Source organism: Pseudorca crassidens, chromosome 16 (assembly GCF_039906515.1).
Source record: "Pseudorca crassidens isolate mPseCra1 chromosome 16, mPseCra1.hap1, whole genome shotgun sequence".
Taxonomy (NCBI): Eukaryota; Metazoa; Chordata; class Mammalia; order Artiodactyla; family Delphinidae; genus Pseudorca; species Pseudorca crassidens.
In genome coordinates this window covers 47229810-47373988 of record NC_090311.1, presented here as the reverse complement: position 1 = coordinate 47373988, position 144179 = coordinate 47229810, and the positions used below count along the sequence as shown (strand labels likewise).

The following is a 144179-nucleotide window of genomic DNA, read 5'->3' as shown; positions in this document are numbered from 1 at the left end:
CAATATTATTAGCCTTATTTTACATATGAGAAGACTAGGTTTCAGAGAAGATGAGCAATTTGCAGAAAGTCACCAAAATCTAAAATGTGTGGCAAAACTGGCAATCAAACCCAGGGACCTCTAATTAACTCTGAAGTCTACTTTTTTTCCCCAATGTGCTCACATGCATGTATTTCTGTTCATTAAAAATAGGCACACATCATCAACATTCTCTAACAAGATTCTAAAAACTGTATGCGTGGGTGGAGGGAAAGAAAAGGAAGATGAACTCATGTTTACGATGCACCTACCACGCTCCAGACACTGTCCGAAGCCATTCATTTGCATTGCGTACTTTAATTCTCACAACCACCTCCAAGAACCTGCAGCAGTTAAGTGAGAAGCAGGTATCCAAAGCTCACAGGCTCTCTATTTACTCGGTTGCTCTTGAAGGCCAAATATTAGTCTTCAGTTATTAGAAGGCTGTTAAAAGTATAGTGTTTACTAACAGCATCAGTTTATCTGCTTAATTCACACACTTACTGAAAAGTTCTTTTCAATGGCACGGAACACAACATCCACACATAGGAACACCCCTGTCCGGCCCATGCCAGCACTGCAGTGAACAATGATGGGTCCTGTAAGGTGGCTCTTCCTCGCATAACGAACATACTTTATAAAACCTTCTGCTGAGGCAGGAGTGCCATGGTCTGGCCACTTGGTGAACTGCAGGTGTTTTACAAAGTGACTAGCTCCTGTCTGTGGGGGTGGGGTGGGGAGGGAGAGGGGGAGAAAGGGAAAGAGAGAGGGTAGGAGAGAGGGAGAGAGAGAAGGAGGGAGGGAGGGAGAGGAAGGTGGAGAGAGAGGATTTATCAACGTCTTATAGTAGAGATCTTCTTTTAATTTCTAATATGCCAGAAATAGTAATACTAATTGCTATATGGTAATAGGATAATAAAAATAAAAATACTAACAGGTGACAGGAATTCAGCCCTTACTCTGTGCCAGGTACTGTGCTAAGGACTTCACACGCATTATCTCATTTAATCCTCACATCAACCCTGGGGAGGCAAGCACTGTGATATCCTCAGTTTACAGATGAAAAGTAAGCATTTGATTGACTGATAGATGTATGCTAGGTCAGAAGGCTCATATGTTTAGAGCTGGGACAATAGTGCAGTCCTCCCAAATCTAACTCTATCATCTTTCTTCTGCACCATGAGAATGTAGAAGAGTCCAAACAAACCAAGAATCCAAAACACTTAGGATGAAAGATGAGCTGACATGTTAGGAATAAGATAGAAAAGCAATCTATCTCGGCTTAAATATTATGATACTAAATTTAATTAAAACAGTAAGTGCTGTCAAGCTGCTTAACCGGGATTTGGTGGGGGGCAACCTCCTCCGGTGATGAGAATTGGGCAGTTAATGACCATGTGAGTAGACTGTGGTCCCCACTCTGAACCCCCTGAACGTGGAGCCATGGAACTCTCCTCAGGGTTGACAGATAAAGCACTTTGAGTTTACCGATCATCCCTTCCAGAGGGTTCACCCTTTCCCCAATGTGGAGCCCTCATTTTACTTCACCGGGCACCCTCGTGAAAAAACTCAGGAAGGGTTTCTCACTGCTCCTCTGCTTCTCCCTAATGTACCACTTTTTTCTGCGTTCCAAATAGAAATACAATTTTCCTACGTTCCAAACAGAAAACCTCAATTTTGAATCATCGGCACATGAAATTGGATGAGGAAAACGACACTTGACAATCTTGTGAAGGTGCCAAATTGAGGCTAGCTCTCACTCCATCACATATCTTAGGGATTAAACCTTTCATGCGCTGTTGACCACTGAGAACCTGCACGAAGGTGAGCTTCACTGGTTTCCTGACACAGTGCCATGATGCAGATTCTCCAAACATCAACCCCATGGTCTTGAGGCTTGCGGGCCTCAGCCCAAAGGCCACCATCCTAGATGCCCTTGTCAAGGGTGCACAGGGGGAACTGAGCATTTGAATCCTTGCAGACAGATCATCCCTCTGGGCCTCCCACCTGGCCTGTATTCTCCAAGTATGCTGTCCTTCTCCTGCCATAGCAAGTATCACATGTTATTTGGAACCGGTGTTTTCCTCCCCCACTAGACTGTAAGCACTCTAAGAGTTGAGGCTGTTTCTGTTTTCTATGTCCAGCATCTGGCACAATACTTGGTTAATAGGAGGGAATCAACAAGTCTTAGGAGAGTGAAGGATCAGGCAAATCCTCAGGTGTACGGAGCAAGCACAGGGCCTAGCACACAGCCAGCAAGCTCTCCATCAATGTCAGCCATCATTACTATTCTTGGCCTCCTCTGTCACCACTCTATGCTCCGATCCTCATGCTCTTCAATTCTATCCTTTCCCCTCCCTCCCCACTTCTCTAGCTCTTCAACATCTCCCTTTGCACTCAGGCCCCCATCCCACAGTAAACTCGTGGAAACCATCATCACTTCCCTAAATGCTTCTTCCACTTCCTGGCCTTGCCTCACATGGGCACTGCACTCTGCAGCCCTCTCTAATCAAGGCCGCCTATTTTCCTGTACTCCAGGTACCACAGAGCCTAGAGATTAAGGTGCATACCGCTTGCTGCCCAATGCTATTTCCAATTCATTATTCCTTCTGTTTGTACAAAAACCTCTCTTCCTTTTGAGTTTCATACCTCTTAGCTTCACCTTCTCATCGCTATCACCCTACCACAGATTCTGACCAGGCAAATTTGGGATCTCAACAACCAAACAGACACTCTAACCTCACATTTTTATTTCTCTCTTGCAGAGGAGACCATTTCTTTCTTCTAGTCCTCACAATGTGATCACTCCTTGGACTCACCATCATCTATAATGTCCAATATCAAAAATCTTCCAGTTCTTAGATTCCAACATCATTTTCTGAGCAGAAGCTGTTACGCTACCACCTCATTTGTGCTTCACTTCAACTCCAACAATGTGACTAAATGGAGCTCTCCTGTCCTTGTTGTCCTCCATTTCCTCCTAGCCCGATTCCATCCATCTCCCTAAATTTAGACTTCATGGCTGATTATCTAAATCATTCTCTTACCAAACTGTCAACTCCTTTCATCCTTTGAATCCTGCCATATATACTAAGCAACATCCCTCCCTGGATAAGTCTCATAACCTGTGTTCAGGAATCCCATGGTTAGGAAAAAATTAATCACATAGTTGCATATTTTATTGTTATTGCAAATTATGGGTTCCAGCAACCCTTTTCCTGATCATTGCCTGTGCTCCAATCAACTTCTTTGATGATGACTCCAAATCTCATCACTCTTTTCAAGTTTCTGGTTTAACTCCCGTCCCCTTCACTCCTATAGAACACATGTATCACCTACCTGCTAATCAAATCCACTTAGAGCAATGTAACATCGCTTTCTCCTATAAATCATTCCTTTTCTGTTTTCTGAGTCTGTAGAGCAAGAAATGAATTATTCTATGAATTATTCTAGACCAATACTTCCCAATAGAACTTTCTACAATGATGCAGATGCTCTATATCTTTGCTGCCCATATGGTAGCCACTAGTAACATGTGATTAAATACTAGAAGTGTGGATACTATAAATGAGAAACTGAATTTGTTATTTTATGTAAGTTTTAATAATTTAAATATAAAATAGCCAAATGTGGCTATTGCATTTGACAGCATAATTTTTGAACGCTCCTTATAAGTCATAAGTCACATAAAGTCTGAATATCTGAAAAACACCAGAATCTTTGCTTTCTATCTAATTGTTAACTGCCCTAGTTGATCATGGACGCTTCTTACTAAAATTGTTCAATGTCTCCCAATTATCTTCATAATGAAGTTCATGTTCCTTAGCTGAAATTCAAGACATTTCATGTTCTGGCTTTCTCTACTTATTTTCTATAGCCTCATCTCACCTCTCACTACTCCCTGGCATTGAACTTTTACATTCCAGAAACACTTAACTACTTGTATCTCTCTATACATATCCCATGCTATTTTATACCTTGATCATCTACTTCCTCTTTCCATCTTTCTCATTTGGGTTATTCTCAATCCAGATGTCACCTCCTCTAGCAAGTCCTCCCCCCAAGCCCAAGGAGAGCTAAGTACTTCCCTTCTGAGCTCCCAAAGCATCCCATACAAATCTCAATATTACCACATTCATTGAGCACAGTAACTGGAGGTACCAGTAAGCGCACTGAACTCTTTGCTACTCAGTAAGGAGCAACAGTGCCTGGCACAGTGATTATCAGGATATCTTAAGGACTCCATACACATCTGTCACTCTCAGCAGAAGCAGCCGAAGTACATCCCAGGATTAGGCAACTTCCAACACTCACTCTCAACCGCCCCAACTCACCTTTTCAATTTTTGCGTCTCTCCAGTCAGAGTTTGGTTAGGCAGAAGTAGAGATGGTGTTGTCTTAGTTTCTGGTACCAGGGAGAAGTAAAAACAAGTTACTTTAAAAAGTATCCCCAGCTATGTCCCATCTTATCCCTAACTTCTCATCCTGACACGTGTGCTTATATAATGAAATATATATCTAACACTGATTTTTTTTAACTTACGGACTTCTTGCCAACTTGAAATATTCGAATGATGAAATATTGAAGTATCTGGTAGTTCTCCAGGAAGATATGACAATTTTTCAATTCCAAAGGTTTCTTCATAGAAACGGGCCAGTAATGGTGGCATTTGATAACTCCACCTTCTACCTCTCTGGTTATCATGACAATAACATTAGAGTTATTTTCCAAAACTATTCGCCAAAAGTCATTTGTGGTAGTTGGCAGTGGTCCTTGGGTAGCAATAATAATAATACTTCTCCAGAATTGACTATTTTAATATAACTAGCATTGATGTAGTCCTTGTTTTCTCCAAGAGGAACACATGTTGAATCATCTGTTACAAACACAGAAACATAGGGTAGACAAAGGAAAAGCAGGAGATGCAATACACCCAGGTTTCATGAAACCCTTTCACACAGGTAAATCCATTTATCTCTTTGACCAACAGAGAAGGTGGCATAGGAATTTCTTTTCAAAGGGTTATTTCAGTCCATGAATTTAAATTTTTCCCTCCCCAAAATCTACTGGCATGACCTAAGAAATATACAATTAGGTTAAGGTAGCTTTTTAAAAAATCAGTTTCTGAACAGAGAAGGATGCCATCGGTATCCAGACATTTTGAGAGATTTCTGTTACAGGAATGAATATGGCACAGGTAGGAATAGGCCAAGGGAGGTATCTCCTAGCCTGTGACTGAACACAGCAAAGGAGGAGGCCTCTGAGGGAGCAAGTGAATGAATGACATTCTCCTACAAATCCGGAAAACCTGCAAGCCCAGAGTAGCAGAGCCAGGAGGGAGAAAAAAAAAAAAGATTGGGGTACTTGGGCAGATACAAATCCCAGGATTACTGTAATTCTACCAATGCCCCCCACACAAGGCAGCCATATTTTATGTCCATTCCCAGCCTTCATGTGGTGAAGTGGCATGCTAATCAAAGGTACTGTGGCAAAAGGATGCTACAAAGGGGATTTGCTCCAAGTAACATGGGACTCGTCCAACATGGACTATTATAACAAATATGAGAGGGGAAAATCCAACTACCTGGCTCACTAATAAACTCCACTGGCCCAGGAACTCTCTTCACTTTACACAGACATCTGGAGCTCTGGTTCCACCACTGCTCCCACAGACAGAATAAAAGAAGGGTCCTTCCCTGCCATGCAGTGGTCTCACCAATAGTTCCTCTCCATTACTCAAGGTCATGTGACCCACTTATCTTCCAAAAACACTATGACCAAGATCACTGAAGAGGGCTTACACAATTTCTGACAGAACCTTTCTCAAATTCCAAAATAGCAAACATAAATCTCTCCTTGTAAATATGAATAAATAGAAAACACAATCACTAGATATATAAAGATATCTAGTACTTCACAAAAGTATATCATTCTGAGAAATCACAGCAAATGTTTTCCTTTATAAGAGAGAAGAATACTTTAAAAACTCCTATTTGTATTTTAAATGAAATTTGAGCAAACATTATTTTATTTAAAAGAATGATGTATATGTTTATTGACATAAATTTGTTATATTATTAAATTATAAAGGAGGTAAAAGAATATTAAAGTGAGATCTTTCATCATATATATGTATGTATACATATATATCATATATAAACATATGATTAAAAAACATGGCAAGTATTCATCAAAATGCTAGCAGTGACTATTATCTAAATTTTTATAGTGAATATGTACCATTTTGCAGAAGAAAATAAATTTTTATTTTCAAAAGGGAGATTTAGCGTGTAAAAATGAAACAATCCAAAGTAATAAAAGCTCACTTTCAAATAAAAACCACAATTACTCAATTAAAATCCCTAAAATGAGAAGCGAACAGAAAAACAAATTAGTGATTTAGAAAACCAGCTTAAGGAATTTTCCCAGAACTCAAAAAAAAAAAAAAATGTGAAAAAAATGACAATAATTATTAAAATACTAAAGGATGCAGAGCATATAAAAGGAATATATAAAAGGAAGGAGTTTCAGAAACAAACTATGGAACACAGGCATACCTCAGAGATATAGTGGGTTTGGTTCCGGACCACCACAATAAAGGTACTATTGCAATAAGCAAGTCACATGAATTTTTTTGTTCCCCAGTGCATGTAAAAGTTATGCTTACACTATACTGTAGTCTACTAAATGTGCAATAACATTATGTCTATAAAACAATATACGTATTTTAATTAAAAAATACTTTACTGCTAAAAAATGCTAACCATCATCTGAGCCTGCAGCAAGTTGTAATCTTTTTGCAACAGTAACATCAAAGATCACTGATCATATCACTATAACAAACATAATCATAATGAAAAAGTTTGACATATTGCGAAAATTACCAAAATGTGACACAGAGACATGAAGTGAGGCAATGCTGTTGGAAAAATGTGCTCAACACAGGGTTGCCACAAACTTTCAATTTGTAAAAAACACAGTATCTGCAAAGTACAATAAAGTGTAGGGCTATAAAACCAGGTATGCCTGTATTTAGCAAGAAAGAAATAACTCAAGTAGTCATAGGAGAAAAGTTCTCCTCAAAAAGGAGACAGTAAGAGATGATCATGAGCCCACTGCCACAAATAATTTGCCTCCAAGTGAGTTCCTTGATCAGAAGCAAGGCTGTGTGGACTACCATGATGGTGGATAAGGCATCCTGCAGGTCCAGATGGTAGATCTGCTAGAAGCTTGTTGCGAGGAAGGCAAATCCGTATCTAGTGTCTATTTTAGTATGAAAAAAGCACCGTTCTTTCTATGACAGAAGCAGTCCAATGTAATCAACCTGCCATCAAGTAGCTAGCTGGCTGACCACCCTGGGAAATGGTGCTATATTGGGGCCTCAGTGTTGGTCTCTGCTGCTGGCAGATTGGGCGCTCAGCAGTGACCATAGCAAGGTCAGCCTTGGTGAGTGGAATTCCACGTTGATGAGGAGCCCATGCACAGCTTCTATTCCTGCCAGCATGTCTACTTTATTCATAAATCCACTGGGTAATGACAGGAGTGGCTGGGAAAGAGGCTGACCAGTATCTACAGAATAGGTCATCCTATCCACCTGATTATTAAAACCTCTTCTTAAATCACCCTTTGATGAGCATTCACAAAGGACACAAATATATTCATGTTTTTGGCCCTTTCAGAGAGATCTATACACATTTCTGTCTCCCAGATTTCCTTGTGACCAATTTTCCAGTTATGTTTCTTCCAAGTCCTTGACCATCCAGCTAAACAATTGGCTACAGGCCATGAATTAGTAAAGATTTGTACCTCTGGCCATTTCTGCTTCTAAGCAAAATGAACAACCAAGCACACTGCTCAGAGTTCTACCAATGGGGAAGACCTCCCTTCACTACTGTCCTTCAGGCATGTCCCCAAAACAGCACTGTTGTGCAGCTGCTGTCCACTTCCAGGAGGTGCCTGTGTATGGTGCAGAACCATCTGTAAACCAGGTCCCAGTTTTCTCTTCCTCAGTCAATTGATCATAGGGAACTCGTCATGAAGCCACAGGTACAGGCTGAGAAAGAGGAGGTAATGTAGCAGAAGAGGGGACCATGGGCATTTTAGCCACTTCATATAACTTATTTGTACCTTCAGAGCCTGCTCAAGCCCGACCTTGTATACACCACTTCCATTTGATAATGGAATGCTGCTGTGCACGCCCAACTTTCAGGCTCATGGTTAAGTGTTCAGTCTCTACTAAGGCCCGGTAGCTGGTCAAAAGCTGTTTCTCAAAAGGAACAGCTCTCAAGAGTAGAGATTGAGTTCCATGGCTATTTATCATATCACTGTACATTATAATGTTTTTAAAAGAACTACCCTAGGTGACCAACCAGAAAAGATCAACTACACAGATAATTGTGTAGTCATACAATGGAACATTATTTAGCTTTTAAAAAGTGAAATGTAAATATATATTCATTAAAAAGACATGTTTACAAAGGAATATGCTCTTGTTTTTATTTTTAAAACACATTTATGTTCAAAATTCCACTTCTGCCTAAAATGTAGAAAGGTGGTATGAGCATCACTCACATACTAACAACATATAAAAGTTGAAAAAAACAAAATAAAATAAATTTTGAACCCATCAGAGAGCTGTGGTTACAGGCCAACGAAGTATTCTGAAATCTAAGGAAAGACAGCCTCCTAAGGAGAGACAGGTCACTTGTGGTGGTCACAGTGTGCGTAGGGCACACTGGCTCACTTGTGGAGCTGAGGGGTGAACGAGATACAGAAAGCATTCAGATAAGAAAAAGCCCAATACATTGCTAAAGGCTGAATGAGCAATTCAGCCTAGTGTGAGCATATAGAACCCCAGGAAGCCACAGATACAGAGAGTGTGCACACCTCACAGACTCAACAGACCTCCATAAGTGCTCATAAGAAGGACTGGAGACAGGATAGGAAATGGAAGGAACCCTTCTCTCAGTGGCATAGGCTTAGAGGAGGAAAGCTACTGCCACTGCTGTAAATGTCGAAAAGCCCCACTTGGACCTACCTCCCCAACAGAACAAAAGTCTTCAACTGCAGGGGGAATAGCAGCAAACCCTGTTGTGCACAGGTGAATACAGTACAGTCGGAAAAAGGGCAGAAGAAAAACCCTCCACTCCTGGAGGAGGGCCGGAAACATCCCTGATCCGAGGATCCTATACCAATACTATTATGAGTCTCCTACCACTAAGCAAGGGACAGGAAACCCTCTCCCACACTAGACCTACCAAAAATATAAGGCAGAGTTTGAATGCCATAGAGAGGAGAGGCAGCTCCACCTGCTTAGATCCCACCGCCCAGATCCAGGGATAGAGGACCGCCAGGCTGAGACTGGGCTACAACCACAAGCACCAGGCTACTGCTGGAGGGAGGGCAAGGGTAGGGAGATGACTCCTAAAGCACAGGCACACGGGAAAGACCTAAAGTTAAGGATGGAATAGGAATGGTAAAAGAAACTCTCTAACATTCCAGTTGCCACCTAAGTACAAGTTAGACCTTGAGAAATTTTAAGTCAATAGTTCACTACAGTTCAAAATCCAGTTCATGTCCTCAACATGCTGAATCAATGACCTAACGACCTAGCAGAGCAACAGGCACAACTATTTCCAACTGTATAGTATTCACCTGTGCACAAACACCAACACTGTCAAAATTTATGAGACACACAAAGAAGCAGCAGCAGCAACAGCAGCAAAAATCACTGTCAAAGAACAAAACAATCAACAGGAAAACAAAAAAACTCAGAAATAACCCATCTATTAGAATTATCAGAGAGGGAATTTGAAATAACTGTAGTTAATATGTTTAAACTCTTGTGGAAAAGGTGGACAACATGCATGAACTGATATAGAATTTTTTTTAACATCTTTATTGGAGTGTAATTGCTTTATGATGGTGTGTTAGTTTCTGCTTTATAACAAAGTGAATCAGCTGTATGTATACATATATCCCCGTATCTCTTCCTCTTGCGTCTCCCTCCCTCTCACCCTCCCCGATACAGAATTTGAACAGAGATGAAAACTATAAGTCAAATGGAAGTGTTAACAATAAAAAAATTACATTATAAAAGAGCTAAAAAAATGCTTTCAATGGGTTCATTAGTAGAGTCAGCACAGCTGAGGAAAGAGATAAGCTTGAAGACAGGTTAATAAAAAGTGCCTTAACTGAAACACAAAGAGAAAAAGAGAAGGAGGAAAAGAAAGTAAAAAGCATATTGGTACAGCCTCTTTGGAAAATAGTTTGTCATTTATATACTTATGACTCCGAAATCCCACTCCTAGATATTCACCTTAAAGAAATGGAAACTTAGGTTTACACAAAACCGGCGTGTGAATATTTGTAATGCTTTTATCCATAATTGCCAAATCTGGAAACAACTCAAATGTCCTTCAAACTGTAAACGGCTAAACAAACTGGTGTAGCCATATAATAGAATACTACTCAGCAATTTTTTTTAAATTAAATACTGGTAAATGTAATGGTGTGGAGAGCTTTACACTAAGTGCAAAATACTCAAAATGCAACATATTTATGATTCCATCCCCATGACACTTTGAAAAAGACAAAAGTAAAGAGAATGAAAACAGATTACAGGTAGCCAGGTGTTGGTGGTGGAGTTAGGAGCTGACTACACAAAAGCACAAGAGAAATTTGAGGGGTGAAGGAAATGTACTATATGTTGACAGTAGTGGTAGACCTTTGTCTAACCTTATAGAACTGTATGCTAAAAGGGTGAATTTTACAGTATATAGGTTATACTTCAGTATTTAAAAAGTATTTTCTTGTAAACTATTTTTGTGTGAGACCTGTACTTTAATAATTATATAGTGTGATATTGCCTTAATTAGATTCGACATGCCTCAAATAAAAAAAAGTCATCAGAGAAGACGATTCTGGCACTTGACGAGAGGCTGAAAGGTGATCTCTAAGATCTTCTCTGACTCCAAGGTTTCTGAGGTACGTATGTGATTCTTCAACCTTATACACAATAATTATATATGTATATTTTTCTCCATGGTTGTATTTATATTATATACAAATGTAAATACATATACACAGAAAAAATTGGGTATATTCTTCAGTATTATGACTTATTTTATTATATATGCCTGTATTTTCTTTTTCCCCACAACACGTGATAATGTACAATCCAAAAAAAAGTTATTATTTTACTTACAAAGTATATACTGTACAACAAATTAAAATTAAGAAAATGAAGAAGCAGGTCATATTCAAGGCTATACAAATCATTAAGAAATACAAACAGATCATTTTATTAAATTGACATGTTTGCTATACTAAAATATTTAAAGAAAGGGTAGAAATGTGCCCTTTATGAATGTGAGGTGTGGAGTATTTTCTTCATTTTTAACGGAAAATCCTAGAAAATCATGTTTTCCCCATTTGAAAAAGTTTTTCCTAGCTCAGGACATGCATTTATATTAGAAATTTCTTTGTGCATACCCCTGAAATATAGCCTCTTCAAGAATCTGCTAATAAAATGGGATGAGGTCATACCCTGAAGTTTAGGGGTGTCAGTATGGGAAGGCCCTGCAAGCTCTTCATCCTCACTGCTCGACTTCTTTTTAGAAAGATGTTACTGGTTGTCCACAAGCTGGGGTCACTCTCACTAGAAAAGAAATTTATATTTGTTCATGGTTTCAGAGAATGTATATATTTAAGAAAGAATCTCTGATAATCTATATTAATTATTCAATTGACATTCACCTCCATTTCAGTTCAGCCACACATTTCCATTGTCAGCCCCTGGAACTGGCCCACTTTCAAGGAGATAATTCCAAAGTTCGAGTGCCTGATCACAAACTCCAACTCCTCTCCCTTTCACCTGGCTTGCAAACTAGCCGCCTTGGATCAAGCCACCTATTCACTTTCTTTCCTCCTTTATCCAGGCTGTGGTGGAAGAAGATTCCTGGAGTCCTGGGTTTTCTAGTATCAGCAGAGAGCCATTTGGAAAACACGGGTACGTCTCTATTCCATTTCCTCTACCATTCCTAATTGCCGTATTACCATCCTCACGTAGTCCCCTTCTCAATTCTCTGCTTTAGTAAAAATGTAGTCCCTTCTATAAAATGTAAGCCAGAAAGTAAGAACTCTTTCAACTTACTCTCTTTAAAAATGCATCAACATTCTTCATTACTCCTTACTTTCCCCACGTTCAGAATTAATCCTTCCATGTTCTCTACTCTATGCCTTCTGTCTCCTCTGAGAGATTTTTCTAAAATTATCTTTTCTTATATACAACTAATTTCTCCCTATCTACAAATTCTTTCTATCTACAATATCATAAGAATACTTGATTCTCTCTCACCTTAAAAACAGAAGACCCTTTAATCTATCTCTGTCTAAATAACTGCTCTATATACTCTAATAGATTTCTCAGATTATGAGCCCACACTCCCCTTCTGTTTCCTCTCCAACTTCTCACTACTCAGCTTGCTCACTTATGCTATCTGCTTGGCTCTCTTTGCGCTTTCATTTGCAACTCCACTTAGCAAAAGGCTCCTAATTTGATTTCCGGGTCTAATCTCCAATTTCTAGAGAAAATTATCCCCAAAATTCAAATTTAATTGTTATACCTGTTCACCAACGTCAGGATAAACTCGGGCTCCTTACTGGACTCATAAATTGAGGATGCTGGTAGTCTGGCCCCTGCCTACTTTTTCATCCTTATCTCTATTAATTTCCTTTATGCCCTTTATGCCTCAGCCTTAACAAAGTAAATACCTTTTCCTTTTGTTTCTGTGGGTAATTTCAGGTTTCTTGCTCTTTCCTCCTTCCCACCTTTTCTTGGGTTACTGTAAACATCAACTTGTTCTCCATTTCCTGCCAGCTATCTTTCACCTCATTACCAGCAATCCTCCTTCCAGATAGGTGATTGACAGACAGATAGGAAAATGCAAAAAAGACTCCATCTGTGCCTCATTTTCATTCTAACAGACTGAATAAAATGTGTACTCCTTGGTTTCACATATATTGAGTTCCTTCACACTCTGGCCCACATTATATTTTTTGCTCTGTCTCTCATCTTCTCAAGCTTCCAGGCGTTCCAATTCACGTATACCTTATAACTCCTGACACATTACATTTCTCACCATTAATAAGATATTCTCACAGCTCCTTACCTTTGCTCAAACTTCTCCCCACAGCTTGAAACTTTCTTCCCTCCCTTTCCACCTGCTGAATTTCTATTTATTTAAGATCTGATCCTAAATCCAACCAAAATATCTTCTCTTCAAAGAAGGTGGTGGGGAACTCTCCCCCTTGCATAGTCCTGTCTTCTGCACCCACAATCCTTGGACTCTGCCTCTATAACAGTATTTACTACACTGTATTTAAATTTGTCTTTTACATGTCTGTGTCCCCAATTAAACTATAAACTAGAGAGCAAGAACTATTAATACTTTGTATTTGTATACAGTGCTTAGTATATAATTAGTATTTACTCATTAGTATATATTAGTAGCATATAATATTATCTCAAAACACCTTTTGAATTAATATTATTTGTTCATTTAATGCGCTTGTGCAAGTTGTTTATACAAGTTGCGTACTATACACATTATCATGCAGTGCTCTTCCAGTGACTATAGCTAACACTACTTATAAATCTCTAAGAAAATACGGCTCAAAAAACTGTTTCCTTATTTGATGTTTTTGCATGTAACACCTAAATTTGAACATTTTATAAGCATGAAAGCTGCTGTTTCTTTTGTTTTTCTAATGGAAATTTACTTTTCTCCCAGTTTTTAACATTTTTTTTCATTTATAGTACCAAGTATTCGCCATGCTAATAATTCCATTTCTAGTACATTATTTTCTTTCTGGAAGCATATAATGTCTCAAAATTCAGTTGTGTACTGAGCTTTACCTTACCTCAAGTACACTGCCCCCTCCAAGAGCTCCAAAAACATTTACAAAGGCTTTGGAACTGGGTAGTTGTTGATATGACAGAGAAATTTAATTCTTTAGCAATATCTTTTCTTGTGTTAATACCATATTTATGGGATCATAAATACGCCCTATTTTTAGACAAATCAGGTTGTACTTACTACAAAGAGCTATATTTTTAAAACTAATCAAACATTTGAGGGCCATTATTCACTGTCTCCACTCAGAGGGCTAGCTATGAATATGAATAAGCAAAAAACTCACTAAATAAGCATATTAGTTATACCTTTCTGTCTCCTTTTTAAACTGATCCTCAAAACCATCACTATGTTGAAAATCCTGAAGAAACAATTTTACTTCCCCTGAGTTAACTTCATTTTCAAAAACCTACAGTCATAAGAAAGGAAAAAATTATGACTATGATTTTAAGAATATATAGTTTAAAGAAAATGATTTCTATAGCTTCTCAAGAAGAGCAATAAGGTATTCAATAATAGAATTAAAACCACAATTACAGTGTGATTTCTACTCCTAGAAAATCATTTGAAATGAATATCTCCCTGTTAAATATTTTCCAATCCGTCAAAACAGAGTGTAGAGTACTATGCACATATAAATTATTTCTACTGAACCACCCAAGTTATTTTCCAAAAGTTCATAAAAATAAACTTTATTTTTCTTAAAAAACAAAAAACAGATAAACAGATTATTACTATAGCCCAGAAGAGATTCTTATAATGAATGCTTATCATATTTAGTTTATTGTAAAAATAAAATTCCTAACACTTTATTTATCTTTATTTTAGCGCTTGTAATCTAATCCAGTAATTCTAGGTATGTCTCTGCCACAAGGTTTTGTTCTGCCCAATGGACTTTAGTCCACTTTGTTGCCTCTGCGCCATCCTGTACAGTACCTGGCCCACTGGTAAACAAAATTGAATATAATTAAAGAGAAAAATCACATTAAAATAAAGATTCAGTTACCAATATTTTAGCCCTCAATTCTGCTTCAATTAATCCATTCATTTGACAGTTCTTTTCTGGGGGTCCTAGTACATGCAGATACTGTTCTAAGTGCTATGGATAAAACACTGAATAAGAGGCGTGTGTTCTGCCCTTGTGGAGCATATATATATTCTGATGGGGAGAGAGAAAATACACAAGCAAGCGTAGAAAAATTACAGCTGTGATAAATGTTAATGCAGTAACAGAGTATGGTGATACTTAACCACCATGTACCTAAAAGACAGAAGGAAGGGCTAGGCAAAGAGACAGGAAAGCATCCTGAGCAAAAGGAACAACAGGCCCAAAGACTGGGAGGCCTGCCATGGTCTGGCCTCTGCCTAATTTCCCACCCTCAGCTCCCATCTGTTTCTCATGCAGCATCTCTAGCCACACCCTGTGTTATGTCTTTCCACACTCTGTGTTATGTCTTTTCATCTTTTTTGAAGCATCTTTTGATGATCCTTATTTTGTGAAACTTATTAATCCTTTCCCTTCTTAACTACTGCATAATCAGTAAACCACAAGTTTTTATAGATAGTAATTTTGTTTTTATTATATTCTAAAATTTTAAACTTCTATTATGACTTCTTCTTTGACTCATGAGTTAGAAGAATGTGTCTTTAGATTTCAAATGTATGCTTCATCTTTTTGTGGTTGACTTCTAACTGAATTTCTTTATATCAGAGACCACAGGCAGTACTATAAAGATTATTTGACATTTATTATGATATATTTTGATTTGGTACATGACAAATTTTTATAAATGGTCCATGTATGCTTGAAAAAAATTTGTGTTCTCTAATTTTTGGATGCAATTCTATATATATTTGTTATATCTAGCTTGCTAATTGACTTTTTAAAAAATTTTTATACTCTTAACTAATTTTCTATAATCTATTAATAAAGGAGATATTTTAAAATGGCCCACCATCATAGAGAATTTATCAATAACTATTTGTAATTCTGATTTATATATTCTGAAGCTATTATTAGGTGCTTATAATTTTAGAATTTTATATCTTCCTTGTGAACTAAACCTTTCAGTATTATACAGTGACTTCTTAATGCCTAATGCTGTTTGCTTTTAAGTCTCTTCTTTCTGATCTCTCTATAGCTATATCAGCTCTCTTTTGTTAGTGTTGTTCTGTGTATTTTAATTTTTACTTTAAAATATCCAGGGAAAATGTTCCCAAAGATTCCTTCTCATTAAACTGCGTGGATGACCAATAAATTAAATGAATTGAGTTCTACAGAGTTGACCTAGTCCTGAAAAATAATTTATCAGCACTAATTGGTAAAGCAAATCTCTAAAAATTAATTTCAGGTAATTATGGTAGGAATGTGGAAATTCTGAATGAAATGGAACAGAGGAAAAGAAATGGGGCAATGCTTATACACTGACACAATCCCTCTCATCTCCAACAAGATGTTAAAAAGCCATTTGCGCACAATTCATTTACTAAGAAAAAGTGACATCACCCAGTGAGAAGTCGTAGCATAATTTAAACCTGAGACATATTTCAAGTCATGCTTCCAAATAAACTTGATTATATTTATCAAAGAAGCAAACTGTTCTAGATAGTTGTAATTCAAATAAGGCTCACTTAGGACTCTAACATGTCTTTGATTGAATGAAATGTGATTTGGCTAACAATGTCAAGAAGGCACAAGGAGAAATATTCTAAATTATCAAGATACCGGGTCTTTTTGGAGAGTGCTCACTGAATCAAAGTAACGTCAAAGAAAAGGCTGGATAAAATTTTCCAAGGAGCCTAAGTTAACTTTTCTGCACTGCATATGCAAAGATTTATGAGGACAAAGTGTAAACAGTAATACTAAGAGATAGGAGCCTGGTTCCTGGTCTTTCTGCTGTGACTGAAGAGCTGTATGATCACAGACAAATCATTTCAGCTCTCTGGGAATTAGTTTCTTCACCTTTAAAATGAGGGTTGGAATAAAAATTAATTGATCTATCTTCTAAATCTAGTCATCTACATACAAGTCTATGAAGTCTAGACAATTCCTAGGGACAGCATCATAACTGAAAGGGCATCAAGCAACTATAACATCAAATTAATTCATGAAATATAAGCAAGGCAAATTCTAATAAAACTAGTGATTTTATTCTACACAACATATTCAAAAAATACCTAGAAATGTTCTAAGATACTCTTTTCTAAAATTAAACTTTAAAGCATATCAAAACTCATCCTAGAAAAGTCAAGTCATAAAATATAAGGGAAAACACCCAAAGCATAAAATATACTCAGTTCTAGAAGGGAGTCAGTATGGTTATATAAAGGATCTACTCAAGACATTCTGTGAAGTTTCTCACTTCCAAATATCTCTCCAAGTAGAAAATCATTCTGATCAGAGAAAAGTATCAACAGTGGAGCTGAGAACCCTGGATTACACTAAGAGAGACTGCCAGCCAGAGATGTGATGGCGGTCTTGATATGGCCACCTTACATGTCACGGAGGAATGCACAGACTCCTACATGAGAGAACAACCAAACTACAATGTTGTTTTTCAAAGCAGCAGCACAACTGTCAGCCTTGGGCAGTGGTGGCAGCCAAATTGGGAAAGTAGGGGAGGCAGTGCCTATTCTTGGTACTGATTTCTATCTCTATTATTGCTGGAACCTACAGAGAGTGAGTATGAGGACAGTAACATGATGGAAGTCCCAAAGCTCCAATAGATTAGATAAGAAAAAAAAAATGCAAGGCACCCATAAGATGAAAATATATTTCCCTTTTTGTGCTCTAACACTGGCAGTATCTTCACAACGAAAGTAATATATTAAGGTGAGGATTTTGCCCCAGATTTTTTCACAGCCATCTACTATTCCATAGTTTGGAGACACTGCACCATGCTGTCCCTATCAATTAAAAGTTCTATTATCAATATATCTAAAGGTGCTTCAAATTTTATGTGAAATTTATTTTGTGTCTCTATTAGTAGCACAAAATAAAATAGATGCTAAAATAAGTAAAATTTCCAAAAGAACAGTGAAAGGGGTTTTCTTCAGTTGCAAAAGTCCCACTCTTCCAAATCCCTGTTTTGGTCATCTTCAATATCAGAGTGACACAGAATTGAGAAATCATTGCAGTAAGGAGAATAAATTAGACATCTATTCTTCAGAGAGTTTAGTCAGTGATTTAGGTATCAGCCATAGTTAATTAGCAGAGATCCCTCTTCTTCTAGTTTTACCTCACAATTCACTGATATAGGTGTCATTTCCTGACTTGATGAAGGCCAAGTTGTCATGATATGATGTAGGCAAACATAGATCCAGGTTTTTCATATCAGAGTCCTCTCCCTTCCGATCTTTTCCTGAACAAAGAAAAGGAAAGAACTGATCAAATGCAAAGGGCGACAGAGAAACAGTTTGAGCCTTAGTGAGAAAAGCCAAGCTACATGAGGGGAATTTTCACCTACTTTTCCTGTTTTAGTCATCTCATCTTTATCTCCTATATTAATCATTGTTCTCCCTGCTTTGAAAAATAACATAGCAAACATGATCCTTCTTCTAGGATCATCCTCAGAAAGTAGATTTTTGAGCAGTCCGTTTGTTCCTGCTTCCATATTATTCAAGAAAGTACCCTTGGGCTTCCCTGGTGGCACAGTGGTTAAGAATCCGCCTGCCAATGCAGAGGACATGGGTTCAAGCCCTAGTCCGGGAAGATCCCACATTCCGTGGAGCAACTAAGCCCATGCACCACAACTACTGAGCCCGTGCTCTAGAGCCCGCAAGCCACAACTACTGAAGCCTGTGCACCTAGAGCCCGTGCTCTGCAACAAGAGAAGCCACCACAATGAGAAGCCCACGCACCGCAACGAAGAGTAGCTCCCACTCCTGCAACTAGAGAAAGCCCACGCTCAGCAACAAAGACCCCAATGCAGCCAAAAATAAATAAATAAAATAAATAAATTTATTTAAAAAAAAAAGAAAGTATCCTTCAAGTAAATTCTAAATATATACCACCTATAGAACCTATGCACTGGGATCTAAAGAATTCAATTCTTCTGTATTTCAGAGTCTCCTTCTTGGATAACGAATAGTATGTTATGTGTCTCATTTTTACATCTTGCATTGTTAATAATAAATAAATTGGTAATATGTTAATGTACATAGAAAGTTGTTTTAGACTTTATTGAAGAATGTAATATGAAATCATCCCTAGGAACCTCTTTGTTGGTTTTATTTTAAGATTTTTGTTAATTACTCTGTTAATTTTACTGCACAGAATCTTTCATATAGTAGCCAAGGGAGATAGTTTTCTCTGATCTTAGAATTGAGCACTCAGAGTACTGTTTCTTATATCGTAGCAGCCTTAAATATTATGATTTAGAAATTTATGATATAGCACATTAAAAAATCAACCATAAAAAGTATAGTAAAAATATAGTAAACAAGTACTTTAGAAACTAAAAACTGCATTTCTTAATGTGCCAAAAAGGAAATCAAATAGAAATTATGAACTATTACAACATATGAATTAATTTTCTAAGTATAGAGTAAGAAATATCAATGAAAGGACAACATATCAAAATTAACGTGAAGTAGCTAAAGCAGTGTTTAAAGGGAAAATGTATAGTTTTAAAAACATTTTTAAAAAGACAAAAAAAAAATGACAAAAACTAGTTTTGTATTCAATCACAAAGGCCAAGAATAACTGAGGAAACCCCCCAAAATAGAAAGAAAGATATCATAAAGAAAAACAGCAAATAGAAAATAAGATAAAACAATAGAATAATCAACAAAATCAAAGACTGGTTCTTTGAAATCAAAGACTTAAAAATATACAAAACTCTTTCACTACTCAATAATATCAAAATGAAAAAAGGCACAACCACAAATCCAGCTATCATTTTAAGAACTAATAAGAAATTACAATTAGACAAATTTGATAAAATGGAAACTTTTATAGAATTATAAATTACCAAAATCTACTCAAGAATATACAGAAAGCCTGAATAGTATAATAACTATTTAAAAGGTTAAACCAATAATCAAATGTCTCACACCAAGAAGGAAAAAGGCATCTGGACCCAAACAGACTTCCAGATGAGATTTTACCAAACTTCCAACGAACAAAAATCTCTTCCTTATGCAAAGGAATTTTTTTTAAGTAAAGGTGTTTAATTTATATTAAAAGGTTAGTAAATCCTCACATGAAAACCAAACATGTAAAATACGAGTAAGAAAAACTGTAAGCCAAACTCAAAAATGACCACAGATGCAAAGGTCCTAAATAAAATATTACTAAATGGTGCAGTCGAAAAAATGTGTACACTAAGATTTATCTCAAGAATTCAAAGTATACTCAGTTTCATAAAAATCTATCAGTGTAAATTGGCATATTAACAAATGTTAACAGAATAAGAGACAGAAATCATATTATCATCTGAACATATAAAGAAAAATCATCTGAAAAATTCAATAATCTTTCAAGGTAGAAATCGAAGAAAGCTTCTTTAACTTATGGACAAGGTTATCTAATCAAAATATTGAGCCAACATTATCCTTAATGGTAAAACTTTAGAAACATTCTCACTGTTTTAAAGAAAATACAGGAAAGCCTACTACTTATTTAACATTGTATAAGATACAGGGCCCAAGCAATGAAAAGAAAGAAGAAAGAAAAATAAAAGCCATAAGGATTGGGAAAAAAGCAAGTTAACTGTTATTTGCAAATATTGTAATTGTCTACATAGAAAATTAAAGAGACTCCATGGTCAAACACTAGAAATAATAAAAAAGTCTGATAGAACAGATGACACAAGATCAATAAATTAGAAACATTCCATAGGCCAACAATAACCAGCCAGATACTGCAACAAAAGAAAATATGTCATTCACAATAGAAATAAAAATATAAGGTAACTAGAAATAAATTGAGGCAAAATATATACCAAAAATTGCAAAATTTTGGTGAAAGCTATAAAAAATAGAATAAATAACCTATATTCATACAGGCAAAAACTCCTATCATAATAATGGTATCTTCTAAATTAATCCACAGATTCAATGAAAATCTACTCAAAATTCAAGCAGGATGTGTGGGTGTATTTGTGTGTATGTATGTATGTATGTATGTGTATAGAAAACTAGAAAACAGAAATCTAAGGACAGGAAAGACAACTCTGGAAGAGTAGAACAGAGAGGGGGCATTTGCCCTATAAGATATCAATACTTATTATAAGCTAGAGTAATCAAAACAGTGTGAATTGGTGTAGGGATGGAAAAGTAGATCAATAAAAGAGAACTGGGATTCAAAAACAGTCTCAATCAAGCACATAAGAGCACCTGCCATTTGATAATGATGGCAATGCAGATCAGAGTGGGGAAAGTACTAAAATAAGTGGGGCTGGGACAATTGGCTTTCCTACCAGAAAAAAAAGATCATATCCCTTTCTCACAGCATAAGATCAAAGACCAAAATATGCAAAATAAAAGAGGCTATTTTTGTTATCTCAGGTTAGGGATGGATTCTGGAATTATGAAAGCACAATTTATGGTATAAGAAAATATTGATAAGTTTGAATATTCAATTAAAAGACACTATCAACAAAAAATAAGCATTTACCAGGGAAAAGTGATACAACAGATGACAGAATTTATCTAGGATATATAAAGAATTCTTAAAATTCAATATGAAAAGCAACCAACTATCTCTGATTGAAGAATAAAGAAAATTTACCACATGTCCTCTGGGAAACTCCTTTAACCACCAAAAATGCTGAGTGATAAGATATTGTCCTCTGAATGCTGTGGGGTGCACGTCTAACACTCCTGATGCTGAATGCTAAAACTGCACCATATCTTCCTAAAGTCCTTGACTTTGGATATCACTGCCAATATTGCCTCATACCAAGATTTAAAGGACAGGGAGCTCTCCAAACCTAAGAAGGAGCTTCAAATTCTAGGGAGGCCAGTTACAAGGGGAAAAAAATGTCTAGAAGAACTATAAACAAGCAACTCATAGAAGAAGAAAACTTAAAGGCCAATAAAGGTATGAAAAAAATGTCCACCATCACCTAATAAACAAAGAAATGAAAATTAGAATAACCTACCACTGACTTTCACTCCTGCCCATGAGGGATATACTGTTGCAAAATTTATTCGCACCCAGAAAATAGGACAAAATACATGTGATGACAATTTTCAGATGTTGTACAACAGACTTTGATCTCTGAAAGAGGGAAAACAAATGATGTGAGCCTTATGATTACCCCAGATTAAGGCCTCAAGGAGTTTCCAGGCTAGAGATCAGGGAAAGAAGCCTTGAGAGTCTGATCTTTCTTTCACTGAGTTGAGAAGAAAGAGGTCAAACTTCAGAAGATTAGGGCAGGTAGAATTTGTAGGGCAGAATATCAGAGAGAAGGGAGCTAGCTGTACAGAACAAGAGAAGTCTGAATATTGGCAAAGAAATCCTCTCATGTCCTTTACAGAATATGGATCTGCTTTTATGTAGAGGACAATCCCTGACACCCAGGAAGAGTCACTGGAAAGCAGCAAGCCAGACAATTCCTAGAGATTTTTAGTAAGGGCTAGGAACAGTGTATGTTCTCACAGCCAGAATAAGAACTTGTAAAACATGGGGGCACTGGAGAGAGTGCACAAAAAAGATACCTCCTAGTAGTAAAACTAAGTTATCCTCAGAATAAAAGCTACTCTGGATCACCTACAAAAAGTTTAACAGCAAGCCTCAAAAAGGATCAAGTTACCCAAACTTCAACTAACATAACTACAAGGCAGAAAATACTTAACTTTTTTATAGGAATACAAAAAAAAAAAAAAATTCAGAACCCCAAATTGTATAATTCACAATGTCCATCATCTTGTCAACAGTTAACAGGCATGTAAAGAAACAGGAAAATATGGCCCATAACCAGATAAGTCAATTAATAGAAATACACTTAGAAATAACAGATGATGAAATTTGTAAACAAGAACCTTTAACAAGCTATTGTAACTTTTATCAAGGTGTTCAAGGAAGTAAAGAAAACATCATGTAATGAGAAGAGAAATGTAAAGTGTAAAAATGAGATCCAAATGGAACTTCTAGAAATGAAATGAACAATATATGAACCGAATGGAATTAACAGCAGATAAGCAGAGAACAAAAGATAAGTGTATACCAACAGATAGCAATAGAAACTACCCAAAAATGAAGCATGGGAGGCCGGTGGGGGGAGGAGACTGAACAGAGATTCAGCAAACTTTTAAAGAAGAAAAAGGGGAAAGAGATACCATGTTAACAACAGTAAAGGAAAGTTGGAATGGCTAGATTATTATAAAAATAGACCTTAGAACAAAGAATGTTACCAGGGATAAAGAGGGACATAACATAATGATAAAGAAGTTAATTCATTAGAAATATAACAATTCAAAATATGTATATAACTAATAGCAAAACTTCAAATTACATGAAGTAAATACCAACAGAATTGAAAGGAGAAAGACACATGTCCACAAAATTCTCTTTCAGCAACTGACATAACAAATAGAAAAAAATATTAGTAAAGACATGGAAGACTTGAAACACCCTGTAATTCACATTGTCCTAATTTAAAAGAATAGACACTTCACCCTAAAACAACAGAATACCCATTCAAGCACACATGGAACATTCTCAAAGATCACATACTGGGTCATAAAACAATTTTTAATAAATTTCTAAGCTATTAAATAATACAGAGTTTTTTCATATAAATTATAAAATATATCATGTAAATATCCTCAAATCACAATGAAATTAGAAACCAGTAATAATAAGATATATGGTAAATCTCCAAATATTTGGAGACTAAACAACAAATTTCTATTTAACCAATAAGTTGAAGAAATCACAGGGAATCTAGAAAATATCTTAAACTTCATGAAGATGAATAAAACAGCACATTGAAATTTTAAAGAGCAAGAGTAATATTTTTGTAAATGTACAGCACTGGATACTTCTATGAAAAGAACAGAAAGGCCTAAAATCCAGGATCTAAACTTCCACCTTAAGAAGTTAGAAAAAGAAGAAAAAATTAAATGCAAAGAAGCAGAAAAATGGCTATGTTGGTAAGAACAGAAATCAATTAAATAAGGAGAAAAAGAAAATGGAACAAACATCTGGTTCATTGAAAAGATCAATAAAATGGGTAAGTATCTTGACAGATGAAGAAACAAACTAGCAATCTCAGGAATGAAAGGGAAGACCTCAGAATACTTTCAATAGAAATTTAAAGGATATTAAAGAAATATTATGAATAACTTTAAGTTAGTAAGTTTGACAACTTAGATGAAATGAACAAATAATTTGAAAGTCACAATCTACCAGAGCTCACCCAAAAAGAAACACATAATCTGAATAGCCCTATAGCTAGTAAAGAAACTGAATTCATAATTTAAAACTCTCCCACAAAGAAAACACCAGGCCCAAAGAGTTTCACTGTCAAATCCAAAACATTTATGGAAAAAATACCAATTCTACACCAACTTCCAAAAAAACTGAAAAGAAGGAAACACTTCTCACCACATTTTATGAGGTAAACACTACTGTATTAGTTTGTTAGGGCCGTCATAAAAAAATACCACAGACTGGGTGGCTTAAACAATAGAAATTCATTTTCTCACAGTCCTGGAGGTTGGAAGTACAAAATCAAGGTTCCAGCAGGTTTGGTTTCTTCTGAGGCATCTCTCCTTGGCATGTAGATGGCCTCCCTCCTGTTGCGTCTGCTTTGATCCCAGTTCTATCACTTGGTATGATCTAGGCCAAGTTCCCTACGCTCTCTATTCCTCAGTTTCCTTATCTACAGAATAGAAATACTAACAGTACCTATGTTACAAGGATGTCACAATGATTAAACAAGATATACATGAAGTGCTCAGCACAGCACTTGACACAGGGTCAGCATTTAGTAAGTTGGTTACTACTATTTGACTTTCCAGAATTAATTTTCTTCATTTACATTTTTCAAGAAATATTTATTCCATTAAACCATGTGATTATTTTTCAATTTATTAAAAAAAATATCCAGAGCCTAGAAACAATGATACTACATCAGCAACAAACATGCCCAGTGCCCATATCTTGGTTTCTAAATGCTATTATCCAATAAGAGAAAACTAAGCTCTTAGGAGTAATGGCTGCATCTAGGGCTGGGACAGGAGGAAATGCAAGATAAGCCTGGAGTATCTTATAATGCAATAAAGTGCTCAAAAAACAAAAGGATGGGTTATGTCAAAGGGACTCAGGAGTCAACCTGAAAGAGTTCCCAAGGACCTGGACTAGAACAATTTGAACAAAGTAAATAACATAACAACTAGATTATAATATAAAGTACAAAATACATATACTGAGTTCATACTGATATAAACAAATGACTGAATAAATAAATAAGTAGGGGAGTAGAAACAAATCTTCTTTATAGGGCAATCCCAAATAATGTACATATATTACTCCCTTGTCTAGGAAGCAGAGCTACCTCCCTTCCACACCTATGAGAGTTGTTTTGACCTCTTGAATGTTACTCTCCTTTCCTAATGCCACAACCATTGTCCAATTTGTCACCATGTGTCTTAATTACTGCCACAGCCTCTTAACAAGCCTGCTATTTTCACTCTAACTATCCATCCAATACATCCTCAACATGGAAGCCAGAGAAATAACAGATAATAGAAACAGACAGATAGGAGTTCTAGATACTGGCATTAACAAATACAGACTTTAAATGTTCTATGTTTAAGGCATAAAAGACGAAAGAAAATCTAGGAAAGAAACTGAAGAAAGACTTCTATGGTTTGAAAGGAACACAATAGAAAGACTAATACTGAAACTAAGACATCAGTGGTGAATTTAACAGCAGATTGCATACAGCTAAACAGAATATTAGTTAACTGAAAACAAAGTCAGAAGAAACATTTCAATAAAAATACAAAAAAAAAAAGACAATCTAGAGCCTAGCAGAATATCTTTGACTTACATACTAAAGATAAGATTACCTATAATATATAAAACCTACAAACTAAAAAAAAAAAGAGTCATGTATCACAACGTTCATTGCAGCTCTATTTACAATAGCCAGGACATGGAAGCAACCTAAGTGTCCATCGACAGATGAATGGATAAAGAAGATGTGGCACATATATACAATGGCTAACACATATATATGGAATCTAAAAAAAAAAAAGGTCATGAAGAACCTAGGGGCAAGTCAGGAATAAAGATGCAGACCTACTAGAGAATGGACTTGAGGACACAGGGAGAGGGAAGGGTAAGCTGGGACAAAGTGAGAGAGTGGCAGGGACATATATACACTACCAAACGTAAAATAGCTAGCTATTTTGGAAATAACACTGAAAAGTCAAAGACTTCATTGTTAAATAAAAACCACCAAGAATGATGTCCAAGCTTCTACCTCCCAAATACATGATTGAAAATATTTTAAATGATATAATCTTTTAAAAAATTTTTTTATTGAAGTATAGTTGATTTACAATGTTGTGTTAGTTTCCAGTATACAGCAAAGTGGTTCAATTATATATACATACACACACACAAACACACACACACACACACACATTCTTTTCCATTACAGTTTATTATAGGATATTGAATATAGCTCCTGTGCTATACAGTAGGACCTTGTTGTTTATCTATTTTATATATAGTAGTTTGTATCTGCTAATCCCAAACTCCTAATTTATCCCTCTCCCACCCCCTTTCCCCTTTGGTAACCATAAATTTGTTTTCTATGTCTGCGAGTCTGTTTCTGTTTTGTAAATAAGTTCATTTGTATCATATTTTAGATTCCACATATAGGGGATATCATATGATATTTCTCTTTCCCTGTCTTACTTCACGTAGTGTGATAATGTCTAGGTCCATGCATGTTGCTGCAAATGGTATTACATCATTCTTTTTTATGGCTGAATAGTATTCCATTATTTATATATACCACATGTTCTTTATCCATTCGTCTGTCAATGGACATTTAGGTTGCTTCTGTGTCTTGGCTATTGTAAATAATGCTGCAATGAACATTGGGGTGCATGTATCTTTTCAAATTAGAGTTTTCTCCAGATATATGGCCAGGAGTGGGAATGCTGGATCATATGGCAATTCTATTTTTAGTTTTTTAAGCAACCTCTGTACTGTTTTCCATAGTGGCTACACCAATTTATGTTTCCACCAACAGTGTAGGAGGGTTCCCTTTTCTCCACACCCTCTCCAGCATTTGTTATTCACAGACTTTTAAATGATGGCCATTCTGACCGGCCTGTGGTGATACCTCAATGTGGTTTGATTTGCGTTTCTCTAATAATTAGTGATGTTGAGCATCTCTTCATGTGCCTATTGGCCATCTGTATGTCTTCTTTGGAGAAATGTCTATTTAGGTCTTCTGCCCATTACATGATACAATCTTTATTAAAGACAGTTAAAATGAATTTCCTTCAGAAATGTCAGATAATTTTAAGATGCTCCTTGATAATTGGAGATACTCTTACTATTTAAATACCAGTGTTTAAATACGCTATCCACTGCATTCCACCAAATAAACATGTGAGTGGCAACCAAACATCTTATCCTCTTTATATAAATGCACATACCCACAACACACACACAAATTAGTAAGATCTCTCTTGCACAGAGATGAGTAGACTGAAATCCATATCAATCTATACCAACGGTCACCAATTTCAAATTTTCCGTAAGAGTCAGCAGTACTTCCAGAACAATCAGCTTTGATCAGAAACACATGCCCATTTCTGGTGTCTGTTAGTGCAGTGAGTTTCAGATAACCCTATAGAAACACAAGAACCAAACTGGATGAATTTCTCTTCTCTTATATTTGACATAGTATATCATAGAAGAAATAAACAAAATAATATCAATATTAAGCTAATTAACATTTATTTCAGTTTTTGAGTTACAACCACTGTAGTAAATCAGTAATAGTGTAAGACTATAGAATTCACCACCAACAAATGTGTACTGATGCCTAGGCACTCAATAAAGTCTACAAAAGTAAATTATACAATAAAAACAGAATCTTCATTTTCTTATAAAGCAAAAGAAAACTTTTTAGGAAATATAATTGAAAGCTTCTACTGTATTACCCACTTCCCTCCATGTTTTGGCTAAGTAAGCCCATTCTGTGCTTCTACTATATTTCTGCTTATAATGATTTCTTGGACACATCTCCCCAGGTTGGACCATGAGCATTTGAGGGCAGGAACTGTAACTTTTTTATTTTTGTATCTTCAGTGACTAGATATTTTACACACTCAAGAAGTGTTTGATGGATTAACTAATTAGTTAATTTTGTAAAAAATGTGTACGCATCACCAGGCAATCTGCATAACCATTTCAAGAACACAGAAGTGGGCTTCCCTGGTGGCGCAGTGGCTGAGAGTCTGCCTGCCGATGCAGTGGACACGGGTTTGTGCCCCGGTCCGGGAAGATCCCACATGCTGCGGAGCGGCTGGGCCCGTGAGCCATGGCCGCTGAGCCTGTGCGTCCAGAGCCTGTGCTCTGCAACGGGAGAGGCCACAACAGTGAGAGGCCCGTGTACCGCAAAAAAAAAAAAAAACACATAAGTCAGACCCCTAAAATAAAGATTTCCCTCCAACTCCTGGAGAAGGTGCTATAGTGTAGAAAATCAGGGAATTAACCCTGAGAAGAGGGAAGCCTAAAAGAAATTACTTGGTTTTGGACACAGCACTAAAGATAGAGAAGAAAAGCTCCAACATGACACCAAGTGGTCTCACGTGATCATAAGAGGAGGAAAACACATGTATTTGGTTTGCCCAGCCAACAAAAGCAGGACATTTTTCTTCAGGAGTTACAGTGACATAGAAAAGCCAATGAATACTATACGTATTCTCAAGTTCTCAGCTGGGGTACTATTTTCAATTTATCTTAAACTCTCTCAAAACTAAAGCACATGCTAGCAAAGATCATTTCTTCATATCGACTTTGTTAGATGCAAGATGCACCTTGCATCTGACCTCCTAGGCTGAGCCTACTTCCAATTCTTTTTTTTTTTTTTTTTTAATGGCAGGAGAGTGAGTTTATTCAACAGGTATTTACTGAGCCCTTACTATGTGCCAGGCACTATTTTAGGTGCTGGGAATACATTCCATTGATTAAAAACATACAAAAATCCCTGTCTTCATTGTGCTTACACTCTATAGAGAAAGGATACCAGACAATGAACATAACAAATAAGTAAATTACATAGTAAGTTAGGAGATGATGAGTACTACAGAAAAAAAATAGAGCAGTCATGAGGATGAAGACAAGTCTTATCTGGAAATTTTCCAAAACCAGACACACTCACAAAAATATGCTGCTTTCTTGGAAGTCTATGTATGTGTCAGTGACCAAAGAAAATATTTCTGGCCCCTTAATGTTCATGGGATTTTCAAGCAAGAAATTACAGGGATTTTAAAAATATGAAAATGGAATTGAAAACTAAGAAAAGTAACTTGCATAAAAACAGGAGCTCAATACAGAGTTCTTGAGGCAGTGGAATCTGTGCTTACTGTAGGAGCAGAGCTTCCCACAGTTCTGGCAAATTCCATGATTCTGGCCACATTGCCAACCACAGTGGATCTGAAGAGTCAAATCTATTGAAAAGAGGTTACTAGGGTCAGAAAATGTAGAAGAACTCAAGCAGCTTTTCAGGATTTTTTGTTTTATTTCTATTTCCTTTTTAAAATATAGCTCCCTAGTTTTCGTGATTTTCTAATTTTATTAAAGAAGGGTGAGTTCATGAGAAAGAAAAACTGAAAAATAGGAATGCCCACATTTCCGACTCCACCTCCAATCTCAAATTGTTCAAGATGCACACGTTTATTGTATATCCGTAGACCCAGGTCTTTTGACACCATTATCAGAGGTTGTTGGCTCTAAACTACCAGGAAGATTTTTTTCTCCTTTGATTTAAATTCAAATTTCATTTCAACAAAGCAACCAGAACAATTAATGAATTAGGTTCTCTAAGTCAGAAGTGAAAATAGAAAATAAATGGTGTTGTCATCTTTGATGAGAAAGTCATATTTTCAGCAAAATGGGGCAGAGGCAGAAAGTCCAGTTTGCAGGACCAGGAAAAAGGAGTGTCCACCCATAGGATACTTAGAAATTGATGACTATGACAGCAGCCCTTTCTAGAGGTAATAACGTCACGTCATTAGGTTGAGATAATCCTCCAGAAATCCCAACAGCCCTGGATTAAGAACATCTGGAAATTGTTCATATGACACAGATTTCTGTTTCCTGATGTTAAGGCTTCAGTGATGCCTCTCTGTGGCATCTGTCACCCATCTAACTTCTTTGCAAACTTCCTCCTTTCAAATCAGGAAGTGTACATAAAGTGCAAGTAAGATTCAGTCCCTCGCCCGTGCTTCCAGGTTCTTGCTTTGATACCCAGGATCACCAAATCTGACAATTAAACCGCTGGCCAGCTAGGCTGTCTGCAGGTATTTCTGGAGTTAGCAAATGAGTTCATCTGGTAAAGAAAGTGTCTGAAGGTAGATGCAGTCTTGGCAAGAAAACACACAGTACTGTATGCAAGACAGGGATGTGAATGATGCAAGCAGCAGGGGGGTTCTCATCACCGAGTCACTAAAGAAGAGGCCTTCTTTGGATCTCAACTCTTAAAGTGAATTCAGGAACTGTTACTAAAATGAATGAGGCCAGCGGATTTCAGATCAGGGTCAGTCCTCAGTGAGGGCAGGTTCAGTTTTCCTAATTAAATTCCTGAATTTCTTTTTGGCTTCTGCCCTTGCTTCAGCATCAAAGTACCAAACAGTCATATGGTGTATCTGATTGCATAGGAAGGCTGGACTTCATGTGGGTTCCTGTGGTCTGACCCGAAGAACAACAGTCTGTCGAAAATGGGCTCCATGTACGCTATGAACGATTTCTCTTCTGGAAATATCCGCAGGACCCCACCATGTAGCTGGGCATCCCAGTTCTTGTTCAGATAGTAGATGCGGGGGATGCAGCAGCCGTCGCCGTTGGGGTTGTTCACATGTCGCACATAACCTGCTCCATTTCCTGGATAGCAAGCCACCATCACCATGTGCGGGTCAAGGACACTGTATGCTCCCGGAAGGACCGCGGAAAGAGCCAAAGTGCTTTGGTAATTTTTCTTCTCTCCGTAAACCAGAAGTCATCTCCTCTCACCTCTGAACTGCCACACGGAGGCCCCAGACGCCCACCTCCCAGGAAAGTAACTGATCCCAATCCTTTTAAAAGTTCTATCTCGACCCACTCTCAGAGACCTATACTGGCCTGGAGAAAAGAGAATGAAAGAAACCCCAAACGCTCAATATTGAGTAATCTTGCTCCCCTTCCTGAAGTCACCTCAGGGATAATAGTTCCTTCCTGTAAAGTCTAGATTTCCTGCGACCAAACTGCTAGTATAAGCTTCTTGGACTATTATTAATTATTTAACATGTTTTATACCTTTTAACAATTATTTTCAGTTTAGTTGTTTTTTTTAAGGAATAATGTTGTTGCTTTTTCTGAGTATAAAGATAAGCAATATTCATATTACCACTAGGAAATTTCATTTTTGCTCAGTGGTTTATTACTCATTCTCTGCAATATGAGTGTGTGAGCGTTGGGAGCGGGGAGAAGCAGGGAGGAATGAAGTGCTGAAGTGCCACCTCAAGAGCCAGTGGCAGTTCTGGTCAGTGCAATCAGGCAAGAATAAGAAATAAAGGTATTCCAACTGGGAAGGAACAAATGAAATTATCTTTATTCATGAGATAAAGATATTTGTACATACTTATACCTCAATAAAGCTGATATTTAAAAAGTCATAAAAAGATAATCTACTTCAATAAGAGTAAAATAAAACAGAGATAATTATGTAAAAATTATTTAAAAATCAAGTTATTAATGAAAGTTTAAACATTTAAAAATAATTGTTACCCATCAATCATAGAAGTGAGAGAGAACTATCACCCCTCATGGGTCCTTACCATGCTATTTGTAGGAAGTCACTGCATTCTGTGTTCTTTCTGAGTCACTGAAGTTATAAAGGGTGCAACCTTTCTACCACCACTACTTCATCTGTTCATGTTCTCCCTGTCTTTCACTGTTCCTTACCATCCCCTTATGACCATACCCAGTCCATGAGGCATCGTCGCCATACTGCACCAGGTTTTCATGGGGAAGAGTGGAGAAAAATACCCTTGTGTTTCAGATAAAGGGAGGGGAAAAGTAAACATTTTGAAATGCACCTAGAGCACTCTCCATAAAAAAGCCCTGCCCTCCCAAGAAAGGTACTTGATTAGAGCCTTATCTGACCTGGAGGAAGGGCAACTGGTCAGCTCTAGCCCCCTCTAGCCATCCTGTCTCATGTAAGAGGAGAAAAAAAGAATAAGAAAACACTTCTAAATGTCACATTCCAAGGACTCAGGCCCACTACAAAAACTGAGATTTAATCGTCAGGTTATACAATGTTTCTCGTCCTCGAAACCCTACCATATCAATTGGGCTTCAGTGAGTTAGCAGTGGACTATAAGTGAAAAAGTCGCAAGTCATAAATTCTATTTAAGAAGGAATTCTTAGGGAAAACCAAAGACAGTAGAAGAGGGAGAAAAAAAAACAAGTAAACTAGAGTAAACTGCAGCCTCTGGCACCTACAGTTATAGGAAACATAAACAGAGCCCAGCCTCTAGCCAGATTAACATAAAACCTCACTCTGAAAGCCTAAATATCTTAGTTCCTATTACTCAACACAGCATGTCTGACTTTCAACAAAAATAATAAAGCACTCTAAAAGGAAAACAACAACAACATCTGAACAGAAAAAGCAAGCATGAGAACCAGACTCAGATATGGCACACATATTGAAATTATCATATAGAGATTTAAAGTAACTAAGAGTTCTAATGGAAACTGTAGACAGTGTGCAAGAACAGATGGGTAAGGTACACAAAGAGATGGAAACTCTAAGAAAGAATAAAAAAATGCTAGAAACTAAAAGCACTGTAACATAAATGAAGAATGCTTTTGATGGACTCATCAGTAGACTGGACATGGCTGAGGAAAGAATCAGTGAGTCTGATCAACAGAAGACTAGAGAGTGGAGTATTTTCAAAGTTAAAAGAAAAACCCACCAACTTAGAATTCTGTATCCCATAAAATCATCCTTCCAAAGTGAAGGAGGAATAAACGCCTTCTCAGACAAACAAAAACTGAGGGAATTTGTCACTAGTAGATCTGCCTTGCAGGAAATGTTAAAAGAAGTTTGTTTGGTTTTTTTTGGGGGGGGGGGAGTTGTTTGTTTGTTTGTTTTTCAGCACAAAGAAAAATGCTACAGGCCGGAAACTAAGATCTACATAAATGAAGAGCAAGACAAAAGGAATAAATGAAGGTGAAATAGAATCCTTCATCTTTCTTTTTTTTTTTTTTGTGGTACACGGGCCTCTCACTGTTGTGGCCTCTCCCGTTGCGGAGCACAGGCTCCGGACGCGCAGGCTCAGTGGCCATGGCTCACGGGCCCAGCCGTTCTGCAGCATGTGGGATCTTCCTGGACCTGGGCACAAACCCGTGTCCCCTGCATCGGCAGGCGGACTGTCAACCACTGCGCCACCAGGGAAGCCCTCCTTCAACTTTCTTATTGTTAATTGATATAACAAATAACTTTTCAAGGTAATAAAAGCTACAATGTATTGGGTGATTATAGCATATGGATAACTGAAAATAATGACAGCAATGTTGTAAAGAACAACAGGAGAAAATTGGGACTACTGTGTTACAAGGTAACTGCAGTCCCTGTGAAATAACATAGTGTTATTGGACAGGAGATTTATATTAATTGTAAATGTATACTTCAAACACTGGAGCAACCATTAAAAAATGAGTAATTTTTTAATTAAAAGGAAATAAAATGATTTAAGTGATCATAAAATGATCACTTAAAATCAGAGAAGGCAGAAAAATGGGGGAAGATAATGAAACAATAAGTACAACAAGTTGAAAAGTTACAAATACGTAGACATTAACCCAACTATGCTAACATCACTTTAAATGTGAATAGTCTAAATACATTCGCATATCAGAGTAGATAAAAAAGACCCAAAGATAAGCTGTCCACAAGAATCTCACTTGAAATACAAAGAGAGAGACAGATTAAAAGTAAGGGAAGGAAAAAGATACAGCATGCTAACGCTAATCAAAATAAAGCTAGAGAGGCTATATTAATTTCAGGCAAAGCAGACTTCAGGACAAGGAAAATTACAATACCGTGACAAACAGTGGCACACTACATAATGATAAGTACTCCATTCTCCAAGAGGACATAACAATTCTTAATATGTATGCATCTAACAACAGAGTGTCAAAATATGTGCGGCAAGAGTGATAGAACTACAAAAAGAAATGAACAAATCTACTGCTACAGTTGTAGACTTCAGCACCCTTTTATCAGATTGACAGATCCAGCAGGCAGAAAATCAGCAAGGACATAGTTGAAATGATCAATACCAGCAAGCAAGTGTATCTAATTGACATTTATAGAATATTTCATTTAACAACAACAGAATACATGCTCCTCTCAAGCTTATATGGAGCATTCACCAAGAAAGGCCACATTTGGGGCCATAAAACACACTTTGACAAATTTAAAAGAGTACAAATCATACAAAGTATGCCCTCAGACCACAGGGAAATTAAGCTAGAAATAAATAACAGAAAGACAGCTGAAGATTAAACATTATGTGATTAACACAAAGGTCAAAGAAGTCTCGAGAGAAACTGAAAAATATTTTGAACTAAATGAAAATACAACTTATCAAACTTTGAGAGATGCAGCAAAAGCAGTGTTTAGAAAGAAATGTATAGCACTGAATGCATATATTAGAAAAAAAAAGAAAGATGTAAAATCAACAACTAAATGTCAACCTTAGGAAATTAGAGAAAGAACAATGTAAGCCTAAAGCAAGCAAAGAAACGAACTAATAAAATCAGAGCAGAAATAAATGAAAATGATAACAGAAAATCAATAGAGAAAATAAATGAACCAAAAGCTGGTTCTTTGTAAAGATAAATAAAATTGATAAACCTATAGCCAAGGTAACCAAGAAGAAAAGTGAGAAAATTACTAATTACTTATACTAGATATCACTAATATCAGATATGAAAGAGAGGTCATCACTAATGAGTCCATGGACATTAAAAGGATAATAAAGGAATATTATGATGCCCCCAAATTCGATAACTTAAAGAGACCAACTCCTTATAAAACAGAAACTACCAATACTCACAAAAGGAAAAGTAAATCACCTGAAAAGACCTATGTCTATTAAAGAACTTGAATCAATAACTAATAATCTTCCAATATTCCAGACCCAGAAGGTTTCACCAGTGAATTCTACCAAAAATTTAAGGAAGAAAAACTATACAAATTATCTCAAATCTCTTCCATAAAATAGGGCCATTGGGAACACTTCCAAACTCATCTATGAAGCCAGCACTGCCCTAACACCAAAACCAAATAAAGATATTAGAAGAAATAAAAACTACAGACCTACAGCATTCATAAACATAGATACATAAATCCTCAACAAAATATTAGCAAATTGAATCCAACAATGTATAAAGAGCATTATACACCATGACCAGTGGAACTTATGCCAGGTATGCAAGTTTGGTTCAACATTTGAAAGTCAATTAACATAATGCGACAAAACAGGCTAAAGAAGAAAAATCATATTATGATATCAATATATGCGGAAAAAACATCTGACAAAATCCAAACTCCATTCATGATAAAAACCTCTCAGAAAACTAGGACTAGAGGAGGTGAACTCCCTCAACTTGATAAAGAACATCTACCAAATAATTTACAGGTAACTAAATGGTGAGAAGCTAGATGCTTTCCTCTAAGATGGTAAACAAGGCAAGAATGTCCTCTCTCACCACTCCTATTCAAGTTCATATTAGAAGTCCTAGCTAATGCAATTAGACAAGACAAGGAAATAAAAAATATACAGACTGGGACAGAAGCAATAAAACTGCCTTTCTTCTCAGATGACATGACTGTCTATGAAGAAAATCCCAAAGAATCAATAATAACAACAAAGAACTCCAAGAACTAATAAGCAATTATAGCAAGGTTGCAAGACACAAAGTTAGTATACAAATGTCAATTCCTTTCCTGTATACCAGCAATGGTATACAACTGAATTTGTAAATACATAACAGTATATTAGCTCCCCCCAATAAAATATATACATATAAATATAACAAAACATGTACAGGGTCTATATGAGGAACTCTACAAAACCAATGAAAGAAAGCAAAGATCTAAATAAATGGAGGGCTATTCCATGTTCATGTGCTTGCCACTGTATTAAATGTTTTCCATGTATTACCGCATCTAAACTTCACAACACCCTTCCCACCCATGGGAAGCCACACAACCCCACTAGGTTGATCCCACTCTAATTTCACGACTACACATCTCAAACGGGCACTCAGCACTGCCTAGCAATCCAATTCCATTTCTGTACTTAGTTTACTTCCCCGTTCTCCAGAAGGACTATGTCACATGTGTCTCCTAGCACCTCTTCTCCTTTCCCCTGCTGCCCTTGCTCTCAGCCAGTGACTGCCTTCACAGACAGATGATGCCTCTTACCACCTGTCCGCATCTGCATTTGTCTCGGCTTTCCCTCTAGATACAATGGAATATGTGTTCCTGTTCATTTCAAAGCCAACTGCTCACCTACTCTGGAGTCTTCTCCCCTCTCAGGTGTTCACATACCTCCCCTGCAGTGTTCCCCTTATCTGCATCATTTCTCCCTTTCTATGAGTTCAATCCCACTGGCATATAAACATATTCTAGTTTCCTCCATCTTAAAAACAAAATTCCACTTGACCTTAAGGTCCCTCTACTCCACTAAAGTTGTTCTTGTTAAAATGATTAAAATCCTCCTAATTGCCAAACTGTCTTGCACAGTAGCACTCACCATGGTTGGCCACCACCTCCCTCTTTTTTGGCTTCCTTCCTCTTCTCTATGTACACTCTCAACCTAGGTGGTTTCACCTAGTCCTTTAGTTTAAATACCACCTACGTGGTGATGATTCCAAAGACCAATTCTAGCCCTAACATCCCCTAGGACTTCAGACTCAAATTTCCAATGGCCTATTTGACATCTTAACTTAAAAATCTACTAGGTAATTTACGTTATGTGTATTTTACCACAATAATAAAAAAAAAAACTACCAGGTGATTAACAGATGGAGAGAGGGATGGTGAGATGAACAGCCATGTGAAAAAACAAGTGTAGCTAAATATTAATGGTAGGGTCTAGGTGGTGGGTGTATGGAGTTTAGGGTAAAATTCTTTTCAAGCATATTGTTCATATGCTGCATGTTGGGAGAAAACGTTCTAGGCATCTCAACATAATATATCCAAAACAATTTTTGATTCCAACTGTTCCAAAAATGAAACCTACCTTTCACCTACAGTTTTCCCCATCTCATTAAAGAGCAAGGCAAAAGTAGGCAAGGCAAAAACCCAGGACTCAGCCTTGAAAGGCTCTCTCCCACCTGGAATATAATTCCATGAAGGCAGGGACCCTGCCCATCTAGAACAGTCCTAGCACACAGGAGGTGTTCAAAAATAGCTGTGGAACTAATCATGAATTACTGCTCTGTTTCTCTCTAGGCCCTTCAGCCCTCACTGGTCCTTGAGTGAGAACGGAGCTCTTGGCCTCCAAACCTCCCCAGCCCAGGCAGCAGAGACTGTGTCTTAGTACCTGATTATGGCATCTTACCAATCACAGCGGTTCCATGCTCCTCAGCGAGAGTTCAAGGCCTTTCTTTACCGCAGAGCCAGTGTTTCCTGTCCCAAACCTGTGACACACAGGACCCGTGACACATGTCACAGCACAGCTGGGCATCACACTGCCCAGGCTGTCTCCCTGCAAGGCTTCAGCGGGCCTCACTTTGCCCAGGGCCTGCCCGAATCCAGCCCAGGAGGCCTCCCTATGGTGGCTGGAGCCACAGTCCACTCCTTCAGTGGGCATCAAGGCATCTTCCTCTCAAGGCCATTGGGTGGGCCCAAGCCTGCTCTCTCACGCCCCACCGCAGCAGCCCCCTCTAACCTCCCCCACGTCCCGCCGGGGCCCTGCCACGTTTCCTCACCTGGACTTGCCCCGCCCCGCCCCGCCCAGCCCAGCTTGGCCCCAACCGACACACCTGCTTCCAGACCCCTTGCCAGTTGGGTTCGTGCGGGAGTCCGCGGGCCCTGCGAGATCGGTGCCGTCCAATCCTGGAGGCTCCCATGAGCCGGCGCACTGGAGCCGCACCCTGCGCCGGCGCCCTCTGCAAGCAGGCTGGAGTCGGCAGTGCCTCCCCCTGCTGGCCTTCCGAAGCACTGCAGCAGTTACCGCGGACCCGATGGTGGATGCCTTGTGGTCCCTGGTACACCTCCCTGTCCCTGTCCGTGCCTGGTCCCAAGCCAAGCTTATAATGCCAGCAACTCTCTGAGCCATGCCCACATCCTGAACCACTGAGGACTGTGTTCTCTAGGGGTGATGGCCTGGTTCACACCTGCCCCCTCAACTCCCTACTGAGTTGGAGAGGGGCCGGGTAGAGGACTGGTTTGCAATGTCAGAAAGGGGCAGGTAGTGTTTGGGCACTTTGGACAGGATAGACGATTGCAGAAGGAGTCACTAGACTGTGGCAGAACATGAGGTCAGTTATAGCTGCTAGGTCGGATGAGACAGTTTCATCTAGGGTGGTCACTGTAAGGGGAATTCAGCGTGTAGACATTGCCTCAATACAGGAAGCCAGAATCTTTTTTATCTTAACAAGCGCACCTCTCTCCGTTTGGTCCTGACCAGAGCCACTCCAGTGGATCCAATTCCCTTAAAGGCATGATGAGACCTGCCTCACTTAGCCCACAGCCTGGTCCAGGAGAGCCATATCCTTGAGCTGAGCTGGGACTGAGCCAAAACAGTCACCCTCTGTCCAGGCGTGGAGAGGTCAACTTCCTGCTCCATGAGTCACTGACAGCAGATGCCTTTTCTCCACCAGAGGCCCTGCCTTTCCTCAGCAGCCAAGGCTCCCTCCCATCCCAAGGTAGAGTTCCTCCTTAAAGATGGGCCCCCTTTAAGGGGAGGCCTGTTGTTTCTCGTAGCCTCTAAGGTCAGAACTTTGCATGCCATCACTATTTCACAGATCTGAGCAGCACGAATGAATCAGAATATTCTACTGTTGTGTTCCTACATAGATGGCTGTCATGGGGACACACACACAGAATTTTCACCCACGGCACCAGGAAATCGCTAAATGGAGACTGAATGAATACTTGGTGGGAGTGAACCCCGAGGTCTCATCATGTTCCTCAGCTTACTGTTAAACCACATCCTATTCCCAGTGGCCACCAACCCAAAAGGCTGCTTCTGTTTTCACCAGTGAAAAATTCGAAGAATTATAAAGGTTAGTTCTTTATCAAAATTTCTGCCATTCTTTGGAGGCCTTTTCAAATCCCTATGACTTGCTATTTCCAGCAGTGCAAGGAGTCTTGCAGGCCTGGACTTAAGTCCCTGATCTGCTACTGAAAGGTCCCCTTTCTAGCCTGACTGAAGAGTAGCTTGGTTGTCCCCTCCCTGCTGCCCCCCAGACACCACCTTCTCGTGTCCTACTTGGTCCCAGGCTCACTGCGGATCCCTGGGGAAGCTCAACTGGGGTAGCAGCAGTGACCAGCACAGAGGTGATGCAGATTCTGGAATCTCACCGTCTGCGTTCCTGATCCTGGTCTGAGCACCCAGACTCCCTCAGAATGGACCCTGAGAGCCACACATACCTCTGCTCTCCACTGAGCTGAGACCCATCTGCCCCTTTCAAGTGTAAGAATTTACTGCCCAAATGGCCCCTCATCCCTAGCTGTGTGTCTCCAGACACAGAGAGTCCCTTGAGGGCCTCCCAGACCCCAGTGGACATCTTGTACCCAAAGTCATTTCTTAACAGCCCCTAAGGCCCATGATCAAGTTTAGAGTTTTCTAAACCTGGCTTGGGGCCAAGGAAGAGCAAATAACTAAGAACAAGAAACTGACCAAAAAAAAAAAGAAGAATCATTTCAGCAGCTCTACCCTTCCACGGCCCCATCCTGGTACTGGCCTCTGCTTTGCAGCCCGTTTATTTTCGGATGGTGTTCTTCACACCGAGCACCATCAAGTGTGAGTCGATGAGGACTGTGGGCTTCAGAGAAGCTGTGAGACCTTGTCTGTGTGTTTCTTTCTCTCTGCTCAGCTTTGAGACACTTCACATAAAAGACTCTATAAAAATAAATTGTGGGAAGTACAAGGCCAATAAAAATCCCAGTAGAGGCTGAACACTATTTTATTTAGAAAGCAGAAGGACATGCACTGACCTCATTCTGGATTCCCAGATGCCTAGTTCCTGAGCCTGGCACATGGGCAACGCCCAATAAATATCAGTTGATTGATCCGTTAGTTGGCTGCTCACCGGTTTGCAGAGCAAAGACCAGCCCACCGCTCTGCCTGCACACACCACAAAGAGAGAGAATCCTTAGGCTTTGATGGGAGAGTTGTTAAGGTGGCAGGTGAGCCTGCTACAAACCCTTGCCTATAAATGCCCTGCCTTCTACTTCCAGCTCTGCTTATTAATAGTAAAATAATGATGTAGCAGAAAGTGAACTGCAAACACTGCCAAGTTCTAAGAGAGGAGCTGGATGCATGCCTTTTAGTCCTCATGTATTCAATCCTCTTGGTCTGTGTCAAGCCCTGTGCTTTACGGCAAGAATTCAGATGTTGCCATCTTACTGCATCTTATTAGCTGGACAGAATAGGGTTCACACAGAAGGCAACTTCTTTGTTTCCTTTCAGTGTCATTCAAACTCAGTGCCCAGATGCATTTTTCTCCTGGGTTCTTGAATATAAAATCTTGGGCAGGTCTATAACTTTGAGCAACCAGAACAGTCCCATTTCAGTGTAAGACTCCCTCTGACTTCTTATCTAACTCTTAGGCTCTCTCTGTCTCGAGGCCAGGACTGCTTTGGACTGGAAATAGGCATGGGAAATGGGCACATCAGTTTCTCCTTTCTCACCCAACTTCACACCCACATCCTACCCTCCAGACTCAGTGTCTGACATCTTTGCAGCTGGAATCCAACACAGGGCTCTCTGGCTTCAGCAGATATTTTGAGCTGGCTGTTTGCCTGAGAAAATCTTACGGTTTCCCTAAGAATTCCCTTTTGAGGTATCTCCAAGTGCAACTCCATGGCCTGGGTGATGTTGCCACGGGCCAGTTGCTTACAATGCCCTCCCTTTGTTCCTGCCTCCCATGGGCCCATTCCAGGACCATGAATGAAGGTGCCAGACAAATGAGTAAGTGGAGGCCAAAATGCAGACTTGGCTTTGTGCCCTCATGAGGGGCTTCTCAAAGGGAGGAAGGGCCACCTTCGGGTCCTTCATCAGCCACAGGAGGGTGCCTTTCCGTGATTCTCCCCAGTCCACCCTCTGTGATCTGAAGCTCTGAGCCTCTCTTTGTTTGGGTCCATGTCCCTTCTGCTTGTTTTAGGGCAGTTCCAGATGGTGCCCCACCTGTAGATCCACTTGGTTCTAAGAAGGGCTTCCACGTCCTTCCCCTACCAAGGGTAGCAGCAGTTACAGTCCTGGGCAGTCCTCTTCCTCTTCGTTCTCCCACCAATCATGTTGTTTCAGCCATCTCCTTTCACCTTTCGCTGGCTTGGGCATGGGTCAGACACCAAGCCCTTGTGTCCCCCCAAATTGCTGGAGACACATATCAAGCCTTATAAGTTATTCTCCTGAAGTTCCTGTTATGCATGCAGAGGTATCGAAGGAGAAGAAGCACTGCCTTCCCTCTCCCCTCTCCTCCCCAGGGCTGGGAAACAGGTGTGGAAGGGAAAATGCCATGGCATTCCAACAACTCAGAGGAATCTTCCATTCCTGGCCTCCTTACCCTCTAATCCCTCACAGGCTATGGATGGGTGATCACCAGTGCTCCTGGCTTGCCAGGGGAGGTTACTCTTAAAGCATGAGTAGGCGTTAACTGAATGAAGAAGGGAGAGTGGCCTATATGGGCGTGTAGGGCACAGAGCAGCACAAGAAGGAGCACGAGAAAGCGTGGCATATTCTAGGAGCCCCATATGACTGCATGAGGAAGAGAGAGTTTGAGGGATGGTCAGAGATGGGATTGCAATCGGAGAACCAAGTTCTAGCCACATCCTGCAGTGTTTTGCACACTATGCTGAGAAATTTTAATGCTATCCTATAGGATTAGCCATCAAATGGTATTAATCAAGGGAGTACATGTTTGGCCCTTAGCATGCTGTTTTTGGCTGCAATGTGGAGAGGCGTGGTGAGAGTAGAGACTTCTTTGGTGTGAGCTGAGAGCATTAATAAGCAATGTTCAGAGGATCTTCCAATCAGAATAAAGAATATCTGGAGCTTCCCTGGTGGCACAGTGGTTAAGAATCCACCTGCCAATGCAGGGGACACGGGTTCGAGCCCTGGTCCGGGAAGATCCCACATGCTGCTGAGCAACTAAACCCGTGTGCTACAACTACTGAGCCCGTGTGCCACAGCTACTGAAGCCCATGCACCTAGAGCCCGTGCTCCACAACAAAACAAGCCACTGCAACGAGAAGCCTGCGCACCGCAACGAAGAGTAGCCCCCACTCGCCACAACTAGAGAAAGCCCGCGCGCAACAACGAAGACCCAACGCAGCCATAAATAGATAGATAGATAGATAAATAAAATTTATTTTTTTAAATTGCTGTTAAAAAAAAGAATAGAGAATTTCTGACTTGTTTTCTTATTTCTCAAAGTCTTTCTAATACAGTCTTGAAAGCCACACATTCTCCTTGGTTTGCCAAGTTCTTAGGGAGGCGTTGTGATTAAGAGATTTAATTGTGATTTTATTTTTTTATGAAAAGAACCAGTGTCAATCCACACTGAGAAATCCTCTGAGAAATCAGGCTGGCCAGGCCAGGCCAGCAGCCCCTCTGCCCAACTCAGAGGCTCAGTGGCAAGGGGCGGCTTTATTCCAAATGACCTGGGTTTTTTTTCAGCATCACTATTTACTTGTGACCTCAGACAAATATTAAATTTCCCTGGGTCTCAGTTCCCTCATATATAAAAATGACCCTAAGAATGTATGAGTCAGAATAAGCTAGGTTATGCTGCTGTAATAAACCAACCATCAAATCTTAGTCACTTAGAGCAGTAAAGGTTTGATTCATGCTCTCAGTGCATCTCCAATGCGGGTCAGCTGGAAGCTCTGCTCTGTGATCCCTGACTTCAACCCGCAGACTGATGGAGCACTCCCCATCCCACACCCTGTGATCACTGTGGCCGATGGGGATAGAGATCTCTAGAGGGTTCAGCACCTGCAATTAAATGTCTGGATGTGTCTACAGTTAGTATGGATATGGTATGCATTACTTCTGCTCACAAATTTTTGGTCAGAACAAATCACATGGTCCCACTCCACCACAAATACCTACCCCACAAGCCTGTGGTGGGGTTAAACACAGAGTGCTTGGCACAGAGTTTCAAACCCACCAGGCTCTGACAAAGCTCTTCAATGAAGAGTGGCCTCTGCCCACAGGGGTAGTTAAGACTTCCAACTTCTCGTTGAGAAGTACTTTAGGAAAAGGATTGTATCCTCAACAACACAGGTAGACACTGGGCCTCCCATTTCAAAATGATTAAAGGAAATTTGAAAATTCCAGTGAAGGAAAGCCTGGTTGAGAAACAGAAATCCAAAAGGACCAGGACTGGCAACGGTCTCTACCTTCGAGTTGTAGACATAGAGTGTCCTAATACAGAATTTGGGGAAAGGCTCAATATTTTGCAATAACCTATAATGGAGAAGAATCTAAAAATGTTATACATATGTATATGTATAACATATGAAACTAACACATTGTAAATCAACTATATATTAATAAATTTTTTTTAAATACTACAAGTACCACAGTGATGGCACTGACTATGTATATGGGCTGTTGGAGAATCATGTTTGATTCAGACAGTTGGTAGTCAAGGCTGAGCACCCTCACTCTGCGCTCGTGGTGGATGGATCTGTAACTTTCTGTAGAACCCGCCCTGCCAATATGTGAACAGCCACGGCCTGGTTAAAGCAGAGTTGGGAAGACCACTTTCCAAAATTAAACTTTTTTATTTTGAGATAATTATAGATTCACATACAGTTATATAAACGAATACAGATGATTCCCTGTACCCTTCACTCAGTTTGCCCACAGTGGTAACATCTTACAAAACTAGTACAACATCACAACCAGGATATTGACATTGATGAAATCCATCCCTCTTGTTCAGATTTCTTTTGTTTTTCTTGTACTCATTTGTATGTGTATTTTAAGTTCTACAATACCTGAATTCTGTGATGTTGTGTAAGATTTGAGTGTTTACGAAAAGAAGAGCCACTTTTATTCGTTGCATAAATGAGGTTTCTCACCAGTGTGGATTCTCTGATGATGAATGAGGTGTGTGTTCTGACTGAACACCTTCCCACATCTATTACATTTATAAGGTTTCTCTCCAGTGTGAATTCTCTGGTGTTCAGTGAGATGTGAATGATTGCGGAAGGAATTCCCACAGTCATTACATTTATATGGTTTCTCTCCAGTATGGATTCTCTGATGCTGAGTAAGAAATGATTGACATCGAAATGTTTTCCCACACTGCTCACATCCATATGGTTTCACTCCGGTATGAATTCTTTGATGTCGAACAAGGAATGAACTACGACTAAAAATTTTCCCACATTCCTCACATGTAGGGTCTCATATGAGTTATCTGATGCTGGGTAAAGGATGAGTTCTGATTAAAAGCTTTTCCACATTCACTACATTTCCAAGATTTTTTCTGTGTAGAGAGCGTCGGACATTTACTTTGGTCTGAAATCTCATTGGTGTGTACGCTACTTTTCTCCCACTGATGTAAGCTCTCTTCTGTAGAAACCCTGAGATGTGTAACAAGACTTGAGATCCAAAGCAGGCTTCTCTCAAAATTATATTCTTGTCTACTCATTTCTGGAGGTGCTTCTTTGTGGATGAAAGTTATTCCCCCAAAACCTTCTTGGAAAAGTCATGGTCCAGGAACCTCTCTGGGAGGGTTTTCCTTCATGCTCTCACATAAATATTTTTCTTCAAATGTAGGATCCTGGTATTCATCCTCTTGGGATCTCTTTGATGCTATCCCTGGCAAATCAATTTCAGAGCCATCCTGCTCTGGAGCAGACTTGTTCACCCAACCTGGACAAATCTCTCTTTCAATCTCTCTCTCTTCAGCTCCTTACATATTCAACATCCACAAATCTTCTCTTTGCTTTGATTGTAGAAGACTTCAAGGTTGAAAAACAACTGGGAGCCCAAAAAAAAAAAAAAAACCTGGGAGCGCATGATGTCCTGGGGCTCCCCGCAGGGCGGCGACCACGGTCCCAGAGGTACACGGAAACCCCACTGCTATTTTTACATTAATTTTGTCACTGCTACTGTACAGAAGTTTTAACTTTTTCAATATTGCCAACACTGTAGTTCTTCTTTGTTATACTCTGTCTATTGCTGGCAGCCAGAGGAAGTTATGACTCCTCTGTATATCTGATAAAACTAGAATATATTTTCCACCAGTTTTCCTATGCTTTTTTATTTAATCAAGCTGTATGTAATTTTAGTAGATGACGTGACTTTGAATCTAAGTCATCTTTTCCATCTATCTTAGTTCGATCTATGAAGTTGGGCTCCCTCCCCCACAGTGAGACTGATTGCCATACGTCCCCCGTTATATAGCACTGAGTGTTCCTTGGCTCACACTGTGGTCCTCCAGGTCTATTTCTTTTGTACACTTAATAACTCCAACCTTTAGCTTTTTAGTTTTTTTTGTTATGGTGGTGGCTATATGTCCTAATATCTGATAATGCTGGATCTTCCACTTCACTCTTCCTTTTTCTTAGATGTTCCCATCTTGTTTTTCTTTCATATAATTTTTAGAATTAGAACCCAAAAGGAAAATGCTTTTAAAAGAATGTATAACCATTTGGAGTTGCATAGGAAGAACATAGAAAGATGACAAAACACATTACTCCCGTGGCCTTTGAGCCAAGTCTCTCAGCAGATTCCCTCGAGGGAACTGGGGGCACTTTGAAAACCATGGAAACTCCTTCAACCAATGGAGGACCCAAAAGTGCCAACTGGAACAAGGCATCTGTCCCAGAAAGTGTGACCAGTGCACCAGCAAGACCGCACCCTGTCCTGGCTTATCTTGATGTAGGAGGTTGATTCTCAAATTCTTTCACCAGGTGAAGCCCCTGTAAGTATGCAAGGACACGTGCACACACATGCACACACTTACACACACAGAGCTTTATTCAACATAAACCCCAGAACTGAAGAGGGGTCGCGACCACTATTCAAAATGAGTTTCAGAAGTGACAGGCATGATTTTTTTGAAGTTACTTCTTAACAACTGGGCCAGACACTCCATCCCAGGTCACCTTCTCAGGGCCCCACTGGCCTCTTTCCTTATTGTGGAGTATGTAGGTACCTTCTTTGGACCAACATCTGAGGGCTCTTCCATGTGATCACAGTCAGAACGATGTCCAGGCAGAAACCCTCAGGTTCTGCCTTGGGAGACTGTCCCACTTTCTCTGTTCACCTAAAACAGTAAGCAGCTTTTACTGGGTCGCCTTGCCATTTGGCCAGCAGCCTTCCCTAAACAGAACAGTTCAGTTGCCTTCTTAATCCCACTGGACAGCAGGGGTTGTTTTAGCCTCATAAGAGAGAAATAGTAGGACTCATGACACGTGATGGAAAGACATGTGTGTTACACAAGTCTAAGTGGACAGGCACATTCTAGGGGAAATGTAAAAATGTACCAAAAGTGGAATCAGATAGCAGCAGTGTGAATCTGCCCCTGCTAGCTGTATGATCTTGGACAAATTAAATAAACCTTCCAAGCCCCGTTTATAAAAGAGGAATAAGAATACTGCTCAAAGTTGAAATGAGGATTAAATTAAATCATTTATAGACACTACCTATATACTATTACTGTCTCAATATCTAAAAGGACCAAATAAAATAATTTGTTATACAGTTTTAAAGGATGCATGACTCCATCCATAAGCAAAGTGCTCTTATACCCTCCAAAACTTCTCTGTACTTCCAGGATGAAAGAGAGAATATATACAACAGAGGCCCTTAACTTTGGGGGATTTGTTCTCCTAGAGAACTTGGAGACTGTTAAGAGATGCTTTTTCCAAAAGAAGCAGCAAGTCAACATTCTAACTGTAGAGCTCCCCAGGTGCCTTGAGGCACATCTGTGGGCAGCTCCATGGAGCCCAGTCTGAGAACTCACACCTTGAGCACCCACACGTGTAGGCCCGCCTTCTGTCAGCAGGGAAGGTAAGTGACTGTGACAGGACTCAGCCTAACTACGTCCCAAGCCGTCATCCATAGCTGAGGGCTATTCCATCCACCCTGGATCCTGACACCTTTGCCGTAAACCAGTACTTCTCCTCATCCACCCCACACCCCATGTTAGGGCACCAGTCCTCTGTCTACATGGGGAAAAAAACGACGGCATTGAATGCGTTAATAAGGTTGCATCATCTCACTGCAGTAATTTCCTCCTTTATGATTAAAAGTAGCTAACACTGTTTGAGTTATGACTACATGCCACACAGTGTGCTAAACACGTGAGCCGTGTTGTCATCTAACCCTCCCAGGAACAGCATGAGATGGATTTCGTTATCTCCACTTGGCAGTCAGTTAGCTGAGTCTTAGATGGTTTAACAGTCACTTGCTGCTGGTCATTTAGCTAGTGAGTGGTGAAGTCTGGCTTGGAGCCCTGCTCTCACTACTCTGCTCTCTGCCGCCTCCCCCCATGGCACTGCAGATCTCCTGGGACATTTCATAAGTACTAACACTTATAGGCCTTAATTACTGCCCTGTGGATCCCCAAAGCTTTGCTTACCCTATCTTCTTTTAGCTCCCCAGCCCTAAGGAGCCCCCTCTGGGAAGATTGCCCTCCACATATAAGCTGCTCCCTGCTCGCTGCACACTTTTGTGAATCTGTAATACATCATTCCCAAAGTTGTCAGAGTGTCTGACTTCCCCATTAATGGCATACAGGGTCTTCAAAGCCTCCATGTCATCTCCTCTATCAACGTGTTGCTTCCTATTTCAGATAAGAACCAGCGCTTTCGTCATATTTGAATTTCAAATATCCACCCACCTTATCAACTTGCCTGCCACTGTCCTTTAAGAGTCCAGTTCAATCATTTGTGATGAAAATGTAGCTGGGACACAATGAAATGAAAGTGAATGAGTGTTTCAATTATACCTAAACCTTCACAGCCAGTGCCTTGGTAAGTTTCAATGTGTCTTGAAAATGTATTTATCTGAAAGTTTCTTGAATACTGAGCATTTTTCAAATATTGGAACTATCTATGTTGTAGGCACTTTAACAGAATGCTGCGTGCTTTACCAACTGGTGAAGAGTTTAACCCTCTCTACTTGAAGTCTGACGGTTTTTATTACACTTATTCCTCCCACGTCTTCATCAGTGTGATCTGACTCCAGCCTGGTCACCCAGTCCCAGCTTCCGGCAGCACCTTGTGTCAACAGTTTGATTTCTTGATCAAGAAAGCGTTCACTGTGTTGAGGCACAGGGGCTGTTGAGAAGGGCCACGTTACATGATACCAAGACTCTTCTCTGCAATACATTTAGCCCAAGGGCAGTCAGGAGCAGACAAAGTAGGAATCAGAACCTTACCAGCAACCCACCGAAAGAGAGAGGCCCGAGGAGAGATGGTGGGCCCAGCCACATGCAGGAGGCTGCAGAGGAGAGCACTGAGCAGGGGGTCCATGGAGTGGGAGACCTGGGGTTGAATTCTGACTGTCCCTTACTTATCTGTCACTTACTATATGACCCTGGGAAAGTCCTAAATGTGTCATCTGTAAAACGGGAATGACAATAACCGTACCTCATAGGGTCGTTGCCATGGACCATGTACCATGATAAGTGCCGTGAGGAGGTATGACCCAAAGAGGGAATGCAAGGGGAACATGGTGATGCGTGTAGACCATCACCCAGCCGAAGTGGAGATGCTGAGCCCCACTAGAAGAACTCAGCCCAGCCTCATTCCACCCAGACAGCGTGATACCCACCTGAGGGTGCCATCGTCTGGGTCCTCAGCCTCCTCAAGTTCTTCCCACTCGCTGTCACTCTCACGGGACTCTTCTGGAGGCAAAGACTCTGAGAAAGTACCCCGAGAACAGAACTGCGGTAAAGGAATGGTCCCTGAATCTGCCTTCAAACATTCTCCACAGGGTAGCTGGTCTTCCAACGTAGAGCTGATAGTAGGATATGCTTCATCCTCCAAGGTGAGAGAAGGGGCTTCAGGTAGATGGCATATGTCACCTTCATCATCATCACTGTACAATTCAGGACTAGAAAACAGAAACCCACGTGTCTTCCGGTATTGATCAGAAATTCCTCTCCCCACCTTCCCTTGCTTTCAGGATGCTCATCGTGACACATCACAGGCAAGCCAGCCAGGCTTGAAACAGTTCTTGCCAGAGACTGCTCTGGGGTCAGGAGGTGAACAGTGAATACGGCATGGCCCTTGACCTGGAGGAGCCCCTGATTTAATGGGAAGAGCGAGCAGTGAACAAATGTTAGAATCAGGTAGTAAGTGCTATGGTAGAGGCAGCGCAGAGCCTTATGGGAGCAGGGGGAGCTCCTTACCGAGTCCAGAAGACAATGCGGGAACTTGCCAGGGGACACGGATCAAAAGCAGAGCTATGACCCAGTTTTAGTCCTGACGCTTCCTATGGGAAGACAGTCAGACCTCAGGCAAGTTTATTAACTTCTCTAGAACCTCAGTTTTTTCATCTGAAAAATGGGAAGGTTAAGAAACTTATAGGAGCATTGGGATGCTTACATTAAATAATTCTGATACAGCCACCCATGGCTCCTGGTACAGGGTAAGTTCTCAGTAAATGGAAGATGTCATGATTACTACTATGATTACGTTTGCTATTTCGACAGAGGAATTAGATGGAAAGGGCCAAAGCAAGAGGCTGGGAACAGCTCAAGCAGGTGACCTTCAAAGCACTTTGCCCAAATATCAGGTCCTTTACAGAGCACTGAAACGGTGTCTATTTGGAGAAGCAGCCAGCTGGAGTGACATTTACTCCCTGTGTGACATAGGAAGCAGATGAACGGTGAAGCTCATTGGTTGGCAACGAAGATGCAGAAGCAACAGGGAGAGAATAAGCCTTCGAGGGGCTGCCGAAAGTCACTACACACGTTTTTGATTAGAAAGAGCAGTCCGTGAAGATGACAGAGCATTGGGCACAGTGCTTCCAACATGCAGACAGGGTACTCAGAAAATATCTGTCGAGAATCTAGTTAGAGAAGATGAGTAGGAGAATCTAAAAGAAATGCACATAGGTTGAGCTTTGTACCAAGTACATGGATCCTTGTTTATCAGCCTCCTTCCCCATCCCCAAATCAATAGGGTGGCTTTGTCAGTGCCCCTTCCCTCCGTTTCCCTTTCCTGCAATACATCTTTCCCTTAAAATCAGCGCTGGTACCTCCTTATAGCTACAAGCCCCCAAACACCCATGTAGCTGGCCCTCCCCCCCAGTAGGGCTGGAGTGTTGGTTCCAACCTGAGTTTGCTGTCAAAGAGACATCATTTCTGCTCATGAGAGATACAGAGTTCATGTAAATGGGCATTTCCTGTAAATACACACGCACATGTGTTTAAAAAGAAGACCACATGCATAAAGACTAAAGAGGAACATTCACTTTAAGAAAACAATCTCTTAAAATTGCTAAGCTCTTTAAGGAAAAATTGATTTAACACCTTAAAGTATTTGACCAAATTGTGCAGAAAATGTGTTTTCTTATAAACATAGGGAGGGAATACCATGGCAGTTTTGTCAAAGGACAGGAAATCCAGCTGGTGCCCAGGCCCACCCTGCCGCTGCTCCCCCGCCCCCCAGCAGCAACTCTCTCCTTCCCTCGCTGCGGAGAAGCAGGTGGCAACACTGCAGCGCCTGGCTGGCCATGCCTCACCTCCCGCTTCCGTGCTCCTCCAACCTTTGTAATAAGCTCCTTGCTCTCCAGGTTGGATTTGGGGCTCCAGCTACTAGCTCTGCCCGGAAAGAGAGCCAGGGAGGCCATCAGCCTGAGAGGCAAGAGGCAAGGCTGTTGGGTGTCCAGAGGGGGCTCAGTGGTCTCCAGGGTGGCATCTTGGCCATTATCTCAGGGAGAATAACTGCCCTTCCAACCACCCTTCCACCCAGGCCACCAGGCTGCTCTTGGAGCTCTGACCTGGAGTTTGCTTGTGGGCATGGAGAAAAGGATGTGAGGCAAGCAGAGGTCCAGAAAGGCCCGAGAGAGCCCACCAGGCAGAGCCTATTTCACGGAAGGGGTGAGACTTGGAGATTTGGAGAATTTGATAAGATGTTTTGGCGTGTGGACACGCCAGGTAGAGAGTGAGAGTCCTTCCCCCAGGGCTCAAGGCCAGCTCAGGACCTGGGGATAATGCAGTAGGGCTCCATCTAGAACCTGAAGGGATCAGAGTGCTCCGAGCTCTCTGTTTACCCCTGGATACATTTTATGAGCTCGGCTCCTCCCTGCCCTCATTCTCTCCCTCCCAAGCTGTCTGACAAAAGGAGCCTCCTGTAGACAGATGGTACTTAGAGGAGAATCTGGAGACCCCACCTGGGTCTCCTCAGGTGCGCCCAGCTGCCTCCTCCACACAAGCTGGCAGGGCCCTGGCACTAGGCCTCCCACCAGATCCTGCAATTCTTCAGCGACTGCTTTTAAGGAAAGGAATCCCGGTTCAGCTCTGGGGTCAGTGAAATCATCGCGAAGCCTCTGCTTGCTGAGTGGAAGACACCAGCCCCAACGTCCCAGGAGAGCTGTTCCTTAGAAACTTGAGCCACCAACATCACATTCACCTTTCAGGAAGACAAGTCAAATGAGTAGACGGCATTTCAGGCCTGAAATACCGGGTATCGTAATTGCCCTATTTACTGCGGGTAAGCTCACAACAAGGTCGGGTTTTGTGTCTCTTCATGTGAGGCTCAGCCTTCCCCGTCTCTCCAGCACCAGGCCCGCCCCACATCCCCATTAGCCTGGCGAGTGCCACTGGGACTTCCTGCCGGTGCCAAGTTTAACATCTGGGGGGTTTTGTTTGCAGTGTTTCTAAGACATCAAGTAGAGATGTTCAGGGATCGCTGGGGGTGAAGTTCAGTTGATAATCCTGAGCTGGAGTTCAGTATTTAGGAGTCGTGAGAGTGGGTGTGTATGGGGGTGTCCCCAGGGAGCCTGTCAGCTTGCGGAGAGAACCCAGCTGAAGGCAGCACCCAGCCCCAGGCTGCCACGGGCTCTGCTCTGCTGGGTTAGACCACTGCCGCTCCTGGCCAGGCATCTGTCCCACTCACTCCTCTCAGTCACACTTCACACTGTGAAGGCAGAGCAGGCCTTCACAGGGGTCCCCTGTGTCCTCCCGTTGGACCGACAGCCCTGCTCACCTAGCAGCTCATTCAACCCTCGGCCAGCTACTCTGAGGTCACACCTGGCATGTCAGCTGCAGTTAAGTTAGACCCTTAATCTCCTAAGCATCTTTGCTATTCCAGGAACACTGCCCTCCCCAGAACATAGACAGTAACTTTAGGTTCATTTCAAGGGCCTGGTTTCATTTTGCATTCTTAAATAACCATGAAGACTTATATCCTCACTTTCTCTAAATGATACTTGCTGAAAATAGATGCATTTTAATTACAGGAATATAAGTATATATGCTAGGGGAGAGAGACAGAGACAGAGATAAAGGAAGGAAGGAAGGGAAGGGAAGAGAAATAACCTTAAACACTCTGCAACAACCACTTCTCACTCAATGAGTTTAAGCCCTGAATTGAACGTGAGTGGGAAACTTGAATCTGCCATCCCTTCATTCCTACGAGGCTAGCATTTAAAGATAAGCATTTTGCAGTCAGCATGGCCCATAAATGCAAGTCACCAGACTTCATCTGAGGCTCAACCAAAGAAAAGGTAATCTCCTCCCATACCAACGGAGAAAAACATCACATCTCCCAAAGTGATGTTCAGGGTAATGTGACTTGATATGATTTTACCTTATGCCCTACCTTAGAAACTAACCTTGCATAAGATGCAACTCCAGCCAAGTACCAAGTCCTCTCTCTGGAAGATACACAATTCCAGTGTTCCTCCATGAAAATGTACTGTACTGCTTTATTACATGTTTTACAAAGATCTACTACCGTATGGTAGTAGTATGTGTACAGTGTGGGAAAAGAAGAGAACAGGGAAGGAAGAGTAAAACTTCGTCTTCTCCATGAACACTCTGGGTTTGCTGGGGTGCCGGCAGCCACTAGACTAGGAAGTAACCACCTCGTAGATGGTAAGATCTGCCAGTTCGGTGGGAATTTTAATTGATTGGGACTTGTTTTTAGCTGAAAATGGCTCAGGAAAGGGAAGGAAAACTGACTTGAGCTCCTGCTGCATGCCAGGCTCTGGACTAGTGCTCTGCATGCGTTATTTCTTTTGAAGGGCACAGTACCCTGTGGAGTTGTCAGGGTCTTCATTTACATTTGAGAAGCCTCAAGCTCAGGGAAGACAACTCTCCAGACACACTAGTAAGTGGTAGAGCTGAAACCAGGGCTGTATGATCAAGAAGTCAGTACTCTTTTTGATCTACACTGCAGAAAGAAAACTTCACTCAGGGATGCCAGAAACAAGAGGCAGTTACCTGGGGCAGCCACCTCAGAACTGAGCTGTGGATATTCCAGGGAGAACCACAAAGAACCACAAACCCACTTTGGAATCCTAATTCTGACCCTACCCAGGAGCTGGGGGAACTGTGTCCAGGGATTGTTGAGCCTGTGCCACGCTTTTCCTCCTGTAGGGGGCAGTCACTAACTATGTGTGCTTTAAGTGCAAGCTAAGGTCCCACTGGAGGAGAAGCTAATATGGTTTGAGTCCTTCCTTTGTAGAGAAAGAAAGGTTCCTGAATGGAAGAGAGAAAACGCAGTACAAGTGAAACACAGTAAAAGGAAATGTGAAGAGGCAGAGCGCTGCCATCACCAGGGCTGTGGGAGGTAAGTACAAGGGGGAGGAGTTGGTGATGGAGGGAGTCGGGGCAGAGAATAGCAAGGCTGCCTCCCTGTAACTCCGTGGGCCACATGGCCTGGGTAGCAAGCATAGGGCAACAACCAAGGTGGAATGATGATCTGGGGCTCCACCAGAATGTTCTGAAGAAGCTCTTAGTATAATTCTAGGAAGGGGCAGCCCCCTGTAAGGATGGCAGATTTTGGACATCTGGTATACCCTTGCAAGGAGGAATGCTAAGCCAGATTTAATTTGATTCAGAAATATAAAATGATGTGGTGTTTCTTATTTTTTTAAAAAAGAAATGACGAAAACAGGAGGAAAACATATCAGGATTTATGAGTAGAAGATAGAGAAAGACAATTTTCACGTCAGTATAAAGAAGAACTTCCTGATCAACAGCTACATGATGATAAAATGGGCCACGTCAAGAGGCAGCAACTTCCGCCTCCCTGGAGATATTCAAGTAAAAGCAGGCCCCCTACTTCAGGGATGTCACAGAGCAGATCCCAGCATGGGATATGAAGTTAGATGAGACTATTTTTACACGGAACAATCCTGAATTTCTGTGAGTCCATGAATGAGACAGTGACAACATACAGTAATAATTAGTTTAAATACTATTATTAATAAGTAATAATTATATTATATTAAAGGCACATGGCAAGTCAAACTCCAGGCTTATACCTAATCCTAGAGTCACTTTATAATCCAGTCCATCACCCCAAACTATCTATCAGTAAAACCTTTAAAAATCCAAAAGAGTGGCCCCATGTCTACAGGGAAGTACCGCTCCTTTTATATTTCCTACAAGATCATACGAATAGCTGTCCTTGGATAAATCTCTGTAGGTTATTTCCTTTATCATTTGATCAAGTATATCAATTACTGGCTAGAATGCAAACGTAAGGAACTATACATACACTCGTGCTTATGCATTTTCAAGCAATGAAAATGAATACCACCGATGAACATGCTTGCCCACCCTGTTCTCCTCCGCAGAGGAGTTGGATTTTGTTTAGTTGGCACAATACAGTATACTTTAAAAATTGTATCTGGATGCTTCTAGGAAACATATGCCTGGCTCCTGTCTGTCACGGATCTCACCCTGCCTAATTGCATTACTCCAGCCGCTTCATAGTACATGTCACCTACTAGTCCCTATAGATTTGCCCTTGTCAGTCTTCTAGGATGACCAACAATTAAGAGCTATTTAATATCAGTGGGTTTATACAGTGTCAGACACAAACCATTGTTCCTCGTTTGTCTGCTTTGTGCCCATGCATCTAGTTAGCACACTCCTAGGAGCAATGTCTCGCCCTCTCTCAGTATGTGTACCCCTCTCTCTGCTCCTAACAGGTTTCTAAGTACCCTGGCTATGTGTAAAAATACTCATCAAACTGAATGAAAGCATTTGTTTTCCATCAGAACAGGACTGAGAAGTGGAAATACTCAGGGGTGGATGAGCACAAAAATGCAGACTATGTTAAAGAACAAATGGCTATTGAAATGAATGTCTCAGTCTGGTCTTGAAGATGCAGATTTGGGTTTTTTTCTTAAGCTGGTGTTGATTACAAAGCATTATATTTGCAATAGAAATGACGTACACAAGGGAACCTCTTTCTTACCATGGTGCTTCAAGAGGCCATGAGGGATGCAGGACAAAGGTCTGTATGTGGGGAAGAAACCCCAAGGCCTGCCATCTGTAGTCTCCAAGGATACTGGAGGACCTCTGGGTGGGGTTTGCTTTCCCAAAAGCTCACAAGTTGTGGTTACAGCAGCTCCAGATCGCATGCTTCTCTTGTTTCTTCCTCCCCTACAATGCCCAGAACAGTCCTGGCCCAGCAAGCATCTGAGCATAGTTAATAATTGCTTGATTGTAATTTCTAGCAATGACATGCACACAATTTATAGTATGTCTGCAAAGGGGTGATCCTTACCTTTCAAGTCTCCTGATATCACAAACTGAATAGCAGTTTTGCTTCATATCGTTTTCCAAAGAGGTAGCCAATGTTGATGCATCCATTTCTTGGTGAAGTCTGAATAAATGAGGGTAGGAATCCCGAGGACGAGTCAAGGAAGTGGCCCAGGGTCTCTCTGTGTTTTGGTCCCATTGTGCCTCTCCGGTGGCCTGTTGGAAAGACTCTGGCCTGAGACCCAGGCCTTCCCCTGCATCTGCGGAGGCACTGTCCCTCTGGCTGTCCTCTTGATCTAGGCTGGGGCTCTGCTCTGAGTCAGTGCCTGTTGCCCTGGTGAATTCTTTGTCTGCTGAGAGCACAGGTGTCTATTGAAAGAAATGCTAAGGATTACTGGATCCACGGTGCGCACTGAGCAAAATCTAAATATTGCTTTGGTACCGAAGTCGGTACCAATCCACCCCTTTTCTCTGTTCTTCAAATGAGCGTCTGTACTCACTATTTCTGTATCCCCTCCTTCTCGTTTGTACCCACTCCAACCAGGCTTCTGTCTCCATCATTCCACTGAAGGAGATCTGATTAGGATCTCTAGCGACCTACATCTTTCTAAAGCCAAAGGATAATTCTCTGTCCTCATCTCACTCTAACTCTCAGCAACATTCAGCATAACTGGTCCCTCCTCCTTCTTGAGAATGTCCCTTACGAATTTACTCAACTTAAACGTTGAGTTTACCCTGAACTCTGCCCTTACCTGGACCACTTCCCAGGCCCCTTCTCAGTCTCATGTGCTGTCTCATTTCTTTGGACCAGACCGCTCAGTGTTGGGGTGTCACATGGCTCACTTCTCAGCCCTCTTCTTGACTTTTTCTATACTCCTTCCCGCGGTGATCTCATGCAATTTATGGCTTTCAGTGGCATTATTTGCTGACAATTCCAAGTTCGCTTTTTCCAGCCCTGACCTCACACCAGTTCTCCACAAACAACTACCTAACAGACATCTCCATCGAATGCTCCACAAACATTTAAGTTTACACGCTATCAAGGGCTACTTCCGCCCACCCATATCTAATCCAAAAGTCATCCCACGGGCTCTACCTCCCAGTCACCTCCCAAATCTGACCACTTACCACCTATTTGGCTACAACCTGAGTCTAAGCCACAGTATCTCACCTGAATCGCTGCCACCTTACCTGCTCCACTCCATCTCCACCAGCAACCTAAGTGACCTCTATAAAGTACAGACCACATGAGGCCACATTCCTGCTTCACCCTTCACCCTCCCACCCCTCCCAGCCCAGTGGCTTCCTGTGGCAGCCAGGATGGAATCGGCACATTACCAAGACCTACAGGGTCACACATGGTGCAGTCCCTGACTCCCTCTACAACTCCTCCCATTCCACACTCCCCTTCATTAGCTACCGTCCAGGCACAACCATTATCTTTGTGTCCTTCAGACCTCCAGGTCATTCCTGTCTCAGAGCCTTTGCATAAGCTATTCCTTCTGCCTGGAATGACCTTATTCCAGATGTTCGTACAGCCGCCTCCTTCTCATAACTACTTTATTCTAGTTCTGAACTAAATACTCTCTTCCTTGGTCTTCAGTCTGACCTCTGGAGCCACGTGAATGAATGAAAATTCTTCTTGCACTTGGTCCTCAGGTATGAGGAGAGAGGAAGCATGCCCACCATTCCTCACCCCAAGCCCTTCCCACTAGATGTATCTGGGCTCTCCTTGGGGGACCTCTTCTCCAGGACAGAAGGACAACTCTTTCCCTGGCATTACCAGATATCTCACAAAAACACTGGGTACCAGCCCCTTGGCCTGATCTTTGTGCGTATGAAGCTTGACCCTCCCCTGCCCTGTTCATTTGCTTAACACAATTGCTGACATCTACTTTCTTTTCCAAACTGGCAACTGGAAACGTTCAGATTTCCTTCCCATAGCTCTTTGCTCACCAAAGTTGGTATCAAATGACCTCTTGGAGTCCAAGCATCAAAAGGATCTGGGTCACCAAGTCCCTGTGCTGTGTCTAGTGACTGTCACCCTCAGTGATGATAAGTGATTGATTTTATCCACATCTTATCCACGTCTCAGATGGGGAATCATGAGACCTAGAGAAGTCAGGCAAGTGCCCAAGGTCCTTGCAGCAAACAGAGCAGGTGCAGGTGATTCCAGGGTGCTCACACCGATCCCCCTCCACAACTGAGGCCATCAGCCCCCAGCTGCCAGAACTGCTGGCTGCTGGCAGCTTACAGCTATCCCCTCCACAGGAATTGTGCTCAGCTCAAGGGAACTGCCTCGGCCAAAGTTAGGCCCCCTCCCTTGGGGCAGCTCTTACTCCAGCGCCGGTTGATGCAGAGAGCAAAGGTACTGGCTCTTTTGTCCCAATTCGGGACAGCTCTGTGGGGCCAGCCCAGCTTCAGCGCTCCCTGTGAGGTCAGCCGAGGCCCCTGTTGCAGCTGCAACACATTTACTTCCCTTCTGCCCAGCTGTGCTTCTCGCACCCTCACAGGGGTGTTCCCAAGAGCCGGCCCCATAAACTTCCTGCACTCCAATCTCTACCGCAGCGTCTGTGCCCAAGGACTCAACAGGTGGTATTGTGATGGTGAACGTTATGTGTCAGCTTGGCTAGGCCACAGTACCCAGATATTTGGCCAAACACGAGTTTAGATGTTTCTGTAAAGGTATTTTTTAGATGAGAGTACCAGGTAAATCAGTAGACTTTGAGTGAAGCAAATCACCTTCTATAATGTTGGCGAGCTTCGTTCAATCAGTTGAAGGCCTTAAGAGAAAAAAGACTGAGCTCCCCAAGAAAGAATGAATCCTGCCTTAGGACTCACCCTGCAACATCAGCTCCCCACTGGGTTTCCAGCCAGCCAGCCTGCTCTGCAGCATTTAGACTGGCCGGGCACCATGATCACGTGAGCCAATTCCTTAAAATCTCTCTCTGTCTCTGTCTCTACACACACACACACACACACACACACACACACACACACACATATCCTATTGGTTCTATTTCTCTGGAGGACCTAATACAGGCATCATGTAAGAATTCTGAACTGTCCTGATTCCAATGCTTCCCTTCTTTGCACTAGACCATACATGCCTAATTCATATTTTAGAAGGGTGGACATATACCCTTCTTTTTTTTTCTCTCCATTTCATTCCTCCGAATGGAAATTCTTACCTTCCCTTCATTTGGTTTTCCATCTACTCCCGTTGCTCCTGGTTTCCCCTGTCTGGTGCTTAGACTGCCAGAGAACCTAGTTCTAGAAGTTTCACAGCCAAGATCTAAACGTGTAACCATCTACAGGAAGAGCCAAATATTGGGAGAGGCAGAAGCAGGGAGAGGAAGGGGAAGGCAGAGGTAGGACCTCATGAACCTGTCACAGACTAATTGAGGTTTGGGGGCCAGCTACTCTCCTGCCCCAATGAAAGTAGAGGGCATTGAAAACTACCAAAGCAAGGCTGGGCTTCTGAGGACCCACCAGACAAGAAAAGGAGTGCCTGAACCCGAGGCATGTGGAGAGAACAGAGGGCACTGCCCCTTACCTGCCAGCCCTGATCCATCTCAGGCAGCACACCTGGCAGGGGTCGGCAAAGCAGGAGTGTGACTTCCTGCGAGGCTCCTCGCAGTAAATGCAGCACCTCCTATCAGAAACCAAACCCCACGGTTAGTTGCAGGGCTGTGCAGTGTCCTCCTCTGTGCTCTCCACTATCTCCCGGGCCCCTCCCCCCACCTTGATCTGTTTCTCGGCTCCAGAGAACTTTGGAGGACACCGCTGACTTCCCAAAGTGCATGGATCCAAGGCCAGTGGCCTGTGGTTCCCACAGAGATGATGCGCCAATACTGAGCTGGAAGTGGCCAAGGTCTGCCTGGGGCCTTTTGATGGCAGCATCTGCCAATACTGACGCCTCTTCTTCAGCGAGAGAGTGAATCAAGCAAATGACTGTTACCATCTCAACCTCCTTTCCCTGTCTACCCACCCCCACCTCAGGGGCCACCGGTCACGTAGATGCCACCACCCCAATCTCTAAAGCCTGACCCTCAGCCCTGAGCTTCTGCCCAGGGTCAGCTCGGGCCCTCGGAACCTCTCACCTGTGAAACTGCAGTGACTTCCTCTCTGCTCCTGGCCTCCTGCACTGTCACCCACGCCCCTTCCTCCACATCACCAACACGCAGTTGTTCCCAAATACAGATATAACCAGGTTCTTCTCCTGCTGAACCCTCTCTCTGGCTCACCTCGCTCAACATAAGCACAGCACCCAGAACCTGTTCTTACCTGCCACTGCCTCTCGCCCTGCTCTCTCTCCCATCTGCTCCTCCCTGCACCCACTTCCTAAGCTCCCACCATGCTGGACCTCTTGCTCCAAGCCACCCTCTCAAAGCCCAGGGCATGAGGTTGCCTGAATAGCTCTTATTACCTATATAGACCATGATGTCTCAACCTCTCAGCACTATTGGCATTTTAGGCTGGATAACTCTGTTGTCAGAGCTGTCCTGTGCATCGCAGGACGTTGAGCAACATCTCTGGTCTCTACCCACTAGATGCCAGTAGCGTCCATTAGTTGTGAAAACCGTAAATGTCTAAGGTCTTCACCAAATGTCCCCAGAGGCAAATTCACCCCTACCTGGAACCACTGATCTGGACTGATCTGGATACTACTCAGTACCCCCAGCTGCAATGGACTGCCATAGAATGGGCTCCTTCCCCCTTCCCTGGTGCAAGCACTGGAGCAGGGCCTTTTATCTCTCATGGCACTTATTTCCCGCAGTGGGAATTGTTCTCTTGTCTGTCCCACTACCCCCGTGAGCTCTGAGACCAGACCGTATGAACTGTCCGCCTCTCTGTCTTCAGTCCCTCACACAGTTGCTGGCCCAGCAGCGGTTCTCAGAGGATGATCCTGGATCAGATGAAGGATGCAGGATGGATGAAGGTATCCCCACCCTAACGCTGCTCTGAGGATTCCCCACCCCTCCCCATCCCACCTAGAGCCACTCTCCACCTTCGTCTGCCTTGCTCTGTGCCCTGGAGGTAGACCTGCGTGGGCTGCAGAGAGGCTTCCTGCTGGGCTCAGCCAATGCGAGGGTGAACAGGGATCAGAGCCGAGGGGGAGAGGGAGGTCCAGGTTTGCTTTCCTGCATTCCTCCCTGCGGGGTTGTCACAGGATGACTATATCCCTGCTCCACCTAGCTCACTCAGCTTCTAGGATTTGGTAACTGCTCCTACCCATCTCCCTTTGCACTTCGGGGGTAGGGAAGGTGAATGACTGCACCCACTGTTCCCAGCCCCAGGGCTCTATACTCTCCCTTGAGTTTCCCAACAATCTCCGCACCTTTATTAAACTTTCTCAGATGGCCCAATTTCTGCCAGGACCCTGACCGATATGTACAATATTTCACTGAGATTTTGTGCTATAAGATTAAGAAATGCCCACTTTTTACTTTCTTTTTTATTACATTTTTGATCATACACACGACAACCAATGCAACACTACACGTCAAAGCCGTAAATTTAGTAGAGAAATGGGAAGGAGGGCAGAAAGGGACCCAAGGTAGCCCACTGAGCCCTCACGCCCACCTCTGGGAGTGTGTGTTAGGAGACCTTTAGCCAGCACAGGAGCCAGGGTTTTATCTTCAGTTTCATTACGAACCTACTGAGAAGCAAGGCTTACTCAAGGTCAGATAGTTAAGAATTGAGATGGAAATTTTAATATGAGGATGTTCTGCCAATTTCTCTCTTTATGTGATCCAAATCCAGGTTCCACGTGTGATTTCCGGGAGCCCAGAGTATTCCCCATGGTGGGGGGCCCTGAAAGGAGCGTGGCTGACCTCAGCCTGCACACAGGACTGCATCCCTCATGGCCTCCCACCTGGAAGTCGAGGCCTTCTGTGGGCCTTCCGTTCACAGCCAGGATAATGTCACCAGCTGCGATGGCCCCATTCTCCTCTGCCGGCTGCCCCGGGAAGAGCCGCTTAATCCTCACAAGATCGTTCTTGAGATGGCCGCAGCGTTCACTCTCCATCTGCACGAAACTGAATCCCAAACCACTGGCGTTCTTTCTTAGCTTGACTTCAAACCTGGGACCTGTATCGTGGGATGTGAATGAGATCCACCCTTCAGTAGATTACAAATGAAATTGGCCAGCCTCAAAATGCCAGTTGTCAAGTAAATGAATTATTCCTGTTTTACATTAAACGATTTCATTTTGCTCATTTTTATGACAGAGTCCATTATACCTGTTATAGGTCAGTGTCATCCAAAGGAAATATGTGAACTGCACATGCAAACCACATACATAATGTCAAAGTTTTCAAACAGCTACTTTTTAAAAAATAAGAGGAAAAGGGTAAAATAAACATAATCATATTTCATTTAACCCAACATACCTAAAATATTACCATTTCAACATGCAACAACACGAAAATATTATTAATGAGGTACTTTACGTTCTTATGAAATAAGTCTTTAAGACTCAAGTATATATTTTATCAGTTTGGAGTGGTCACACTTCAAGTCCTCAATAGCCACATGGGCAAGTGGCTACCATATTGGACAGAGCAATTATAGACAATCAACAAAGTTTATATGTAAAGATATAACTTAGAGACGTACACAATAGGCCCAAATCATTTAGTAAAACTTAAATCACATATATTCCTATTACCCTTTTAGAACCACAGTCATTTTTTAGTATATTTGAAAAAATTTTTTTGCATAATTAGACCATGGAGATAATCATGGCCAACTCTATGAAAATGTTTTAGCTGCCATTTTGTTCAGCCCTGTGTAGTGACCGTAAGACAAAACAGCTGCTTCTGGGCACCCAAGATGGACACAGCCCAAAGAACTTACATAGTCTGGCAGCCAGAGGCCTCTGGGCCTCCCCTACTCTGCTTTCACCACCTCAGTTGGCAATCAATCAATAGAGGGACTGATTTATAAACTATGATTTGGGGCAAGAATGAAAGTGTCTGAAGCAGTTAGGTTCAGGTATGTCGTATGACCAGTTTCACCATCACCATCGTCTGACCCCTTTAGCTCATTCTGTATTCAATTTCTCAAAGGCCCTCACTGGAGTGAGCCGAGGAGCAATGAAAGAAGAAAGAGACTTATTTTATGCACATGCTTTTCCCCCTCCACCCAACCCCATTGCTCACTATGGTTACCTTGCATTCAACCTGATTTAACGCCTTCAGGAAAGTCTCTATAAAGGGGTTGACAAGCAGCTAAGCTGCAAATCACGACGTACTAAGGAAATACATGTTTTCCTAGCAGGAAACAAAATCCCAGGGAAGTGCAGAGAGGCAACCCATCAGATGATGTGTAATAGTGCCCCTGTAAACTGATCATGGGTTTGCTTTTTGATGTTAGTAACTAGGCTAGGTTTCTGAGTGCCTTCCTCTCCCCACCCACCTCATCTTTACTCAGATTTTTGTTACAAGTGTCTCGGCTGAAACGTGGACCCTTTGTCAGCAAAGGCATGATCCTTTCATTCCAATTTCAACCCCAAATACTTATTTAGACACAAACATTCCAGCACCTGATCAGAAATCCTCAGAAGGCTTGGGGGCAGAATTATGCCTGGTCATCATTTTGGGGATAATGCATTTTTTTTTATAGGAACATGTTCCATTAGATTGGCTTCCATTGCATCTGAAAGCGGCCGCATGTTGACCACCGCTGCTCACTATCTTTTGAGAACCCAGAGGGAGCCTTCCTTCTTTCCCTTTGCAGTTGACAATTCAAAAGCAGCACAGGATGACATGACAATAGTAACACTCAATCCTCTCTCCTCTCACCATATGTCGCTGAGACACTGCTCGCAGGCCTTCCAGGCAAGACTGTTGCCAAGGAAACAGCCGTGCATTCATCTCCCATCCTGTCATTAGCAGAAGGACACTGCTGTGCAGTCCTGGGGCCTCTTCTCTCTAAGACCAGTCTTGCAACCTAGAAGGATGGGCGGACGAACTCAATTTACACCTCATATGGCAACCAGGAGTCTCTCCCTCCACTCGGCAAATGCTTCGTAATTTTCTGATACAACCAGTAGCTGCTTCATTTGAATCTCAAATCAGAATCTCCAATCTAGCTTATCTGTTAGGATCCAGAGCCATATTTCCAACTGTCTGTTGGACAAATGCTCCTGGAAGTAACACATGTACTTCCATCTCAGTGTATTCAAGGCCAAATTCATCTTCTTCCTCTCACTCACCCTCACTTCCCCCTCCTCATTTTGCCTAAAACATTCCTCCTCTTGCCTTTGCTCTCTCAGAACACTGACCTATCCCTCAACTAACCTCCCAGGGGCCACACTTGCAGTGGACCAGCTTTCCCCCTTCTGCCTTCCAAATACCCAACTGGCTTCCAAGGCTTGCATGTTCTCCATCAGAAACATCTCCCTCAGTGCTCCCCTCTCCTCCATTCCCTCTCCTGCTGCCAATGGCCAGCTGGACTGGGGCAAGCGCCCTCTAACTTGACTTCCTGGACCCTATCTCCTCCTCCTTCAGTCCACTCCCCTCAAGGTTACCTGTGGATTGAAATAAGACACAAGCTGAACATGCAACACTCTTGATTAAAAATCTCCAGTGTTTTCCATCACCTAAAATCCAAACCCCCAGCACAGTATCCCAGGCCTATGTCAATCTGGCCTCCCCCTTTCTTTCTGGTTCAATTTCCCTTTCCTCTTCCCCACACACTGTATACTCCCATTACCCAGAGCATGACCCAGTAGCTAGACATCGCCTGGAAGTTTGGAGAAATTCTGAGCTTCCACTTGGGGGACTTGACCCTGCCAACATCCTCCTGCAGCAATGGTCATTCAGCACCATTGCTGTGACCCCAGAGTGACAGTTCCTACCTGTCATCACCGCCAGTATGCTGGCCAAATACATTCTCTAAGCATGTCCGTCAGCAAAGTTCTGAAGAATAGAGAATACTACTAAATTATGACTTTGTTCTCAAGATATGTCAACCAAGGTCGCCAAGACAAGTAAATCTCACCACAAAATAGAAGAATGGTTTGGGAAAGGAAGCAAAAGGGGGCCCTTCCACCCCTCTGTTTGCCAGAGGGGTCCCTAGGAGCCCTTTGCATCTCTGATGGTTGCCCAGTTGGCAAGAGGGAGACCCCAGCTCTGTGGCTCAGGCCATCATCGCAAGTAAAAGTTCCCACCCTCAGGCGGAGGATGGGACAGAGGGTAGTGACATCCAGATGCTGCCTGGGCACTGCACAGAATGAGGACCGAAGGGTACATGCTCTTGGCATCTTGAATTTCTACCTCTTTGTAATAAAAGGACCCCTAGGACAGTGTAGACTGTAATTACACAGGTTGACGGGAACGGCATGAACTTGGGCGGGGGTGGGTGTCAGCACGTGCCAAGGCGGGAGCTGAGAGGATCTGAGCGCGGACGGAGGCATTGGTCAGTTACAGCTGGAGCAGAGGGCGTGAGGGGGCGGCCAGGCAGGAGAAGTCACTTCACTCAGTCAGCTGAGTACAGCTGTGTGATTCCAGAATCTAGGCAAGAGACAGTAAGCTTTTCAAGGCTCCTTAGAGGAGGTGAGCTTCTCTGCCTGGGAACATCTGCCTGCTTCCTCCTGACTTTCACACCTCCAAAGAAAAGCGCTGGTAAAAGGAAGATGTGAAAGGGAAAAAACAGACACAACAGAAAGTCTCGTTGGTTTCCTGCCTACCCCCTCCCACCCAGAGGCAACCACAGCTTCTGATGCTGTCGAGGAAAACTCTGGGGGGAAGGAAAGCTCCCCAGTAACCAGTAACGGTGCACTCACCTGCCCAGAGCCCTTGAGGCACTGCACGGCCTGCTTGTGGGTGAGGCCACACAGACTCACTCCATCCACCTGCAAGAGCCGGTCACCTGGGAGGGGGACAGATGTCATGTCCCCGAGCTCCTGGGGCTGCAGGAAGGACTCTTCTGCGAGGCCCCTGCCCAGCACCCCTCCACACAGCCTCAAGGAGGGGTAGGGAGCTGAGCTGGGGGGAGCCCCGCCCGGGCCCTGCCAGCCTCCCCTGTGAGCACCTGCACAGATCAGCGGTCTAGAAACCTCTATCCTTGGCTCACAGAGCAGTTAAGCCAGCTAACAAGTACAACCTTATCCTTTCTCCCGATTTCCTGGGAAACCATTTTTGAAAGTTTTTTCAAGTCTCTTAGGGGTGATATTTATATCTCCAAGATGTTTTTTATTTCAAAAAACCTCAGGGAGACATGGTTGATGCCAGGGACCCTGGAATTCTAGGGAAAATGGAGATAGGTAAGATCGTAGGTGCCCTTTTTAGCTCAATTATAGCCATTTTGGAGAACAGTAAAAATCCACCCCCCCTTCCTTCAGAGCAGTGGATGTGAGGAAGGGCAGAAAGGAGGCTTCCTGGTGTCCTCCCCGGATACTTAAGTGGAGGTCACCAGTACCTGCTCTGTCCTCCATGGGGAGCATGGCTTCTCCCATGAAAGCCAAACAGCAACAAGTTTATTTAAAATTTCATATTTTTAAATCACCTTATGTTTCCCAAGCATTTGGGCCCCATGTTAACATATCAGGTAGGTGGGTCAGGTTAAATCATCTCCTTTTCCAGGTAAGGAAACCATGACCTGGAGAGGCAATCATTTGCACAAGGCATCAGAGTGAGAGTGGGGCAAGGCTTGACGGCTGCACCCCCCAGGCCGGGGCTCATCACACCGCAGAACGCAGAGCCCAGCGTGACTCCATCCTCACCCTGCAGGATCCGCCCTTCCTTGGCTGCTGGCCCTCCGGGAATGATGGATTTCACGTAGATACCTCCACAGAGCACACTTGTGTTAATGCCACCCTGGAAAACACAATGAAAAACTCACCACCCATCTGCCCCCTCCTGAAGGGGCCTCCCCCACCTCCCTGACTCAGAGAGCTCCCATCTGCCTTCCACTCTATCCCATCACCTCATCTCCATGTGACACCATCTTATATATTCACTTGTTTGTTTAGGCTTTATTATCCACTGAGCAGAAGGTTAGATGCTCATAAGAAGTATAACGATATGAGCCGTGTGAGGGAGCGGTGTCATATCCAGCCCAGCACTGGCCAATGGCAGGTGCTCAGAAATGAGTCACGTCAATGTACCACATTGTCTCTTCATAAGCAGTGACCAGCAAAAGTGGATACAGTGATAGGCCCAAAGGCTGGTGCCTGGCATATTCTGTATCCTTGTGTGTTGGTTTGTGGATACAAAAGCAGAATTCAACCACATAGTATTTTGCAACTTTTTTTTTTAACTTAACAATAGATTATGAACATCCTTACAGGTCACTAAAGATCCAACTTTATCTTTTTCTTCTAATTTTTCCACGTATGTATACACACATACATAAAAATTTTTACATCAGTGGGATTATATAATATCATTCTTGTACAATTTTTATCCTCCCCCCTCCCGGGTCTGCCAGATGGAGCTCAGAAACCAAATGCAAAGTGTCTGTCCTGAATGGAGGTCTTACCAACCTGACGACCAGGGACCACCCCATTCACCTTTGGCTTGTGTCCCTGAAGCTCCACAATGCTACCCTCTCCTTATTGTCCAGCATAACCATAATTCCACCCACACTGCTTGGAGTGTCTGCTCTTCCCAAGTTTGCCATTGGTCTCCCAGTTTCACTTTGAACTCCCATCCCTCACTGAGGCCCCCACTGACTTTCTTGGTTCATCACTCTGACGTGTTGCTTGTACCCAGTGATCACTGGGTACAGAGGTTGGCACATGAGTGCAATGCCCACCAAGACTCCAGATGAACATCTTTCAACTGTTTACTTTCTAAGCTCTCCTAGAATTCTTACAGTCACGCTGAATCCAAGTGTCCCATCTTCTTTAACCAGCTCCACGAAGTAGATTTCACTGGCATTGTTTTCTGAAGGTGATAGAGGACACGAAGAACCAGTACCCTGCCACGAATGAACAAACAAAAAGAAAGAAGAAGTGAAGGCACTGGCCCTGCCTAAGCAGATGACACCTCTTAGCTCTCACCTGCTCTCAGGAGCCAGCAGCATTGCACATCAAAAAAAAAACCCATAAGTTTCAGGGCTGGGCCAACAGGGGATTCACTCTCCGCTTAATCAGTTCCTCCCTGTATGACTTTGCACCTGTCTCTTGGTCTCTCCAGACTTTTTCCCCAATCCACGGAACTGCAACGAGAGATCACCTTCTAACAATGAGTATGAATGATGCCCAGCACATAACAGGGTCTCAGTAGATTCCGCCTGTTTCTACTCATGATGCAAATATCCTTATGAGAACTGAAGTCATCTAGACACTCCCTGGTAGCTTCACACATGACACCAGTCAAGTGAAGGCATGCTGGATACCAGATACACAGCAGCTTCTGGAGCAGAAGAAAACCTCAGGAGGACCTTCAATCATCTCTAGCAAGAGTAGCTATACTGGGTCTCTACTTTACAGTGTTGAATGCTTGAGAGAAGAACAGAAAAGAGTATTTTCTACCTCATGCCAGGCATTTTGCTTGGTGCTGTGACATGCATGTCATGTTGATTCATCCGTCCAGTCATGCTACGAGATTAATTGAGCACCAAGAGAAGGTGTACATCCCCATCCTGGGTGATGGAGGAGAGCTGACACAAGGCCTGCTTTCAAAGGTGTGGGCAAGCAGTTAAAGAAACCGATGAGGAGAGCTGAGCACCCCGGGGCTAGAAACAGCAGATGCTCTTAACTTCCCTGAGCCTGAGGAGCGAGAGGGGGGATGGCTGATGGAACTGAGCGAGTGGTAAAGAGCTCGAGGGCAAAGAGCTCCTAACAGGAGCTGTGTTCTTCAGCAGAGGGTCACAGCCAACCTGAGCACAGGCAGGGTGACAAGCCAGTACTCACTCATCCCCCAGCTGCAGGCTCCCACTAGACTGTGAAATAAGAGAAAACCTATATAGTGGTCTCTGCCCCCCACTCCTGGCACAGAGCTCCTTCAACCCTTGTACTTTCCTAAGTGATGTATGTGGAATCTAAAAAAACAAACTCAGAAGCAGAGTAGTGGATTGGTAGTTGCCAGGGTGAGGGTGAGGGGTGGGCAGTAGAGAGTATGGGTGAAAGTGTCAGAGGGTACAAATTTCCAGTTATAAGGTAAATAATTTCTGGGTATGTAACGTACTGCATGGTTACTATAGTAGTTAGAAATACTGTATTGTATATTTGCAAGTTGCTAAGAGAGTATATCCAAAACGCTCTCCACACACACGCGCGCACACACACACACACACACACACACAATTTTAACTCTGTGAGGGGATGGACCTGCTAACTAGCCTTGTTGTGGTAATCATTTGGCTATATATGTGTGTGTGTATCTATACATATGTACATATGTATAGACACACACATATATGTTAATTATATCACAATAAGTGATAAAAAATAAAATACAGGGATGTCTAAATTAAAAAAAAAAATTCCTAAGTGATAGGAGACTAGGAGCATCTTTTGTTCTAATATTTGGTCTTTGACCTCAGTTCCTGACACAGAGCTCTCAAATCCCTTGAAATTTTCTGGGTTATGAGAATGCCTTTTGTTCTAAAGAGGGAACTCTGGTTCCTGCGTAGCTTCAGGATGGGGGCTGGTCACCAGAAAACCAAGCCATGATTAGAAGCTTGAAACTTTCCGCTCCACTCAACCCCCCATCCTCTGGGAAGGCAAGAGGGGCTAGAGACTGAGCTACTGATGCACCATGCCTGCGTGCTGAAGCCTCCATAAAAATTTCAAAAGTATGGGATTCGTAGTTTCCAGGTTCATAAACACATCTATGCAGAGAGTACGGCACACCCTAACTCCACAGGGGCAGATGACGCTGCTCTCAGGACCCTTCTAGACCTCACCCTATGCATCTCTTCATCTGTCTCCTCCCTTGTACCTTTAAAACATCCTTTATAGTAAATCAGCGATAGCAAGGAACCTGTTTTCCTGGATCCTGTGAGCTGCTCTAGGAAATTAACAAACCCAAGGAGGGGGTCATTGGGACCTCCAATTTGCAGCCAAGTCAGACAGAAGTGTGGGTAACCTGGGGACCGACAGCTTCATTGTCATCTGGAGTGGAGGCTGTCTTGAGGGATGGGTCCTTCACCTGTGGGACCTGGTGCTAATTCCAGTCTGTTAGTGTCGGAATTGCTTGATGTGGAAAACCCACCCAACTGGTGTCAGAGTGTTGCGAGTGGGGTAGTAGTGTGAGATAAAGGAAAACAACTCTCTTTTCCTAGACACAGGGCTTCTGGGCAGAGCCAACCAGAAGACAGGGGGCTGACACAGTCTGTGAGTGTCAGCTCCACGGGGCCCAGAGAAAAACGGACAGAGGTCTGGAGGGGCAAAAGGAGACCTTTCCATCCAGTGTCTAAGGAAACACAGCTGGAGTCTGGCGGCCCTGGGACTAAAGCAGACAGTTCTCTGCATGCCAAAGCTGGCCTTTGTCTTCTTCCTCCTTGGTGTGTTGTCAAGAGCGAAGGCAATGAGTTGCAGCTTGAGGACTAACTAGAGACCAAGAATACAAGATGTCTGATTGTCCATGCGTTGCCCTCTGCAGAAGCCAGTTCACAGTTAAAATTAGTGACCGAGGACACTGAAACCTCAAACACTGAGCCCTGGCACTGCACTAGAAGCTTTGCCTTTTCCCCTTTATATTCTTCTCAACAACCATGCACTGTAAGTATTTATTTCCTGACATGGCAAATAGAGAACAAAGGGGGACTTTGGAGCCAAGGCTGTTGGGCTCCACAGCCTGTTCTCTTTCCTCCAGATTCTAGAGAGTGAAGCAAGGGAATGAGTACCTTTAATGGTGGAGCAGACAGCTGAGGTCTCAGCCTGGGCATTAAGCTCTGAGTCCGAGCCATTTCCAGTTCTTCAATATTTCTTTCCTGGTCTTGTGTGTGTGATGAAAAACTTCCCAGGTGCCCGTTGCTCAGGCTCTCTGTAGAGAAGACCCCAGAGTTGGCCGTGCTATTCTTCTCCTCGCTTGAGGTATTTCCACAAACACCTATAAAAACAAGCCAAGAAGAAATCAACAGCTTGGAAAGGCTGGCGTCTCAGTGGCATTTCTATGTGGGGCACAGCATTTTCCTCCAATGACAGAGAGACCTTTTATAGCTGCTGGGAGCCATGTGAGTTTAGCACCCATGAGAGATGATGCTTTTAGAATAGAGGAAGGGACGATTCTGGATGTGTTCTTGAAACTTAAATAGAGCTTGTGTGACCCAATTATGAAAACACAGGAGCAACGGATGGTTATAATGGCAGTTCCCCCTTTTTAAGCTCTTGCCACATATGGGCACCACACACACACACACACACACACACACACACATATATTTATGTGTGTATATATATATATACACATGTACCTATACGTATCTTTCCATGTTTTCAACACACCCACCAGGAAGGTGTGATCCCAGTTCATACACAAGGAAGCAGAGTCAAAAGGATTAAATCTTGCCCAAAACCCCACAACCGTCATGTTGCTCTTAAAGCCAGCCTCTTCCAGAGTCTCTGCTGAGCACACCTGTAATCACCCTGTGATCCAAAGTTCACCGTGTCTGGTTCTTTGGGGGGAACTTGGTACTAACCAGATTGTGGACTCCCTTTGGGTGAAGACTGGGCCACTGATTCCCATTTACCCCATGTCTGACCCTTGAGCTGGCACAGAGCAGAGGAAAGAACATGAGGTCAGGAATCACTAGGTAAAACCCTGGGCAAGGTAATTCACATTTTTGGACCTCAATTTCCTCATATCTAAAATAGAGATCATCTCAACTACCTCATAGGGTTGGTGAGGCTTAGAAATTAAATATAGAGAGATGTTTATACATGTAGAGAGAGAGAGAAAGAGATTACAGCTTAGTACATAGTACTAAGAGCCTCAATACGTGTATTTACCGTGCATATGTTAATATCAGCTATTCAACAAATGTATATGGGAGGAAGGAACACAGATCTTCTTTACATCTGGATATGTAGACACACAAGTAAGTTTACAACTTTTGATACAGACTCATTAGTACTCAGGAAAATGCCCAACTCACACAGTGGATAAACTTAATTTAATGAATCAGATTAGAAGTAGTTCAAGCCTAAAGGTATTCAGTAGAGAGCGGTGGGCCACCGTTCAGTAATGCCTTATTCCTGGCAATTTCTTTGTTTTTAACATCTTTATTGGAGCATAATTGCTTTACAATGGTGTGTTAGTTTCTGCTGTATAACAAAGTGAATCAGCTATACGTATACATATATCCCCATATCTCCTCCCTCTCGCGTCTCCCTCCCACCTTCCCTATCCCACCCCTCTAGGTGGTCACAAAGCACCGAGCTGATCTCCCTGCGCTATGCGGCTGCTTCTCACTAGCTATTCTACTGTCATCGTCCTTCTAGCAATGTTGTAAGCATGTGTTTATTTTCTTCCACACCCTCCACAAGAGACAAGGACAAGACTTATGACTGGATTAAAACGTCAAGCTGTGCAACGTATGTCCTGCCTAACGGAAATACAAGCTAGAACTTCTGCGGGTAATTAAAACTCAATCTGTAGTGGAGGGTGATGTCTGCTCCTGATGGGAAGGTTCTCTGTCTTGTCTTTGATCTCCAGTCTAGAGCACATGCCCCAACAGCAGCCCAACCAGATAGAAACTCACGGCGGTCAAGCCTCTGCCCACAGTGACCAGCCAGAGTCACTGTGGAAGCATCTTCCTCCAACAAAGGTGGCAGCTGTTTCGAGGAACCCCAACTGTGACCAGGCAGAGTTACCAACAGGTGACAGGGGCTCCAGGATGAGAGGACACGTAATTCACAGGCACTGTGGGTACTCCATCATCTGAAACTCTAAAGTGAGGTTGGAGCCTCGCAGACTTTGGGTGCCAGTTTTGGACATCCCCACCCCAGCAGGCCATCCTTGACACTGAATGGACCCCAGCTCAGCTGCATTATGTTTCCTGATTTTAAAAATAGGATGGTTTGATTGCTCCCCTCTGTCCTTTCCTGTGCAAAGTATGGAGGGAGATACAAGGACAGCTAAAACATTGTGGGAAGAACAGTGACAGTGTAGGAAATCCAACAGAGCAGTGAGCTGGGGCAGGTGCTGTGGAAGGGCCGGGCTAGCCCCTGGGTCAGGTCCAAGCACAGGATGAAAGGCGCATGGCTAAGGCCCCAGCTTTGCCAGCCCCCATCCCCCCACAGCTTCTGGACGAAGGGCAGATGCAGCACCTGGAAAGCCACCTGGTGATGGTGTGTACCTGTGCAAGAGTGAGAGAGGGCATGTGGTTTTCAGAGGCCAAGGCCAACGGGGTGACTGCATTTAGGACCCAGAAAATGCTGGCTGGTGTGACATGAAGCATTTCTGTACATGAGAGGAGATTGTACAAAGCTCCTAGAGTGTGGGCCTGGCTTTGTAGGCAGCCTTCTGGAAAATTGCAGGATCACCCAACCAAAAAGCTGTGGTGAGCCCGGGTAACTGGGAGGGAGAGGGATATTAACATCCCCCCATTACCACCCCAAACCTGACCCAGATAAACAGAGTCATCTTATTCTTCAGTACAGGCAATTGTTGGATAGCTATCTAAAGGACGAATAAAATCATCTTTAAAAAAAACAACCTTTACTCTTTTGGTTGATCTCTAACATGCTGAGTCTTAACCAAATTAGAACAGAATGCTTGTTATGCGCTTCAGCTTCAAGAAGAGCCCCCTGTCTCCTTCCCACCGGATTCCACGACTAAGCCCCAAATATGTAGAATTACTGCAGTAGCCACTTTCAATAAGGCCTTGGCTGATCGAAAGAACATCGTTCCTGTCATGCGAGAAGAGTGGCAGAGAAACACACAATAGCTGCATCTAATAAAGAACTAGAGTAGGCTTCTCCCATTCAGCAGGACAAGCAATGGTAGAGCGCATTCTGCCCCTGAAATTGCAGAGTTTATTGATTTGTGCCAAAGCCACTATCACGAGAGAGGTAATACAAGAGACCTACACGGACTTAAAGCCCCAGTACTCTGTGTTTGTAGAAATGTACTCCTGAAAATAAAGGAGGCTCTCCAGCTTCTGAAAGCGGGTTAAGACATACCTTTTGACTGAGAAATGATTAATTCTATGTTGTCAGGAGAATTCTGAATCATTCTAACAGCCATGTCGAATGTGAAGCCCTCCAGACTGATGTGATTCAAGGCTAGTATCTGCCCTCCTGAAAAAATAAGAGATCTCAATAATCCCATCAAGGAAATGAGAAAGAGCAGTTCCTTAAAGCAGCATCTCTGGCAATCAAAAATGACATACCTGGTTTGATCTTTTTAGCTTTTTCAGCTGGTCCCCCAGGTATAATAGAAGATATAAAGATGCCAGGATCAACTTTGCCTACATCCTCTCCCTCATTAATGACAAAACCTATAATCCAATTATATGAAAGAAGATGATACTTAATGATTTTGCAGCTCAGAGAGGTTAGGTTATTTGCTTGAGATCACACAGCTACTAAGTAGCAATGCTGATATTTGCACCTAAGTCCTCTGATTCTCCAACAGCTCTTTCTACTCTGCCATGACAGATGGAGGAAAGTGGATTGTCCCGCATTCATAAGCACAACTACAGCTAGGAACATTATGTATTATTGTTCCAATACATAATCAGATCGGAAAAAAAAGATGATTTTTAATCAAGCAACCCTTCTCTTCTTAAGGGTCTTCCAATGTGGTAAATAGTAAGAGATGAAAAAGATTGACTACTCTTCCCCATCCCTAAGAATCTAAATATACTAGAGAAAGGTTATTACGTGGTATTAGACGGAAAAGCCTTTTTCTATCTTATACTTAGATTTTCAAGATCTGCACCCCAAAACCTGATCAGGCCTAAAAGGAAACTTTGACCCCAACATCCCATTGCTGGTTAGGGACATTTAAAGGGAAGAAAAAGAAGTGATCACTGAAAAAGGCAAATGGGGGAGGACAGGCAGGAAAAGGGAGTAGAAAAGTCTAAAGGGAAGATAGCACACCCCTCCCCTCTGCCCAGAGGGAAAGACTGGGTCCCCCCTGCCAGGAGCCCTCTTACCAAAACCACGGCGTGGATCCCGGCTCAGTGCCACGCGCACAATTTCTCGATCTGGTTCGGCTGTAAAGCTCCTTCTCCTCTTATTTTGTGGCCCTGGAAGTGGAAACAAAGCCCCACCCACATTGTGCTTTTCCCCCAAATTATCAGAGACCTAATACAAAAGGTGTGAACACTATTTCACACACACGCACAAGGCTGGGCATGGATGGCTGAACACATACTTTTTTTTTAAATAAGTTTTTAAAATTTATTTTACTGAAGTACAGTTGATCTACAATGTTGTGTTAATTTCTGCTATACAGCAAAGTGGTTCAGGTATACATATATATACATTCTTTTCATATTCTTTTCCATTATGGTTTATCACAGGATATTGAATATAGTTCCCTGTGCTATACAATAGGACCTTGCTGTTTATCCATCCTATATATAATAGTTTGCATCTGCTAATCCCAAACTCCCAATCCATCCTTCCCCCAGCCCCCTCCCCCTTGGCAACCACAAGTCTGTTCTCTACGTCTGTGAGTCTGTTTCTATTTTGTAGAAAAGTCCATCTGTGAACACATACTTCTGATTAGCCTCACCAGGTCAGTGTTGGCTCATCAAGGGCAGAGGCAAAGGCAGGTGGGCCATGGTGCTTGCTCTGCATGACTTCCTACAGCTATTCATTTTTCTGCATTGGTCTTGGGACAAGACAGAATCTGAGCAGAGGTGACCTTGCTGGCAGTGAAAACTGAAACTAAAGTTGGAGCACAGAGATGAGACGGCAAAGCCTTCCCCTCTTGGACCCCGAACAGTAGGGGGTGATAGGGCTCTGCAGCCCAGCACAGGTTTCCCCCAGCTTGGGTCTTGGAGGGGACCCAAGGCAGAGCCCTGACGGGCAATCCAGTGCTGACCACAGAGCACGTGGAAAAATCCCCAAAGAGTGACCCACCCTCCAGCGTTTTCCACATCGCTCCCTCCCCCAAGGGGCCATGGTGGGACCTGCACACAGTTCACGGTAAAGAGCCACCTGGTGGTATTCCAGATCCAATCCCAGGCTTAATTCTCATCAAATATAAATATCTTCTCTAGCTCAGGAATCTCTTTGCCTTTATGTCCCACTGGGGACCTGCCTGGAGGATATATGACAGAGGGGAATGTCGCCTGCCCTGTATATGTTTTCTGGTGAGTAGTGGGAGATGATATTCTGGGGCCATAGGAAGAGTTGTAAAGAAAATGAAGGATACGTGTTTCCAGCCACGCCCCTCCACAGCAGGTATTCCTCACGCTGGACCCGAGCGCTGGGAATCTTCACCAGTGCTAACACATTTAGAATCTATGTGCTCAGCCCAAGCCAAAGGTGGACATCATGGGCTTTTCCCAGCCATAAGTAGTTTTGTTTTTTTTTAACATCTTTATTGGAGTATAATTGCTTTACAATGGTGTGTTAGTTTCTGCTTTATAACAAAGTGAATCAGCTATACATATACATGTATCCCCATATCTCCTCCCTCTTGTGTCTCCCTCCCACCCTCCCTATCCCACCCCTCTAGGTGATCACAAAGCACCAAGCTGATCTCCCTGTGCTATGCAGCTGCTTCCCACTAGCTATCTATTCTACATTTGGTAGTGTATATATGTTCATGCCACTCTCTCACTTCGTCCCAGCTTACCCTTCCCCTCCCCGTGTCATCAAGTCCATTCTCTACGTCTGCGTCTTTATTCCTGTCCTGCCCCTATGTTCTTCAGGGCCTTTTTTTTTTTTTTAGATTCCATATATATGTGTTAGCATACGGTATTTGTTTTTCTCTTTCTTACTTACTTCACTCTGTATGACAGAATACTCTGGTTTCTCTTCAGATCGAATAAATCTTTCACCTTCTAGGTAAGTAGTTTTGAGATTAATGGAAAAGCAAAAAGACTGTGAACATTACTGGGGAAGCAAAATGAAGTAGTGGCAAAAGATTGAAAGCAAGAGTCACGTGTAAGGTTTCCTTTACCCCAAGCCCACGGCTTGGCCCGTACCTGTGTGTGTGCTCTGAGCAGGCCGTCCAGAGAGAGGGTCACAAGTCGTTGGCTTCTGGGTCAAACAGATGTGCTCCAGCTGCTCGTGGCCAGGGCAGGGCCTGCAGGGAAAGTCAACAAGATGAGGTAAGATGCCCCTAGAAGGCAACTTCCTGCCATTCTGAGTGTGGGTGGTGGCCCCTTGCTCATCAGTCAACAGATCCATAGACAGATCCCATCAAGGGCTGATCTGGTTAACAGAAGTACACTGGAAAGAATGGCTTTGGGGGCTTTCTATCTTAGAGGGGACCCTAGAGTCACCCAGGCCCCCTATGAACCTCCCACTATCTCTCCTTTGAGTTGAATAAGCAGCCCTTCCAAACCTCCATTTCCTTAACCAGAAAATAAGAATATTCCTATTTCCTAGACTTGTGATGGCCCCAAAATGAGGTAGTAAGTATAAAGCACTCATGCTTTTAGTGGGTCCTGATTTTTCTGTTGTTTGCTTTTTCAGCTGGGCCAGCCATGTTCCAACACCTCCACTGTGATGTTCCAGCACCTCCACTGAGGGCTTCACACAGTAACTTACCTGCTTGATCCTTGCAGATACTGGAGTTGGCGACCCCCTAGTAATACTGAGCTGAAAACAAGAATCTTTCATGCCGGCATTCAGTTGGCTTTGCCGAGCCAGCATTCTAGCAAACAAAGGATGTTCTAGGCCCTAGAAGAATAATGAATTAAGTGGGGACCCTGCCCGACCCACAGGGTCAGCTCTGCTCAAGATAAGCTACATCCAGGGATGAACAAAGTAGAGAGTGAGCAGAAAGAACAGAGGCAAAGCCACAGGACTTAGAGCCTGGAAAAAGCCAGCACTGGGCCTCATCTGAAGAAGGAAGGCCAGGAGGTCGACCATCTGAACAGATCCATCAGCCCTTCATCACCCAGGTTGGCCCCAACCTCAGGGATCCCACACCTGCCCCACTGCTTTAGGCAGCCGGCCCAAGGCAGGGATGGGTGCTGCCACCGCACCTCTCACTGCAACCTGGGATCAGTGATGCCCGGTGCTCCGGGCACAGAGCCTGGCGCTGTTCAAGGGGCCAGACCTAGAAAGGGAAGAAGAGGAGCGATGGGGGAGAGAAGGCAGATGCAGGGCGAGGGACGAGCACAGGGCCGTTCTTCAGAGATTAGGGAGGAGGCCTCACTCTAACCCAGCTCCTGTTCATACTATGCATTTCAGCAAGTTCAGCCCAAGTTGACTGAGATCCGACTAGACGTCAGGCCCCGGGCTGGCAAGGGACTGAGGGTAAAGGTGAGTCAGACATGGGCTCTGCCTTCTGGGAGCTCCCAGCCCACTGCGAGTTGCAGGATGGGTGCCTTTCATGCCATCTAGAGCTGACCTAAGTGCCCAGGGAGAGGCTTTGGCAGAGCACTCCTGGGTTTCAAAGAAGGAGATACCCCAGCAGACCTAGAGGGGCCAAGGAAGGCCACAAGGGAGGGCCTCTGGAGAAAGGAAGGGATTTTCTGCCTTAGGCTGCCCCGGCCCATGTGATCCAAGTCACACGTGCAAGTCTATTGTTTAAAAAGGATAAAAAGCAGCATCTACTGCAAATCACAAAGAGACTAACATTGTGTGATTCCACTTGTACAGTAGAGTGAGGTCCTTAAAGTAGTCAAATGCATAGAAACAGAAAGTTACCAGGGTCTCAGGGAGTGGGGATGGGGACTTGTCTTTTAATGGTCATAGGTTCAGTTTGGTAAGATGAGAAGAATTCTGGCTGCACACCAATGTGAATATACTTAACAGTACGCTGCTGTCCACTTAAAAATGGTTAAAAGGGTGAATTTTATGTTATGTATATGTTACCACAATTAAAATAAGCTTTTAAAAATGCAAACCTAAAGAAAATAATGCCATTTACGGAAAGTCTCCGCATGCTGGCCTCAGAGCTGAGGAGGAGACAGGCACATTACTGTTCTCTGGAAGCTCCCCGTTTACAGGACAGATAGATGCATGTGGATGTCGGGGTGGAGGGGCCCTGGGGGCAGCAGCTTGAAGGCGAGCCAGTGGTGCTGGCCAGGGCAGTCAGGAAAGGCTCACAGAAAAGGTGCCATGAAGTAGGTGGGGCAGGGATTGTATGTCAGGATTGGCACCCTGATGGCATCCCCGTTCTAAGCAGTGCTGAGCACACAGCTGCTCAGGCTTGACACTGGGAAGCGGGTCCCATCTCTTGCATGTCAGTGTCTGCATGCCATCCCATCCTTCCCGTCCTGGCTCTGGCCCGCTGGTCAGCAGCACCACCTGCTCCTGCCACACGGGCCCTCTGCTTGTCACCTCTGTGAGCGCCATGAGGCAGGGGCTGTGTCCGTCCTGCCCACTGCTGAGTCCTCAGTGCACAGCTCGGGGCTGGCACACAGCAGGCACTCAACCAATTTTTGTAGCAAGAGGAACTGGGCCTTCGCTCATGGCATTCCAGCCTATCTCCCCTCCTTCTCACTGTGCCCAAACCCATGGTTGGTCAAGACCCGCTGTCACTTCCTCCATGCAGCCCTCCTCTGTCCCCTTACTTGGAAATCACCTCACTCTCGGGGGAGCGATAAAGCTGTACCTGTGTCTGCCTTAAACATTTAACCATTCTATCCCCTTTAAGAGGGTTTGTGTTCCTACCTTCTCCCCTAGAGACTAGGGGAAGGGCACCAACATTAGGACACTCATCACAGACTCATCCCATCTTCAGGGTTCTATAACACCATTTAATTCCCACAGCCACCCAGTGGGGTGGGGTGGGCATCACTGCTCCCACCACTAGACAAATGAGGAAAGAGAGGCACGGGCGTTACAAACCACTAGCGCAACATCACACGCAGCAGACAGCTGAGTAGGTGTAGGTGGATTTCCATGGCATTGGGCTCGTTCCAGCACCCTGCCTGAAGGGGACCCTGGGCTGGATGATCTTTGCACCAGCCACAGCAAGGATGATGCACTTCTCATCCATGCACAGGGATGACAGAGCTGGATGGATGCAGCCCTTGTCCCACCTCAGACCGACCAGAGCAGTGGTGGGCAGGTCCACCTGAGCTCAGCCTCAGCTCGTGCTGATCTAGCCTCAGATACGGTCCTCTTTCTGCCCTAGAGCTTTTTGAGCATCTTGGGCATCTCACACACCCCCTCTATCCCCCCACCTTGCCCAACGGTATAGGAGAGTTCATACCTCCCACAGACAAGCTTGCACCAGAGCGGGATGGGAGCCGGTGCACAAGTGTCCACTCCCTGGTCCTTCAGACAATTCTGGGAGGGCTTCTGTGCACTTCCTATGGAATTAAGCCCTGGCTGCCCACAGCAGCTATCTTGATGACACTGCCCCCTTTCTTTTCACTTTCCCTCCTCCCCTGTCTCACTTACCCTGCTCACTCCTGCTTCTCGGCATCACCTCCACAAAAACCACCTGCACCCAAGTCATTGTCTTGGGCTGTGCTTCTGGGGACCTTCCAGATGGCCAGAGACCCTAGATTTCCCTTTTCATGGAAGGTGACCCATAACCTCTGACGTGAGTTACTAAGGGTTGTGAAAGTCTGGCATTCATAAACTAAAATTAGAGGAGAACCAGAGATTACTGAGGACTCCAGTTCAGCTTCCTGTTGAGAAGGCTGGCTGCCATGCAGTGCTGCCAGTCCCCTCCTGTGCGTGCCCACTGGCAGGTCACTGGAAGGGTGCTTTGCAGTCAACACATTCTCAAGGTGGCCTTGAGTCAGTCATGGCTTCTTCAGGCTTTTAATCTATAAAGTGTTATAAAGTACTATCAGTTTGATGACAGATTAAAGATGGCCACTTATGCTTTGACACTCCTACATCAGGAGGTGGGGACTGTTTCTGCTGCCCCTGAATCTGCGCTGACATGTGACTACTTTGACCAAGAGAGTATGGCAGAAGTGACCACGTGCCAGCTCCAGGCCCAGCCTTTTAGGAGACTGGCAGCTCGCCTTGGGCCCTTGGAGCCCTGAGCTGCCATGTAGACGCCTCACTACCTTCCACAGGGAGGCACCATATGGAGAGGGCCTGAGACCACACTGGGACTGAGAAGGGCCCAGCTGAGCTCACCATCCCAGCCATCTCCACTTGAGGGCCTGGGCACATGCACAACACAGTCCTGGAGCCTCCAGGCCAGTCCTGATGAGTACCCTCAAGAGAAGAAGAAGAATCGCCCAGCCGAGCCCTGCCTAAATTTGTAACCCAGAAAATCGTGAAACAGAATAACAAAATGCCTGTTGTTTTAAGTCACTATGCTTTGGAGTTGTTTGTTACGTGGTAACAATAATAGATAGTTTTGCTTCATCATTATTGAGTTAGTTCGCAGTGCGTGGTGATGCATACTTGCATCAACAGAATCTGGAGCAGTAATTTTCTAAGAATTACTTTAAGATATAACATATGCATTGCAATTCAAATCAATCACCCATACCCTCTTGCTGAAGCAGATGTATAACTCATTCCAAAAAACAGCTCCCTCCCACAGCCCCCTTCATTGGTCCTGTGCTGCCTGTGAATCTGTGCTATGTATAGAACTTGTAATGTAAGTGCAATCCAACTTCGAGGCTATTTTAAAATTTATGGATCATTATGTTATAATATGAAGTTGTGTTGATAAGCTCATTATTTTCCCTTGCAAATTAAACTGCAAGCAATCCATCAAAAGAGAGAGCATCGGCAATGTAGAGCTTAGGAGTACCGACTCCAGGGCCAGCTGTGTGTGTTCAAGTCTCACGCTGGGAGAAAACAGAAAGTACTTCACAGGGTTGTGAGGGCTAATGTAGTTGATGGGTACAGTGCTTAGAACAGTACCTGGCTAAATAGGCTATTGCAACTTGTTTATTTCGTCCCCTTCAATTTTGTATCATCACCTAGCTCTTTCTCCACCAAAAGATAGAGCAACGCAGCAGGGAGACACGGGATGTCTGTCCCGTGTCTAGCATAGATCTGGCCCATAGCTGCCCTTCGGGAAATCTCTGTGGATTTAGTTGATAATTACCCAATGAATGCATACTTCCCTTAGACATTTGACATCCTTTAAACAATGTCTTCACGTATGGATTACTCCAGAGCACCAAGTACATGATGCTTTGGGCCCACAGAACAGATATGTCAAACCCACCTGCCTCTGAGCCCTTGCGCCCTGGTCCCCTTGCTGGTGTCCACAGTGAAGTTATCCAGTGACGTGTGTAGCAGGCCTCCTGCCGCACCCTCCAGCCCAGGTACAAACAGTGCATTTTCTGAGCACGACAGTCTCTGGATCCAAGTGAGCGGCTTGGACTGGGCCAGGTGTGCAAGACTCAGATTGGCCATTTGCACACACTTATCATAGTCTGCAATGTGGGAGAAACAGATAAACATAAATACTCACAAGAATGATGCTGGTCCCATCGCTCTTGTGGCAGCCACACATCACAGGCCCCAGGCTCTGTCCTGGCTTTTCTTTGTCTGCATGGAGGGGCTTATTTTTCCTCATGCTAGCTCGTGGAGCTCCTGTGATTAGCCCTGAGAATGCCACGTCTGCCTAATTAGCACTGACTAAGGAAAGAAAACTCAGACACACAGGAAGGAGGAACCAAGATGCCCCCCACCCCCTGGCAGCTGACAGGCCTTGGAGCCATGGTTCACGGCAGTGTCACAGCGCCAGCAGAGCCTTGTATAAAATTAACCGCTGTCATCCGCTCTGCTCGCTGCCTTTACAAACCATCCTCCAAACGTTGTTTTAACAAATAGGTCTGCAAACTACCTGAGCTCCCAAGATTACGCTCTGCCCTGTGGAATGTAATCTTTCATCTCTACACGGCTTAGCTTCCTTGGTAATAATATTTAAGATACGATTTTCTGAAATATGAATACGGATCAGAAGTGTTGTCTCCCAGCTTTCACACTTCCCTTCCTCCCTGCCTGCAAAAAGAGGTAACAAATGATTCTAATGAGCCCAGGAATGTGAGTGGTTCTCACCACTTCACTCTTCACGTCATTCGTAGGAAACTGGATTTGATAGATAGATTCCTTAAATTAACTAGGATTTACACAAAGCCCAGTTTGTATTTTGAAAAAAGTAAATGATGACTGTGTTCCAACCATCTGTTCCCTGTTAAAACCAAGAAGGAAAGAATGCTCGGGCACACGGCGTTTGTATGGCTCCAGTCATACGTGTGTTTGTGTGTGTGTGCATATCTAAAGCACAGTGAAATGCCTTCACTGACAGCATGCTCATGAACATTTATTTCCTCAAGCAGACAGCCCCCCTTTCCTACAATGGTGCCTGGTTCATTGTCGGGACTGTACCCACTGAAAAAGGTAGACTTTAAAAAATACTTTTGGAGAACGTTCTGTGTCTAGGAGGCATTAGGTACCATCATTCACATACAGTAGGCAAGGAAGAAGGGAGGACTAAAAGCAATGTGAATACGACCTGCAGCTTTTGCAGAAATTGTCCAGTATCTGACTCCAGAGCTTGGACCTGCTCAGACACATAGCAGCAATGACTATAATATCCACACCAGCAGTTCACACATCCTGCATGCTTATTACATGCGAGGCCCAGTGGTAAGCATGTTATCGGCATTGTCACATTTAATCCTCACAATAACCCTGTGGGGTAGATATTATTATACCCATTTTATAGATGAGGAAAAGTGAGTCTAAGAGAGAGTTAACAATTTGCTCAAGGTCCCAGGGCTTGTAGGTGGTAGAGCAGGACTCACACTCGGCTGACTCCACAGTCCACGCCAGAAAATGGACGTATAGAGGACATGGAGATACAAACAGTAGCACAGGAGATTCATCTGAAGCATGCCCAGCCCTCTGATCGCTAAGGTCTAAAGGGATAGTGATCTTAGCTTTAATTGTGGTGTATATTAATACCCACAGGGGGACATTTCAAGGAAAGAAAGTGGTGACAGGGAGAGGTTCAGAGAAGTTTTATGGGCTTCAAGGGAGCCTTCATATAGAGGTTGGAGGTGCAGGAAGAAGGGGCTGCCCCCTGGGGGAGGAGGGCTCCCAGAAGGTAGCAGACGAATGAGAGCATCACAGCTCTGGGTCCTGAGCAGGGCTTTGTCCCTGCAAGAAGCTGGAGAACAACAGGGCACTGGGGAGGATGCTCTGTTAACAGGACAGATCACACAGTGAGGTCAGGGAATGAGAGTCTGGATGTCAAACACTTAGCATCAGGCATTCAGCATGAAGCAGGGGGGCTCCTGGGGCTGGTGGGGTTGGTGGGAAGTGCTGTTATCATTATTAGACCTTAGCTTAGCGGGGTTCAATTGGCTGGACAAATGGTGCAGGAAGGACTGATTGGTAGGTAGGAGAGCCAAGGGTTGATAACCTTTCAGGAATGGAAGGAAGGGATACCAAGAATGTCCCAATGCCACTGACATGTCAAGCAGAGCGAATAGTTTCTGTCCACCGGTGGAGGGCGGGGGCAGGGAACTCACAGCCTAACTGTGGCACCAGGAAAGTAGCTGACAAATATCCAAATCAGTCTAGATGGCAAGGCTGAAGCCAAGGTTAGTTAACAGAGTTTCAAGAGTACAGGAGCCAAGGAAAAGGTAAAGGAACCAGGGCAGGATCCTGGGCAGCCACTGCAGATCTGCAGAGTCTCAGAGCCACAAGCTCATGGAAGGGCCACCGGCATCCCTGCAGCCCCCTGCTATGCATCTGAAAGGGCTGAGTGAAGGCCTGTGGTCCTACTCTGCAATGCTGACAGATCCTGCCTGATTTAGCCCTGAATGTATGCACTTGTAAAAGCTTGTTGATTTTTCTCTCTCCCCAGGGAACCAAATATAACTATAGAGTAATATGCTTGTTTAGACACTTCACAGAAGAATGACTAAGAAACATTTGGAAAATGTCCAACTTCTTAACAATCAAAGAAATGCCAAATGAAACAACACTGAAAAATCATTTTTTCCCTATAAATGAACAAAGATAAACATGATAATATCTATTCCAGCAAGGATGCAATAAAACAGGCACAATGATACTGGACATGGGAATGGCACTCAGGAAAACAGGAAGGGCCCTAAAAATGCCCCAACCTTTGTACCCCAAATCGAACTGAAATCTACCTTAAAGAAATAATACACAATACAGAAAATTTTTCTTCCAATGATGTTTACTGCAATATTATTTATGTTATTGGAAAATGAAAAGCAAACTTAAAATCTAGAGGAATGATTAAGTAAATGATTGTATTTCCACACTACTCATCCATCTATGCATTCATTCAAAAAAACATGTATTAACCATCTCCCACTTGACACACCTCTGTTCCATGCTGGAACCGTAAAGGTACGGGGACACTGTCCCTGCCCTCCAGGAGCTCCCAGCCCACTGCAAACTGGAGGCAGACACATCCACAAATAAAAGGGGCAGAACATTACAGGTGAGAAGACGGAGGCTGCACAAGAGAGGGAGTAGTCAACTCCACCTGGGAAGGGAGTACGGGGGCAGTCAATCAGGAGGAACTTCAAGGAGGAGGTTGCCCTTGAACTTATTCTTGGAGAATGAGGCTTATCTTGGTGGTCTGAGCCTGGAAGGAGGCAGGAACAGCATTGTAGGTGGAGGCCACACAAATGTTAGATTCCCCCAAACTCCTATGATGGTAGAATTTGCAGTTTGAGAAAATAGCATATTATGAGCGAAACAGGCTTAGAAGGACTAATTTTGCTAGTAAGCCCAAGGAGTCTTTATAAATATTTTATGTTCACTGATATTAGGCAATAAAATTGATATTGATGATGTTTCACACTGTATCTCAGCAGGTAAGACATAATTAATTTACATTCATTATCTCCAATTCCCTGGAAACATAATGGAAATGCTACTCTGCAATTTCAAAGAAATATTTATATATTTATTTGGTTTCGCTGCAAATAATACGCCACCTTTGTTTTCTGTATTTGGTTCTACGTCTGAATGCTCAGCAATTTTGGTTCCTAGTTGATCCCCCGTCCCAGGACTGCAGGAGCCAGTGACACAGCTCCCCTGTGAATTGACTGGCACCTAACAAAACCCCCCACAAGCAGGAGCTGCCGTTACTAGTCACATGGAGCCATGAACGCCAGACACTCATTCTAGATGAGCTACAGACAGCACACACACTGTCCTGTTGGAGCGCAGCGCAAACCTGCCGGACGGCCAGTTGCTCAGCTGAGGACACCAAGGCTCAGAGAGGGCAAGTGAGCGGTCCAAAGTCACGCAGCTAGTAAGTGGCACCTCTCTGAGTCTGTGGAACTCCAGGCTCCACATTCCAAGCCTGGAGTTCCCAAACTTTCATCTGCATCCAGATCACCTGGGCTCTTTTTCGAATGCAGATTCTGATCCAGGGGCCTGAGGTCCTGCATCCCTGGCAAGCTCTCAGGTGATGCACATGCAGAGACCACTCTGAGTATGAAGGGTGAAACCACTATGTTATATTGTGCCCTCTTATAAATGAATAGGAAATAATGGTGAGAGATCAACAGCAAACTCAAGGCCAAATATCTCTAGGTTGAGAAGATGGTGTCTACTCACCAGTTGTAACTCCGGGAGAGCTCGTCCGAGCATTAAATCCATGCTGGGCGCAGCAGAGGCCCAGTAAATATTTACAGGTCTTGGCTGAATCAGTGACAAACATGTGCTTTTTCCCAGTGATGCTGCTTGTGATGATGAACTTCTTTCGCTGAGGGAAGCAAACACAGACTTTAATGCATTGATCGTTCTTACCTACCCATTGAAGCACAACTATCCAGAAAGTAGCCAAATGCTGGAGCCGTCAGTTGGACACCAACGTGCTAGGCATCCGGGAGTGTGTGGATGTCTGACTACGGCCCAATATTTTTTCTTAGATTAAAGACAACCCCTCTTTTTATTTTTTCCTTAATTCGTAAATCAAATGTTTGTTTATTGGGCAATTGCTATCTGCCAAGGAGTGTGCCAGGTGAAAAGAATATGAAATGAGTTCAGTACAGGCTTGGCCCTCAGCAGGTAGTGCATTGTGAAAGGCCATTAAATACACCTATAGTCTGCATTGTCCAAACACCCAGAAATTGAAGGCAAAATCTCAGCTTGCATCATTATAGAAATGATAAAAGCACATCTGTATGCGCATGTTTCGTGCTATTATGTGCCAGGCTCTGTGCTAAATCCTTTCTGTGTATTAATTCATTTCATCCTCGAAGCTATAGAATGAGGGAGGTCCCATCATTATCCTTATTCTACAGATGAGGAAGCAGATGGAGACTCCTCAGAATGCAGCAGGAACTGAGGTCACATCCCCAAGAAACGCTTCCCTACATTTATACCTTCAAGGTTCATGCACAAAGTGATAATATTTGTACAGCTCACTGTGATAAACTGGAGAGGATTATCTATATGGGGTTATCTATATGGAGCTTCCTGGAAAAAAATCCGTAAATTTTTGCAATATAAAATTCTAATAAGAACAATAAAATACAAAGTAATAGAGATTATATTAGATATGAATTTATATATAACTTCCAAATAAAACCTCTATTCTAGATATTTCAGTAAGAACCTTGAGCTTGCTCCTATAAAGATAACTTTATAAATACGGGGTTTGTGCTTGAAAGGGCCCCCTGAAACTCCTGAACCTCTTTAATGCTGATTCCTTTTAATTCATGATAGTCACCATTCCTAAGAAACTCCATTCACACAGTCAGATATTAACAAAAGACAGATAACTATTCATTGCTTTTCCTCTAACTCCTTTTTATCACTAACCTAATTTCAGACAATTTGAGCATTCTCTAAATACCCTTTTCTTATATTAATAAATGTAATGTTGAACCTATACTAATGTGAATGGATTCTGAATCCAACTGAACTATACTATATCTAGTATTTTTTTTGTATAATGTGTTTTCTCAAACATTCATAGATGCTGTCCTACTAGCCTTACTAATTCTTCCTTAGTATTCAAATTATAATAATGTCTAAATTCCGCTAGCTAATCATTTTATTCACACTTTTGCAAAGTTGAATATTTGCTTAGAATCCATCTACTTTTTCAGTATGCGTTGATATGTTTTTATACAGTCCTGACCACTCAGGTATTAAACATTTTAGGTAAGTCATTTTTTAAAATTGAATAACTCGGGACTTCGGTGGCACAGTGGTTAAGAATCCATCTGCCAATGCAGGGGAAACGAGTTCAATCCCTGGTCTGGGAAGATCCCACATGCCGCAGAGCGGCTGGGCCCGTGAGCCATGGCCGCTGAGCCTGCGCGTCCGGAGCCTGTGCTCCGCAACGGGAGAGGCCACAACAGTGAGAGGCCCGCGTACCGCAAAAAAAAATAATAATCTTTTTTGTGTTTGGAACTTTGCGTCCTTGTTCTTGAAGAGAGCCCTACAAAGCCTGTATTCTCCAAGATTTCAGGCATTTCTCTCCAGACATTTTAACTACTGCTAATACCCAAGAACAGTTACTAACATGGAAGGTTCATCATTACACAATGAATGCTTTCTCGATTGAATAATCTTCTGAATTGATGTCTCTGTCATAGATGGGCTGCCAGTGCACCTACAAATCATATCCATTGAAAAATGGCATTTTCCTCTATTCCCTTTGCTACTTCTCTCCAGGCTGACAAAATACATGTCTGCAATTGTCTGGAGCATTCCGGCTTCCACTATTAATTAAGCGAATTTGGAACCAGCTTCCTGAGCTCATTCTCGTATTGTTCATGGAGTTCCCATTTTGTGCTTGCAGAAGTGTGAAGAGTCCAAGTCATTTTCTGTGTAAGACGCCTGGTTTGTGGCAAGCAGCTAGTGACATTACCTCCCATGATGACTTTTCCATAAAAAAAAAGGATATTTATGCTGAGGAAGAGACTGGTCATCAACATGAAAATTCTAATTAGTGACAAGGGTGTTTTTAAGCTACTAAGTTTGTTTTGTGAACCTGATGATATTCCAGCTTTAATCAAGAAATTGTCTATGGTCGTGGGGAAAATAAATATCTGTAAAAATTAAACCAACGTAAATATAAAATACTTAAGGGGACTTAAATTTTATGGCTTCAAAAAATTCTATTTTTCAAAATTAATTTGTAGGTTGTCTGCATTTCTACAAATGTTTTAAAAGAAATTACACTGAGAATTTTGAACAATTAAATATGAGATAAAGAAAATAGGAAGTAATATAATAGTATTGAATAAATTCAATAATTAAAATTCTTCAAATAATCTTTCAGTGGAATTAAAGTTATTTGAGTCATTAAATTTCTGAAAAGTTCACAAAAATAAATATCAATTACTTTTAGATAATGTCAAAAATATTTGGGAAAAAGTCAGTTTCCTGATATTATAAAGGCCACTTTAATAAAATTATGCTCAATTATTATTTATTTTTAGATGTAAGCTTTTTTTCTAAGGAAAAACAATACTTTATTATGAAATTCTATCAAGAATCACACTTTAACAATTACATCAACTTCAGTAGTCAAGATGGGAGAAACACTGAGAAAATGAATAAAATCAATTATGTTCTGCTTAGGAAACTTTAACATTAGATAATGATAATGAAAACAAAAACCAAAGAATAGATAATGAAAAAATATCTCATTAGTAGGAAAAATTTTAAAACCAAAGAGAAAATTCAATAGAAAGAAAAACTAAAATGTTTCCTGAGCCACAAGTCAAACAACTTCATGTTTTATAATGAAATCGTTGCTGAAGTTATGGGATACTGACCCACAGGACAGGCAGGTAGATTAGCTACTGGAGCATTCTCTGCTATGGGGACACACGTAATGTTTTTGATGTCAAATTTATTGTAACTGAATTCAAGAAAATGGTGTTCAAATGTTATTTCAAACATTGTACATTTAATAGGGTTGTTGTTTTGTTTTGTTTAAATGGCTGACAAAGGTTTGCACACCTGTAGTCCATGGGAGACAGGCCAGATGCCTCGGTACAATGTGTGCAAAGGGAAAATTAAAATACAAGGAAAATGTTTCAAAAGCATGCAGACTCCATTGCACCTACTATACACTCTCCTCCCCCATCTCCCACCTCCAACCTTGCTCTCAACATCAATAGATTCCCCAAATTAAAAGAACTTCACCCAGAGGGAAAGTGTAGTCCTTTAGGCCAATGGCTGCCCATGGGGGTGAGGGGGAACTAGGTGACGGATGGCAGAGAAGAAATGGCCTCGTGGGGACCCTCAAACCCCCTGGTAGACTTCTTCCAAATATGTAACAGTCATCGGAGTACAGGTTAGCTGACAGGCTGTGAGCTTATCTTCTTAGGAGAAGATCACCTGACCTATCGCTCTTTAAAGGGATAACAGATCAAAGAAAAATGAAGCATGGGTCATAAGCAACTGAGTGACACTCACATAGGCCAAAATCTTTTCAATTTCTCTCCACTGAAACCGTGAAGTCGCAATTCTGCTGTTGTTTCTCACTTCGTACACTATGACCCCCTTGGCACAGAGCCCCAAGGCCATCTCTCCTCCTGGCCTTGTCTTCTCTGGGAGAACTCGGTAAACCAGCACACCATATTCCGGGAGCTGCTGAGTCACCTGGAATGAGAAAAAGGTCAATTAAGAAGAGACAGGCACATTGGTCTAAAATAATGGATTTCAAACCATTCCATGAAGAAAACACCTTCACATATGTTCTGAAAAAAAAGAGTAGGATTGCCAGATAAGCTTAGGAAACACTGAACTAAACAGATCTCCTTACTATAGAATTCCTCCGTACCTCTAATATGATAGTGTTTTTCTATTTTATTAACCCAAGGAATCCTTTCCTAATGAAGTACCTTAAGACACTTGGAACACAGTTACTATGAAAATGGTACAAATAAATAGAGTAAAAATATTCTGAACAAAGTTGTAGAATTCAGACTCTCTTGAATCATCTCAAAGTAAAGAATCCTTTTTCCCAAAGTCTACTGCAATACAATCTGGTACAACCCCTTCATTTTACAGATGGGAAAACTGAGGCCCAGGCACAGAAATCAAACTTCCAAATGGTTAGCATCACTGTTAAAGCAAGATGAGCCATGAACATCCTGCAGAGAAAATGACCAATCACTGGCACTTCTCACCATGTAGCAGTGCTTTGGTGGGGTCCCCACAGCACAAGATCTGTCTTCAGTTTACCAGTTTAGGAGATGGAATTTTGTCAGGGGCATGAGGGTCAATCAGAGCTGGGAACTGCATCAGGCCAACCAAAGTCTTAACAGGCCAGAGTATAAACCTAACACAAATGTTTTTATGTCTGAATGGTAATCATGTCTCTATTCTGGTCTCTACCATCTTCTTCTTCACCTGGAAGACTCCAGTTTTTACCAAACGGTTGATGCACCTCAGCTCACAGCAGGGACATTTTGCTCCAGGCATTTGAAACCCTCTCAGAAGGGTTTCACTGGTGAGATCTGGTATCTCATCTCTACCCCTGAGCAGAGGGCTCTATGTCCTGCCTCATCTCTCTCATCCCCAGGTGGGGTCACAAAAGTGAGGACAAATTATGGCTTTTGAGAGCTCCTTTCTCAAGCCCTTTGCTGACCTTTCTCCTTCTGCTGGTAAGTAATCTGTGCAGATAGGTTACACTGCCTACGAAGCCTACAGCTCTTCACATGATCTTGATTGCATTTCTGGACCCTGAACCTCCCCGCTTTGTTTAACTTTGGAGAGACCCTCTCACTGTCACTATCATCACCATCATCATCATCATCCAAAACGATATTTGTTGGACATTGGTGCTGAAGTATCCAATGGCCAGACCAGGCATGTACTTAAAGTATGACAAAGCAGGACCATCCCAAAACAATTAGGTAAATTCTTTTAAAGAATTTGATGTGATACAGCAAAGGAAACCATAAACAAGATGAAAAGACAACCCTCAGAACGGGAGAAAGTATTTGCAAATGAAGCATCTGACAAAGGATTAACCTCCAAAATTTGCAAGCAGCTCATGCAGCTCAATATCAAAAAAAACAAACAACCCAATCCAAAAATGAGCAGAAGACCTAAACAGACATTTCTCCAAAGAAGATATACAGATTGCCAACAAACACATGAAAGAATGCTCAACATCATTAATCATTAGAGAAATGCAAATCAAAACTACAATGAGATATCATCTCACACCAGTCAGAATGGCCATCATCAAAAAATCTACAAACAATAAATGCTGGAGAGGATGTGGTTTTGAAAAGGGAACACTCTTGCACTGCTGGTGGCAATGTAAACTGATACAGCCACTATGGAGAACAGTATGGATGTTCCTTAAAAAACTAAAAATAGAACTACCATACGACCCAGCAATCCCACTACTGGGCATATACCGTGAGAAAACCATAATTCAAAAAGAGTCATGTACCAAAATGTTCATTGCAGCTCTATTTACAATAGCCTGGAGATGGAAACAACCTAAGTGTCCATCGACAGATGAATTGATAAAGAAGATGTGACACATATATACAATGGAATATTACTCAGCCATAAAAAGAAATGAAATTGAGTTATTTGTAGTGAGATGGATGGACTTAGAGTCTGTCATACAGAGTGAAGTAAGTCAGAAAGAGAAAAACAAATACCATATGCTAACACATATATATGGAATCTAAAAAAAAATGGCCATGAAGAACCTAGGGGCAAGACAGGAATAAAGACACAGACTTACTAGAGAATGGACTTGAGGATATGGGGAGGGGGAAGGGTAAGCTGGGACAAAGTGAGAGAGTGGCATGGACATATATACACTACCAAACATAAAATAGATAGCTAGTGGGAAGCAGTCGCATAGCACAGGGAGATCAGCTCAGTGCTTTGTGACCACCTCGAGGGGTGGGATAGGGAGGGTGGGAGGGAGGGAGACGCAAGAGGGAAGAGATATGGGGATACATGTATATGTATAACTGATTCACTTTGTTATAAAGCAGAAACTAACACACCATTGTAAAGCAATTATACTCCAATAAAGATGTTTAAAAAAAAAAGAATTTGATGTGATAGTTCAAAAAAAAAAAATTAAAGTCGTCATCATCAGAATAGAGATGCCTTTCTTAGAGTTTCTTACATTTTTTAAATTGTTCAGTATTTATTTTAATTTTTAATTTTTTAATTATATAGAGAGGGATATGATACTGAAGTACTTGGAGCCACAAAATTCTTAAAATGGTAAAGTGCCATTCTGTAATGGAGCAGGACCCTGTGGGGCCTTCCTGGGATAGACACACACACAGACCCCACCATGTCTTCCGCCTGCCTCTTGATTGTAGAAAAACTTTAGCTTCCTAGTCCTTCCCCGAGTTCCAAAGAATAAATTTAATCAGACAAGTGAGAAAACAAAGGAAAACGGTCAAGCAAGACAATTTAATAAGGGCCGTTAAACAAAGTTAAGAACGTGTAATTCCTCCTCAAAGGCTATAGATAATATTCTGAGCCATATCTTTTGAGCTGTTTTGCAGATACTAAAACCCCCACCAGGAGGAAGAAGTTAACTCTATGCTGATCACCACCAGCATGTAGACCCCCAGACTGGTTGGAACCAGAAGGTTGATGATGTTGACTCCCAATTACCTCACTGCCAACCAATCAAAAGAATGTCCCTGAATTGATCACACACCCCACAGCCCTCTCCCTCACCCTGTCTTTAAAAACCTTTCCCTGAAAGCCATCAGAGAGTTTGGGTCTTTTGAGCATGAGCTGCCCATTCTCCTTGTTTGGCACCTGCAATAAATGCTGCACTTTCATTCACCACAGCCAGGTGTCCGTAGATTGGCCTTACTGTGCACGGGCGAGAGGACTAAGTTCAGTTCAGTAACAATTCTAAACATTTCTCATGCATTTATTTCATTTAATCTTCACAGTAATCATAAGAGATAGGTGTAGCCTTGAAACTGGTAAGATCACATACAAATCAAATCTATTTAGTGTTTTCCATCAAAGACTAAAAAAGAAAGTTTAGAGATTACCATACTAAGTGAAGTAACTCAGACAGAGAAAGACAAATATGATACTATATCACTTACATGTGGAATCTAAAAAATAGTACAAATGAACTTATTTACAAAACAGAAACAAACTCACAGACATAGAAACAAACTTATGATTACCAAAGGGGAAAGCAGTGGGCGGTGGTGGGGGTAGATAAATTAGGACTATGGGATTAACAGATACACACTACTATATATAAAATAGAAAAACAGCAAGGATTGACTGTAGAGCACAGGGAACTATATTCAATATGTTGTAATAACTTATAATGGAAAAGAATCAGAAAAAATATATATCAATATATGTATATAACTAAATCACTTTGCTGTGCACCTGAAACTAACGCAATATTGCAAATCAACTATAGTTCGGTTAAAAAACAAAGATACGCCCTAAAAAATTTCCGCATTTTTGCTTACGAGATGGTGGCTTCCTTTACAACCACTTGTCATCCTTCAGCCAGAGGAAGGAGGGACACAGTGAGCCCAGTACACTAAGCCAGGGCCTGGGCAGAGGCGGGCCAGGCATCGTCTGCCTGCAGGAGCCTCTGCAGACCTGAGTCCTTAGTCTCTCTGCTGGTTCTATGGTCCTGTGGCCACTTTCCATCAGATGTGTGCTGATGGCTTTGAAGTCCCCACTTGTCTCTCGTCAAGGGAATGCTGCATCCCCTTAACAAGGACGCGCATGAAGGCTGGATAATGGAAGACAGTGAGCGCTTTTCTGCCAGGGCTTCTCAAATGAGATGCTTGAGGGATTACACTGTGCTAGGTGTTGCAGACAATTCCAAGTGACAGACCAAAAAAAAAATGGACAGACCTCACCTTGGCAGTTCTGCTTTCAAATGACTGTCTCTATCAAAGGCAAGAAAACACAGAATATTTCTACCTGCTTCAGGAGACTTTTGTACAAAGAAATGTATAAATCCTGGAGTTTCCTTTTTGAAACTGATCCCCAGATCTAAAGGCCTCACCAGGCACATAACCCTGGGGAAGCTGGGGGCCTCCTCCCGCGTGCCCCCAAGCTCTACCTGCACAGGCAGAGCGGCAATTCCCTCCTACCCTGAAGTAAAGTAACTGGTACTCTTATTGTTCTCATTGGGCAGTTATCACAGTGTTGCATGCCTCTGGGTACCCATCTGTCCTCCCTACAAGACTTGGGACTCCCTGGGGGCAGGAAGCATGTCCTTTCTGTCTGTTTGCTACTGTGCTTGGTCCACTGCAGGTGTAAGTTGTGGAGTGAGCAAAAGCTATTCATCGGAGGCTCTGTGTGCCCACAAACATAAGGGACTGAAATATCACTGCTTTTGCTAAAGGGCCAAAGAAAGAGTAGACCAGAGCTGCACCCATATGTATGGACCACACCACCCATGCTGTGCTGAGAACAGTTGCCCGGAAGGCTGCAAACCTGAAGTCTTCCAATGGCTTTGCTTTTGGTTCGCACTCAAGTTTTTTATTTCAGTTGTCAGAAATGTCTCTATGAGAAATGTGGTCTCCCCCCACTCACCGAATAGCGACTGTGAGCTCCAAGATTGAAGAAAGGCCCTGCCATAAGCACCCCAGCCCAATAAATCTTACCCATGTGGGGGGATCATTTCCAATGCCGTCTGCTTCCAAACGTCTCTCCTTGCCCCACAGGGCGATGGAGCTTCCTTCCTCCCAAAGGCTCAAGTCCCTTGGTCATACTTCCTTGTGGGTCTGAGCACATCCAGCCCCAGAGAAATCTCTGGAGGGGATTGCCGACTATGTGCCCTTGAACACCGATACACCCTCTCAAGAGTCCAAAGGCCTCACCCTCAAGAATTCCAGCTCCGCATCCTCTCCCCAGAGCGCAGGACTTAAACGGTGCAGCTCTGAGACTTCGACTTGGACCCGGAGAGCCGTCATCCTCTCAATCAGACTTGCGGGGATGTAATCTTCAACTCGAAAGTAGGCTTTACTCTCTACCTGCTGGAAAGATGCAGAAGAAAAGAGGTGCCACAAGACGCCTTCTATGGGAATCTGAGCAGGACAGGAGCCTGTCTGCTCCTTTAAAGTGCCCACCGGGATATCATTTTCTACCATATTAGAGATTGGGCCAAACCATGTGACAGGAACAGAAGGGAGCGAGGAAAGAAGCCACCTGTTTTTGAGCCCCTTCTGTATGCCACGTGGTGCCCAGAACACATTAGCTCTTTCTATCCTCATGGGAATCCTGTGAGAACAGTATTATTATTGTCATTGCCAAGATGCACAAAATGAACAAGAAAGGAAGTCATTCAACAGGGCCAAGGTCACACCACTTGTAAGTGACAGAAAGAAGATTTCATCCCCCAAAGCCCTCACACATTCCACAATACCACTCCACTTCCCAAAAGGCAGAGCGAAACCATGGCCCTAAAGCATTGTTTCTATGTATTCATTTAGCGCTTCTGTCTGCATGTGCTACCAGTACACTGTCCCCTCTCACAAGGGAGGTATTGGCTGTGGCACCATCTCTCCACAGGTGATCAAGAAGTTGTCCCCTGAACAAGAGAAGATCTGACACCCACACCCTGCCCCAGGCCAGAGCCTACATCAAGTCTACTCTTCTGGGAACCTGAGGCTGCAGCCCACCAGGAGTTGCAGGAAGATCTTCATGACTCAGCATCACTTTGATGTTAGGTTCCCTGGTACAGACTCCGGGGCAGAGAGGGGTAGGCAGCTGGAGGCGTGGTCTCAGGGTTCACTGTAAGGAATGAGGAAAGTAGAGCTTGGCAGATGGAGAAGCTGACCCTTCCCTGGTATTCCTGAATCAGGCCATCCTAGTCTCAGGAAGCCCCTCGCAGTCTAATCTTGGGCAAGACAGGTCCCCACAGCTGAGGACAACTGCCCATGAGGGAGGCGGCTGGGAGCCAAGAGCATCTGGCCTTCTTGGGGCTGGGATTGGGCAAGTCGGTCTGATGAGGGGGTCTGAAGGGAGCAGCACAGCATCCACTACACCCCATGCCCCTGGTGTGGCACAGGAGTCCCCATGTAGCTGTGGACTGAGAATCCTCCAGCCGAGGGCTGGCCCATGCCAGTTCTGAGCTCAGCTCAGAGACGCAAAGGGAAAGAAATTGCTCAGCAATCCAGTGCATAAAAAAGCATTCAGAATGCTATCAGGGTGGCCAAAATCCAGAACACGGACAACACCAAATGCTGACAAAGATGTAGAGTAACAGGAACTTGCATTCATTACTGGTGGGAACGCACGATGGTTCAGCCACTTTTGGAAGACAGTTCTTCAGTTTCTTATGAAACTAAACATACTTTTACCATATGATCCAGCAATCGCTGATATCCTTGGTATGTACCCAAAGGAGTTGGAACTGTACGTCCACACAGAAACCTGCACGTGGATGTTTACAGCAGCTCTATTCATAGTTGCCAAAACTTGGGAGCAAAAGAGGTCCGTCAGTAGGTGAATGAATAAATAAACTCTGGTACATGCAGACAATGGAACATTATTCAGCACTAAAAGGAAATGAGCTATCAAGTTGAAAAGACATGGAGGAAACATAAATACATATCACTAAGTGAAATAAGCCATTTTGAAAAGGCTGGATGATTCTGACCTTATGACATTCTGGAAAAGGCAACACTATGGAGACAATAAAAAGATTGGTGGTCGCCAGGGGTTGGGTGGAGAAAGAGAGACGAACAGGTGGAGCACAGAGGATTTTTAAGGCAGTGAAACTACTCTGTATGATACTATGATAGTGGGTATGTGTCATTATAAATTTGTCCAAACCCATAGAAGGTAAAACACCAAGAGCAAACCCTAAAAGTAACTGTGAACTCTGGAGGACAACCATATGTCCGTGTGGGTTCATCAGTTGCAGCAAATGTACCACCCTGGTGGAGGACGTTGATTGTGGGGGAAGCTATGTATGTGGCGGCAAAAGGGTATCTAGGAAATCTCTGCACTTGCCACTCAATTTTGCTTTGAGACTCAAACTGCTCTAAAACAAGTCTACTAAGCTTTTTTGTAAGTATGTAGGACCTTTGACCCGGCATCGCATTGCTAGGACTATGTCCTAGAGAGGTCAGCCTGAAACTAAAACAACTCCAGCACGAACATTTATTTCTATGTCATTTAGGTTAAAAAGAAAGATCAGAAGCAACTGGAACAATAATAATAGTATTATTACCACTCACACGGCGCCTCTAGGTGATGCCCACCAGTGAGAGAACAAATAAGTAAACAAAGGTCCAGCCCTGCTGAGGCATACCGCATGGCTATCCCAAAAGCTCATTAGGAAAGCCAGGGGAAGACATACCAAGGAGTGAGAAAGCAGAATGCAAATCGAAAGTGGCAACGTTTACAACTGCATAAAATCCCTGCGTGTGGTCAAAGGCTGGAAGAGAATGCACCCAGAGGAAAGTTGTTCTACAGTAATGATGTGATTAAGGAGATTTATTTTTGTACCAAATTGTCTTTGTCTCCCTTTTTAAAATGCAAATGTAATCATGTTACTTCCTGCTTAGAATTCATCAGTGGCTCCCAATCTTTCACTACAGTGGTTTCTAAATCATGGGTTTTTTTTTTTTCCAGCACCAGAACCATTTATCAAACAAAATATCCACCCCTTAGGAGGGCACACGAAGTTTCTCCTGGATCTGACTGGCAGTGCCCCCCAGCCTCGCAGCCCGGTAGCTAAGGCTGCCATCAAATCCCTGCAGAGCTGGACGGGACAGCCTCCTCCTCCTGCCCACTCAGTGACCCAGACACAGGGAGGGGCTCTCCCCTCTGAGTCCCCCTAATGCCCTTTGATGTGCCCACCGCAGTGCCTGGCACATAGTGAAACGAGGCCCTAGAAGTGAGTCCTGGCTGTGCTTTCACTATCTTACCTAACCTCACAGAGGTGCAATTCTTCTATAATGCAGATAGAAATAACACCAGCTTTGCAGGGTTGGCACGGGCTTAGATGATGCAAGCATGGAGGAGGCCCTCCATAAATTAAGGCTGAGCGAGTGGCTGCACAAATGAATGAATGTGTGTAATCTGTTGCCTTTATACACACACACACACACACACACACACACACACACACACAGAGAGAGAGAAAGGGAAAAAGTCTGCCTTTGGAGGCCACACAGGGGCAGCAGAGAACATCTTGGAACCACACTGGTCCCCAGAGCAGCTGGAGAGGTTGAGGATAGGCAGGATCTGGGGAAGAAGCTGGAGGTGAAGGATGAGATTGGGCTGAGGCAGCAGCTAGGTGAGGCCAGTCAGAAACTGGGCAGGCCAAAGGCGCAGGGGGTTGCCAGAACTGGGCGCCTAGAGTCAGGTCTGGGCCCCTGGAGCCTCGGGGCAAGTGATCCCATAAGAAAAGTCTGGGCCTGTGTGTTCCCAGCTGCCTTCAGTGGATCTGGCCCACAGTTTCCACCAACTATCAGCCCTAGAGTTAGGGTCTCGGGTTAAACAGCGTGTCTGAATCCATAGACTGAAAGTTAGTCTTTGTTTTGTTTTACAGCAGAGCACTCCTGCTTCTGGGGTAGGGGAAGGGAAGCTTGCAAACAGCAGTTGCTACATGCCGGGCCACATACGTACGTCACCACCTTCCACCCTTACAGCAGCTTTGACCTACTACTATTTCCATTTTTCAGGTGAAAAGGCCGAGACTCAGAGAGACAACGTGCCCAAGGCCACTTAGCTACTTAACAAAAGAGTCAGGGCTTGGACCTGGTTTCTGTCTGACCCCAAAACTCAGGCCCACTCCTTTGCTCCATAGCGCCTACTAAGGGCAGCCCAACGTTCTGTCCCTGGAGGCCGCCCTCCCTACCCCCCCAATCTGCACCCCGCCCGTCCAAATGAGCCGCACACAGGTCTGGACAAGATACTGCAGCTAGGACGGTGACTGATTCACCGGGGCACCCCTGGCTGACAGCACCATCCATGAGCCTGGGCCCCTCTCCTCCCGAGACCCCCCGCCCCCCAAGTAGCAGTACAAGGGCAGGAGGGAGCTGGCCTAGGCATGGTTAGGACCCCAGCTCTGGGGACTGAGGAGACAGGAAGGAGCTCCAGTGTAAGCAGTGACAGGCCTGCAGGCTTGTCAAAGGGGCAGGGAGGGGTTCCGGGGGCCAGGCCAGCCCTGGGAGACTGCCCACCCAGGCCAGGGGGGAGGGTGGTGCCCGGAGGAGAAAGCGAAGTCTCAGTCCTTGTGGACTGAAGTGGGAGCAGGGAAGGGAGGGTCAGAAGGACAGGGTGTTGGGAACTGAGCTACGTTTCCCTGACAAGCAAGCTGCGGACTCCCCTGATGGATGACTTTTATCCACAGTCTTATCCAGCCAGGAGCCTGTACTCCATTCATCCATCCACTCCTTAGACCAATACTCTTGAGCAAACGGCCTGTGTTTGAGACACTGCTTTGGTGCTGGGGAAATGGCAGAACAAAACACACAAAACCTTTACCCTCTGGCGGATCCCATTCTAATGGAGAGACCTACAGTAAGACTGATGAGGAAATGGATACACCATCCTGGGTGGTGAAAAACGTGAGGGGATGAAGAAGGACTTAGAAGGCTCCAGACGTGGTGGCACCTTCTGAAGATGTGCTGGGAGGAAAGCAAGATGATACTGGTGTAGTCTGAAACGTATTTTTCGAACTGCAACCTGCAATCCATTAGTGAGCTGTGAAATCAATCTTGTGGTTCATAGCCTGCATTTATAAATTAACTAGAATAGAATAGGAAAGACCAATGTGTATCACATGTAGAAAGGGTGCATCTGATTTCCTAAACTTTCGCCTCAATTCTGTTACATGGACACATGTGTACAGGTTGGGTGGTAAACGTCTGTCATTTTTTATCAGGGGTTATGGCACAAACCATTTGAAACCAGTGATTATAAGAACGCAGTAAATTAGTAAATTACTGTTTTTAGGCAAGACCTTAGATTAGAACTACATTGCAATGTATAAACTTGACCTGTTGACCTTTGTATCCCCCAGAGTCTAGCAAAGAACACTTGATGGTTGTTTGTTGGATGAATGGATGGAGGGTTGCAGTTTACCCCAATCTCAGCAGTTGATAGGTGCTAAAAACACAGGCTCAGTCTTCACATTTCTAACTGTTCCCCCCATCCCATAATTGCTTCTCCAGTGACCCCACCCAAGGGACCCCAGTCTCTACCCCTACCTCCTCTGGGTAACTGCCAAACTCAGCCTGCAGGGCGAGGACCCCCAGCTGCAGCAGCATCTCGTCATTGCAGTACAGCTTCTCCTCCAGGATGTCTCTCCGAAGCTGCAGGTAAAATTGGTGCCTTGTCCAACTGTGCCTGGGAAAGAGATGCAGGAATAAAGGTCACTGGAATGCTGAGGGTGAGGGAGACCACTAAAGCCTGGGAAGCAGGAAAAGGAGAGAAGATGAGACACAAGTCAATAGAACCCAGAGGGCAATGCCAGTAAGACAAAGGCGGCCTCCTTCACCCACACCACGCTTCCTGTTACTCACTGAGGTCTACTCTGTGCCAGTCATCTCCCACAACCATGGAGATGTTTGTTCCTGTGGTTCAAGTGAGAAAACTGATGTTCAGTGAGATGGTGTTGCTAGTAAGCAAAGGAATAGAGACAGTGATCCAACCCCAAACCGGTGACCCTTTCCTCGAACCCTCACCACTGGGCTGCTGGGAGGCGGGGCATGTTGGGGTCAGGGGAGAGAGAACTTGACCTTGACCGGCATATGTTTGAAACAAAAGGGTAAGTTCTCATTTTGACCAGGGCCTGTCCCCAAATACTGACTTTTCCCCCTTTTCTGTCATATTGGAATCCAATCAACAGAAGATCAGCCACAGTAACTGTTGTTATTTATATGCACATTAGTTTGCCAAGCACGTGCCTAGACCCATTATCTCTAATGTCAGCCTGGAAGTACATAAACACCTTAAGGAACAAACAAAGAAGTGTGCAGCACTCACTGGAGCAGCCCATAGTGACTGACAAAGAACTTTATTCTCAGAAAGAGCGTGAAGGTATCCGGGGAGCTCTTCTTCTGGGGCTGCTCACTCCAGCCTTCGGGGGCTATTTTGCACACCCTGGTTTCAGCGTCCAGGAAAAAGAACTCTTTGCCTGAAATGGAAGTAGAGAGTATTTAGAGGGAAAAGCAGTCGGTGAGGCACCACCCCTCAGACTCACAGCCCTGAGCTCTGCCCGGAGGGTCAGACAAGAGCCAATTGAGTACAGGAGAGAACAGGGAGCAAGTCATCTGGATAGCTAGTACCACAGGACCTTTGTTGGGTCCATGAGAGATCAAGAACAGGGGATAAAGAGGAGAGTGTCAGGGAAGAGAAACTCAGCACCCAGAGGAGAAAATATGATTATTTATCTTAGAGAAGATATCACTTAACATCTGCCTCCCAGCTACCATCTTATGGAAATAAAATTAAAAAACAAAGAACTGAGTATTTATTCCATTTCTGCCATGGGCCAGGTGCATCAGCTGGACCATGCCCACATCTCTCCAGCCAGAGTGTTATGGACTGAATGTTTGTATCCCCCAAATTCATATATTGAAACCCTACCCCCTGCAGGTGTGATGTTATTTGTAGGTGGGGCCTTTGGGAAGTAATTAGGTTTAGATGAGGTCATGAGGGTGGGACCCCCATGATAGGATTAGTGTAATAAGAAGAGGAAGAGACCAGAGCTGTCTCTCTCTGCTATGTGCGGACGCAGTGAGGAGGTGGCCATCTGCAAGCCAAGAGGAGGGCCCTCACCAGGAACATGACCATGCTCGAAGCCTGACCCTGGATTTTCCAGCCTCCAGCACTCTGAGAAATAAATGTGTGTTGTTTAAGCTACTCAGTCTACAGCATTTTGTGATAACCTGAGATGACTAAGACATGGCGTAAGTGGAGTCACCTTTGTCTTTTGACCTGAATGTTGCCACCTTGAAAACTCCACCAACCCAAGCTCAGGACTTCAACTGCAGTTAAGTTTGCCTTCTAGCACCTCTGGGAGGGAGGATGAATCAGCTCCAGCCACTGGAGGCCCCACCTCGAGCCCCTGCTCTCCTCAAGGCAAAGCTTGACCCTCACCACCCCTCCTGGGTGCCCTTGGCCACTCCCCCTGAACCCCTGCAGGTCTGCCCCAGCCCTGCTCTGCCCCATGCCCTTCTCCACACTCTGCCCTCACCACGCAGCGTCCAGACCTCTGCCCGCTGTGTCCTCAGCCCTGGCTGCTGAACCTGACTCCCCACACCAATTCACCCTTCCCTTTGGGTCACGTCTTCCCAAGGGATGGGCAGGTCCCCATTACAGTTTGGCTGGCAGACCCTCCCAAATGGGTTTATGTCCAAACCCCTGACTGTCACTCTTGAGTGATTTACCCAGGAGGCCCCAGCTGAGTAGGTCTAGGATGTCCACATGGAAGGGGTCCAGGGGTGGGCAGCTGACTGGGAGGGAAAGTAGGGGAGAAGCCTTAAGGTTTTTCTCCCAGAGCAAGCGCACTGGTTTTATTAAGGCTGCATGTTACAGATCAATAAAAATGTTTCCTGCAGGTTCTTCTATTCACACTTGAGGAAAGACTGAGCAAACATCAACTGACAACATCGAAGCATATAATGTTGCTCTTACTTGGGAGAGGGATTTTTCAGAGGTCTGCTGAGAACTATGAGAGGTAAGGTCCGCCCTCTACCCACCATGGCACACTGAGTGATCCTACCGCAAGCTGATAAGCTTCTCCCACTGGGGATGGGAGAATAGAGGAACACGGAGATCATGACACCTAGCAAGGTGGGCTGGTGGAGCAGGGTTTAACCTGAAGGCCTGTGTGATCCCAGCTCAGCCTGCTTCCCATCACTCCACACAGTGGTTAAAGAGCGTCCACTACAACGAAGGGATCTTTGCGGTAGATGGAAATAAAGACTCCCTTTAACAAAAGGGCAGAGCTGGGAAGGTGTAAAAACCCTTTCCTTCTGGATCTTCAGAAGGGGTTCTTAACTTAGGCTCCTGGGGTGGGTGTGCTGATTTCCCATTAGTCCTGGATGATTAGATGGACTCATTTTTATTTTTATTGTGGTAAAATACACACAACATAAAATTGACCGTCTTGGGGCTTCCCTGGTGGCGCAGTGGTTGAGAGTCCGCCTGCCGATGCAGGGGACGCAGGTTCGTGCCCCGGTCCGGGAAGATCCCACATGCCGTGGAGCGGCTGGGCCCGTGAGCCATGGCCGCTGAGGCTGCGCGTCCGGAGCCTGTGCTCCGCAATGGGAGAGGCCCCAACAGTGAGAGGCCCACGTACCGCAAAAAAAAAAAAAAAAAAAAAAAAAAAAATTGACTGTCTTAACCACAGTTAAGTATATAGTTCAGGAGAATTAGGTACATTCACACTGTTGTACAACCCCATCACCACATCCATCTCCAGAACTTTTTCATCTTGTAAAACTGCAGCTCTGTCTGTACCCATGAAGCAATAACTCCCATTTCCTCCTCCACCCAGACGCTGGCAACCACCGTTCTACTTTGTGTCCCTATGAATTTGACTGCTCTAGGTACCTTACATAAGTGGAATCAAACGATATCTGCCTTTTTGTAACTGGTTTATTTCACTCGGCATAATGTCCTCGAGGCTCATCTATGTTGTAGCCTCTGTGTGTCATCTAGCCGTCTATGTGTCAGAATTCCCTTCCTCTTTAAGGCGGAATAATCTTCCATTGTACGTATATACCACATTTTACTCGTCTATTCATCCGTCAGTGGATACTTGCGTTGCTTCCACATTTTAGCTACTGTGAATGATGCTGCTATGAACATGGGAATACCAATATCTCTGAGAGATGCTGCTTTCAATTATTTTGGGTATGTATGTCAATGTGGAATTGCTGGATCATAGGGTAAATTGGTAATTTTTTGAGGAACTGCCATATTGTTTTCCATAGTGGCTGCACCATTTTGCATTCCCACCTAGACGAAAATGTTTCTCACATTTGCTTGTCTAACCTCAAGGCACTGAGATTGGTCAACCAGACCCAGCAAATCACAGAAGCTACAACATCTTACAAGCATTGTTTCCTTACCATCCTCTGCACTTACTTGACAGTTTGCACATGAGGACTTGACATACTGACTAAGGTCTAGGTGTGCAAGGGGCAATGTCCCAGTCTCAAGCAGTTTTGTTAGAAGAAATAGCACTTAGGTACCTAGACAGCGGGGTTACCTGAGGCACCAGCCCAGCTGTGGGCTACCTGGGAGCCACTTACCTTTCATGTAAGCCAAGCCAAAGTAAGTGAGCTCCCCAAGGTTGGCAAAGGACGCAACAGCGCTGAAGACGGCTCCCACTGTCGACGTGATGTCACATCTCACCTCCAAGCACTGCCCGTTCAGCAGCATTACACAGAGGGCCCGGAGAGCCAAATAGGACTTCCCTTTTTTGGTCTGAAAACAAGAATGGTATAAATTGTAACAACAACTACAAGACATAGAGTCTTTACCATGGGCTAGCTATTGTGCTAACCACTTTATATGTATTTTCTCATTTAACTGACAAACAACCCGAAGAGATAAGTACGTTTGTGATTCCTGTTCAGCAGAGGAGAAGCAAGGCTCACAGACGGTAAGGGACTTGCCCAGAGTTGCACAGTTAGTAAAAGGCAGAACCAGACTCAAATCCGTGCTCTCTGCCAGCCTCTGCAGGGGCAGGAAGGCTGGGGAGCCACATGTAACAGATCTCTCCCCTGCAGAAATCGTGGCTGCCCCTTGAGCTCTGCTTCTCTAGAGGACTGCCCAGGACCACAGTGGTGAAGCGTACACCCCCAGGAGTACTGGACAACCTGATACTGACCCCCAGGCCTTCACAGAGCACAGCAGAGAGAATTTGGGTGGGCACAGATCCAAGGAAGAGAGAGGGCTGGCGCTAAGGTGATTACTGTGAACCGAGAAATTCATCAGCAGAGCCGCATCCAAAGATATGCCTTCTGTCACTTCACCCTGCTCAGACAAATTCCAGATTCATGGCCTCTGTAGCCCCACCCTAACCACTGTTGCCTGGGCTCAACCGCCCAGAACAGCCCATCATTCTGCCGCCACAAAGTCTTGTCTGCCTGAGTCTCTGCACGTACTGCCCACTGCCTGGAAAGCTCTTCCTCTCCCTCCCCACATGGCAAATTCCTATGAGTTTCCCAGATCAGGCTCAAGACCTTTTGTCTGTGGCCTGGAGGGTCAAGCCACCCTCTCCCTTCTCTGCTCCCCCGATGCTTTCTGCTCAGGGGCCCAGCCTCCCTAAGGACGGGGGCTGAGTATCCCCTGTGCCCCAAAGCCTAGACTGAGGCCTGGCCCAGACCTCCTCAAAGTGTCCTCATTAAAAGACAGTCATGGGTGGACGCTACAGCTGGCTTTAGTGCCATTGAGACCATGCCTGCCACCACACCATGACCTTCCTACACCCAGGGGCAGCCCCACACCCCAGGGGCCCGGGCAGGTCTGAGGACCCTGTAGGAGGGAGAGCTCTCCCATGATCCCAGGCAGGGCTGACCACATGGCACACTCTTAGCCACCCTGGTTCCTGCCTGTCCTGCACACCTGTGTCCCCTGGGGCGGTTGTTTACCATATGTGCGCATGCTGGGGCGGGGAGGGTGTGGAAGGTGCTGTGAAGCACCCAGTGCTTCGGTTTAATGCTCTGCAGTTGCCCTCTTGAAATTTGTAATAATTGTATCCTTGAATGTGTGCTTTCTAAGTGATGTCCCATTGGAGCACGCACAAGGAGCGTGGGTTCACAGTGATCCTGCCTCCCCACCTCTGGTAATGGGGTCTGGCTGCCAGCTCCTCTGTTCCCTGGTGCCCCAGGCCCCGTCCAGTCTCTGCCTCCCACTCCCTACCCTGCAACCTCTGCCACCTTCCACCCAGGGCAGCCCCCGGCTTATATATTCCACCATCCCTCCCGTCCTCCCCGGGGGACTGGTTCAGGAAGGGTCCCAGTCAGGCATCTCAGAGCAGGGCATGGCAGTGGCTGTACCCACTCTGGGCCGACAGCACCACAGCTCTTTCCTTGGGCCCCAGGAGGGACAAGCCTGTCACTCACCCCCAGTCCAGGTCCGCCTGAGCTGGGGCAGCAGAGCCAAGGGAAGGGAAACTGGCTTTTCCTCCCCAGAAAACAGACAAATGCATATGCATATATTCTAGAAGGCAAGCTCCACATGAAGAGGACTCTGCGTTGTTCATATCGGAGATCTAGGGTCTGGAGTAGTGCCTGGTACCTACTAGCTGCTTCAAGAATATTTCCTGACTGAATGGGAAGAATAAGACAGAGCTCGTCTGGAAGGACAATCAGGACTCCGTCAGAAGTCACAGGGGGTTCCTCTTAAAGGGGAAGAGGATGCTGAAGAGAGGACGTGAAGTATGAGTGTGACTTGGCGAGGGCTGGCAGGTGCCTGGAGGAGAGAGTGAGCCCCTCAGAGCTCAGTCAGCCTTGTGGCCTGCCCAGCTGGTCACTTCCCTCGCCAACCTCCAGCCCTACCCAGTCGAACCCAGCAGTTACCACAATTGTTCCAGGCAGATACAAGATCACCGGGGCCTCTCCAGCCAGCAGGGCGAACTCCGGCCTGGAGAACTGAAGAAACACGCAGAGTCACTCACAGTAGAGGAGAGAAATCAAAGTCAAGTTCCATGGAGCTGGACCCCCAGGTCCAGAACTGGGCTTCTCCCATGGCCTCACTTCCCCCTGCCCACCAGCAGCAGTCCCTTGCCCAGAGCCAGCAGCAAGCAGGTTTCAATGAAATGGAGCTCAACTGTGCTGAGGCCCTAGCTAGGCTGGGCATCTCAGAGCAGATGTCTTACAAGTGGGTGTGGTTTTGGTGATGTTCTAGCTGTTCATTTAGGTGCCCACTTCATTCTCAGTGATATAATTCATGCATGATCACATAGTCTTTTATATGTCTCAAAATAAATACATATTATATGCAACAAGAGTTTTCAAAAACGAAAATACCTTTAGATTTAGATCCGATGAAACGTTTTTCCAGCTCTGGACATTGAATCAGTAGTGTGCATGAAGAGCGATTCTCAGTTTCACAATACTCCATGTTTGTAGCACACTTGTGACGCAGGAAGTGCTTTAATGCCACCATTATTTAGACCCAGCCATCTAAAATGGGCTGAGAATGGGCACCCTATGGGGTGCCCATTCTCAACCCATTTTGCAGGAAGTCAAGGCTCCAAGAGGTTAAGAAACTCACCCAAATCTAACACCAGTGAGTGATAGGGTTGGGTGGGCCTTCTAATCTGTCCCCCATGGGTTCCTGGCAGGACTTCTGTCTCAAGAGGCCAAACATCCAGCCAGGGTGTCCCTCAGAAGCGTCTTTAGCGAGTGGTTATGAAGAAAAGCCAAAGAAGATGAACAAGGCCTCCCTGATGCCAGTCCATCCCTCCCCCTCCAAGTTCATGAGGCCCTGAGAGTGGCCTTGGAGGGCAGCAGGGGCTGGAGGGGAGTGTGGCACCAGGGCCGCAGAGGAGAGGATGTCTTGAGGCTGCCCCAAGCTCAGCTCATCCCTAATTAGTTGAGCACATTAAGCAAATCTCTCTGCAACAGACAGACAGGCAGACAAGGCCTTCTGGGGGCATCTGGGTCTGACGTTCCCAAAGGGCTACTGATGCTCAGACAGAAGGCCTGTCAGGGACAGCCTCCTCAGTGAACAGCCTGCTTGGGAGAGGTTTGTCACAGATCCAGGGGCATTGATCCCCGTGGTCACTGTGGGCTTGTGTGGTTATTAAAACAGTTTTGCAGCTCATGTCAGTGTCATGCATCGAGGAAGGGATGCTTTTTATCTAAACACCGGAAGTGGCTCTGACCGCTGGTGCCAGAGCTGTTTCTGGCAGAAGGCGTTATCCTGGGACCATCCCTGATCTCAACCTGCAGCACAGGTGTAGCAAGCTGGCCCCTCAGCAGAGACCAGCCTGCCTGCCAGGAGTCAGGGGTCCCCGGAGCCACAAGTAGAGGTCACCCAACGTGGTCCCTCCTGTCGTCACGGACTTCCAGGCTGGGGCAGGCTGGCGTGGCTACTCTTGCGCCCCGACTCCCCACACTCGTCCAACCCCTACTGCCCTATGTGCCAACCAACCTGGAGAATCTCTCTCCCTGACTGTCCCACCCATTCCTTTGCTCCCACGTGTCACCTGTTCAGAAGGCCCTTTCCAAGTACATTCAGCCTTCTCAGCTCTCTTACCACGTCCCCTGTTCTGCCACCATCCACGCCAACGGCTGTGAACTTCCTGAACGCTGGGACCTGCTATCTTCAAACTTCTGTCCTACACAGAGTCTACAGCAAGGCCACTCAATAACACCTATTGCCCTGAATTTCAAAGTTCAGGATGATTTTAGTCCAGTTCTCTGTAAATCTCAGCCCAGGGACCCCGACCCCCGGCAGGACCCTGCCCATTTTCAGCTGCTGTGTCAGCCACACATGCCTCCTTGCTCACACCTCTCTTGGGAGTGCCCTTTGGTCCTCTCTGCTCACCTTTCCCTTTCTCTGCAGGAAACCCTTTCCAGAAGAAGCTGCTAGCCGTGAGTTTTCTGGGAGAGCAGAACCAGAGCTGAGCTGTCGGCCTTCCTGAAGATCTGGGGGAACTTCAGCTGGAAGAACGCTGGCCAGCGGTCAGAGAAGGAGCAACAATTAACAGTAGAAACAGCTTCCATCTAGCAAAAGCCCCCACACACGTGTGTACCCACTACTGCCCCTTCACCCCACGAGTTATATCCGCTTTGCCAATGAGGAGGCTGAGGCCCAGAGAAGTTAGGGCTGCAGAGCCACGGGGGTTGTTTCGAGGTACAAGGGTGCAGGCCGTCTCTTCCTCACCCCACTTTGACCCTGCCTCTGCTCACTGTGCTCAGGACAGGCTGGGCCCGTGACCCCAGGTCCTGAACACAGAATGATGGGGCTGCAGAGGGTTCTGACTTTCCTCCCTAGAATTCTATCTATTGTTCAAAATGTTTCAACGATAAACACACATTATTTATGGAATCAGAAAAAGAAAAAAAACGATTTTCATTGGGAAAATAGCAAATAGAGTTTTGTTTTGTTTATTTATGTTTGGCTGCACTGGGTCTTTGTTGCTGCACATGGGCTTTCTCTAGTTGCGGCGAGCAGGGCCTACTCCTCGTTGCAGCGCACGGGCTTCTCATCACGGTGGCTTCTCTTGTTGCAGATCACGGGCTCTAGGCACACGGGCTTCAGTAGTTGTGGCATGTGGGCTTAGTTGCTCCGCAGCATGTGGGATCTTCCCGGACCAGGGCTCAAACCCATGTCCCCTGAATTGGCAGGCGGATTCTTAACCACTGTGCCACCAGGGAAGTCCCACAAATAGAGTTTTAAATAGAGGAAAAAGCATTTTGAGGTGAACTCTGCAGCCTCCTGCCAAGGCCCCAGCTGTGTATTTGACATCAAGCTGGCTACAGCCCTTGGCTGATCCGTGGAGGGACAACGAATCAAGATATATATAAATAAAGTTTCAAAATGCATAATGTTCCAGGTCCAGGAAGATATGGGCCCATATGGGTTTCAAGCAGGTTTATTAGACTGATCACAGATGCACAAGAGTACCCTGCAGAGTGCAGAAGAACCTCCCAGCTGAGCACAGCCTAAATTCCTAACTCACAGAATCAAAAGCTAAATAAATCATTGTTTTTAGTCGTTGTGTTTTGTGGCTGTTTGTTATGCAGCCTCATGTGACATAGATAATCACAACAACAACAGAAGCATGTTGTTCCATAACTGAGTCTGAACTTGGTTCCCAGAGGAGACAGAATGCCCTGACACCATAGCTGCCATCAGGCCCCTCATCATCTTGGCTTCATATCTGCTTAAATGTGGCTTTTTCACCTGCCAATGCAATAGGGTCAGCTTTTTCCGGAAAAGCAACAGACTTCTCAATAATCAGAAGAAAGAAGCAGGGTACAGCAGGTCCCACACCAACGTCCCACAGCAAGTTCACAGCCCCGTACACCTTGCTGCTTACCTGTTCACAGAGAGGCTGCAGCAACTGTGTGCTGAGGCACTCAGTCTGGGCTCCAGGGAGCTCTGAGTCTCTGTGCTTCTCTCTGAAACTAACCAAAGAGCATGGTGGAGGGCATGAGCAGAGGCAAAGAGCACAGCTCTCTTGAATTAAGCAACCTAGGGTGTGGATATCAGCATCACGACTTACTAGCTGTGTGCCGTTGACAAAGTTACTTGACCTTTCTGAGTCTCTTTCCTCATGTGAAAAATGGAAATGGAAATAAGAGTTACAGAGGGTTGGGGGAGTTTTTGGGAGGAAAGATGAAGCTTAACAACAAAGAGAACCTTATTTTATGGACAACAAACAGTAAATTAATTTTTTTTTAATCTCAAATTGAAAAGCAGAGAACGGTGGAAGATTTGACGATTAGTCTAAAGGCCATTCTTCTAACACACCTAGAGCAACAACAAAAACACTCTTTCACAAATTGCCTTTTCTTTCACTCCACCTAGAAATCAATTAAAGGGAAATTTTTTCTTTCATGTCGTTTGTTTAAATTTGTTTTTATCAATTTTAAAAGAGAGTTTATGTTGGGTATAAATAACTCTGCTAAATTACATCTCCGAATGAAGTTTTCCTCAGGACACAGGCGAGTCCTAAGCTCAGCCCCTTCTCTTCAGGGGCTTCCTGGAAGAGTGGGGTTTATACGGGCTTTCTCTGCCTCCACAGCATGGACATCAGGCCCACAGGGGCCAGGAAACAACAGAGTGGGTACCATCAGCCCACCCAGGGAATGCTCAGGGCGCCATACCCACCTCTGCAGGGATGCAGACACCCCGGGGCCCTCGCTGCCCGGCTCTCACAGCTGGCCTGCTGCAACCTGTTCCTGAGCAGGTAGCTTCTGTCGTGCTGCCCGGACGAGCTTTCCTCCACAGCCCTCCTCTCCACCTGAAGGTCAAGTACATCACACATCCGCATCCCAAGGTCGAGAGGGGACATTTATACAGACGCATACAACCTGGCTATCAGTTTGAGTCAGTGTGGAAGGGTCTGTCCTGCACAGTGGGAGCCCAACAGTGAGCACGTAGCAACCAGAGCGAGGTCTGTGTGTACCAGCCACACAGCCTAGAGGTGGTTCACTCACCCCCACCCCCCAACACCTGCATACTCATGCACATCTGTGCCTTCGCTCACACGCCCCCTCCACGGGCCAGGGTCTCCCTGATGATCTCTCCTGTGCTTCCAAGGCCTAGAGCTACATCCTCTCCACCTCTGCCCTCTCCATACCTGCAGATAGGAATGTCCTCTCATCACCTCCCCTCGTCACTTTACTCACATCCGGCTCTATTCCACCACGTTACAGCAAGTTTGCTTGCTTGTCTCTCTCCCACAACCTCACTGTGTGCTTAACGCACCCCTGTAGCTTACTGAGTTCAGTGCCCCAGTGAGGGTCGAATAAGCGGTGGAAATCACTTCACAGGTCCCTGATGGAAATCACTTTATGATTTCCCGATGGCAACGCTGCAGATCATCACAATGTCCATCAGGGGACAACGACATATCAATGGATGGTAGGCTCTAGTGTCCTTCGAATACATGGACCTCCTCTGTCCCCACCAAATCCTCTGGCTCAATGTACAGGAGTGACATGTTTACACGCCAAGAGAGAAGGGGTCCAAGAAGGAGGACAGGATGGGAGAGGCATTTTCTTTTACTTTTTTTTCTTTCTTTTTCTTTTTCTTTGGCCACCTGCACAGCTTTCCAGATCTTAGTTCCCCAACCAGAGATCGAACCTGTGCCCCCTGAAGTGGAAGCACAGAGTCCTAACCCCTGGACTGCTAGGGACTCCCTGGTAGAGGCCTTTTCTGATTGACTGTGGGCAGCATCTCCACAGCCATCCCCTCCTCTCCGTCCACATGGCCCCTGTCTCAATTCTCCAACACGCCCCTGGACAAGCGCAGTGCTGCCCAGCGAACACCTCACTTGCCTCACCCGAGTCCCAGCGAGGCTGTCTCCTCCTGAGACCACCTCCTTACTCGGCTTGTCCCCCATCCTTCCATCACTCCCTCTCCTGGGAGTACTTCCCCAATAACTAACTTGCACAAGAATGCCCGCCTCTGGCTTTGCTTCAAGGAAACCCAGCCTAAGCCAAATGCTCACTCTGTGCCGGACCCCTTGCTAGGCACTGGCGAGTGCACAGGGCAGCAAGCACAGCAAGGTGACCCTCTGCAGGTACACGATGGCAGAGGGGAGGGAGCAGCCAGGGATGATGTAGGCACAGTCAGGGAAGGCTTCTCATGCAAGGTCTAGGGTTGAATTTTGATAAGCTAACCCATGGGTCATAAACACGACTGTTTTTATGAAAAGAGGCTCTTTCAAAGATCTCAAGGGTCTTAGCCACATTAGAAATCTAGGCTCGCTCAAAGGTCTTCACCAGCACTGCCCGCTAGAACTGCAGTAACAGGAATGTTCTAGATCTGTCCTGTCCAGTATGGTCCTCGCCAGCTACAAGGGGCTACTGAGAACTTAAGTGTGGTCGGTGTGACTGAGGAATTGAATGTTTTATTTCCTTTCAATGAACTATGACTTAGCTCGTTTGAACTTCAACAGCCACACGTGGCTAGCGAGTAGCCCCCGGCTTGGAAAGCGCAGATCTACACTGACCTCGGAGATGGTGCCCAGAACCAAGCCGGCCAGCTGTCTGACATGGAGACTGGCAGAGGCTGGGTGGACGGCCACTTCTTCCCAGTGAATCCGACAAGCTTCCAGGATGGACTGCAGCGGTAGCCGCCTGCCAGGCTGGTCTTCACACATGGTTAGCAGAATGGAGTGCAGGGGCTCGCAGAGCTGCAGGGGCTGGAGAGTGGGGCAGCCACATGAGAAGCCTCCAGAGCAGCGGCCCCTGAGGCCAGCGCCTTGTCGGGTGTGCCGTGGAGACAACTAAGAACGGATGTTCTCATTAACTACACAGATGCTCACTCCTTCTGGGGAGTTTAGGGAGGCTGAACAGCCTGAGGCCTGTTTATCACTGTTTATCGCTGAGGCCACAAAATGAGGAGCAATTATCTCTGCACCAGCTGTATGTAGTCTGCTGCTTTCTAATCTGGAACGTCCTTCGGGGCGCGGGGAGCCCAAACACATCCTTGAAATGCCTACGAAAAATAGGTGCTTGACAAAATGGATTTCTGCCTATGCCAAGCACCCAGATCAAACCAGGTCAGCCTTTAACTCACATTCACCTGGCCAGATTGACATTTTCTCTAATTATTTAGAGAATAATATAGGTGGCTCCCACTGGGCCCTTCCCCTAGAGTGTGAGCTCCAGGACCACAGGGACTGTGGCTTTTTCACTTTGGAATCTCCAGTGGTCAGCATAAGGTCAATAATCATTGATTGAACTTTATGTCACATGTACACATCAAGCAAAAGAAAAAATAGTTATTTTATTAAACACTTCCCTCATGTGTTTGAATGACCATAATTTATATGGGGAAGGTCTCAAATTCATACTCACTCTCAGGTGTTTTCTCACCCTCACCCACACTGTAAGTTATTTTCCAGATGAAGACTGCACTACCATCTCCTGCCACGGAGCACGAGTTGTGAATGCCTATCTTCATGTGTAACCAGGCTACTGAGTCCCACACTCATATAGCACATCAGAGGACCTCTTACGTGCCGGGACTGAGTGGCTACTTGCAGTATAAGGTGGGAGACAGCCCCAGCCTTTAAGAGGTGTCAAGTCTAATGAGGAAGATGGTCACTTAAAGAAAAAAGGACAGTACAGGGTGATAAGGGCTTTGGCCTCAGAAACATAAGACGTGGTCATAACACAGAGGAAGGGGCCTAACTCAGTCTGGGAGGGAGAAGGGAACTGGGGAAAGAACTTGAACTAAATCTCAAAAAGCACACGGGCTGGCCAGGAGAAAGGCTGTGGAGTGAGCCGCAAACAGAGGGAGCAGTGTGGGCAAATGTTGGCATGTGTCTAGAAGGAAGGAGGCTATGGGCAGGACCAGGCCCAGGGCAAAAGGACAATGCAGGGTCCCTTGGTCAAAATTGTTAAGAACTTTAATGCAGAGCACTGAATCAAGTGGGGGGCCCTTTTAAGTGCAGGGCCCTGTGCTATTACACAGGCCACATGCCCACTAAGCCAGCCCTGATTATGGCAGAGTATCAGAGAGGAACCAGGATCACAGGTAGGAACCAATTCTGGGATCCAGGTATGCTCTGCTGAGAAGAGGAATGCAACGCCGTGGGGAGTGGAGAGCTGTGAAAGATTCCACAGGAGAGGGACATGGGCAGGTCCCTTTTCAGAAGGAGCGCCAGAAACACTGGGATGTTTAATTGGAGAGGGCAAGGGTGAGATGGAAGGAAGGAAGGAAAGGGGGGGAGGGAGGAAAGAAATAGGGCAAACAGGCTGGACAGAGTTCTCCAATGTATGTTCTTGTTACACTGGTTTCTACGGAATTCTTATAGCGTCAGATGAAAATTTACACATACACACACATACGCATACTGTAGTCAAAAATTTTATAGAATGCTATGATAAAATTTAAAAGTTTCTGTGCTTTAAGCCTTCTCAGAGTCTTTAATAAACTACTCTGACAAATCTTCAAGAAGAAGACATCGTATGGACATTTTCCCAAATCAATTGAGCACAGAACCCTTTTTCATGGAAGCATCTCACTTCAGGAAGGGCTGCTTTAAAGCCTTTTTTATAAATTGGTATCTTCAGTATCTATAAAATCCTCTAGCTTCCTACTTCCTCTGGACTGGAATGGCAAATAAGTTCTTATCTTACTTGCCAATCCCAAATTGTGTCTGCCTGGAGTGCCAAGTTGAGTAGGATTCTGAGGTTCTTTCTGTACGCAGCAGGAGCAGCTCTTTAATCGATTGGTAATCCTTCCTAGAACCTAGGAGTACAGAGTGGTGGCACATAGCTCAACAGATGTGGTCCCTGCCCTGGGAAAAATCTAAATAAGTCCAAAGACATGACCTGGCAAGACTTTGAATATCTTGTTCACAGACCTGATTTGGTGGAATGTGAAACCCTGCTGACCAGTAGAGGGTCATTCCCAAAGAATAGACGTGCATCTGCCCAAGAGAAAAAGCACATGATTAGATTTGTCACCTCTGTTATTCCATGATCCTGTAAACAAGATACAATTCATTTCCGCATGTGGCAGACACTGTTGGCTGGCTAGCCGAACAACCATCTGCAACTCCCTTAAACTTTGCTGCATCCTACTCTAGAGGCTGAAAGTCTCAGTGACCATGACGCTCAATTTTTGTGAAAGATGTGAAGTAAGTCTGTTAGGGGGCTTCTGAAAAAGTTTGTTCTTTACTGTCAACAGGAACACATGTGGCTGGTCCCATCCTTTGCCCCCTGTTTCTGTCTTGAACACTGATGTGATACATGGAATCATGGCAGCCATCTTATGACCATGAGGCAATAAGCATAAAGACAAAAAGTCAACAGCTAAGAAGGATAGATTGGAAATATACGGCCTAGATCCTTGATGACATTTACCAAGCTTTTGACCAATCTCTTGACTTCTTGTTACATAAATAACTATATGTATGGTTCCAGCAGCTGTATTTTAGGCTTTCTGTTTCTTGTAGCCAAAACTGTCTCTACATGACACACTACGGTTCAGCCTGATTAAAAAGCATCATATGTTGTCAGAAAGCAACATTGTGTAACAGAAGAGCATTATCTGACTTCCCTGAGCCTCAGTTTCGTCATCTTTAAAGTGAATATTCTGCCTGAAAACTTCTGAGGATTGCGTAAAGAGGACCTGGACACGGTAATAATAATATTCATTATTGTTTTGATTATTATTAGTCAGAGAGCACTTATAACAGACTAAGCCTTTCTCTAAGTCTTTTACTTATATTAATTTATTTAGTCCTCACCACCATCCTGTGAAGTATGTATTTAATTTTCCCCATTTCACAGAGAGGAAACTAAAGCAAAGACAAATTAGGGAACTTGCCCAAATAAGACCTAAAGCCTAAACTTGAACCCAGGCACCAGAGCCCCTGCCTGGAGCCACTTGGCTTTGTCACCTCTGGATCATACTAAATCCTCAATAAATGTTTATTATTATTATCATTACTATTATTATTAGGCTTCTATTATAACTGACAAATAGCATTTCCCTTAAGATCTTTCTCTTCATGAAATGATTTCTGGGACTTTGAAAGGGAGACGTTGAATTCGCAAAGCATGATATGTAAAAACGTATCGTTACTGGAGCAATCTACTGAGTCTAATGCAAGTGGGGTTCGTTTTGGTTTTTACATTTTTAGGTCAAGGGCATGTGTACAATTCACATGTGCCAATTAGTCCTCTTCTTGGTCCGAAACTATACACATAAACCAGCTAACCACTCCTCTGGTAAAAGGCTAGACACCTGCAGGGAAGTTCACCAGCTGCACCCTCATTTCCAGAGAACTGACCCTGAGAATGGCTGCCTGGGCACTGCCAGAGGCACCGTCCACACCTGGGAACTCACCTGGATTCCAAGGGCTCTATCTTAAAGTGTTCCAGCTCAGGGCCTAAGGCTGCAATGACAACAGGCCTCATCCCAAATCCCAAATACAGCCCACTGGTAGTTGCTGCCTTGGAGAAGGGTGGTGAGAAGGATTCCGAAGGCAACTCCTGGCTCAGCGTGAAAGAACATCATGATAGATTGGTAATGTCTGCCATGATCCCGGGATGGGGTGATGATGGAATGAGTGCCTTGTAGTTAGAGACCTGCCCACACCTTCCACCTGCACCTAGAACTAACACTCCAAGCAGTGGAGGAAACATCTCAGTGTGCTGGGTAGAGCTGAATGTTGCCCTGAGGAGAGGGGTCAGAGTACATCCTCTTAACCTCAGAAAGGGCCCAGGGCTGTGGGAGGATTCTGAGCAAAGCCTCTCTTGAGACTACTTTCCTGATTGTCTACCCCACCTCCCACAGGACCCAAACCAAACTGGATGAAGACAGGAGACCCTGAGGAATGGAGGAAAACAGAAGTTAACAGAACTGCGTGGTAGGGATGCTGTAAGAGAGGGAATGGCCAGGTAACCTTGCATCCTGGCCTAACAAATAAGGCTGAAGGCCAGTGGTTTCTTCTGCTTAAGCCACACTCCCATATGCCATGCCTAGGGAATTAAACCACCAACGAAATTGTTGTTTGGTCCATTAAGGACTCAGTCCCTGCCCACATTGACCCTCTCCCAGCTCAAACTCACCCTTTCCTTCCTGGCTCAGATTCTCAGCAACACGCTTCCCTAGTTCTTAGCTCAGCCTATTCCTTGAGCCTTGGAACTCTGGGAACCCTCCCTCCTCTCCATGGAGGAACATGTGCAGAGGGAGAAGGATGTTCTTCCCCAGCTTGGCTCAGCTCCAGGATGGTCTGAGCAAAGGAGTGACTAGATCTTCAGAAGAGGCCAAGCTGCAGTCAGGAGGGTGATGTCTGTCCCTCACTAGTGAGTGTTGGGAAGGATGGGGAAGGACCCCAGGAACACTCAAGATCTGTCTCAGCTCAGGTCCTGGAGAAAGCAGAGCCTGAAGCAAGGATTCAGTATGACATTTCATTCAGGAGCAGTAAGCCCAGGGCAATGAGGGTGAGGAGAAAAGGGGGAGGGAGGCAAGGACAGATGTGATGTGTGGGGTCACTACACTGGTCACTTCCTTGTAACAAGCAACAAAGCACAGCTGGAAGCACAGCACACTAAGCCTTGGCACTCAGAACTTCTCTGGAAGGCTAGCAAGACTTTCCTAAAAGCAGTTCATGAAGAAAGGAAGAAGGGAGGATTTATCTTCTCCTTCCCCTCCCATCTCCCACTTCCCATTGGTGGAGTTTCACTCCATAGGAAACTAGCTCCCCTGCACTTTCAGGTTTCATCAGCAGGCCCCTCTAGTGTTTGCTCAGAAAGTCAGATCCCACGGCTCAGGATGTATCATCTTAGCTGAGTTCAGAGTGTAGGAGGCAACTTGGTGTGGGTGGAGCTTCACCCAAGAGACCCAGATAGGGGCAATCTGAGAGGCCCTCAAGTCTGTGTCCAACACAGGAGTCCAGGGATTCACCCCCGGAATCTGGCAGTGTAGGAAAGGGTTCAGGGGCCTGGTGTGCTGGGGCAACTGCCAGTGGGGTGACGGAGCCCAGGCCACTGCAAAGGTGACTCTCATGTTCTCGCTGTGGTGATCTGATTTGGAGACAAACCAGTCAGACATGGGCCCAAACTAGACAAACCTGGAAGCCACTGAGGTCCTATTCTCCAAGCACAAAGGAAAAGCAGCTCCCATTCCAGGATGCCTCCTGAGAGGAGCAGAAATTCCAGATTTGCCCTTTTCCAAGGAAAGGGAAAGGAACAGAACTCAATGATTAAACACACACTATGCCCTGCCCAGTACTGTGTGCCTGCCTGACATCATTCTTTCCTTAGAAATGCTTCGTTTTAAAATTGAAGATCATGTTTAACTAGAACTTTTTACTATTCAGAAGCAAAACACATCCATGGAAAAACAAAAATCACCACTGATGTTGCTATCCGGAAATAATCACTCGAGACATATATTTTTGGAACTCTGGGCATGTGTATGTGCGTGTGCGTGTATGTGTACACAACTAGGATCACGTTGTACGTGTATATATTTAATTTCTTTTCAGGTCATTAAGTTTCTACAGCTTAATTTTCATGCTGTCTTGTTTCATGTCTAACTCTCACTGGAAATTTAGCTTGTTTCCAGTTTGTCACTAATGTCAACCACACAGCAGTAAACATCACGGCAGCCAAATGAATCTTTCCTCGTGCCTTGGGATACATTCCAGTTGAGGACTTGCTGGGCCCTTTTTACTGTTTTGCTACATGCTGCTGGACCATTTACCTACAATTTTTCCAGAACTTCTTTTTCAGTATTTCTAATAAGCTGATTTGTTAGGTCATATTAACCCCACTTTACAGACATAGATCTTGGAGCTCAGAGAAGTTGACTTGTCCTCATCTAAGAGCTAATAAATTACTGGCAAGAAAGCCTGGGAATAAAATTCTTTAACTCCATTCTGCTTCAGTGCTCCTCGGGGCTGAGCTGGGAGCTGGGGAGGACCTAGGACCAGGCGTTTCCCAGAGGACAGGCCCAGGGGGTGCTGCAGAGACACCACGTGCCTTACCTGAGATGAATCAGGCTGCTCGTCATCACTCTGTCCCGGTAGCAGTTCAGGGGCCTTGAAAGGAGCCACTTCTATATGAGAAACGTGGTCTTGGAAGGAGAGACTTCCAGTCGCAGAAAGCAAGACTGACCAGGGGCAGACCACATAGTCCGAGGAATCTGAAACCAAGGCAGCGATGCGGGTGTAGAGATAGGGCTGCCATCTGGAGGGCCATCTGTGGGACTGTGCCCGGCAGGTGCCTTGCAAACCCCCCCTCTGGGATGAACTGTGAGCAAGACCCGGGGAAACATGTAGTGGAAGGAATTCAAGCCTGACGCGAGCAGGCATAGGAGCATGTGTCATGAAAGGTGGCTGCAGCGGTAGCTGGGACACTAGCAGCTGCGTCCAAATTCACAGGTGGCCCAAGAGTCTCAAGGTAAAAGGTAAAGAGAGATCAGATCCACCTGGAAATTAGCACAAGTCTGAGTTCTCTGGAGCCAATTCAGGGACCAAGATAGCCGGTCTTCTGGATGTACTATAGCTGTTCATCAGAACCTCCAGGGCGAGGAAGAGGGATTGAAGACTCAGGAAGAAGATGCAGCTGAAGGGACCGGTGCACAGCCTCCCCACGCGGGGACCCTCACCCTGACTGCGCATGTGTCATCTCCCGCATGGGGAGCCTCCACGGCTGGCTGGCAGTCCCCAAGCACGTGTGACTTCGGAGCTGACATCTGGGTGTGGGCACTCAGTGTTTGTTCCAGTTATGAATTTAAGGCCTCGAATCTCCAAATCCGTCTTTCAAGACCTGCTCCCTCCCTTAAGCATCTTTTACGGCGAGCGTGATGTGCAGTTTTCTCAGTAGAGTGCGCTGGAAAGACATTGCGGGAGGCGGGCTCTCCTGCGGTTTCGAGGGAGGTGGGGGAGCGGTCACCGGTTTGTGCTTAAGAGTGACGCTCTGCTCCTACGCACGTCCCTGGGCCACCCCTCGGGCCGACCGTGTCAAGTGATCATCTTCTCGCGACCCGGTCTACACAGACTCGTTGGGCTCCAGGCCTCCTGCCGGCACTAGGTCCCGGAGCTGTGGCTCACCTGCTCCCGCCCCCAACCAGAGGGTCACCTGTAGGCAAGCGCCTGTGCCTAGCTTGTCCGGTGACTGCAAACGGCTATGGCCAGGCAAAGCAGAGAACTTTGCCATCATCGTGGGCTGCAAGCACAGCTCCTCCAGCCGATCTGAACCCCAACCTGGGGAGGGGGCTTCCCTTCAAATTTTGTCCCTCACTGGGTACTGCCCTCAATCCTAGGGGGCCATGTCGAGTTTTCTTATATCTGACAGTTACTTTTCTATGGGAATTATAAATAATTCTTTATATTAACCTCCCCTGTTTAGACCACTGAGTGTGTGGGTTCTGTCCCCTGATGGGACACTAGCTGTTGCAGCATCTTGCAGGGGGCCATTTTGCGGGTGCCAGCCATCCTGATAGCTGCCCCCTGCCTCCTGTCTCTGATTCTGCCCAGACTGCCCAGGTGTTGGGAGAGGCCCACAGAGCTGCAGCCGCTCTCTCCCTAGACACCATGCCCAGAAAAGTTGCAATACCAAGGCAAAAGAACTTTCTTCCAACTCTGCGGCATGCCATGGGTCCAAGAGACAGAGCTGCCCTCCCAGAGCAGCTCCATGGGTGGGTGTCCTTTGCCTACTCATTCTAATACCTCGGACGGATGACAGATCAATAAGCAGCACCCGGAAATGTGTCTGGGAAGCTTCACATTCAGCTCCCTGTGACTCAGCTGCCCCAGTCACACACTCTTACCACCACGGAGGTCTTCCAGGAGCCGCTCAGCAGCCAGGGACAAGAGGGACCAGATCTCCTCTTCAGACAGAGCTTCGCCCCGGACCTGCAGGGCACTGGCCAGAGTCACAGAGGCCGGGCTCATGCCTGCAAAGACACACGTGTGGCAGAGCCCTTGCAGTGTCCAGGAGCATGTCTGGACCAGCACTGGCCATGACAGCCCATGCATGGTCCAGCCCCCTCTGCAGCACACCAGCCCCATGTTTTATCGCTTACGTCCCCCTGCCTGGGTGCAGGGCCAGGCACACAGGAGAAGCTAAAGAAATGTTCATTGGTGGCTGGCTGGGTTCAGCTGGTTCTCAGTGAATGAGCACATAAATAAATAAACTCCCAGTTAAGTGTTAAGTCAATAAATGAACGAATGAACAAACAAACCGTGAGAATGGTTCCCTCTGAGCTGGGCATGTTCTGTCACAGAGAGCTTCCTTGTCTGGGGAATGTCTCTCGCCTGCTGTCCTCTCTGTCTGGGAAAGTGGGTAAACAACGTTTTTTGCCTCCCAGACATGATTCATGTCTTTTCCTCTCTGGCTGCCACAAGCAGAGTTGGATTTGGTGCCAGAACCAGCCCTGTCTCTAATGATCACCAACACCTGCCTGAAGGGCAAGAATCAGTAGAAGGAATAGTAAGCCCTGTGTTTTGAAAAGGTGCAGACTCACAGGAAAGCAAGGGACTGATCTGCTGGAGAAGGAGGTGAGAAAGCTGGTCTTCTCTTCCCTCTCTTCTTAGAGGCTCTCTTTAAACTAAAGCTGACGTTTAAATGTCTGTCCCCCTGACAAAGCTGCCACCCACTAATCTCCAGCGTGGAGAGCCCCAGGTGCGGTGGCAGCAGGAAGAGGCCAGGCAGGCTTTTCCTAATCCATTTGCGTCACTGATCTTTTCTATAGCCGGAGCGCCGAGGGCGGGTGTGCTGAGTTGGGGGCAGGGTGGGGAGCACATTATGGCCCAGCCATCCCTCCATCCAACATGCTAATCCCAGCTCTCCACTCGCCAGCTGCTCAGCTCCCTCCACGCACCTCCAAAACCAGCCTCCTGCAGCCTGATTCCCAGGAGAAAGAGCCTGGCTCTTCCATCTGTCCCCTGAGGGTGAGAAGGGCACTGCAGCAGAACCTAGACACTTTCTGTATGTGGTATTATTTACCACAAGGAGTCTGCGGAGAGGGACTGTTGATCCCATTTACAGGCAGGAAAGCAGTCCAAGGGAATCCAGGCAAACAATGATGGAATCAAAGCTGTAATCCAGGCCCTCACTTGTCTTTCTTTTCTTTTCTCTTCCTCCTACTTCTTCTTTCAAACTTTTCTTGAGACTTATGGACTAGGCATTCTCATTCTGCCACATTTTTCTAAATCTTTATAACCACAATGAAACACTGTCTAGTAAAGAAAAAACAATGGGACAAGATTATGATTCTCAAATAGGAAATGAAATCTCTGAATCTCAAAATGAAGTATCTCTCAAAAAATATGAAATGTGATTTTTTTTCTAGCTATTTTATGACTAGAAAAAATTGCATTAAATGTATAGAAAGTCTGGAGTCGTTAGTTAATACCATCATTTCCATATAGTAATTGAATGGAAGAAGGACAGCCTTTTCAACAAATAGTACTGGATCCATCATGAAAAAAACGCACACCTTATATAAAAATTAACTTAAAATGGATTATAGATTAATGTACAACATAAAACTGTACGTTTTTAGAAAAAATAAGAGACAATATTTGGATCTAGGACTAGGCAATGGGTTCTTAGACTTGACACCAAAAACACATGTCATAGAAGAAAAAATTGATAACTTGGACCTCTTCAAAATTAAAGACTTTTGCTCTCAGAAAGATGCTGTTAAGAGGATGAAAAGACAAGCTAGAGACTGGGAGGAAATATCTGAACATGTGTGAGGTGGTTAATGTTGCCATGTCTGCTTCTTCAGCAGATATTTCCTGTGTCAACTCTTAATATCAACTCTTGAGCAGAAGAACAATATTTGCCCATCACAGGCTTTTGTGCAGGGTTTTAAAATGAAGAGACTGAAACTGAGGACTTCGTGATTGTTGAGCATAATGTAGTCAACACTTTCCAACACATGCTAATAGGAGGAACAAAATGTATATACTGTATATATTCACATTTTCAATTTACCAAGCAGAGGGAAATGAAAATATGCACAATATGTAAAAGGGAGTAGGACAGTGCCTAGCACAAAATAAATATTATATAAGTGTTAACTTTTATGATTAATATTGGACAGCACTGACCTAGTATTCATAGGGAATTATTATACTGTACTGAAGTATTACAAAAGTTATTATAGTGATAGATGGTCTTAGATCCTAAAAGTTCTATATTTGACAAACCAACATATTAAATTTTTCTTATTTAATAGCCAGCTAAGAGGGTTTAGGCTTGGTTGAATGAGATTTCTGCTCCTATTTTAATTTTGGAATGTAAATGTACTTACCATCCTGCTTGAAAATAAATTTTACTGCACTAGAAATTTGCCCTGAAAATTTATATATTGTGCCTCCTGTAGAAGGGACACAACACCAGCTATAGTCTTACAAAGGGATTAAACCTGAGTCATATCAGGTCTCTGTATCTCGCTGCCATTTTATGACCTTTAAAGGGTAAAGAATATATTGAACTACACAGAGAGTATGCCATTGCGAAATCCAAACTTGGGAAACTCTGCAAGTCAAACAGCCTAAGTTCTTCAGCAAGTGAATTATTTAAAAAAGAAGAAGGGAAGGAAGGAAAGAAAGAAGGAAGGGAGGGAGGGAGGGAGGAAGGAAAGAAAGAAAGAAGGGAGGGAGGGAGGAAGAGAGGAAGAAAGGAAGAAAGAAGGAAGGAAAGAAAGAAAGAAAGAAAGAAAGAAAAAGAAAGGAAGGAAGGAAGGAAGGAAGAAATGGAAAGGGAAAGAAAGAAGAGAGAGGGGGAAGGAAGGAAGTGAAGGAAGGGAGGGAGGGAGGAAAGAAAGGAAAGGAAAGGAGAAAATGAGGTAATGGGAATGCCAGAGTAAAAACCTCCAAAAAGCCCTCTCCTCCATAAAAGCAGTGATGAAACAAGCAGCCTTGTAGATATAGTAAAGATCAAAACAGAGTTGTAGCTCTTTCAAAACTCCATTGTCAGAGAATTATCATTATTTGACCTGTCTGGCAGTTCTCTGGAAAGCCCCTCTCACAATGTTTGCTATCACTTGACCCAATTCAGAGTTTGCCCAGTGCAAGCAGACTTTTCCCAGGGGACATTTCTCAAAAACAATCAACAGCAATTGTTTAACATTGCAGCTGCTGGAGGTAGCAATAACAGTTGGGCAAACAGCAAGCTAATTAAAAAACAAAACAAAATAAACAAACAAACAAAAACCTTAAAAGAAGAAACTGGGAAATGAGATATCTATAGTTACCTTTGAAAAGCTCCAGAAAATCCCTGAGAGGCGAAACACTCACCTCTGGCTGACCATAAGATTCTGAGAAAGTCCGAAGTGATAACTAAGACAGAGTGTGTACTGCCTGGCTGAGTGCTGAAGGCCTGTTCTCACAACACACAGAGCCCTCCAGCAAAGACTGGGAGAATTACTGGTTACAAGCACTTAAAGAAACCCCTGTCCAATCATTAGGTACCCACTAAATTAACTGAGTGGAGACTTCAGTGGCCACCATGACAAAGAGTACAGACTTACAAAATTAGTTGAAGAAAGTAATTAAACAAACAGCAAATGGGCTATGGAACAGTCATCATCAGCCTTTCACCAGCATGTTGTGATGCCTCTGGGCTTCTCTCCAAGTTTTTCTAAACGGTCTGGTGGGCGAGTGCATGCTACTGCTGTACCGTGGACTAAAAAGGGGATCGTTAACTATCTAAAGGATGGAGGGATCCCACCATATGGATAAACCCAGTCCTGCTGCCAGTGAGGATGCTTGGAAAAAGCATCCAGCCAACAGGCATAACTTTTGGGGGGCGTTTCATTGCTGCACCCTCATCTCTCAAGCATCTTGCTGGATCTTACCTCCACTGCCTGAGTCCTCTGTATTGACTGCATTCTCTGAAGACTTCTGTGGTCATACAATAACCTAAAAGTCTCTTTTTCCATCTGAAACCCCATTGCCCATTCAGGAGTTTCCTGGGGCTCCCTTCCATAAGTTCTCGTGCTGTGGTATATCCTGTCAGCCACCAGCTTCCAGCAGCCTCGCAGCCGGGTCTAGCTTGGCCTAGAAGCTCCATCCATGACCTTGCTCTTTAGTGCTTCTTCTTGGGCTGCGCTCTCACGTGGGCCATGGTGGGAGCATCCCTGAGCTTCATCTGTGAGATTGCCTAGTATATTATAAGCTCTGGCTACGAATAGAATGGTAGGTCCAATAGAACATCCTACCTTCATGAGGCTTACATTCTAGGGGGGATGGGGAGAAGGGGACAGACAATGAACAGGTAAACAGATAAACAAAATAATTCCACAGAGAGAGAGAGACTAGGCAGAACACATAGACAAGGGGAAGCACTACAGCATGCCTTTGGTGTGAGGACACCTGAGCTGGAATGGTCCAGGAAGGAGCCTTGGAGAGGTGACATTTGAGCTGAGACTTGAAGGTCGAGAAGGTGTCAGTATTGGGAAGAACTTTCCAGGCAGAGGGAACACCAGGTGCAAAATCCCAGGGCATGGCAGATTCTGAGATCAGAGAGAAGCTGGGCAGGACAGGAGCATGGGGTGAGGGAAGCGAGCAAGGGGGCAGAGAGGTGTGAGGGGAGGCGCAGAGCTGGTCAGGTGCACTTCTACCCAGCCTCTCTGGCCAAGGAGAGGAGTTTGCATATTTGCCTCAGAGCAGTAGGAAACTTGGCCTACCTGGTAGCTTGCAGCATAAATGAAACCTACGCTGTGTGACGCCACTCTGTGTGAAGCCACGCTGTGTGATGTCAGGCAGAAGCCTTACTGACACAGCCACGCTGCTGAGTATGGACCAGAGCAGAGAGGGGATTACGATGCCTGAGGGCTGGAGTCTAACACTTTATCTCATTTCACCTATTCTGTACGTGGAGATGGCTTTTCTCAAGGGCAAGGCTCACATCTACCCCCACCCCCCCACCCCTCAGGAAGAACCATGTCTAATTCACCTAGACATCTGATGAGTGACAGTCACCGAGTGCCAGCTGGTGGATCAAGCCGCCTACCCGAGGGAGGCTGTGCCTTGTGCATTTGTTGCGGTGACATCTTACAGTGTGTGTAAAGTGCTGGCTTCTGAAGAAGTCAGGATCTCTACTAATCCTAATCATCTACTGACTGTGTAGTGGCTTTTGAACTGTGAGATTTTAGTCACGTTCCAGTATGCTGCCCTCACTTACCTCCTCTCCCTCACCCTCCACCAAGGCACCAGTGATGATCTCTGGCCTTAAACAAAGTATAGTTAGTGTGATTTACAACCCTCTGCAATGCCCTAGGAGACATTCCTGCATTGGGACAGAACTTGGACCAAGGTCTCTGGAGCTTCAAAGACCCTTCTTAGCTCAGGAGTTCAAGGGCCCACTGCCTAGGAAGAGAGGGCATAAAGGTGGAAGCGAGGGCAGCAGAGGAGACCTGTATGGTGGGGATGATGCCCAGCCTCTGGTCTCCTTGGGACAGGCCAGTGGTTGAATACTCCTTCCTTGAAACACTCCGTGTTACTTCAGATTCCTGGTTCCCCTAACTTTCTCAGTATTATTTCTCCCTCTCGCTGTCCCTGAAATGCTGTCCCTTACGATTCTATTACAGACCCTGTAATAGTTTCTTTTGGTTGCAGTAACAAGTTACCACAAAATTGTTGGTTTGTAGAAATTATTATCGCAGAGAAAACAGTCTCTCAGGGCTGAGATCAGTGTCAACAGGGCCACACTCCCTCCAGAGGCTCTAAGGGAGAATCTGTTCCTTGTCTCTTCCACTGTCTGTGGCTGCCACCATTCCTTGGCTTGTGGCCACATCACTCTAATCTCTGTCTCTATAGTCACCTCACCTTCTCCTCTTCTGTCTGTTTTAAATCTCCCTCTGTCTGCTTCTTACAAGGACATTTGGGATTAGGGCCACCTGGATAATCCAGCATAATCTCCCCATCTCAAGACCCTTTAACTTCACCACATCTGCAGAGTCTTTTTTGCCATATAAGGTAATATTAACAGGTTCCACAGACGAAGATGTGGATATCTTTGGGGTGTGCAGGTGGAAGGAGGCATTATTCAGCCTGCCATAGACTTTTTCATGCAACACTCTCTACCTGTTAGCTAAAAAAAAGACATGAACTTTGGGAGGTTGAGTCCCCAGCCAGGATAACAGGCTGTGAGCTTGGGCACACAGCATATGCATAACCTCTCCGAGCCTCAGTTTTGTCATCTTGGAAATAGGGTTAATCATGGCAGTTCCCTCATGGAACTGTTGGGAAGATTATATCAAAGTGCTCGATATATAAAAGGTGCTGAACTCATCTTATTTACCTCCTCTTTCCATCTCTGCTCCAACCACCCAGAGAGGGATTTTAAGCATCAGGACTGCTGAGCAGCTTCCAAGTATGAGATTTTTAAGCTATGGTGTTAATTGTTTCCATCTGTCTGCCAGGATTGAGCCGCTATAAACTTCCCATTTTCAACCTTCAAAAAATGCCTAAAATATCTCAATGTCCCCAAAATAGACACCCTGGGGAGGGACCAGAGAAGGATGTGGGGCTCCCATGGAATCAAAGCTTTCAGAATGATCCTTGTTTCTCTCCTCCTTTTGTTCCATGTGTCTCCCTTCATTCCTCTCCCTTTGGACAGTCATTAAAAACCATCCATCTGCACTCAGGCCAAAATCTGAGCAAAACTTTGCAGAAGGCAAATGGCACCCTTCCCCCCAGGAGGAAAAGACAGCTTCTGCCTCATCTGGGCTCTGTTTAAAGCAGTAAAGGACAGGGCTCTTACCTTCCAGAACTCTCCCACAGTGAGCTCCTTGGAACCTGACCTCAGGTGACATTCTCTCCACACAGTCCCGACCCTGATTTAAATACTGGCTGCAGCACCAGCATAGCATGACCTTGAACAAGTAAACTCTCAAAATCTCGTTTCCCTCATCTCTAAACGGAAATGATACTTCCTACCTTACAAGACAGCTGTGAGAAACAGAACAAGCTAATGGAAAAAAGGCAACTAGCAGATAGCCTACCTTTCTTTAGTACCCCAAGGTGGAATCTTGCATTTCTAGATAAGAGAGTGGATACTAGTGTCCAGAAAAATATTTAGAGCATTTTAAAGTAGTGTCACTCCCACCTTCCATTCTTACATACCATTTTCCCAATTATTTGCCACTTTCCTATATTATCTGTCCTAATGAGGCAAGTTTTTTAATTTAAGTACATTTATTTAAAGAGGAAACTGTATAATATACTTATAGTGAGTGAAAAATCAGTATTATTGGACATAAATAGAAGGTAATTATAACTAATTTTTTAATCATTGAATTCTTGCCAGATAATATTGCCTTCCAAATGCTCTGAGCCCAAGGCCTGATCTTTCACTGTGAAAGGAGCAATTCTTTCAAGAAATGTGAAAGGCCTTTGGCTCTGAACAGACTCTCTTCTTGACATAATCAGAATTAAAGTAAAATGTCAAAAACATAATTCAATGTCATTAACGCAGCCTGCATTCCAGCTATTCTTTGATCCTGCTTGTCCTTTGGAAAGTACTGTTTCACCCTTTTTTAAGGCCTCAGGGCCAGTTATAATGCAATCTGTACTCAGAGGGTACCAATTTTACTTACTTTATGATAATGACTTAAATTTTATTTTAAAGCAATGCCTTCTAAGGAGACAAGCCCTTTATAGCTTAGAGTTTTCATAAACTTGTATAATTCCCATAAAAATGTTTCAAAATAGGCAAATCAAAATGATCCCCATTTCCAGATGAGGAAACTGAGAATTTAACTGACAAAAGGTCACAAAAGTCACACGTCTAGTCAGTGCCATTTAAGCTTCTAAATGAGGGGAAGGGAGGAGTTGTAACCTAACGAGATTAATTAAAGCTATGTGTGTTTAAATTAGTATTCAATTTATTAATGTTGTGAATTTTAAAAGCTGCTTTTTCTTAAACCTTAAATTCAGTATTATGCTCCATTCATCTAGTGATTGATATAAAAAAAGAACCACTTGACAAGATATTTGCTTAATGTTCAACTAATTCATAATATTAACCGTCAGGGTGTTCTCCAGAAAACCAGTAGTAATTTGCACAGTCAGAGAGGTTTATTCACATACCTCTTCCCAGACTTCCCTGTGACCAAATTTTTACCTTCCAAGTCCCTGGCCAGCCAGCTAAGTTATTGGCCACAGCCCATGAATCAGTATAGATTTGACCTCTGGTAATTTCTCTTTCCAGGAAAAGTCAACAACCAGGTACACAGCTAGAACTTCTGCCCACTGGGAGGACTTCCCTTCACCACTGTCCTCCTGGGTGGTCCCAGAGAGGGGCTGCAGCACTGTAGCTGTTCCACTTTGGGGTGGCGCCAGCATATCATGCAGAACCATCTGTAAACCAGGCCCCAGTTCTTCCTCAGTTAACTGGTCATAGGGAACTCATCATGAGGCCACAGGTGCAGGCTGAGAGGGAACAGGCAGTGTAGCAGGAGAGGGGACCCTGGCCTCATGTGAACTACTTGTGCCTTCAGGGGCTGCTGAGCCAGATATCACATATACCACTTCCTGTGCACACCTAACTTCATGGCTTGGTGGGTCAGACTGCACCCAGCTCATGATGGGCGGCTCAGGTCATATGGTAACTTAGTGGCTCATAGTTAAGTGTTCAGCCTCTACTAAGGTCTAGTACAGGACAAAAGATGTTCATCAAGAGAGTAGCTATCCTCAGATGATGGCAGGGCTTTGCTCCAAAATCCTAAGGGTCTGAAGGGTCTGCACTGTGATTCACTCACAGGGGCCTGACAAAACTCCAAACACCTTTATCTGCCACAGACACTTCAAGCACCATTGGATCTGCTGGGTCATCTGGGCCAAGCGTCAGAGCAGCTCTGTTGCAGAACCTTCTCTTGCTCTGGGCCCTACTCATAATTAGCAGATTTTCAGGAACTTCAGTAAATTGGCTGGAGTAGCACAACCAAATGAGGAATATGTTTCCTTCAAAATCCAAAGAGCCCCACTAAGCACTGGGCCTTTTTTTTATTTGTAGGAGAGGCCAGATGCAGCAACTTATCCTTCACCTTAGATGGACTACTTCAACGTGTTCCACACCACTGGACCCCTAGAAATTTCACTGAGGTGGAAGGCCCTTGAATTTGGGGGAGATTAAATTCCCACTCTCTGACATGCAAAGGTCTTATCAATAAGTCTAGGTTAGTTGCTACTTCTCACTCATCAGGTCCAATCAGCATAATGCAATCAATGTAATGGACAAATGTGATAACTTGTGGAAGGGAAAGGTGGTCAAGATCCCTGCAAACTAAATTATGACATAGGGCTGGAGAGTTAATATGCCCCTAAGGAAGGACACTGAAGGTGTATTACCGGCCTTGACAGTGGAAAGCAAACTGCTTCTGGTGGGCCCTACGAACAGGTATGGAGAAAAATGCATTTGCCAGATCAATAGCTGTATACCAGGTACCAGGGGATGTGTTAATTTGCTCAAGCAATGAAACCACATCTGGAGTGACAGGAGTTACACCTTGATTAAGTTTGTAATAATCTACTGTCATTCTCCAAGATCCGTCTGTATTCTGCACAGGTCAAATAGGAGAATTGAATGGGGCCATGATACAAAACACCATCCCTGCATCTTTCAAGTTCCTGATGGTGGCTCTAATCTCTGTAATCCTTCCAGGAATGCAGTATTGCTTTTGGTTTACTATTTTCTAGTGGCTTCCACTTGGCCTTTCCCACAGTGATAGCCCTCACTCCATAGGTCAGAGAAGCAAGTTAGCATTCTGCCAATTGCTGAGTATACCTATTCCAATTATACATTCCTAAACTGGGTAAATAACCACAGGATGGATTGGAGTACCACATCTACAAAACACTTTAACAGCAACACCCAGATTAGTGTTTGATTGAATAACTGGGTACTATAGCCTAGCTAAGTTGACATATCGCAAACTAACCACCATACCTATGATTAACATATTAAATACTCCTAAAAAATTAACTCCATTTTCAAAATTAGTTAATTAAGTTCTCTTGAATATTTGAACTGTATTTTAAACATTAATACTTTTAATTAGGCCAAAGCAAATTAACAAACCTATCAGGCCAAGTCTTCTTATATATATATACACAACTCCTATCAATATAATGAATAAAAGTAGAAGAGCAAATAAATCAGGTTCTCTTAAACATTTCATAATTGTTTGGTGCTGATGCAATTAATATTGTGTTTATAATTTCAAATTCTAATCATCAAAGAACAGTTGACTATTTTTGAATGGTATGTGTCTCCCTTTAACTTCCACCCATAAACACTGTTTATAAACTTAACTAATTACATTCATATAATTTCACATTAAATCATTAAGTCAAGTATGTTGAGTGTTCTCTAATATGTCATATTTTCTTAAATATTTCAAATATTTTAAACATATTTCTTCATGATTACAAGGCTTATCTCTAAAGGAACGTTACAATTATTAATGCTTTCTGCCTTTGTCTTCCCAAACTTTTGTTTTACTTCCCCAGTGGAGGCTACTGGGTCTAAATATTTAGTTTATAGATTAGTTACAGACAGAGATTCTGGATCTGGGTCCAAGGTTTTGCAGATTAACTGGCTGAACTTTTAGCTTCGGGACTTTTCTATTCTACAACACAACCTCTTACAACTGGGAATGAACACTTTTTCATGATGTTTACTTGCCTGAGTTGCATCAATTGGATGCATCACTGGCTCATTATGATTATAATTAAGTGCTTTATCATCCAAGTTATACTGTTCAAACTCTATACTCTCTTTTCACTTTCTTATCTATCTCCTGTATCTATTTTATCCACCTCCTCTCCATAGTTCTTTAATTTTCCACAAGTGTCTGAGAATACTCAAATACCCCACCCCTGTCCCAACAGGCCCGTGCTTCTCAGGGAATATTCACCGCCATGCAAAGTGAAAAGCAAAGAGAGCAAGAAGACCCCACGTGACCATAATCAAGCCATGTTTAAATTCAGCCCTTGTGGGCTCCCCTGGTGGCACAGTGGTTAAGAATCTGCCTGCCAATGCAGGGAACACAGGTTTGAGCCCTGGTCCAGGGAGATCCCACGTGCCACGGAGCAACTAAGCTCGTGTGCCACAACCACTGAGCCTGCGCTCTAGAGCCCACGAGCCACAACTACTGAGCCCACATGCCACAATTACTGAAGCCCGTGCGCCTAGAGCCCATGCTCTGCAACAAGAGAAGCTACGGCAGTGAGAAGCCCATGCACCGCAAGAAAGACCCAACACAGCCAAAAATAAATAAAATAAAATAAATTTTTTAAAAAAGTAGAACTCTTCCTTGTGGAAGCTGAGAGAGAATGGCTTCAGATAATCCACCTTAAAAAAAAAAAAAAGCTTTATGGCAGTAACGAATGGGTGAATTTGAGGAACTGTGGGGGAGGGGATTATAATACCTTGATTCAACCTTACTAAAAATTTCTGTTGAAATCCTAACAGTGTCAGTGGTGCTTAATGAAAGACTTCAAGTAAAGAAATTATTGACCCAATGTTTGAAAGCTCAGGGTTGGAAAGATTAGGGGGGAGATTAGTGACTTACCTATGAGGTATTGTAAAATTTAAGTTAAATTTATATTTATACTATAGCTTATTAAAATGGAGGTTCTGACTAAGTATTTGTTTATTTGCTTTAATAGTTAGTCTACTATCTCTGACTTGTAACCTTGAAACTGTGTGTTTGGAAACGTATATCACAGTTGTTAGAAGGCTTGCCATAGAGAAGCATGTTTGTTTCACCCAAAAATGACAACAATGTTTGCAATAGGAAGTTAGGTGTGTCCAGTCCTGTAAAAACTAATTCACTATAACTGTAAGGCTTCTTTACATTTTACACTGCCTGAATATCTATTAAAAATATATACACAAAGATACTCTTAAAGGTAAAAATGTATATTAAAGGTTTTGTCTTCGTGAAATTTACTTTTGGAAATAATATAAGTGATTCTAACAAATGGACTTTGAAATACTACGCAAGGGACTTCCCTGGTGGTCCAGTGGTTAGGACTTCACGCTTCCAATGCAGAGGACATGGATTCCATCCCTGGATGGGGAACTGAGATCCCACATGCTGTGTGGCAAAAAAAAAAAAAGAAAAAAAACATGCTACACAATGTCTCGTTCCTCCACAGGTCTATAAGGTGTGTGCTGGGTGACGTTCCCAAGACCGCCCCCAGGTTCCATGATTCACTAGGAGGACTCAAAAGACTCAGTTTATAGTCCTAGTCATGTTATTATTTAATACAGAGAAAGAATACAAAGCAAAATCAGCAAGAACAAAAGGTAGATATGGCAAATCCGGGGAAAACAAGGCACAGGTTTCCACAGTCCTCTTCCAGTCAAGTTACAGAGGATGTGCTTATCAATTCCCCCAACGATGAGCTGTAACAACATAAGTGAAATATTGTCTACCAGGAAAGCTCATTACCCAGCGTTTTTACTGGGGGCTGACCACATATGCACCCTCTGCCTAGTATGCACCAAAATTTCAGAGTCCCAGAAGGAAAGTATGTATTCAGCATAAACCATATTATTTGCACCATCTAGGCACAGATAATGCCTCTTATCAGTTAGGGTGGTGGAGACTCTCCCGAAAACCAAACTCCCAGACATCAGCCAAGGGCCAACCTTTTAAGCAGGCTTTTCCAAGAATAGCAATCAGTCCTGCTATGCTGTCCTTTCTGTACAGAAGGTTAATATGGCTAGTGTACAATGAAGGAGAGGTAGAATGGAACAAGATGAGATTGAGGAGGTAAACAGAGGTCACATCATAGAGAAGTGTTCAGGCCATGGTAAGGCATTTGGAATTTTTCTGAACAAAATGGTAAATTAATGAAGAGTACCTCTGTCAGGGTTCATCCAGGATAACAGAAATTAGGTATTTCAAAAGGAAAAAAGTTAATACAAAGAATTGATTGTATAAGCAATGGAAGAGCTGGAAAGACGAGAGGGTGGTTAGGAAAATGTCCAGCACAGAGAGTTGCAAGCATGTGAGCAACTGATAGAATTCATACTTGTGAAAGATCACTCTGGCAGCAGGGTAGATGGTACAATTGAAAGGCTCCAGCATCCTTCTAGTGTAAGTTCCAGAAGAGAATGGAGGGAGAAGAGAGAAGGAGGATTTGAAGAAATAAATGAATTGCTGAGGGCTGTCCCTAATTAAAGAAATGGGAGTCCTTAGGTACAAAGTACATTCCAGTAATGAACAGGATAAATCAAAATAAATTCACACCTAGACACACTACAGTAACACCACACAACATCAAAGACAAAGAGAAAGTCTGTATGTTATCATTCATAAAGACAGATTATCCATAAAGCAATTACACTAGTCTTGGAAATTATATCTTAACAGTAGCATATAAGCCAAAAAATTTTAGGGTACTCATCTCAAAGGTAGAAATCCAGAGAATTCCCTGGCAGTCCAGTGGTTAAGACTCGGTGCTTTCACTGAGGTGGCCAGGGTTCAATCCCTTGTCGGGAACGAAAATACTACAAGCCGCTTGGTGCAGCCAAAAAAAAAAAAAAACATAGAAATCCAATCTATAGTTTCCAAATCAGCAGATTATAAAATGAATACTAAAAAGTTTATTAATCCAACAGAAAGTAGAAAAAGGAAAAACAAAGAAAAATAATGATAAATAAATCACACAAAATAAGACCAAACACATTAATAATATATCAGAAATCAATAAATGTAAAAAGATTAAATGTACCCATTAAAAGGCTGGATTTAATCTGTTTAGCAAAAGACACCATTACCATTAAAGAGTAAAATGCTAACCCAGAGGGGGAGATGATATCTGGAATACATATATCAAAAAAAGAACTTTTATCTAGAATGTATCAATATTTTAAAAACTACCACAAATCAATTTTAAAAGAACAGATGCAATAGGAAAAAATGGACAAAAACTTGAACAAGCACATCACAAAAAAGAATACTCAAGTGGCCAACAAACATATAAAAAATGTGCTCAACTTTATCAATCATCTGGGAATTCCAATTAGAATCACAATGAGATACCATTATACACCCATCAGAAGGACTAAAATGAAAAAGACATAAAGTACCACGAGCTGGTGAAGATATAGAATAACTGGAACTCTCATATCTCATTGGCAGAAGTATAAATTAGTACAACGACTTTAAAAAAACTACCTGGCAGTATCCACAAAAGCTAAGCATGTGCCTACTCCATGACCCCAAATTTCTACTCTTCATATATACATGTCCACAAAAGGCAAGTAGTGAATGGACATAGCAACACTATTCATAGTATCACCAAACTGGAAACTACTCAAATGCCTATAAACACTAGGACAGATAAATAAATTTAAAATACTCTACAGCAATGAGACAGAGCAAACTACAACTAAATGCATCTGATAAATAGAATAGTGAGAAAAATAAGCCATACACAAGAGTATATTCTGTTTGATTCAATCTATATAGATTAAAAAAAAAAAAGAGGTAAAACTAACCTTTCCTGTTAGAAGTCAGGATAGAGGTTACCCTTAGTCAAGGGAGAGTGGTGGAGAGGGTACAAGTAAGGCTTCTGTCATGCTGGTAATATTCTGTTCATTGATCTGGGTGCTGGTTATGCAGGTGTGTTCAGTTTGTGAAAATTCATCAAGATGTGCACTTATGATTTGTGTACTTTATGTATCTTTAATGTCAATAACAAGCTTTTTTAAAAAGCTGAGTTCATCATATTAGAGGGAAAAAGAAAATCCTGCTAGAGTTGTTTAAAAGAAGCCATCTAAAACAGAATAACAGAAAAATTGAAAAGACAGAATTAAGGATAGGAGTGATATGGAAGCACTAACCAAAAGAAAGCTAGCATAGCAATATTAATAAAAGACAAAAGTTAAATTTTTGTCAAAATAATGACCAAGAAAATCCTCAAAAAAAAAAAATACCAATCATGAACTTAAATGCACCAAAAATACAACCATAAAGTCTATAAAGAAAAAACTGACATAGTTACAAGGAGAAATTTACAAACTGACAATCATAGGAAGAGATGATAACATATTTTCTTAGAAATTAATTATTCAGATAAAATAATAAGGATACTGAAGATGAACAATAACATTAACATATTTCTTTTAATAAATCTATGATCAACAAACATGTTTCTGTTATAAAAATTACATGATTGGTAAATAGGGGAAATAAAGTCAATATAATATGAAAATAACGTTGGTAAACACTTAATTAGTCTTCTTCCTAGAACAGAGATGTTTTGCACCAGGTAGTAACAAATGAACACCAAGTAACAGAGCTGAATTCAGCGAGCCAATAGGCTACGGAACACATTTCCCCATTCATTTCCTGTACTTCATCCTCACTCAGTGTGTTCTTTTACTCTGCTTTGGAAGTATTCTGTCTTGAAATTTTCTCTGATCTTTGTGCATCATTAGCTAAATGTTGGATTCCAAGTATTAAGCATGCAAAGTGGTTTGAAAGTGCCACAGAACCATGCTGTGACATAATTTACTCTGGCAAGTGTAAGAGAAGACAAGTTTTAACGATGAAAGAAAAGCATGAAATTCTAAAGCATTTTTTAAAAATGGAAGAACATGGGACATCCCTTGAGCTACTGAATCAAGGGCATCAACACTGTTGCACAAATTAGAGACAGTGTAAAAATAAAAGAAACTTATCTAGATGGAACAATTGATTGCTAGTTCAAAAAAATCTAAATGAAGATGAGAAGTAAGAATAATAAAGGCAATGGAAAGACCAAAGATCAAACACAGAAGTCATCAGGGGAAAACTTCTCCACAATTAAAGAAAAATCCCTGGCAACATATAAAGACCTTTTTATTAAAGCTAAAATATTTCAAGTCTGTTATCCTTTAACATTCACAATGGCTGGTTTAGTGGCTTCAAGACCTGGTATGTCTTCCACAATGTTAGGCTCTCTGGTGAAGCTGAAAGTGCAAATGAAGAAGCTGCAAAGACTTTTTACCCCGTGTTAAAGCAAAAAATAGTCATATTATAAAACCCCTATGAATAAAATAGTGTGGCATTCGCATATGAACAGACTAACGAAATAGAATATAAAATAGAAATAGATCACATTGAATAAAAAATTTAGTAATTTAAATCAGTGAGGAAAAAGCATTGACTAATGAATGATATTGGGACGATAGTTGTTCACTTGGCAAAAATAAATTCAAATTCCTACTTCACACTGCACACAAAATTTAGGATTAATTAAAGTACTAAATAGTATGTATCTATATAGGAGAGACAGAGAGAGAAAGGAGGGGAGGAAAGGGAGAGGGAGAGAGGGATTTAGGATATAATAATGTTTATTTTATTTATAAATGAAATGCTGAAAGCCTTCTTAAGCAAGATAAAAAAATTCAAAATCCATGAAAGACAAGTGGTATATTAGACTACATTAAAAAAAAAAATGTTTGGTATGGCATTTACATGAATTAAGTCTTAAAATATGCAACAGGCAGACTTCCAGTTTCCGCTCCAGTCTGTGAAGAGTTTGAAAGTCATCACTCCCATTCTCACAATTAGAAAAAAAGTAAGTGGCTGGAGTCAGTACCAGGAAGGAAAACAGACGGTAACTGACAAGCTGCAGAGGCTGAGGGTAGACTAGCTTAACAGTTACAAATTTTGCAGGGCCCAGTCTTAGAGGGACCCCACACTTTCATGAGTTTTATCTCCAGGAGTCCCAGCAGGTTTTTGTGGCAAATATGAGAAAATCCCCTCATGATTTCCAGTAGGGGAAGAAAAAACATAACCATTTTGAAATAAGCCAAGAGCATTCTGATCTCCCCATTAAGGGAAACTACTTTACCAGAGTCTAACCAAGATAAGGGAAGGAAAGGGAAATACCCAAATGCAGTGCCTCTAGCCTTCCTGTCTCACCACAAGGGAGAAGGAAGCTAAGAAGAATGTGTGAAGGTCACAGCCCAAGGGAACAACAGACTTACTAAGAGACTGAGACCTAATCATAGGATTATAGAACACAACTTCTTCCCCACACCTCACCACCACATCAACAGGACTCCTGTATCATAACAGAGGATGACAGTGAAAAGAACTGCAAGGATTCTATTTAAGAAGGAGTTTTTAGAGACATCCAAAGACAACAGGGGAGACAAAAGCAAAGATACTAGAAGAAGTTGAAGCCTCAGACACCTACAGCTACAGTAAATAGTAAACACAGTGTGAATCTTGGCCAGATAAACACAAGTGCTCACACTAATGGCTTATGTATCTCAATTATTACCCAATACATCATGTCTGGGTTTCAACAAAAAATTACAAGTATGTATAAAAGCAAGGAAAAAACACAGTCTGAAGAAATAAAGCAAGTGACAGAACCAGGCTCAGATATGACAGAGATCTTGAAATTATCATACCAGGAATTTAAGAGGACCTTACATAATAATAAAGGAGTTAATACTCCAAGAAGACATAACAATCCTTAATGTGTACGTGCATCACAACACAGCATTCAGAATGATGTTAGAATGACCAAAATCCGGAACACTGACAGCACCAAACGCTGATAAAGATGTGGAGCAATAGCAATTCTCATTCACTGCTGGTGGGAATGCAAAATGGTGCAGCTACTTTGGAAGATAGTTTGGCAACTTCCTGCAAAACTAAACATACTCTTACTATACGACCCAGCAATGGTAGTCCTTGGTATTTACCCAAAGGAGCTGAAAACTTATGTTCATACAAAAACCTACACACGAATGTTTATGATAGCTTTATTTCTAATTGCTAAAACCTGAAAGCAACCAAGATGTCCTTCAGTAGGTGAGTGGATAAATAAACTGTGGTATTTCCAGACACTGGAATATTATTCAGGGCTAAGTAGAAATGAGCTATCAAACCATTAAAAGACATGGAGGAAACTTAAATGCATATTACTAAGTGGAAAAAAACAATCTGAAAAGGTTACATACAGTATGATTCCAACTATATGACATTCTGGAAAAGGCAAAACTACGGAGACAGTAAAAAGATGAGTGGTTGCCAAGGGTTAGCTAGGAGAGTGGGATGAATAGGTGGACCACAGAGGATGTTCAGGGCAGTGAAACTATTCTGTGTGATACTGTAATGGTGGATACGTGTCATTTTACATCTCTTCAAACCTAAGGAATGTATAACACCAGGTGACTCCTAATGTAAACTATGGGCTTTGGGTGATGATGTGTCAATGAAGGTTGATCAGTTGTAACAAATATACCACTGTGGTGGGAAATGTTGATAGTGGGGAAGCCTACACATAAGTCAGGTCAGGGAGCATATGGGAAACCTCTGCACCTTCTGCTCAGGTTTATGTGAGCCTAAAACTAGAAAATAAAGCCTATTTTTAAGAAACTTTAGTGGGCAAAAGACAGGAAGAGACATTTTACTGAAGCAGTTATACACAGGGTGAATAAGCACATGAAAACATGTTCAACATCACTAGCCACAAGAGGAAAGAAAATTAAGACTCTTAGGAGATATCACTACCCACCTATTAGAAGAGAAAAAAAAAGTGATCATACCAAATGGTAGTGAAGTTGCAGAGAAAAAAACTGTTCATAACCAAAATGTCCTTCATCTGGTAAATGGTTAAACAAATTGTAGTATAGCTATACCGTGGAATACTGCTCAGCAATAAAAAGCAAACTGTTGATACCTGCAACAACTTGAATGGATCTCAAGGGCATTATGCTGAGTGCTCTAAAAGGAAAGTCTATTAAAATAAAATAAAATAAAGTAAAATAAAATAAAATAGTAAAATTAAATTAAATTTAAAATATATGAAACAAAATAAATATTGAAACTTAAAGTTCCTGGAGTAGGCATTAACAAGCCAGGTTTCTGGTCCTAGTTCTCCAGACATTCACTTTGGTCTGTAAAATGGAACGAGGCTTTACATCTCAGCTCAACCATTTCTCCCTGGCAACCAAAGACAAAGAGTACATTCCTTTTGCTGGTTGCATCACCCCGTGGGAGAGGGAAAATGTGAAACAGAGGTAAGTGTGTTGGGGGCTATGATCTGTGAATACCAGCTGGTGAGGTCTGCTGCATCCAGAGCAGTCCAGGAGCCAGATAAGCCTGGGAAGGCCCCTCTTTACAGAGACTTTAATCTCCTCTCATCTTGCAGCCACAGCTAGGAGATCAACCTCTGGTAGAGGGGACTCAGGCAGGGCAGGGACTTTGGTGGGTTCCCGATCTCGCGCAAGTTGATGGGTGGCTCACCCTGTCACAAACCCCACAAAATGTTCCACCGGGGGTGAAGCTATATCCTTCAGCTGAATTTATCCATCGAGAACATATCATTAAACATAACTACTGGAAAAGAAACGGTCCTTAACTATCTCTACCAGGCTTAACTGTTCCAAGAGACCTTGCTTTAGACCAAAAAAGAAACATCTGAGAACAGCGGAGGGTTGAAGAAGTGAGGGTTTTTCCTCACAAGACATTCCAAGTGGTTTCAGGGAGAGAACTACAGTCTCAAGCTCCTTGCCTGGGTTTCAGTCACCAGTTTCCCTTTCTAGGCTCTTGAGTTCAGGAGCTGTTTCCCACTGTGACATCTATAAAGTGCAATACAGTGAGCTGGGGAAAGGGATGAAGGTCAAGCTGAAAGTGACTATTTCTGTCGAGAGAGAAAGAGAGAGAGAGAGAGAGAGAGTAATCTGTGGTTCCCAATACCAATAGATAAGCAGAAGTGAGATTAAGAAAAATCATTAAAGAAACTGCAACTCATTATTAAAGCATACAGAACACTGTCCATCCCTACAGGTAATCAAGGAGACTCAAATGGAAACAGTCAGGAGGCCCATTTTTCATCCATCAAGTTGGCTTCAGTGCTGAGCACACTCAGTGCTTGTGAGGTTGCAATGAAACTGTTCCACCCAGAGACCTGACCTGAGACTGCTGATTTATGAAGCAATCTGGCAATACCTATCAGGAGCCAGGAGATGTCCATCTCTTCTGGCAAGTTATTCCTCTTCTGGGAATTTACACTAAGAATACAATTGACATGTATATACTCAAAGAGATGGGCCATAGCGTTATGTGTAACAATGAATATACCGAAATACCTAATGCCAGTGGGCCTCAGGGTTCTTCCTGCCCTGGCCTCTCTCCTCAAATCGCTCTACGTACTTTAAAGTTACCAACTGTCAACTCACCACTTCCAGTCGTGCCTCCAGTTCAGACTTCTCTCGTGAGCTCCTTTTTGGTGCTCCCTGCTGCCTACTAGACAATCCCATTCGGATGCTCAAGACTGAAATCATCTTTCCCCCAATGCCGCTTCCTCCAGCTCCGTATCCAAACAAATGGCATGACCACCTACCCAGCTACTCAAGCCAAACGTTCAAGCATCACTCTTCTCTCCTGTCCCTCAACTCCCCATCCTCTTAATCGTTACCTCCAAAACCTCTCTCAGATGCATCCATTTCTCCCCAGCTCCACTGCACAGGCTGGCCTAAGCTACCGGCATCTCCCACCTAAATGACAACTATATTCTCCCAAATGGTTTCCGCTTACCACTGCCCCAATCCATTCTCCATTCTGTGGAGACCTCTTCCTAAAACACAAATCTGGGCTTCCCTGGTGGCGCAGTGGTTGAGAGTCCGCCTGCCGATGCAGGGGATACGGGTTCGTGCCCCGGTCTGGGAAGATCCCACATGCCGCGGAGCGGCTGGGCCCGTGAGCCATGGCCGCTGAGCCTGCGCGTCCGGAGCCTGTGCTCCGCAACGGGAGAGGCCACAACAGTGAAAGGCCCGCGTACAGCAAAAAAAAAAAAAAAAAAAAAAAAAAGCTGTGGGTGGAAGGGACCTGCAAAAGGGGATGAAGGGGGTGGGGCAGGGGCAATGACCAGGGCCAGAGACTAGGGGAATTGAGAGGGGGAGAAATGGTCAACAGGGCTGTTTTCATTCACGCTCCCATACATGCTGTGTGCCCTGCCTACACTTCTCTGGCCCACCAGGAGCACTTCCTTAGTTCAGCAGGTCCTTCTGAACCAGCAATCTCCTTCCTCCATAACCTCAAGTCCAATGAGCAAGGCTGATGAAGAGGCAGGATGGGCAAGGGACAGCACCCAGGAGTCTCTCCGGGAAGGTTTACATTGCTTTCCAGATAGTTTTAGGCTAAAAACACTTTGTAGAGAGTAGCATCGCATTCATTTCATAGCAGGGCAAAGTAAACATTATTTTAAAAATGAAAGGATTAATGCACAATGACTTAGCCAAAATAAATTCCATTGAGTGCTGATGAGCCGGACCTAGGGGGTTAGATGCTGGGAATTCAAAGAATAGGATCCCACCAGGGGAGTGAGCACAATGTCTCCAGGCATCAGAAGAAGTCCAGTGACATCTCTTGAAGGTTGCAAACTTCCCTCATCCTTCTCTGTTTTGTCTTTAAATCATAGTCATCTTTCCATACTGGTCTTTTCAAAGAGTCCAGCATTGACTTGCACACCTGAATCCATTCCTGTATTTCCTTTCTTGATGAGTGATGTATTTGTCCATAGAGAGAAACAGGTATTCTTCTTAATTCCTTTCTTTGTCTCCCCTTCTCCCATCCCCACTAATCATATTCCTATCCCCATGGATTCTGCTTCTTTAAAACTTTCTTGGATACTGTGCTGTGCTAAAGAAGGTTCCTACTGACTGGTAAGAACTAATTATTAAATCTCCAGAAATTTTGCAAGCTCGTTGTTAAACACAGCTATTACAAAAATTAATTTATAGAAACTTCTAATTCAATAAATTATATTGATAATATACTCAAATTCACTTTCCTGATTATATTACTATATATATTATGCTGTCTATGCTCTTGAGCTTATTTAAATCAATTCCATGTACATGGTAGAAATTATATACTGATACAGTGGTGTACTGGTGCATATCACTTCCAACTTTGTGTTCAGAGATATCACAATGGGAACTTAGAAGTGGCCATAGTGGGAGTATTTACACCAAAGAAATTGGCAAAAGCTACAAATCAGGGC

At 43.7% G+C, this 144179-nt stretch overlaps 2 protein-coding genes and 1 pseudogene across 3 annotated transcripts in view; all 3 read right to left on the bottom strand.

The window, feature by feature from the left end:
- Positions 1-4722, bottom strand: part of PTPN20 (protein tyrosine phosphatase non-receptor type 20) — a 12912-nt gene extending 8190 nt beyond the window's left edge. Inside the window, exons 1-2 of the mRNA XM_067708908.1 lie at positions 4561-4722; positions 523-738 (exon numbers count right to left, since the gene is read on the bottom strand). Of these exons, the coding sequence (XP_067565009.1) occupies positions 523-738; positions 4561-4722 (378 nt within the window). The remainder of the gene's footprint in view (positions 1-522; positions 739-4560) is intronic.
- Positions 4723-44362: 39640 nt separating this feature from the next.
- On the bottom strand, positions 44363-45309 carry LOC137209089 (zinc finger protein 502 pseudogene; annotated as a pseudogene).
- On the bottom strand, positions 45277-128938 carry FRMPD2 (FERM and PDZ domain containing 2). 2 transcript variants are annotated; one of them, XM_067710264.1, is made up of 29 exons: positions 128911-128938; positions 121961-122086; positions 120174-120331; positions 113673-113864; positions 111824-111956; positions 111030-111117; positions 109532-109658; positions 107557-107628; positions 105283-105457; positions 102005-102155; positions 101227-101365; positions 95881-96033; positions 90479-90664; positions 86654-86801; positions 84917-84925; positions 82257-82467; positions 77131-77231; positions 75124-75216; positions 74356-74463; positions 74147-74263; positions 70867-71072; positions 67888-67992; positions 66794-66887; positions 65855-65940; positions 63870-64017; positions 61940-62154; positions 59618-59716; positions 56087-56430; positions 49321-50435 (listed from the first exon to the last, which is right to left on the bottom strand). In XM_067710264.1, the coding sequence occupies exons 2-29, from the start codon at positions 122082-122084 to the stop codon at positions 50387-50389; spliced, it is 3831 nt and encodes a 1276-aa protein (XP_067566365.1). In that variant the 5' UTR covers positions 122085-122086; positions 128911-128938; the 3' UTR covers positions 49321-50386. The 2 variants fall into 2 exon arrangements, with proteins under 2 accessions (XP_067566366.1, XP_067566365.1); XM_067710265.1 differs by lacking the exons at positions 66794-66887; positions 67888-67992; positions 70867-71072; ... (18 more) ...; positions 121961-122086; positions 128911-128938 and adding an exon at positions 45277-46653 and having other exon boundaries at positions 49167-49448; positions 65855-65962.
- Positions 128939-144179: the final 15241 nt, after the last annotated feature.

Excerpts from the sequence above, each read along its gene's own strand:
- FRMPD2 (XM_067710264.1), bottom strand. The coding sequence starts at position 122,084 with ATGAGCCCGGCCTCTGTGACTCTGGCCAGTGCCCTGCAGGTCCGGGGC. Across the intron at positions 90,665-95,880 it reads CGGAGCTGGAATTCTTGAGG|GTGACTCAGCAGCTCCCGGA; the intron begins GTGAGGCCTTTG and ends TTCTCATTCCAG. Across the intron at positions 67,993-70,866 it reads TGTCTGCTCCACCATTAAAG|GGTACTGGTTCTTCGTGTCC; the intron begins GTACTCATTCCC and ends CATTCGTGGCAG.